At 42.5% G+C, this 144,179-nt stretch overlaps 3 protein-coding genes and 2 long non-coding RNA genes across 6 annotated transcripts; 3 read left to right on the top strand and 2 right to left on the bottom strand.

Moving 5' to 3' along the window:
* Nucleotides 1-26,320: 26,320 nt before the first annotated feature.
* On the bottom strand, nt 26,321-46,520 carry nle1 (notchless homolog 1 (Drosophila)). Of its 2 annotated transcripts, none has more exons than XM_029755806.1 (13): nt 46,440-46,520; nt 43,647-43,814; nt 43,235-43,455; nt 43,027-43,106; nt 38,365-38,441; nt 35,805-35,902; nt 35,525-35,717; nt 35,269-35,404; nt 34,929-34,975; nt 34,626-34,828; nt 33,189-33,348; nt 27,762-27,832; nt 26,321-27,678 (listed from the first exon to the last, which is right to left on the bottom strand). In XM_029755806.1, the coding sequence occupies exons 2-13, from the start codon at nt 43,779-43,781 to the stop codon at nt 27,666-27,668; spliced, it is 1,434 nt and encodes a 477-aa protein (XP_029611666.1). In that variant the 5' UTR covers nt 43,782-43,814; nt 46,440-46,520; the 3' UTR covers nt 26,321-27,665. The 2 variants fall into 2 exon arrangements, with proteins under 2 accessions (XP_029611666.1, XP_029611667.1); XM_029755807.1 differs by having other exon boundaries at nt 43,647-43,820; nt 46,440-46,519.
* Nucleotides 46,521-46,585: 65 nt separating this feature from the next.
* LOC115195686 (uncharacterized) lies at nt 46,586-51,667 on the top strand. Its single transcript, XR_003878733.1, has 3 exons — nt 46,586-47,036; nt 48,181-48,253; nt 51,627-51,667. It is a non-coding gene; the product is annotated as an uncharacterized LOC115195686 (long non-coding RNA).
* Nucleotides 51,668-59,027: 7,360 nt separating this feature from the next.
* On the top strand, nt 59,028-59,422 carry LOC115195684 (uncharacterized). The gene is made up of 2 exons (XR_003878732.1): nt 59,028-59,101; nt 59,146-59,422. It is a non-coding gene; the product is annotated as an uncharacterized LOC115195684 (long non-coding RNA).
* A 10,215-nt stretch (nt 59,423-69,637) lies between these two features.
* On the bottom strand, nt 69,638-76,053 carry nell3 (NELL (neural EGFL like) family member 3). The gene is made up of 4 exons (XM_029755805.1): nt 75,942-76,053; nt 75,032-75,711; nt 72,508-73,143; nt 69,638-72,344 (listed from the first exon to the last, which is right to left on the bottom strand). Exons 1-4 carry the CDS (start codon nt 76,016-76,018, stop codon nt 70,807-70,809), a joined length of 2,931 nt encoding a protein of 976 aa, XP_029611665.1. The 5' UTR covers nt 76,019-76,053; the 3' UTR covers nt 69,638-70,806.
* Nucleotides 76,054-93,684: 17,631 nt separating this feature from the next.
* apbb1ip (amyloid beta (A4) precursor protein-binding, family B, member 1 interacting protein) lies at nt 93,685-122,775 on the top strand. The gene is made up of 13 exons (XM_029755804.1): nt 93,685-93,860; nt 102,093-102,152; nt 103,249-103,336; nt 103,789-104,087; nt 105,224-105,301; nt 108,119-108,278; nt 116,614-116,735; nt 117,545-117,619; nt 117,750-117,893; nt 118,491-118,601; nt 120,955-121,053; nt 121,175-121,298; nt 121,489-122,775. The coding sequence occupies exons 2-13, from the start codon at nt 102,093-102,095 to the stop codon at nt 122,193-122,195; spliced, it is 2,067 nt and encodes a 688-aa protein (XP_029611664.1). The 5' UTR covers nt 93,685-93,860; the 3' UTR covers nt 122,196-122,775.
* Nucleotides 122,776-144,179: the final 21,404 nt, after the last annotated feature.

Genomic DNA, 144,179 nt, shown 5'->3' with positions numbered 1-144,179 from the left:
ATCCTTTGGTAGTGGTGTCATTTCCACCACTGAGGGCAAATTCAAGTTTTGTCAAGAGAATGTTAACTTATTGTGACACTGAAGCACATGGCTGCAGCAGACAGTTGTTCCAGAAGTGATGTACAGAAGTTGAAGAAAAATCTAGGTAAATATTGCTTGTGTAGAGAATATTTTTTTATTGTCAGTCATTACCAAACAAGCTATAAATTCTTTAATTTGTGGTAGAAATTAGATCTTTAAAAATATATTTTATGTACAGAGGCTTGTGAAAGTATTCACCCCCCTTGGCATTTTTCCTATTTTGTTGCCTTACACCCTGGAATTAAAATGGATTTTTTGGGGGGTTTAAATCAATTGATTTACAATACACGCCTAACACTTTGGAGATGCAAAATATTTTTTGTTGTGAAACAAACAAGAAATAAGATGAAAAAAACTGAAAACTTGAGCGTGCATAACTATTCACCCAATTCTGACCAGTTTCCCAGTCCCTGACGATGAAAAACATCTCCACAGCATGGTGCTGCCACCACCATGCTTCACTGTGGGGATGGTATTCTCGGAGTGATGAGAGGTGTTGGGTTTGTGCCAGACATACCATTTTCCTTGATGGCCAAAAAGCTAATTTTTAGTCTCATCTGACCAGAGTACCTTCTTCCATATGTTTGGGGAGTCTCCCACATGCCTTTTGGCGAACACCAAAAGCTTTTTTTTCTTTAAGCAATGGCTTTTTTCTGGCCACTCTTCCATAAAGCCCAGCTCTGTGGAGTGTATGGCTTAAAGTGGTCCTATGGACAGATACTCCAATCTCCGCTGTGGAGCTTTGCAGCTCCTTCAGGGTTATCTTTGGTCTCTTTGTTGCCTCTCTGATTAATGCCCTCCTTGCCTGGTCCGTGAGTTTTGGTGAGTGGCCCTCTCTTGGCAGGTTTGTTGTGGTGTCATATTCTTTCCAATTTTTAATAATGGATTTAATGGTGCTCCGTGGGATGTTCAAAGTTTCAGATATTTTTTTATAACCCAACCCTGATCTGTACTTCTCCAAAACGTTGTGCCTGACCTGTTTGGAGAGCTCCTTGGTCTTCATGGTGCCGCTTGATTGGTGGTGCCCCTTGCTTAGTGGTGTTGCAGACTCTGGGGCCTTTCAGAAAAAGGTGTATACTGAGATCATGTGACACTTAAATAAAGTCCACCTGTGTGCAATCTAACTAATTGTGTGACTTCTGAAGGTAATTGGTTGCACCAGATCTTATTTAGGGGCTTCATAGCAAAGGGGGTGAATACATATGCACTCACAACCTTTACGTTTTTCTTTTTTTTAGAATTTTTGAAACAAGTCATTTTTTAAATTTCACTTAACCAATTTGGACTATTTTGTGTATGTCCATTACATGTCATCCAAATAAAAATCAATTTAAATTACAGGTTGTAATGCAACAAAATAGGAAAAACTCCAAGGGGGACGAATACTTTTGCAAGGCACTGTATTTAGTGTAAACTATATGCTAGCTGTAATACTATCCAAAGCATGCTAAGCAGTCTGTAATTTTTCTCCAAAAACAGTAGCAGCGTCATTTCCATCCCAAACTTAACTGTGATGGAAATAACAGAACGTGGTGGAAATAACAAAAATCCATTGTTATTACTTTTTACCTTTTTTAACTTTAGACTTATTTAATCATGTTTTAAATTCCTTTAATCTAGAAAATACTCCAAGATGTGCACAATTGGAAAACTTAAGTAGTATTTTCTTTGTTTTTAGAAGATGCCACATAAAACAGCACAGAGGTCACAGACATAGAAACAAAATAAAAAATGATCCTACACGATACAAAGAACATCTGCAAAAAGACAGAGAGAGATACTGGAAGAAAAAAGAGAAGGGAGAAGTGAAATCTATCTCCGAGCTTACAAAGCGAGAACAAAGAAGCAAGAGAAGGCAATGGAAATGCAACCAACGGAATAGAAGACAGACTTTAAAGAGAACAGTTGCAATGGAGACCTATCTATCAGGCAACACAACACCTCAGTCACCAGTTGACTTGCAGCCAGAACATGAGGCCATCATACCTGCCCCTGATGCACGCCCTGATACCGCTTCCACATCATCTGCAACAGGAATGAGAAGTCAAATACTTGCTGGAAGGAAAAAGGTTGGAAGAGGTCGTTCAAAAACATAGAGGTCTTTGCATGACAAATGTCAAACTTGATAAAGCTTAACGGAAAACTGAGGAATACAAAAAAGGTATGATCAACTGATGAAGAAAATGGAGAGACAAGATTCCCCAAAGACAAAGCAGAAAATGAAGGGAACTCCGAAGAATTTGAGAAGGATTTTATTATTTCAAAATGCCATCATTGCAGAGTTAAAGCAAAAGTATCAAGAAATGTGCAGTGCCTAGGACAAACAAGTGGCTTCAAAAATGCTCGGAGGCAACATCCTGAGAAAGTATGGCCTGGTCAAAGCTGCAAACGGATTTTCAGCAAAAGCAATGAGGGCGAATGAAAACAGGTCAACAAGTCTTCAGTACTCCAGGAAAAAGCAGTGTAACATTATTAACACAGCCACAGAAGAGAAAATCACTAGATTATATGAACGTGATGTCAACAGTAGAGCAACAACGGGGAAAAAGGACACACAAGGAAAAAAAGCAGAAGCGCTTCTTCAGTGGCACAATTCAGAACCTTTATCAGAATTTTAAGAGGGAATACTCAGAGATTAAGATATCCTACTATGAATTCTACAAAATACGTCCTTTTGGGGTTGTCAAGACAACAGTCCAGGATAGGGACACATGACTCTGCAAAACCCACGCCAACCTCCAGTTCATGGTGGACAAACTACAGCATCAAAGTGATCAGCTGCAGCAACAATGAGAACCTTATTGAGTCTTTGTGCTGTGAGAACCTGAAGAAAGAGTGCATGTACATAGAGTGCTTCCTTTTACAAGCAAAAGAGCTTAAAACATCTGACTTTGATGCTGGTGAGCAGACATGGTGGTTTGAGTGGAAAAGCAAAACTGAAGAGAAAGAAAAGGAAAAACAAAGAGGGAAACATGGAGAAGTTCACTATACATTTGACAGTTAAAGAAAAAGGTTTGTGGCACACCGCAGATTCTACTGGAGAACTTCTCCAAAGGATTGAAAGAGAAGTTGGGGAAACACGTGTACAACATTCGACAACAATACTCCAAACTGAGAGAATTAAAAGAGAATCTGCGGAAAGAGGAGATCATCGTGTATATTGACTTTGCAGAGAACTCAGGGGTGCAACTTTCACTGGGGACATGTCCCCCCCACATTCTGAAATTGCATTTTTGTCCCCCCCCCCAGTTTTATCATTGGAATGTGATACAAAATTAGGCAATGGTGTCTGCATGGCTTTAGGACCATGCAGACGCCTCCAAGCGGGTAGGCTGTTGGGAGTGTTTATCTGACTAGATAAAAACAAATTATAATAATTATTTCCTCCCCACTTCTAAAACCAAAGTTGCGCCCCTGAGAGAACTACCTGTGTAAATATAAATACACCAGTGAAATCCAAGCAGTTAACTTTGGTGATTCTCACAAGCAGGTGACCCTCCACACCTGTGTTGGGTATACCACAAATGATACCGTTTCACTTCACTCACTGAGGTCTTCTATGTGGCACGACTCTGCTATCTGGGCCCATCTCTCAAACACTGGCCTACTTCCTTGAGCTCTGCCCATCGTCTACTTTTGGAATTTTATTTTGTCTTAAATAAATGAAATGTTTAACAATGGTTGTTGTTGAACATTTTTGCAATACAATATTGTTTTCATACGTTTTTTCCCCATAGATGTCATTTCCACCACACCCATATTTCTTAGGTAAATTAGTATATTATGTATAATTTATATTTATTTATCCGTTTTAGATAGGGAAATCATATGGTTGTTATCATAATCTCACAAAAAGGTTGGGTGGAAATATCTTGTTTTTTTATAATAAATAAATGTTTTCAGCTGTCACAAAGGCAAGTTTATACATTCAGGCGTTGTTTATTATTACTTTTAGGAAAACCATTGAGCACAATCATATTCAGTGCAAGTTCATGTACAAATGTATAAGAAATGTGTTAAATTAAATGTATGAGATTTCATTTCCAACATAAATTGATCTTTAATGACGTGATGTAAATTACATTTGTCTATGGCTGTCAGAAAAATGACAAATATATAAATTCCTGAATAGTACAATTGCAGCCATTATCAGATATTATTTCTAGACAAATCAAAGACAATTATAATCCTGGTAAAATGGTTTTCAATACATTTTCATTTCTGAAAGCTTGCAGGGCCAAAGTGCCCAAAGTTGCAGAATCACCCAGTTACATTTGAGCCATTGGGTGGGTCAAACAGAGCACTATTCCAGAAGCCTTTAGGATTGGTATAAGCGGCACTCACAAGGCTTCCTGACACAGTGCTTCCAATCACAGCAATAATGGGATATGACTCCTGCTTCTCTCTCATACTGAAATATGGTTTAAGGCACGTGTCAAACTCATTCCATGGAGGGCTGAGTGTGGGTTTTCGCTCTTACCTTGTACTTGATTGATTAATTAATTAATTAATTAATTAATTAATTAAAGGTCACTAATTAGTAAATTACTCCCCTCACCTGGTTGTCTAGGTCAGTGTTTCCCAACCCTGGTCATCCAGTACCTTCAACAGCCCAACCCTGGTCCTCCAGAACCCCCTACAGGCCAACCCTGGTCATCCAGTACCTTCAACAGCCCAACCCTGGTCCTCCAGAACCCCCAACAGCCCAACCCTGGTCCTCCAGAACCCCCAACAGCCCAACCCTGGTCCTCCAGAACCCCCTACAGGCCAACCCTGGTCATCCAGTACCTTCAACAGCCCAACCCTGGTCCTCCAGAACCCCCAACAGCCCAACCCTGGTCCTCCAGAACCCCCAACAGCCCAACCCTGGTCCTCCAGAACCCCCAACAGGCCAACCCTGGTCCTCCAGAACCCCCAACAGGCCAACCCTGGTCCTCCAGAACCCCCAACAGCCCAACCCTGGTCCTCCAGTACCCCCAACAGCCCAACCCTGGTCCTCCAGAACCCCCAACAGCCCAACCCTGGTCCTCCAGTACCCCCAACAGCCCAACCCTGGTCCTCCAGTACCCCCAACAGCCCAACCCTGGTCCTTCAGTACCCCCTACAGGCCAACCCTGGTCATCCAGTACCTTCAACAGACCAACCCTGGTCCTCCAGAAACCCCAACAGCCCAACCCTGGTCCTCCAGAACCTCCAACAGCCCAACCCTGGTCCTCCAGTACCCCCAACAGACCAACCCTGGTCCTCCAGAACCCCCTACAGGCCAACCCTGGTCATCCAGTACCTTCAACAGCCCAACCCTGGTCCTCCAGAACCCCCAACAGCCCAACCCTGGTCCTCCAGAACCCCCAACAGCCCAACCCTGGTCCTCCAGAACCCCCAACAGGCCAACCCTGGTCCTCCAGAACCCCCAACAGGCCAACCCTGGTCCTCCAGAACCCCCAACAGCCCAACCCTGGTCCTCCAGTTCCCCCAACAGCCCAACCCTGGTCCTCCAGAACACCCAACAGCCCAACCCTGGTCCTCCAGTACCCCCAACAGCCCAACCCTGGTCCTCCAGAACACCCAACAGCCCAACCCTGGTCCTCCAGAACCCCCAACAGCCCAACCCTGGTCCTCCAGAACCCCCAACAGCCCAACCCTGGTCCTCCAGAACACCCAACAGCCCAACCCTGGTCCTCCAGTACCCCCAACAGCCCAACCCTGGTCCTCCAGAACACCCAACAGCCCAACCCTGGTCCTCCAGTACCCCCAACAGCCCAACCCTGGTCCTCCAGTACCCCCTACAGGCCAACCCTGGTTATCCAGTACCTTCCAACAGACCAACCCTGGTCCTCCAGAACCCCCAACAGCCCAACCCTGGTCCTCCAGAACCTCCAACAGCCCAACCCTGGTCCTCCAGTACCCCCAACAGCCCAACCCTGGTCCTCCAGTACCCCCAACAGCCCAACCCTGGTCCTCCAGAACACCCAACAGCCCAACCCTGGTCCTCCAGAACCCCCAACAGCCCAACCCTGGTCCTCCAGAACACCCAACAGCCCAACCCTGGTCCTCCAGTACCCCCAACAGCCCAACCCTGGTCCTCCAGAACACCCAACAGCCCAACCCTGGTCCTCCAGTACCCCCAACAGCCCAACCCTGGTCCTCCAGTACCCCCTACAGGCCAACCCTAGTCATCCAGTACCTTCCAACAGACCAACCCTGGTCCTCCAGAACCCCCAACAGCCCAACCCTGGTCCTCCAGAACACCCAACAGCCCAACCCTGGTCCTCCAGTACCCCCAACAGCCCAACCCTGGTCCTCCAGAACACCCAACAGCCCAACCCTGGTCCTCCAGTACCCCCAACAGCCCAACCCTGGTCCTCCAGTACCCCCTACAGGCCAACCCTGGTCATCTAGTACCTTCCAACAGACCAACCCTGGTCCTCCAGAACCCCCAACAGCCCAACCCTGGTCCTCCAGAACCTCCAACAGCCCAACCCTGGTCCTCCAGTACCCCCAACAGCCCAACCCTGGTCCTCCAGAACCCCCAACAGCCCAACCCTGGTCCTCCAGAACACCCAACAGCCCAACCCTGGTCCTCCAGTACCCCCAACAGCCCAACCCTGGTCCTCCAGAACCCCCAACAGTACACATTTCCGTTGTAGTCCTGGACAAACACACCTGATTCAATTCATTGAGGGCTTGATGATTAGTTGAATCAGGTGTGACTATCTAGGGCTACAATGAAAAGGTGTACTGTTGAGGGCACTATAGGACCAGGGTTGGAAAGCACTGGTCTAGGTCTTAATTGAAAGGAAAAACCAAAAGCCCACAGACACTAGGCCCTCCATGGAATGAGTTTGACACCCCTGGTTTAAGGGATAAAGAGACGCATAACCTGCAGGGGACAGGGGGGTCATGGCCCCCACCCCAATGTTAGAGACAGGCCAATTTGACCCCCTCAATAATATAGCCAACCATGATGAATTTGATGGATTGGAAATTATTTTCCTACCATAGTTACTGGCTTTCTGTGGCTTTCCACTACACAGTATTACTCAATTCCTCATTTTAAGATTGCATTCCTCCGCAAAGAATTATGCTTTTGGTTTGGCCTGGTCGGTTTGTGAAGGGAAAAAAGTTGCGCAAGACTTGTAAGGAGAATGGAGCAATAGCTCCTGTCTTTCTCTCCTCTCCTTGACAAACCCTTCATTCTGTGAGCTAACTTGTAACAAATAAAGAAGTACTGTTGTATTTAACGTGGTAAATTCATAACAAATAAGAATTATATAGAAAAGGATATATTTCAAATGGTTAAAGTTTCTATTGCAAAGTGATGAGATGAACATCTAGCATGTGAGCAGTATTTCTCAAAATCCGTGATCATTTTTAACGGTTATATTGGGCTCAATTTTGTGAGTTCAAACTACTTTGGTAGTATTATTAACTTTGAAACAACTGGTTTCTAGTAGGCTACAGAATTAGAACCCGTCTCTCAGACTCTGACCAGCAGCAGCAACCTACCGCCTTATTTCTGTTTAGAAGGCAAATTTGAAGGCCAACATTGTGGGGGGAAAGCACTCATCTTTATGCAACCTAATAATCACCCTAAGAATACTTCTAGAACCACCTTTATATTTTATCTTAATTGAGAACATCTCCAAAACAAATTGGCCCACCCTACTCTTCAGTAACCACGTTTCCATCAACAGTTTTTATGTGGGTAAAGTCATACCATATCAAATTACGCTATGATGGAAACAGGAAGTTTCTGTACAATTTTATGAAAGCCAACAGATCATTTGTTCGCTGGACAGGCTGGGATATTTTTGTGTCAGAAAATTAATTGGAAATGCCTTTACGGACAAATATTGACATAATAACCATCATATCGAAGTAAACTTGGGAAGTCACGCGATGATATGGTGTGTGGTCCTCCCACTATGACTAGACTACGACTCGGGGAACCATTTGATGTAAGGGGCACTGCATCTCAGTGCTGGAGGGACCACTACAGACACCCTGGTTCGAATTCAGGCTGTATAACAACCGGCTGTGATTGGGAGTCCCATAGGGCGGTGGTTTGGCCGGTGTAGGCCGTCATTCTAAATAAGAATTTGTTCTTAACTGACTTGCCTAGTTAAATAAAGGTTACATTTAAACATAAGAATAGAAGGGGGACATGAAAGGGGGCCATAACAGAAAAAGTTTAGAAAGCACATATCTAGCTAATGATTAGCACAAATACAGATCGGCAACCCCATGCTTCAGCCTATTTATTTATAGCCACTATGCTGCATCAGTTGGGCAACATATGATAATGCTTATTGCTAAATAACACACCAGCATGATAATATGGACCAATATGTTTTTAGGCAAATTTTTGGAGGGGAAAATTATATTTTAATGGTGTCACCATCATTTTATTTTCATTCATTTTGGTCTAGAAAAGTCACCAGGGCTGCGTTCAGTACAAATAAACATGATGCAATGTTCAATTAAACAGAAACAGTGCTGTTCTGAATGACCAGTTGAAAAACGGGGAGGCGTTGGGTTATGGGCTCAAAATGCATCACTGCCCTTCAAACATGTCACTCTTTGCTTCAAGCCACACCCCCCTCCATCACCGAATGGAGCAAACGTAGGTTACCTCAAAGTTCGTTGAAGAACATTTTGGGGAAACGTGTCGTTTCATTACAACCCCTTATGCAACGTAGCAAACGTTCAATCGAACTGAACGCACCCCACACCTCAGAACTAACTTTCTCATAGCGTGGTTCCTTTTCTTTAACTGATAGTTAAACCAACTGTTTAAAGTAATATTTCATTTGGGCCCCCTAGAAGGGTGTTGACCCTGGAACCCACTGACCCGGACCCCCACCCCCCCAATATGCAATACAAAGTTACGCCCTTGGGATGAACTATGCAATTCATTCATTTCATAGGGCCATTAGTGACTGAATTGGAAGTTGTGTAATATTCAGTTTATGCTGAATTTTCTTTAAATATGCATTATTGTTGAATTAGATGTTAGTGTATGGGGTTCTACAGAGCAAAAATACAACAGTGACTGAATCCTGCTGTAACCCAAGACACTGTGAATGCAGTCTCTGCCAACGCAGGAACATTACCTTTACATTTCAACCCCGCTATAAAGCGGGACTTCCACGATAAAGATTGAATCAAGTCCTAAAGCTACATTCCCTAGGATGCGAACAACATCACTAGCATATCAGGGAGGACACTGTCCTCAGAAGCACGACGTCTGTGGTTCCATCTAATCTCTAGGTGGCACTGCTTCCTCACAAGTTTCACAAACCTGGAGGGAGCGTTATATCAATTCCATTTCCACTCTTAACATGAAAAATACAGTCTGAAAGCCCTGTGTCACACATGGTTTATTTCTTTGGTACCATGCATTCTTTTCATCTTTCGGGTCATTTTGGTGTGATGTATGCTTACTGTTATTTAGCTGAGGATTTTTCTTACGAAAGCCTCCTTTAAAGTTGGTTGAACATCAGATGAAAGTGAAATTGACTGTAAGCAGATCCTCACTTCCAAAACTCTGTAAAAGGTTTCCAGATGGGGGCTCCCGAGTGGCTCAGCGGTCTAAGGCACTGCATCTCAGTGCTATCACTATAGACCCTGGCTCGATTCCAGGCCGTATGACAACCGGATGTGATTGGGAGTCCCATAGGGCGGCGCACATTTGGCTCAGCGTCGTCCTGGTTAGGGTTTGGCCGGGGTAGGCCGTCATTGTAAATAAGAATTTGTTCTTAACTGACTTTCCTAGTTAAATAAAGGTTAAATAAAAATGGTTTACCTCCACTATCCTCTCCTTTTCAGGACGAGAGTTGCTCGCGGAGATAGACGGAACACTGATGCAAGGGAACTGGCGCCATTTGTGTCTCTGACAGACTTCTGGCCCACATTAAGATAGGGTCTTACCATATTTGTTTACTTAATGACAAAAGTCCTGATCTGTTATTTATCATGTATGCTAAACATTGAGACCACATTATTAGCTGGCTCAGGCCTGGGGTTCTCTCCAATGAGATGGGTGACATCATGAATGTGACATGGTGGTAGTAGCCCACTTATTTAACTCGTTCCACACTGCAGCAAGTCTTATCAGTTGCCGAAGTCTGTTCCGGTGATGTCTGGCTACCCTTCTAGTTTCCACACAGACCAGGGCATTGTTTTCCAGTGGCCTTGATTGCAGAAATTAGGTCAGGAGTTGATTGAATACCATTCTAGAGCTTCAAAGCCAGTTTCCTGCTCTACATTTACGGTAACATCTCTAAGCCCTGGTCTGACAGTTGTTATGACATGGTTGCCCTGTCCCAATACAATAAGTCACATTCAACTTCCTCCTCCACATAAAGATTCCTCTCGCCAAAGCACATGTCCTCTCATGTTGTAGATCTCCTTGGCTGGGCCATTTATCAACAGTGTTGTAGATCTCCTTGGCTGGGCCATTTATCAACAGTGTTGTAGATCCCCTTGGCTGGGCCATTTATCAACAGTGTTGTAGATCTCCTTGGCTGGGCCATTTATCAACAGTGTTGTAGATCCCCTTGGCTGTGCCATTTATCAACAGTGTTGTAGATCCCCTTGGCTGGGCCATTTATCAACAGTGTTGTAGATCCCCTTGGCTGGGCCGTTTATCAACAGTGTATCGGTTTAGTGTCAGCCATGACCCTCCACATGTGGCCCACATCTCAGGGCCTATAAAGCACTAACACTGTAATCCTCAATGTGATTATACAAAGAAGAGGAAAGCCCTCCAGTCCAAACACTGGTTCTGCATTAACCATATATATAGCGTAAATGGCCGGTTACAGTTTATCAATTTGGTGCCATTTTCGCCAAAGCAATAAAAGCGGTGAATTTTCTAAACTCTTCGTACAAAAACTGCAAACTGGTACCACGTGTAACGCAGCAAGTCTTATATTTAAAACCTTTTATTGGGCATTCATTTTATTTGGAGACATCTTTCACCACACATTGATCCAAAATATAAGATCACTGTGAAATAGCATGAGAACATTGATTCAATCACCAAAACACAACATCTTCAATTTAGTTGTTTTAACAACCAGTTAATCCAATAGCAAAAAAAAAATGCAAGATACATTTTTCAAAATTGCCCTTTGAATTTAATATGTGTCAGTACTGTAAATTACAGTACATTACACTATTCACACACTTGGCAATACACTTGTACTACTCACCAAAATTAGCCCATGTGTGATCAAAGGTTATCAACATCGCAGTAAATGTCCTCATTGTTCATGCACCTGGGGAAAAACCTTTTGGCATGGCGAATCCAAGCCTGACATAGGTCTGGATTGATGTCATTGCATGCCTCATCCATGGCCTGGAGGGGGGCACGCCAATGGGGATGGCAATCATACACCTTCCCCCTGCAATCATATTTTACACACACACGCACTTATATGATGATGTCGAGGTGAGGATGTACTCTGTGCAGGAGGAGACTGAGGAGGAATGTGAGCAGCTGAAGGAGATTTCACACGACAGACTAAGGACATACATCTCTGCTTTCATGATCCCCAACATCTAACTAAACACACAGATGGTGGGGTGGAGATATTATTCACCTGAGCAGGTATGGATCAGATTTAGATCATCAACATATTTCCAGAGATTGTAATCGTCTCTGGCAGCACTATCAATAACAGCAAGGAAGATCAGTGGACCAGTGTTCCCTGGGCCACGCCCCTCTGAGTTCTTTCCAGTCAGAGTGGCAGTCCTAGTAGTGCACCCTTTGCTTTCGGCCAGCCAGAAAACTACAGACCCATGGTAGCAGTGCTGGTCTCACGCCCAGTTCGATCAGACGCTTTATTACTGTGGTGTGGTCAAAAGGCTTTGGAAAAGTCTGGTGATTAAGCGGGTATTGTAGATGGAGTGTCAGCCTCTTTGTATAGGCAATCAAGCATACGGACCAGGGCATGGGTGGCTGATCTGTTCGGCCTGCTCCCAAATTGTCTAGGCTCTACATTTGGGGACATGTCCTCTAATCCAGGCTGCGCCAAAATTCTCCACTACTTTAGAGAGCTGAGGAGTTAATGCCTATCCAAAGTCTTCGAAAGCCAAGTTAATAAACAGATCACTGACCATTTCGAATCCCACCGTACCTTCTCCGCTGTGCAATCCGGTTTCCGAGCCGGTCACGGGTGCACCTCAGCCACGCTCAAGGTACTAAATGATATCATAACCGCCATCGATAAAAGACAGTACTGTGTAGCCGTCTTCATCGACCTGGCCAAGGCTTTCGACTCTGTCAATCACCGTATTCTTAAATCGGCAGACTCAATAGCCTTGGTTTTTCTAACGACTGCCTCGCCTGGTTCACCAACTACTTTGCAGACAGAGTTCAGTGTGTCAAATCGGAGGGCATGTTGTCCGGACCTCTGGCAGTCTCTATGGGGGTACCACAGGGTTCAATTCTCGGGCCAACTCTTTTCTCTGTATATATCAATGATGTCGCTCTTGCTGCGGGCGATTCCCTGATCCACCTCTACGCAGACGACACCATTCTGTATACTTACATTTACATTTACATTTAAGTCATTTAGCAGACGCTCTTATCCAGAGCGACTTACAAATTGGTGCATTCACCTATAATATCCAGTAGAACAAACACTTTACAATAGTGCATCTAAATCCTTTAAAGGGGGGGGGGGGGTTAGAAGGATTACTTTATCCTATCCCAGGTATTCCTTAAAGAGGTGGGGTTTCAGGTGTCTCCGGAAGGTGGTGATTGACTCCGCTGTCCTGGCATCGTGAGGGAGATTGTTCCACCATTGGGGTGCCAGAGCGGCAAACAGTTTTGACTGGGCTGAGCGGGAACTGTGCTTCCTCAGAGGTAGGGAGGCGAGCAGGCCAGAGGTGGATGAACGCAGTGCCCTTGTTTGGGTGTAGGGCCTGATCAGAGCCTGAAGGTACGGAGGTGCCGTTCCCCTCACAGCTCCGTAGGCAAGCACCATGGTCTTGTAGCGGATGCGAGCTTCAACTGGAAGCCAGTGGAGAGAGCGGAGGAGTGGGGTGACGTGAGAGAACTTGGGAAGGTTGAACACCAGACGGGCTGCGGCGTTCTGGATGAGTTGTAGGGGTTTGATGGCACAGGCAGGGAGCCCAGCCAACAGCGAGTTGCAGTAATCCAGACGGGAGATGACAAGTGCCTGGATTAGGACCTGCGCCGCTTCCTGTGTGAGGCAGGGTCGTACTCTGCGAATGTTGTAGAGCATGAACCTACAGGATCGGGTCACCGCCTTGATGTTAGTGGAGAACGACAGGGTGTTGTCCAGGATCACGCCAAGGTTCTTAGCACTCTGGGAAGAGGACACAAGGGAGTTGTCAACCGTGATGGCGAGATCATGGAACGGGCAGTCCTTCCCCGGGAGGAAGAGCAGCTCCGTCTTGCCGAGGTTCAGCTTGAGGTGGTGATCCGTCATCCACACTGATATGTCTGCCAGACATGCAGAGATGCGATTCGCCACCTGGTTGTCAGAAGGGGGAAAGGAGAAGATTAATTGTGTGTCGTCTGCATAGCAATGATAGGAGAGACCGTGTGAGGATATGACAGAGCCAAGTGACTTGGTGTATAGCGAGAATAGGAGAGGGCCTAGAACAGAGCCCTGGGGGACACCAGTGGTGAGAGCACGTGGTGCGGAGACAGCTTCTCGCCACGCCACCTGGTAGGAGCGACCTGTCAGGTAGGACGCAATCCAAGCGTGGGCCGCGCCGGAGATGCCCAGCTCGGAGAGGGTGGAGAGGAGGATCTGATGGTTCACAGTATCAAAGGCAGCAGATAGGTCTAGAAGGATGAGAGCAGAGGAGAGAGAGTTAGCTTTAGCAGTGCGGAGAGCCTCCGTGACACAGAGAAGAGCAGTCTCAGTTGAATGCCCAGTCTTGAAACCTGACTGATTAGGATCAAGAAGGTCGTTCTGAGAGAGATAGCAGGAGAGCTGGCCAAGGACGGCACGTTCAAGAGTTTTGGAGAGAAAAGAAAGAAGGGATACTGGTCTGTAGTTGTTGACATCGGAGGGATCGAGTGTAGGTTTTTTCAGAAGGGGTGCAACTCTCGCTCTCTTGAAGACGGAAGGGACGTAGCCAGCGGTCAAGGATGAGTTGATGAGCGAGGTGAGGTAGGGGAGAAGGTCTCCGGAAATGGTCTGGAGAAGAGAGGAGGGGATAGGGTCAAGTGGGCAGGTTGTTGGGCGGCCGGCCGTCACAAGACGCGAGATTTCATCTGGAGAGAGAGGGGAGAAAGAGGTCAAAGCACAGGGTAGGGCAGTGTGAGCAGGACCAGCGGTGTCGCTTGACTTAGCAAACGAGGATCGGATGTCGTCAACCTTCTTTTCAAAATGGTTGACGAAGTCATCCGCAGTGAGGGAGGAGGGGGGGGGGGGGGGGGAGGGGGAGGAGGATTGAGGAGGGAGGAGAAGGTAGCAAAAAGCTTCCTAGGGTTAGAGGCAGATGCTTGGAATTTAGAGTGGTAGAAAGTGGCTTTAGCAGCAGAGACAGAAGAGGAAAATGTAGAGAGGAGGGAGTGAAAGGATGCGAGGTCCGCAGGGAGGCGAGTTTTCCTCCATTTCCGCTCGGCTGCCCGGAGCCCTTCCTTGGACACTGTGCTAACTAACCTCCAAACGAGCTTCAATGCCATACAACATTCCTTCCGTGGTCTCCAACTGCTCTTAAACACTAGTAAAACCAAATGCATGCTTTTCAACCGTTCGCTGCCCGCACCCGCCCGCCCGACTAGCATCACCACCCTGGACGGCTCCAACCTAGAACATGTGGACCACTACAAATACCTAGGTGTCTGGTTAGACTGTAAACTCTCCTTCCAGACTCATATCAAACATCTCCAATCCAAAATCAAATCTAGAATCGGCTTTCTATTTCGCAACAAAGCCTCCTTCACTCACGCCGCCAAACTTACCCTAGTAAAACTGACTATCCTACCGATCCTCGACTTCGGCGATGTCATCTACAAAATAGCTTCCAATACTCTACTCAGCAAACTGGATGCAGTCTATCACAGTGCCATCCGTTTTGTTACCAAATCACCTTATACCACCCACCACTGCAACCTGTATGCTCTAGTTGACTGGCCCTCGCTACATATTCGTCGCCAGACCCACTGGCTCCAGGTCATCTATAAGTCTATGCTTGGTAAAGCTCCACCTTATCTCAGTTCACTGGTCACGATAACAACACTCACCCGTAGCACACGTTCCAGCAGGTATATCTCACTGACCATCCCCAAAGCCAACACCTCATTTGGCCGCCTTGCATTCCAGTTCTCTGCTGCCAGTGACTGGAACGAATTGCAAAAAAAATCGCTGAAGTTGGAGACTTTTATTTCCCTCACCAACTTTAAACATCAGCCATCTGAGCAGCTAACCGATCGCTGCAGCTGTACATAGTCCATCTGTACATTGCCCACCCTATCTACCTACCTCATCCCCATACTGTTTTTATTTTATTTACCTTTCTGCTCTTTTGCACACCTGTATCTCTACATGCACATCATCATATGCTCATTCATCACTCCAGTGTTAATCTGCTAAATTGTAATTATTTGCTGCTATGGCCTATTTATTGCCTACCTCCTCATGCACACACTGTATATAGACTTTCTTTTTTTCCTACTGTATCATTGACTTGTTTGTGTTATTGGCTTGTTTATTGTTTACTCCATGTGTAACTCTGTGTTGTTGTCTGTGTCACACTGCTTTGCTTTATCTTGGCCAGGTCGCAGTTGTAAATGAGAACTTGTTCTCAACTTGCCTACCTGGTTAACTTCTTACATCTACACGTTCCGCTAGCGGAACGTCTGCTCCAATATCCAATGATGGGCGGGGCGCGAAATTCAAACTCCTCTAAATCCGAAAACTTACACTTTTCAAACATATGACTATGTTACAGCTATTTAAAGACAAGACTCTCCTTTATCTAACCAAACTGTCCGATTTCAAAAAGGCTTTACAGCGAAAGCAAAACATTAGATTATGTCAGCAGAGTACCCAGCCAGGAATAATCACACAGCCATTTTTCAAGCTAGCATATCATGTCACATAAACCCAAACCATATCTAAATGCAGCACTAACCTTTGATGATCTTCATCAGATGACACACCTAGGACATTGTGTTATACAATACATGCATGTCTGTTCAATCAAGTTCATATTTATATCAAAAACCAGCTTTTTACATTAGCATGTGACGTTCAGAACTAGCATTCCCACCGAACACTTCCGGTGATTTTACTAAATTACTCACGATAAACGTTCACAAAAAGCATAACAATTATTTTAAGAATTATAGATACAGAACTCCTCTATGCACTCGATATGTCCGATTTTAAAATAGCTTTTCGGATGAAGCACATTTTGCAATAATGTAAGTACATAGCCCGGCGTTACAGGGCTAGCTATTTAGACACCCTGCAAGTTTAGCCTTCACCAAAATCACATTTCCTATAAGAAAAATGTTCTTACCTTGCTTGTTCTTCATCAGAATACACTGCCAGGACTTCTACTTCAATAACAAATGTAGGTTTGGTCCCAAATAATCCATCGTTATATCCAAACAGCGACGTTTTGTTCGTGCGTTCTAGACACTATCCCAACGCTAAATCTCGGCCACGAGCATGACGCAAAATATGACAAAAAATTTCGAAATATTCCATTACCGTACTTCGAAGCATGTCAACCGCTGTTTAAAACCAATATTTATGCAATTTATCTCGTAGAGAAGCGATAATATTCCGACCGGGAATCTGCCTGTCTGTAAACTGAGGAAAAAACCGAAAGCCGGGGGCGGGGCGTGTCACGCGCCTAAGGCTTAGTCCATTGACTGACCACTCAGCTTTTGCTCTCGTGTGCTTCAGCCAGGGCTTTGAATGACATCATTCCTGTTTTTCCCGGGCTGTGAGACTCCATTGTTGACGTGAGAAGTGTCACGTAAGAGCAGAGATCCTTTGTAAACGATAGAGAGAATCAAGAAGGGCAAGAAATGTTCAGACAGGGTACTTCCTGAACAGAAGCATCTCAGGTTTTTGCCTGCCATAGGAGTTCTGTTATACTCACAGACACCATTCAAACAGTTTCAGAAACTTTGGAGTGTTTTCTCTCCAAAGCTAATAATTATATGCATATTCCAGTTTCTGGGCAGGACTAATAATCAGATTAAATCGGGTACGTTTTTTATCCAGCCGTGAAAATACTGCCCCCTAGATGTAACAGGTTAAATAAAGGTGAAATACATTTAAAAAAAAAATGATAGTCGTTTTTCTGTGTCTGATGGGCCGTGTGAGAGTAGAGGTTTCAAGCTAGGAGAATGCTCCTCCCAGACATGTCAAATCCCATGGTAAGGGGGCTGGGAACACCGGGGGACCAATGCAACCAAGCCGGGCTGCTCCCCGGAGATTTACCACACCTACTCGGCTATAATGATGCTGGTGGCCACGGTGGTCAGAGGAAGGAAAGTCACCCACCTGTGGAAGGCCATTCTAGCAGGTGAATACAGCAGCTAGCTACTGTTATAGAAATATGATGGAACACTGTAGCTCTAGCAGAGACGAATTCATTGCACAGCAGTTACTGTAGCTAACGTTAGCGGAAAGCTGTAATGCTAGACAGACAGCTCACCCCATGGAACCGCATTATCGCAATCTCATCTCACAGTGAGCTAGCTAGTGGAACTAGGTTTAATGACTGGGTGACAGTCATTAATTCTTTGACAAGACAAGCTGGCGTTGCTATGGCTAATGCCTAGCTAAATACACAACATTGTGGAACAATGATCATGTCTATCTAGCTAGCTATTTTGACAAGTGAAGTTAGCTATCCTAGATACCTACAACATAGGATTTGAGTAGCTATAGCCTGTCTATCTCCTTCTCCCTCTATCACTCCCTCTCTGTTCAGGTTTGGGACGTTCTAGGTGCGTGATACAACCATCGCCTAGATAACACACGCAGCCCATGCTGTGGCCTGGTGGCAGGCAAAGCGGAGGACATCATCGTCGTCTGTCCAATGGAAACGCTTAAGGTGGGCGAAGCTCCAAGTTAGATATAGAACATGACACATTGTAACAACTGGCAAAGAGAAAATGTTAATGTTCTATGTATATTATCACAGCCAAATCACTATTCTGAACATCCCCCCCATCTCTCTCCTCTCCAGCTTTCACCTCTCATCCTTCTCGCTCTCGTCACTCCTCCTGCATCTCTCTCGCCAGGTGAAGCTTATTCATGACCAGTGTTCTCTGAACCCTCGCTACAAAGGATTCTTTCATGGAATCCGAGAGATCATCAAAGACTAAGGTGAGACTGACGGACGGACAGACAGACAGACCTGTGATCATCACTCATGGACTGTACATCTAGTCATTTAGCAGACACTTCCATTTGTTCCAGGGGTGTATTCACCAAGAATCAAAACGGAACCAAACAGCAGCAAACCGAATGAAACGGGAGGGACTTACCTTTGCAATAATTCTGTTCATTGACTATAGCGCAGCATTCAACACCATAGTACCCTCCAAGCTCATCATTAAGCTTGAGGCCCTGGGTCTGAACCCCACCCTGTGAAATTAAGTCCTGGACTTCCTGACGGACCGCCTCCAGGTGGTGAAGGTAGAGAACAACACCTCCACTTCGCTGATCCTCAACACTGGGGCCCCTCAATGGTGTGTGCTCAGCCCCCTCCCGTACTCCCTGTTCACCCATGACTCAATCATCAAGTTTGCAGACCACACAACAGTAGTAGGCTTGATTACCAACAACGACAAGACAGCCTACAGGGAGGTGGTGAAGGCTCGGAGTGTGGTGCCAGGAAAATAACCTGTCACTCAATGTCAACAAAACAAAAGGAGATGATCGTGGACTTCAGGAAACAGCAGAGTGCACCCCCCTATCTACAACGACGGGACCGCAGTGGAGAAGGTGGAAAACTTCAAGTTCCTTGGCGTACACATCAAGGACAAACTAAAATGGTACACCCACACAGACAATGTGGTGAAGAAGGCCTAAAACCCTGACAAACTTTTACAGATGCACAATTGAGAGCATCCTGTCGGGCTGTATCACCACCTGGTACGGCTACTGCACCGCCCGCAACCGCAGGGCTCTCCAGAGGGTGCTGTGGTCTGCCCAATGCATCACTGGGGGCAAACTACCTGCCTTCCAGGACAACTACAGCAACCCGATGTCACAGGAAGGCCAAAAAGATCATCAAGGACAACAACCACCCGAGCCACTGCCTGTTCACCCCGCTATCCTTCAGAAGGCGAGGTAAGTACAGGTGCATCAAAGCTGGGACCAAGAGACTGAAAAACAGCTTCTATCTCAAGGCCATCAGACTGTTAAATAGCCATCACTAGCCCAGAGAGGCTTCTGCCTATATACACACAGACTTGAAATCACTGGCCACTTGAATAATGTTTACATATCTTGCATTACTCATCTCATATGTATATACTGTATCTTAGTCTATGCCGCTCTGACATTGCTCGTCCATATATATATATATATATATATATATATACACATTCTTAATTCCATTCCTTTACTTAGATTTGTGTGTATATGTTGTGAAATTGTTAGATATTACTGCACTGTCAGCGCTAGAAACACAAGCATTTCGCTACACCCGCAATAACATCTGCTAAACACGTGTATGTGACCAATAAAATTTGACACACACAGGGACAGAGTGAAGCACTGTGTGTGTTTAGGAATTTGTAGGATTTACCGGTGTGTGTGTGTGATACAGAAGAAGCTTGATAATACAAGCTAGACACCTAACGTTAGCAAACCTAATGCATAGCTGGAGCCCTGAGCTGGAGAACATTTATTTGGATAGTAACTAATAGTTACGCAATATTTATCAGGCAAACAGTAGTTGTGAATTTCAAGTGTAACTTGATCACCTCTAGTGCTGCTCAACAGTGGATCGTCACGTTTGTTCCGTGTGCTTTTTGTAAAACAATTATACCATGTGACTGGCTCAATTGAATTTATGAATAAAAAAATAAAAAATAGTTAAAAATACCCTGGTATACCACCGAAGCCTAACGTAGGGGTTGGAGGCCCACCGGTAAAGCAGCACGATGGACTGTGCCTTCCAGATCCTCAAGAACTAAGGACCACAGTCGTGAGTAACACTCTCTTGCTCTTCCTCCACTCGGTCGCTTGGATGTGGCCATTGTCTAACCCAATCACCCTTTGTGCGTGGCTAGGTTCTATAAGGGTACGGTGCCGAGGCTGGGCAGAATGTGTCTATCGTGTTTGTCATCTATGAAGAGATGGTCCAACTACTCAACAATGTCTGGAAGTCTGACAACTAAAATCAGGGTGCAGGTGGAGCACAGAAGAGAGTGGGAGTATGGAGAATGACTAGATTGCTGATGTGTTTGATAGGGATCACTCGAGTGGCACCTTTTTCAGGGAAAATGAGAATTGAGATGATCAGAGTGCACTTGTATCCCAACTACAGCTTGTAAATATTACAAAACCAATTTGTGCGCATCTTGTCTGCCGAGACCTGTTTTGTAACATCATTCACTTTGAAATACAGCCAGATTGTCGCTTGTGTTATATTTATGATAGTTTGACAGCTTGCAGATGAAGTTAGACATGTTTTTGTCTCAGAAATCAGTCCTGAGCACGCAGCCAGACTTATCTCGAGACTGTATGCAGTGCACTGACTAGTTTTTCCCTGCACCTTTTTTGCTTAAATAAAAACAGCACCAAACACCTTAGCTAGATGTAAAATTGAGTGACTAAGATCTCTTCGTCTACAAAAAAATCGAAATTAGATATTTATTGAATTATCTTAGATTAGTTCGTATTATTTTGAGGAAGTGGCTACTGTTACTCAGGACAACAGTACCTGCCATGGTACGATATGCGAACATAACACACCCACATCAGACCACACCCACATCAGACCACACCCACATCAGACCACACCCACATCAGACCACACCCACATCAGACCACACCCCCAAGGCAACTCTCGTTTGGCATCGGTAATGGCTGCTAGCATTTCTTAATGAGACATTTTCCAAACGAGGCCAAATCAGGAAGTGCAATTATCCTTTAAGTAACCATACCAAGCATAAAACATTCTAATTTGAGTGTCACAGATATACATTTATGTTACGTCTACGGAGGTCAGGCTGTGCATTTAGATTGTTTATACAACATAGTGACCCGGCAGTCTTGGTAATGGCTTTTGAAGAGTATGACTGAGCTACTGTATCTACTCCAAGTCTGTAGAAGTCAGCTTGTATCCATGATACTGAGTATTACCATAGACCAACACACGATGCTGTATTCCACACTAGCTAGCTGGGTCTATCGATTTATGGATGTCTGCCTTCTATGGGACATCCCATAGACAATTTTCCTGCAATTCTACACTGTTTAACAGGGGGAATCTATATTTATGAACAGAACCATTTCTTAGATTTTGCCACAATAAATTATATTGAAAAAGTGTTAATGACTAGATCACCAATCTACTCCCTTCCCTGAAAATCCCACCCCCCAATAATTAAGACCGGTATGAAACCCTGAGTTGCGCAGCGGTCTAAGGCACTGCATTTCAGTGCTAGAGGTGTCACTACAGACCCTGGTTCGATTCCAGGCTGTATCACAACCGGCCGTGATTGAGAGTCCCATAGGGCGGCGCACAATTGGCCCAGCGTCATCCGGGTTTGACCGTCCTTGTAAATAAGAATTTGTTCTTGCCTAGTTAAAAAAAAATACCAACCCTGTGACTCAAACATCCCACCCATTTCCCTGATAATCCCACCCAGTGATCAATTGACAGGCAAAACTATTAATGTGGCCAGGATAAAGCATGACAATGAGGTAATAAAATAAAACATTTGGAGGAACAATATTGTTTTACCCAATAAAAATTATATTGTAGTTGGTAGGTTAAGAAAAAGTTTGTCACAAATAATGCAATCACAATAATGTGGTACAATTTGATTGTTAAGAGATTGTTCTTTCTCATTATGGCTGTGTTATCAGGTAGGGCACTGAACAAGAACTGCCAACTTGAAAATGCAAATTGGAGTATTTATTTATAATAGAGGTCGACCGATTAATTGGAATGGCCGATTAATTAGGGGCGATTTCAAGTTTTCATAACAATTGGTAATCTGTATTTTTTTTTTTATACACCTTTATTTAAACTAGGCAAGTCAGTTAAGAACACACTCTTATTTTCAATGACGGCCTAGGAACGGTGGGTTAACTGCCTTGTTCAGGGGCAGAACGACAGATTTTTATCTTATCAGCTCGGGGATTCGTTTTTGCAACCTTCCGGTTACTAGTCCAACGCTCTAACCACCTGCCTTACATTGCACTCCACGAGGAGCCTGCGTGGCAGGCTGACTACCTGTTACGTGAGGGCAGCAAGAAGCCAAGGTAAGTTGCTAGCTAGCATTAAATTTATCTTATAAAAAACTATCAATCTTAACATAATCACTAGTTAACTACACATGGACACATACTAGTTTATCTAGCGTGTCCTGCTTTGCATATAATCGATGCGGTGCCTATTAATTTCTTATTGAATCACAGCCTACTTCGACAAACGCATTTGCGAAAAAAAGCACTGTCATTACACCAATGTACCTAACCATAAACATCAATGCCTTTCTTTAAAAATCAATACACAAGTATATCTTTTTAAACCTGCATATTTAGTTAATATTGCCGGCTAACATGAATTTCTTATAACTAGGGAAATTGTGTCACTTCTCTTGCGTTCCGTGCAAGCAGTCAGGGTATATGCAGCAGTTTGGGCCGCCTGGCTCATTGCGAACTGTGTGAAGTCAATTAATTACGGCCTTTGTTAGGAATAAATGATGACATAACATTGAGGGTTGTAAAATGTAACAGCAATATTTAGACTTAGGGATGCCATCCGTTAGATAAAATAGAGAACGGTTCCGTATTTCACTGAAAGAATAAACGTTTTGTTTTCGAAATGATAGTTTCCGGATTCAACCATTTTAATGACCAAAGGCTCGTATTTCTGTGTTTTATTATGTTATAATTAAGTCTGATTTTATAGAGCAGTCTGACTGAGCGATGGTAGGCACCAGCAGGGTCGTAAGCATTCATTCAAACAGCACTTTCATGCGTTTGCCAGCAGCTATTCGCAATGCTTCAAGCATTGTGCTGTTTATGACTTCAAGCCTATCAACTCCCGAGATTAGGCTGGTGTAACCGATGTGAAATGGCTAGCTAGTTAATGGGGTGCGCGCTAATAGCGTTTCAAACGTCACTCGCTCTGAGACTTGGAGTAGTTGTTCCCCTTGCTCTACATGGGTAACGCTGCTTCGAGGGTGGCTGTTGTCGATGTGTTCCTGGTTCGAGCGAGGAGAGGGACGGAAGCTATACTGTTACACTGGCAATACTAAAGTGCCTATAAGAACACCCAATAGTCAAAAGGTATATGAAATACAAATCGTATAGAGAGAGAAATAGTCCTATAATTCCTATAATAACTACAACCTAAAACTTCTTACCTGGGAATATTGAAGACTCATGTTAAAAGGAACCACCAGCTTTCATTTGTTCTCATGTTCTGAGCAAGGAACTTAAATGTTCACTTTTTTACATGGCACATATTGCACTTTTACTTTCTTCTCCAACACTTTGTTTTTGCATTATTTAAACCAAATTGAACATGTTTCATTATTTATTTGAGGCTAAATTGATTTTATTGATGTATTATATTAAGTTAAAATAAGTGTTCATTCAGTATTGTTGTAATTGTCATTATTACAAATAAATAAAATATATTTTTTTAAATGGCCGATTAATCGGTATCGGCTTTTTTTGGTCCTCCAATAATCAGTATCGGCGTTGAAAAATAATAAATCGGTCGACCTCTAATTTATAATGATCAAATTTGATTTTTTGTGAGGGCAGCTTTATATATATATATATATATATATATATATATATATATATATATATATATATATATACATATACACACACACACACACACACACACACACACACATATACACACATACACTTTTAAATTGCTGCCAAAATCTGCAATAAAAAATGTGAAATATAGCTCTGGTAATATGGGTCATATTTGAAAGGTTTGGGCTAGAGCAGGGGTCTCCAACCCTTCCTTTCATAAGAGCTACTTCATACAATAACTTTTTGTGAGCTACACATTTAGGCTACTGCTTGCATATTTTGTTATTGTGTAGGCCTAGTTTGATTAATAGAAACAAAAGAACAGCAGTCTGCATACATAACGTGATTGTGTTTTGGTTCTTAAAAATCACACATTTTGAACAAAAATCATTCTGTAGCCTACCTTGAGAATCATGCCTTTTAAGATGAGAGAAAATGAAAGGGGGTGCTGAGGAGTATTTTTCTCGGCTCATACTGGAGTAATAAAAGCCTAGTGCACTAATTTGGTGAGAGATATATAGTGCCTTCGGAAAGTATTCAGACCACTCAACTTTTTCCACATTTTATGTTACAGCCTTATTCTAAAATCGATTAAATTGTTTCCCCCCCTCAATCTACACACAATACCACATAATGACAAAATGAAAAGGTTTTTAGAAATGTTTGCAATTTTTATTTTATTTTTATAAATTGAAATCACATTTACATAAGTATTCAGACCTTTTACTCAGTACTTTGTTGAAGCACCTTTGGCAGCGATTACAGCATCAAGTCTTCTTAGATATGACGCTACAAGCTTGGCACACCTGTATTTGGAGAGTTTCTCCCATTCTTCTCTGCAGATCCTCTCAAGCTCTGTTAGGTTGGATGGGGAATATTGCTGCACAGCTATTTTCAGGTCTCTCCAGGGATGTTCGATCTGGTTCAAGTCCAGGCTCGGGCAGGGCCACTCAAGGACATTCAGACCTGTCCCGAAGCCACTCCCGCGTTGTCTTGGCTGTGTGCTTAGGGTCGTTGTCCTGTTGGAAGGTGAACTTTTACCCTAGTCTGAGGTCCAGAGCAGGTTTTCACCAAGGATCTCTGTTCTTTGCTCTGTTCATCTTTCCTTCGATCCTGACTAGTCTCCCAGTCCCTGCCGCTGGAAAACATTCCCACAGCATGATGCTGCCACGACCATGCCTGATTGGTGGAGTGCTGCAGAGATGCTTGTCCTTCTGGAAGGTTCCCCCATCTCCACAGAGGAACTTTAGAGGTCTGTCAGAGTGACCATCAGGTTCTTTGTCACCTCCCTTTTGGTGGTTCCAAACATCTTCCATTTAAGAATGGAGGTCAATATGTTCTTGGGGACCTTCAATGCTGCAGAATTTTTTTGGTAGCCTTCCTTCCCCAGATCTGTGCCTGGACACAATCATGTCTCGGAGCTCTACGGACAATTCCTTCGACCTCATGGCTTGGTTTTTTCTCGGACCTGCACTGTCAACTGTGGGACCTTACAGACAGGTGTGTGCCTTTATAAATCATGTCCAATCAATTTAATTTACCACAGATGGATTCCAAGTTGTAGAAAGATCAAGGATGATCTGACTGGTTTTCTGATCCATGCCCCTACTTTTTTTTAAAGGCATCTGTGGCCAACAGATGCATATCTGTACTCCCAGTCATGTGTAATCCATAGACTAGGGCCCAATTTATTTATTTTAATTGACTTATTTCCATATATGAACTGTAACTCTGTAAAATCTTAGAAATTGTTGCTTTTATATTTGGTTCAGTTTATTTTAATACAGACTAACTCAAAACAATCATTGAAAATGACAAATTCCCTCAGGGATCAAATAAAAGTGGGGGTGCAAAAACATGTGCAGCTGCTCCGTTTGCTCCGGCACCTATGACTAATGTCGACAATGCACCTTTTAAAAAGGCAATGTTTCTGACGTTTGAAGAGATCACATTTACGGTAAATGCTGCAGATGTCGTCTCAAGGGTAAATTACCAAGAGCAATGTGCTTCTCTACAAGGTGCCTTGGAATGAATCCCTACTTTAGTCCAAAACTGGTAAGAGATTTAACACTGCATCAAAATAAGCATGTGGTCACCCAATTAGCATCTGTTCTTGAAGTCGGGTCAACCAATCAGAGACTTTTCTATCTCCAGAAGACAGTTCTGTGAAAGAGTACATTATATTTCTCTCTGGTTATATAAACTAAGGCACAAACACAAACTGACTTCCACAAAATGACAGAGTACTCAGAACCTTCGATATCTACTGTGTTTAATAAGGAAACACTATGATCTTGGTTTACATAGTAGAATACAGAGGGAGAGGTCCTTCAGACACTGACTAGATCAGACACAGCAGATAACTTAAAAATAGAGCCATCAGGCTAGGTATAGAGGACCAGTCAGTCAAAGAACAGAGCAGCTAATGATCCTGTCACTAACTGTCCTGTCACTAATGTAGAGGGAAGCAGCAGGGCAGGACTTCGCCCTTCAGCCTTGCAGTTGACTGACCACAGAGGATTAGAGCAGAGACACAGCAGGTGTCAGGAAATAATCAAGAGAGAACCAGCGGGTCAGAAGCAGCCAAGACGAGGGAGGTTATTATAGTTTGAGTTGTATAGAAAAATTGCTATTTCGTTTATATTATTTAGTTTCAGTTTTAGCTTTAGTGTTAGGGATAGAAAGCATGCGTGGGTGGCTAGGAGAAGGGGGGGTTAACCTATTGCCACTAGGGGGCAGTAATACAAAAGGCGATGGTCATAGGTTATGTTTAAATTATAAATGTGACTGGTGCCAAAAATATAGTAGAAGGAAACCCTGTTGCACATGTTTGCACTAATGCAATACCTTTCAGCTTTAGTGGTACATTTAGATGTACTGCCTAGCAATTTCTTCCTGTTATCTAGTGATAACTAGTGATACACAAGCTAGGCCTATTTGAAATATCGCCATCTTCTGGCAGCATTTACCCTCCAGATTCAGTAGCATGAACCCCCCCAAAACATTAAAAACCCAAATACATTTATGCAGAACATTAGGAAAAAAACTAAAACTGATCATTCATGGCTTTTATTTTTAGGTAGTTTTGGAGTCAAATATAGTTTTCATTTTTCAAAACAGGTTTGTTATATTTATTTCAATTTACTAAATACTTTTTTCCTGATTAGTTTTACTTTACTATATTAACCTTGAGAGAGAGGATGCATTAATAGAAGACACCAGGTGTTCCAATGACCTGTTAAGACTCCTTTATTCCTACAGTCCCCTTGCTGTGTACCTGCCAGCTAGGGCTCAGGTATAGACATCAACACACACCTATTAGATATCGTACCTTACTAGCCTCAGGCTCCCTCCACTACTCACACCTCTACTTCCATGCCTCTGGTTATATCCTCCTCTCCATTTCTCATCACTTTCCCCCTCCTACATCACTTTGATCGGCAGTCCTCAGTAAGTGTGGTTGTTGTTGGCAGGTAAAGCAGGGCATTATGTTCCAATGTAGGACCAGGAAGTCTCAGACCACTGGCCCTGCCTTCTGTCCATCATCCTGGCTTCCTGATTGGTGGAGACAGGGGCTAGTAAGGCACGTGATTGGTGTGGCTACCTCCTCCATCTGTTAAGATACAGGAAATAGAGCGGTTACTCTACTGACCACAAGAGATCGTGTGAGGTAGTGACTGTGTGAGAGGGACTTACATTCTGAGACACTTGTCTTTTCCTCCACTGACTACTCTCTGCCCATCCGGACTCCAGTCCACTGCAAACACCTGTGAGTGAGAGAGTGACAAACATGTGCATCTTCAATATGTACCCATTGTTTCTCTTTAGTTCATTTAACTATATGTCACAAGTAAAAGCCTTGGAATTGTATCAACTTGCTACCCAAGTCTGGAAGGTTAAAACCACCCTCAGAATTAGGAAGTGTAACATTTTAAAAAATTCCCTTTTTATTCTACACATTTTATTTGCCCTAATAAAGTCTTATGACCAAGAATACTTTTTTAAAGGATCTACTCGGTGGGGTAAATGTTATTACCAAAAATAGAGATAGTTATTTTTCTTACTGACATTATTTCATACATTTTATATCCTTAGATTTTAGAGTATTCTGATTTTTTTTTTTAGCCAAGGGGGCATTGTGTTTTCAATATTGGTCAGGTATAACAGGAAACCTGCAAAATGTGTTTATATTCATGTTTACCAATACCTGTTACCTTTGGGTCCTGTCTAATTCTTTCTGCAAGTGGTTCATTTGCCAGTGCAAACAGGAGGGGGGAGAGGGTACATCCCTGTCATGTGCCGTTTAAAAAGGCAATTTATAGGTTTTTAAAACAATAACACTTAACAGAATTCCCAGTCAAATCCTATTGGATGGTATGACGACTAGGGAGCAATGAAGTTCTAACGCAGTCACACAATAGGTTGAATTTTGTCCCGAAGATGACAATCACGTCGACTGTTGTTCCTTTAATTTGTTATGTGCATACGCGACTCAACAAAAAAAATAACCTAGCAAGTGATCCCAGCTCTTTCCCTCACTTATTGGTTTCACTCAATTTCAATCCGACCACTCCCCCCTGCACCCAAGATCCCATTAGGCTTACAGAAATGATTGCCTATAAAAACATATCTAACTGATGGGATACACAAACAAAACAGTAACAAAGCTACATTCCTTGCCAAATCACTTTGCCAAATCACAAAACACTTTAATCACAAATACAAAATGGACTGGTTGATTAAAGTAGTGTTCCAACCATGAGCTGCAGCTTTGGAATAAATTAGTCTCGTCTATTTTGTGTTTTTTTGCGAACTGCTATAGTGTGCCATTTAGAATAGGTTCCAACCCCCCACCCCCTAAACAGGTTCTAGAGTGAAATATGAAACCAAAAACATTTGATGAAGGAAAATTGCGTATATTTATTAGTGTAGGTGTCTACTTTGTTTCATGTTTAACAAAAGCCTGCCCAACAAGTATATTTGTTGAATTTTTCCCCTTCCTGATGATTACATTTACATTTTAGTCATTTAGCAGACGCTCTTATCCAGAGCGACTTACAGTAGTGAATGCATACATTTCATACATTTTTTTTTCTTCCCCCGTACTGGTCCCCCGTGGTAATCGAACCCACAACCCTGGCGTTGCAAACACCATGCTCTACCAACTGAGCCACACGGGATGATGATTGGGATCTGTTAATGGTAGTTTGTGATAAATGCACTGTGATAAAATATTTTAAATACTAAAAATCGGTTAGTTTTTTCCCCTTTTAACGTTAAGGATTCAAATTTAAACCTTCACACAACACCCTCTCACAAAGCAACTGTCTTGATTATGCAAAAGTTATTGATTCTGCTCTTCAAAAGTCCTCACTCTTAAGGGCTAGGCGATATTACTAACACCATTTTTTTTTATGCATTTATTTATTACTTGTAGGCGATTCATACAGAAAAGCTGTCATCATGGCAAAGGATGGCTACTTTGAAGAATCTCAAATACACAATATATTCTGATTTGTAAAAAAAAAAAAAAAAAAAAAAAAAAAGGGTTACTACATGATTCCATATGTTATTTCATAGTTTATGCCTTCACTATTATTCTACAATGTAGAAAACTGTAAAAATAAAGAAAAAACCTTAAGTGTGGACAACGACACCTGACTGATACTGTATATATCCACTTTTAAAAAGTTCCCTAAATAAGCTTAGTTGTACAATTAAAAGCTAAAATACACTGCATTTCAAACAGTCAGCAATAATCTAATGAATCCAGGGCTTGTGAAATTGCACCTAGGCTAAAAATAAGCCTTCCACAACCACAAGACCTACTAATAATTTAATTATTATATCAAAATAGTTTATCCTACTTTTTTTAGAATAATCCCTGATCTGGGTTACAAAGTGTGTCAATGAAAATACCCTTTGTGACAAATTTAACCAGAACCATGCATAATGCACATTCACTAATGACTACCTTCATGTAGCAGGCGTAGAAAAGTAGGTCTCATTAACCTGTCTGGGCTAGGGGGCAGTATTTTCACAGCCGGATGAAAAACGTACCCAATTTAAAACAGGTTACTACTCTGGCTCAGAAACTAGAATATGCATATTATTAGTAGATTTGGATAGAAAACACTGACGTTTCTAAAACTGTTTGAATGGTGTCTGTGAGTATAACAGAACTCATATGGCAGGCAAAAACCTGAGAAAAAAATCCAACTAGGAAGTGGATTGTAGTTTTTCAAGACTGGGCCTATTCAGTATACAGTGACTTAGGGTTCAATTTGCACTTCCTAAGGCTTCCACTAGATGTCAAGTCTTTAGAACGTGTTTCAGGCTTTTGCAGTCAACAGAGAGCGAACAAGACCTCCTGGAGTCTGATGACCGAGAGAATGACAGGCCACAATTACGTGCGTTCACGTGAGGAGGTAGCTGTGTTCCATAACGTTTTTCAAGACATTGGAATCGTCCGGTCGGAATATTACTGAAGTTTTATGTTAAAAAGGCCCTAAAGTTGGATGTTTTACAACGTTTGACATGTTTCAACGAACGTAAATATAACTTTGTCGTGACATTTTTGGCGCGCTTCCTACATTTGGAGTAGCTTACTGAACGCGCAAACAACAAGGAGTTATTTGTACATAAATGGACTTTATCGAACAAAACAACATTTATTGTGGACCTGGGATTCCTAGAAGTGCCTTCTGATGAAGATCATCAAAGGTAAGTGAATATTTGTAATGCTATTTATGATTTTAGATGACTCAAAATGGCGGGTATCTGTATTGCCTGGTGTATTTTTCTGAGATCAGTACTCAGATTATTGCAAAGAGTGCTTTCCTCGTGAAGCTTTTTTGAAATCTGTCACTGCATAAAGGAGATGTTCATCTATAATTCTTTGAATAACAGTTTAATATTTTATCAACGTTTATGATGAGTATTTTTGTAAATTGTTGTGCTGATTCACAGGCAGTATTGGAGGCAAAATATTTTCTGAACATCACGCGCCAATATAAAATGCTGTTTCTGGATACAAATATGAACTTTATCGAACAAAACATACATGTATTGTGTAACATAATGTCCTAGGAGTGTCATCTGATGAAGATCGTCAAAGGTTAGTGCTTCATTTCACTCTTTTGGGTTTTATTGACACATGTCCTTGCTTGGAAAATGGCTGTGATTATTTTTGTCCATGTACTCTCCTAACATAATCTAATGTTTTGCTTTCGCTGTAAAGCCTTTTTGAAATCGGACAATGTGGTTACATCAAGGAGACGTGTATCTTTAAAATGGTGTAAAATAGTCGTATGTTTGAGAAAGTTGAATTATGACATTGTTGTTTTTGAATTTGCCGCCCTGATATTTCACTGGCGTCCCACCTAGCCCATAGAAGTTAACAATCTCTCATGCACAAGACCACGTGCTAGTGAGCCGCCAGCTCATCTTTATATTTCAAGTTTAGCCAACTTGGATCTATTTGCAAGCTAACAATTGACAGTCGAATTGTTATGAAAAAACCCTTCTGTTCTTCTCCAACTGTTTGAACAGCATGCTAGCCTGTCCACTTTGTTGTCCTCCACGATGAAAATCGGGGAGGGGACTGTGGATTGGTCTCCATCCGTAAGTACGTTAGTGTGTGACTCTCTCAGACACCACTGGCCCGTTTGTGACAAAACTTGGGTGAACGATGCGTCTTGCCATAGAGATCTGGCATTTACACAATTACACTGATTGGCCCAGGTGGGGCTCTGCATCATTCGTGGGGGACGACAGTTTACTGTTGCCTTGCTCAGATGTTAAATCAAGTGACCTACCTTATTTCTCAGAATGAGAACGAGTTGCCAATTCCTTATATAATTGTGTTTTATGCTTATTGTACATTCATAAAAATAGACTAGATAGCTAGTATAAGTCTTTGGTACGTGGTACTGTAATGCATTTTCCAGAATCACTGTTCATTGATACTCCCGTTTTAGTAGTGTCTGCTCTGTGCACAATTTCAGGAGTTGAGACATAAAAAGGGTATTGTTAGAAAAGGTTAAGGTCTCCCCTATTACAGTAAAATAATGTTTTTATGTGTTTCGGTGAACATATGACCGATTGTTGGAACAAACCTCAAATGCAAATAGCGAGTTCAAACCGCTTGTCAGAGAGGAAGAAGTGATCACTCATCTTGTTGTTGTGACCACTTCCGGAGGACGTCCTCCAACCAATCAAAGCTTTTGCAGTATGAACTGACATGTTGTCCATCCAATTGTAGAATTAGGACCAGAGAATTAACCTATTGAGTTGTATTGGGATTGTGCCACAGAGCATTATGGGGTTTCTATGCATTGAAAAGTTGGTGACATTGTTGGATAGAGACATACGCAATCACATTATTACACAATGATTTTACTCCTTGCTTGGACTAACTCATTCTTAGCTCTTTTGTCTAACTGTGTATGTAGTGTTATTGTTGGTCTTCCCAGTCAAATCCCGTCCTGCACTGGTCAAGCCTCTGAACACCTCAACTCATGCCTCATACAATCACTGCTGTGATCCCTTTCCAACACTGTAAGTAGCCGTCTCATTCTCATTCCCATAATATGGTACTATAAATGTCTTTATTAAACGCTTTAGGTTAAAAGAATTAGTCTGACGATTTTTGAAACGCACTTTGACGTCTCCGTGCGTTACGCGCCTATTCCGTGGGTCTCCCATCCTCCCCAATTTTTCAAGTTACCAGCCTCCACTGGTCTATGGATTTAATCAAAGTGTTGACAATGGAGTAGTTGACAGCTCCTTTCTGTGTAGCAAAGACCATGATTAACACCTGCTTAATTCTTCAATCATGTCTGTATTGCAGATAACTAAGAAAATGCCTCTTAAAGGGAAGCTTGAAGCCTGTGGAAGTCAACAAACTCTTACAAGATTCTTTAAGAAGAAAGCTGACGGCCAGTTGTTAAACAAGTCGTTTTTAAAAATAAATAACATACTGCAATTCACAAAGAGTTGCAAACACTAGTTTAAATTCTTTCACTCACTTCTCTTAACACATGTGGACCCAGAACTTAATTGAGCATCTCTTCTGTTTATTTTAGAGCCCCATTTGTGGAAAACACTATCCCTCCCTCTCACCTCATCTGCGTGTCCAGGTAGATCAGTGTGTAGTTTGCCAGTCTTGATGTCCCAGACCTTCAGAGTGGAGTCACTGGACCCACTGACCATCAGTCTACTGTCTGCTGACCACGCCACCTGGTACACTGCTGCTACATGACCACGCAGGGACTGTAGGTACCTACACACACACACACACACACACACACACACACACGGTTAGAGTCCCACCCGGTGGAGAGCAGAACTACTACATACAGAGACAGTGTTTATGTCAGTTTATGTATTGTATCAATGTCTTTATTCTCTGTAAACAGAACTGGTGCTTAGTGAATCAAATGTTCAATGTGAATCAGAATGGAACAGAGATCTGAACTCTGTCATTATGCAAGCACAGTCGATAGAACATGGTGCTTGTTGGCTCAATTCCCGCTGGGGCCATCCGTATGTCAAAAAAATGTATGCACGCATGTCCAAGCGTCTGCTAAATGGCATGCATTATGGATTAGAATTCTGCCACTCTTTATGACATACTTCCTAGCGCAGTTCCACCACTACTCTACATACTTCCTAGCGCAGTTCCACCACTACTCTACATACTTCCTAGCGCAGTTCCACCACTACTCTACATACTTCCTAGCGCAGTTCCACCACTACTCTACATACTTCCTAGCACAGTTCCACCACTACTCTACTACATACTTCCTAGCGCAGTTCCACCACTACTCTACATACTTCCTAGCGCAGTTCCACCACTACTCTACATACTTCCTAGCGCAGTTCCACCACTACTCTACATACTTCCTAGCGCAGTTCCACCACTACTCTACATACTTCCTAGCGCAGTTCCACCACTACTCTACTACATACTTCCTAGCGCAGTTCCACCACTACTCTACTACATACTTCCTAGCGCAGTTCCACCACTACTCTACTACATACTTCCTAGCGCAGTTCCACCACTACTCTACTACATACTTCCTAGCGCAGTTCCACCACTACTCTACTACATACTTCCTAGCGCAGTTCCACCACTACTCTACTACATACTTCCTAGCGCAGTTCCACCACTACTCTACTACATACTTCCTAGCGCAGTTCCACCACTACTCTACATACTTCCTAGCGCAGTTCCACCACTACTCTACATACTTCCTAGCGCAGTTCCACCACTACTCTACTACATACTTCCTAGCGCAGTTCCACCACTACTCTACTACATACTTCCTAGCGCAGTTCCACCACTACTCTACTACATACTTCCTAGCGCAGTTCCACCACTACTATACATACTTCCTAGCGCAGTTCCACCACTACTCTACATACTTCCTAGCGCAGTTCCACCACTACTCTACATACTTCCTAGCGCAGTTCCACCACTACTCTACATACTTCCTAGCGCAGTTCCACCACTACTCTACATACTTCCTAGCGCAGTTCCACCACTACTATACATACTTTCCGGTGCGTCCGTCCCAGATCTTGATGGACTTGTCGAAGGAAGCAGAGGCAAGAAGGCGTGTGTCGGGGGAGAACAGAACCTCGTTGACCAGAGCGCTGTGACCCGTCAGCCTCGCCAGTGGCTTCTTATCCTCTGCTGGGTTCCAGAGGAACAAGGTGAAGTCATCAGAGCCTGACACAAGACGCTCCGGGGCCTCACCCTACACAAAGGATCAGAGGTTCAGTGGACCCCAGGACCCCCTTGGCAGCAGCTAATGGGGATCCTAATAAATACACAACAGAGAGACAGGAGACACTCACCCTGACTTTGTTGTATCTCTGCAAGGCTTTCTCTTTGAGCTCCTCAACTGTGGAGAGAACAGAGGTGTCAAAACTATGTTCAATATCACTACTCAGAGTTAGGAAGAGACAGAGGTATGTATGTAGAGTCAGAAAGAGCAAAGAAAGAGGCACAGGGGAAGGAGCGAGAGGCACAGGGGAAGGAGCGAGAGGCACAGGGGAAGGAGCGAGAGGCACAGAGGAAGGAGCGAGAGGCACAGAGGAAGGAGCGAGAGGCACAGAGGAAGGAGCGAGAGGCACAGAGGAAGGAGCGAGAGGCACAGAGGAAGGAGCGAGAGGCACAGAGGACAGGTGTACTTACATGTGCCAGTCTGGTCCTGGGGGTTGATGGTAGCGTCGGCGGGTTCGAAGGCGCCGGTCCGTAGCACATAGTCAGTACTGAGAGCCAGGGTGTTGACCCAGTGAGCATGGCCTTGAAGAGTCCTGCACTGGACCCCCTGAGGAGGAGGGGGAAGAGGAGAGGGGTCAGATGAAGTAGAATGTCTGCCTCCCAAATGGTACCTTATTCCCTATATAGTGCACTACTTTTGACCAGGGTCTCTCACACACACACTTACGTCTTTAGCCCTCCAGACTTTAACGGTCCTGTCCTGTGATGATGTGTATAGCAGTCCGTCTCCTCCCCACTTCACACAGGTAACAGACTGGGTGTGCCCCGTCAGGATCCTCTCACAGCGACCCAACACAACGTCCCAAACCCTCACTGCTCCGTCCTTACTGCTGCTAGCCAGGTAACGGCACTCTGGGTTACTGAGAAGAGAGCGCGCAAGATAGTTATATTAGAGAGAAAGGAGAAACGAGAGAGATGAAAAGATAAACAGAAGAGTATAATCTTACAGGTGTAGAGGTTCCCAGGAGATCCATGTGATCCACTTGGTGTGTCCTGTCAGGGTCTTCCCCATCTGCTGTCCTGTCACTGGGTCCCATATACAGATCTACACAGATAGAGACACTGGTTAACACACACACACACACACACACACACACACACCTGAGACTGGGTCCCAGATACAGATCTGAGGAGAAACAGTGAGTGTGTGTGTGTGTCAATTCCAATGTCATTTCAAATTCAATTCTGGGGTTGAAGCAAGAAGTGGAGAAATTACTTAGAATTTAATTGGAATTGCAGCCATCTTAAATACTATTTGGGGAATTGAATTATAGTTTAGACTGTCTCAATTGGAATTGAAAAAGAAAACCATCCTTGGAATGGAATTAGAATTTTAAAACTTGAATTGTATTATGATTGTGCAAATTCCAAATGAATGTATTTAGTGCATTTAGCATTGACATGGAATGTAAACTTTGTTTTAAATCAAATAATTATATACATGAATGTGTATACATTATTTTTTATGTTTTCTGGGAATTGACATGCAATATATTTCCAGTTGGATTATTTTTGTCCAATTAAAGTGATAGTTCAACCAAATTACACATTGGTTTCCTTACCCTTAAGCAGTCTGAACTATGGCATTGTCATTTTGTAATTTGGGTGAACTATCCCTTAAAGGGTAGGAAGCACGAGTTTTTACTCACCAAAGTAACAGTGTGGTCAAAGACAGTTGTAGTCACAATCTGGTTACATATAACTACAAACAGTTACGTTCTGGGTTTTTTACATATTTATTAACTTATCTGAGAACATCTTCTAAAGTACCCACAATGCACCATTCTTCAACGTCATATGGAACCCAATATACTGCCGTTACAAGAGCCATGCTCTACTAACTGAGCTACAGAGGGCTACAACATGTTGCATTGCTTACCTTTAACCTCAAACAATTCTGGTGTCAGGGGGCTGATTAACATGTTTCCCTGCATGCCGTTTGACTGGTCAATTTTTTTTACAATTCTTTGTGTTGGTGTACATTGAACGCTCTTTATTTTATGCTGCACAAAGAAATATATATTTTTTTATCTACTCCAATCCGTCAGTGGTTGGATTTACTGCACCCGTTGTTGAGACGGTGGAGCCAGTTCATATGGTTTAGGTTGTCTGGTCAACTGTATGCACCTTAACTTGCAATCAGTCAATGCAAAAAGGTGGGTGATGAACTATCCTAAATACTGCAAATCCGCCGATTGGTTGGATTTCAAAGGGAAATAAACGCCACCCTGAAGGTTATCATGCATCTTCTGGTATTTGAATAAACTTAGAAATGCATATTAATTTATGCAGCCCTTGATAAGAGGCTGGACATGCAAGTGAATGCAATGACACTTCACATTCAAAAACAGTCATGAGTGGTAATTCCAGGGTTCACTCTAAAGGCACACATATATATGCAAATATCTGCATATATCCCAGAGTGCCTGTTAGTGAACATTGGAATTACCACTCATGACTGTTTGCTAGTGATGGTTGTTGCGTTCAATTCTTATCAACCATGTAGCCTTCACCAAGTGAGTGCCTAAGTGAATATACTATCCTTAAAAATGCAATCCTTTATGAAAATACATTACATATCACAAGGCTATACCGCAACAGTCTAGTTTTACCCTAACACAGATACTGAAACAAAAAATTACTTAAAAAAAAAAAAAATATATATATATATATATATATAAAACCTGCAATAAAGTATGCTGGGAAATATGATAATGATGGGTGTGGTTTTGAATGCATGAGTGTTTACTTTACACAGTAAAGTAAAAAGACAAATCACACTCAACTCTGGTTATTAACACCTAGGGGTTATTTTACAACACTGAATGTTAATTTAACTCCTGAACGAATAAATCTCTCATCCATTTTTATTGAGAGTGGAACTCCACTCTACCTTCAGTATTTCTGCTTTCATGAAAGGACTTGAACCCTAGTCTCCGGTGGGGAAGCACACATTTGCTTGTTGCTGGGAGTGTTGCCCACATGACCACGGCTGGCTGCTGTGAACAAGCCTCTTATTTCTATCATGAATCTGATTGTGAACTATGCATTTAAGAAATTAACATGTTTAAATGTTACATAATGGGTATATTACATAAATGGTTGTTTGAATAAAATAAAGTGTAGAAAATGTGTTTTAGGCGTTGCCCAATCTCAAAAAAAGGTTTAGCGATTGTAATAATTTTTAAAGCATGGAGCTTTGTTCCCACACTGTGCCAAACAAATTGGGGAAAAACCTGTCTAACGAATACAGTAGCCATTACCGAGTGGAAGAGAGTATTTTGGGCATTATTTCATACTGTTCATATTAAACAGCTTTCATTTATCTAGAATAATGAATTAGGAATTGTATTTTTGAATAATTACATTTCGAGATTAGTTGAATTGACTCAATTTAAGAACTGCTTTAGAACTACTCAATTTAAGAATTTTGAATTGATGGATTTTCTAGGGAGAGGGAACTTAATTTGTGGAATTGACCCCAACCCTGGTGTAAGTGTGTCTCACCTGGCTGTTCTTGCAGCCAGAGGCCAGCTTCCTTCCGTCAGGTGACCAGGAAATAGTCAGCACCCAGTGGGAGTGGCCTAAAGGAGGGGAGGAGACAGAGTGTTCACAAGGGTCAGGTCGATCAATTCCACACATTGCTCTGTGTGTGATGGCCCGGTTATTTGAATATTCGAACGGACGTTAGTATTCGATTACCTGACAAGAGTATTCATTTAAAAATAAATTATATACTGTACAATATTCACGACCCTGAGTCAGTACTTTGTAGAAGCAGCTTTCGCAGAAATTACAGATGCAAGTCTTTCTAGGTAAGTCTAAGAGCTTTCCCCACCTGGATTGTGCAACATATGCCCATTATTCTCTTCAAAATTCTAGACAACCATTTTCAGGTCTAGCCATAGATTTTCGTGCAGATTTAAGACAAAACTTTAACTCTGCAATGCAGGAACATTCACTGTCTTCTTGGTTAGCAACTCCAGTGTAGATTTGGCTTTGTGTTGTAGGTTACTCTCCTGTTGAAAGGTGAATTCATCTCCCAGTGGTCTGGTGGAAAGCAGACTGAAACAGGTTTTCCTCTAGGATTTTGCCTGTGCTTAGCTCCATTCCATTTCTTTTTATCCTGAAAACTCCGGTCCTTAACGATAACAAGCATACCGATAACATGACGCAGCCACCACTATGCTTGAAAATATGGAGAGTGGTACTCAGTAAGGTGTTGCGTTGGATTTGCCCCAAACATAACACTTTGTATTCAGGATAAAAAGTGAGATGCTATGCCACATTACACTAGTGCCTTGTTGCAAACAGGATGCATGTTTTGGAATTTTTTTTATTCTGTACTTCTTTCCACTCTCAATTAGTTTAGTATTGTGGAGTAACTATAATGTTGTTGATCCATCCTTAGCTCTCTTCTCCCATCACAACCATTAAACTGTCACTGTTTTAAAGTCCCCACTTGTCTCATGGTGAAATCCCTGAGCCGTTTCCTTCCTCGCCGGCAACGGAGTTAGGAAGGACGCCTACATCTTTGTAGTGATTGGGTGTATTGACACACTATGCAAAGTGTAATTAATAACTTCACCATGCTCAACGGGATATTCAATTATTCTTTTTTTTTAACCCATCTACCAATAGGTAGGTGCCCTTTTTTGCGAGGCATTGGAAAACCTCCCTGGTCTTTGTGGTTGAATCTGTTTGAAATTCACTGCACGACTGATAGATAATTGCATGAGCAGGGTTAAAAAAACAACAACATGTTAACCACTATTACTGCACAAAGAGTGAGTCCATACAACTTGTGTGACTTGCTAAGCACATTTCTACTCCTGAACTTTAGGCTTGCCATTACAAAAGGGGTTGAATACTTATTGACTCAAGACATTTCGGTTTTTCATTTTTAAATTACATTTGTAAGCATTTCATAAAACGTAATTCCACTGACATTACGGAGTATTGTGTTTAGGCCAGTGACCCAAAAAAAATCTGAATCGAATCCATTTTAAATTCAGGCTGTAACAACAAAACGTGGAAAAAGTCAAGGGGAGTGAATACCTTCTGAAGGCACTGTACAAGGATGAACCATGACAGTCAACATTTTTATAAAACAGTTTTATGAGTGTGCCCAGTTATGCCATTCTAGGCAAGATCAACACATGCCACCCGTGTCATGTATAGTATGGCAGATAAAGATTTCAAATGGGTGAATAGACTAGAATAAGGATGTGTATCATGCGCAGCTGGTGCATTTTAGCTGAACTTGCTAATTCAGTAAGACCTGGAAACGAAACATCATTGGCAACTATTCACATCGGCGAGTTTAATGTTGCAATCACTAGGCAGCCAACTGCCTATAGTAAGAAACAGATTTATAACTTATAAGTCACGTATCTAACACGTCACGACACCACACTTTCTTAAAATGTGATTTTAAACCTAACCGCACTGCTAAATTTATGCCTCAACTTAAATTAAGACCAAAAGCACATTTGTTTAACATAATTTTTAAGACAGACAATTTGGATTGTGGCTGTGCCATCTAGTGGAAACCTATGAGTATTCAACGAACGCCTACCTGGGTTTTCTTTTTTTTTTTTTTATTCAAAGTGCCCATTATTACAATCTAACTAGGCAACATAATTAGAATAATCGTTCTATTTCCATGATTCCAAAAGATCATCAAAGTGTTTATTTAAATCGCAAGTCAAATTCTAATAGCAATATTTGGTTAAAAGGCATTGTAGCACCTATTTCTCAATGCAAGAAACACATACAATAGTAACTTCGAGCACCCCAAGGAAACATTCCCAAAAGACAAACTCATAAATCAAATTGTTCTAATACTGTAATGTTGTTCTATAACTTAAGTTTGAGGTGTTCTCCAAATCAGCTTTACTTAGGGAAACCATCCCACAACGCCCTGCGGTCAGCATCACACGATGAATGAATAACTTTTTTTAAAAAGAAGAAAAAAAAAGTGGGATATATTTTTGTAAGTGAGGCGGGTGAAATTGGGTGTCTACCCGTCAATCTGTGTGGCACATTTAATCCCTGAGAACTTCCATGGGTATCAACAATGGAAGGAGGGCTTCTGAAAAAATTTGCTTCACAAAGTAGATGCCAGCAGCACCAGCAGAGGCCGCGAGCATCATCACTGGCATGGAAGTGAACCGGGTAAGTGAAAGAGCTAGCTAGCTTCCTACCTCTATGCTAATGTTAGCCATCTATAGAGCTACCACATTCAGCTCACATCTTCCATATATAGAACACTGATGAAGCTAACCAAATGTAAACATGTCTACCAGCTGGTGGTAGCCAACTGCTGATGCGGTCATAGACGGTACAAGCCTTCACTTCCTACATTTCCTAAATGAATGTGGCTCCTTCTCTAGCTGGCAAAATACGTGAGCTAGATCTTGTTTGTGTACTGCCATAACATAGCTATGTTTTCACTGGTATGGGATAGTAAATATCCTACACCTAGCCCTTGACTCATCCCACATTTTGTTAAACATTTTCCTTATCAATCTACACACAATACCCCATAACGACGAGGCAAAAAGAGGTTTAGAAATGTTTGCTAATGTATTAAAAATTTAAAACAGAAATACCTTTACTTATATAAGTATTCAGACCATTTGCTTTAGACCCATGTGCATCCTGATTCCATTGATCATGAAATGTTTCTACAACTTGGAGTCCACCTGTGGTAAATTCAATTGATTGAACATGATTTGGAAAGGCACACACCTGCAAAAACCAAGCCATGAGGTCGAAGGAATTGTCCGTAGATCTCCGAGACAGGATTGTTTTGAGGCACAGATCTAAGGGTACCAAAAAATAGTTGCAGCATTGAAGGTCCCCAAGAACAAATGCCTCCATTCTTAAATGGAAGATGTTTGGAACCACCAAGACTCTTCCTAGAGCTGGCCGGCCCAGGCAAACTGAGCAATCGGGGGAGAAGGGCCTTGGTCAGGGAGGTGACCAAGAACTCGATGGTCACTGACAGAGCTCCAGAGTTCCTCTGTGGAGATGGGAGAACCTTCCATAAGGACAACCATCTCTGCAGCACTCCACCAGGCCTTTATGGTAGTGTCCAGACCGAAGCCACTCCTCAGTAAAATGCACATGACATCCCGCTTGGAGTTTGCCAAACGGCACCTAAAGGACTCTGACCATGGGAAACAAGATTCTCTGGTCTGATGAAACCAAGATTGAACTCTTTGGCCTGAATGCCAGATGTCACGTCTGGAGGAACCCTGGCACCATCCCTACAGTAAAGCCTGGTGGTGGCAGCATCATGCTCAGGGGATGTTTTTCAGCAGCAGGGACTGCGAGACTAGTCAGGATCGAGGGAAAGATGAACAGAGTAAAGTACAGAGAGATCCTTGATAAAAACCTGCTCCAGAGCACTCAGGAGATTAAACTGGGGCGAAGGTTCACCTTCCAACAGGACAACAACCCTAAGCGCACAGCCAAGAAACACAGGAGTAGTTTTGGGACAAGTATTGAGTGGCCCCGCCAGAGCCCTGGCTTGAACCCGATCGAACATCTCTGGAGAGACCTGAAAAAAGCTGTGCAGCGATGCTCCCCCATCCAACCTGACAAAGTTTTAGAGGATCTGCAGAGAAGTACGGGAGAAACTCCCCAAATACAGGTGTGCCAAGCTTGTAACATCATACCCAAGAAGACTCGAGGCTGTAATTGCTAACAAACGTGCTTCAACAAAGTACTGAGTCAAGGATCTGAGTACTTATGTAAATGTCATATTTCAGTTTATTTTTTATACATTAGTAAACATTTCTAAAAGCCTTTTTTTGCTTTTTCATTATGGGGTATTGTGTGTAGAATTTTAGAATAAGGCTGTAGTGTAACAAAACGTGGAAAAAGTCAAGGGGGTCTGAATACTTTCTGAAAGCACTGTATTGATTAAATAAGATTTTTATTCTATAAAGACTAATTGTGTCACTATGTTGTGAATATTGTCTTACTCTTCACAGCAGTTTTCTTTACTAAAATGTGAAGTGCCACTGGGTGAGCACCTCCTGGTTAGTCTGGCTAAAACACTTCGTTTTTTTTTGGTTGTGGTATCGTTTTCGGTATCGTCATACTAAACCTGGTATCGAAGTCAAAATTCTGGTATCGTAACAACACTAGTGTGTGTACCTCTGGAGGTATGTTGTGGTGTCTCGGTGGTCAGGTCCCAGAACCTCACTGTAGTGTCTCCAGAACCACTGGCCAGGTACCTGAGGAACACACACATTATAGCTAGCCCAGCGTGTGTGTATATCTCTGTCGGTATGTGTATATCTTCGTCTTTGTGTGTGTGTGTGTGTGTGTGTGTGTGTGTGTGTGTGTGTGTGTATATACTTACTTCCCAGTAGGGCTGAATGCGGCAGAGATGACAGCCTCTGTGTGTCCCTGTAGTGAGGAGGTACAGCGAGCAACAGCCCTGACCCTGAACACCGCCTGGGGTTGGTACACTACGGGTAGAACCGTCTCAGTCTCCGCCCCCAGCGCCTTCACACACACCCTCAGGCTCTCTACCACCTCCGCCTCGCCACGCACAAAAAACGCCAACGGTACCGGCTCCTCCTGGAGCGATATGGAGAAGAGGTATTAGTCAAATCTAACGGTGATCCAAATAAACTATCACAACAGCCCAGGACAGAGTCGAGGGAGGGGAGTAAGAGGCAGGGTTAGAGAGATGGAAGTTAAGTGTGGATCATGGGGCTGTCCGTGGGGATTTAAGGCAATACGTTGCGGTGTGTGAGCATTGTGTGTACCTTCTGTAGCAGTGCATTGCAGACCAGCTGTAGTTTGTCAGGTGTTATGTCCAGCGGGACATCAAAGGGAGAACCCAGCGGCTCCCCCGCTTCATCCTGAAACTGGATCAACAGCCGTTCCACGTCACCGGCCATCCTTTCTGCTCAGGGATGGATTAGGGGTCGGAGCTAGGGCTGGGACGATACAAGTAGAACCATTTTTTACAAAGGCAAAAATAAAAAACATACGAAACAGACCAAACTCATTGGTCTTTAAAAAAAATGATGCATGTCAAATAGCTTGTAGCGTTGCATAGTATACCAAAACTTCTGTACTTTTCCCCCCTACTAGACCATGAAAAACAGTCCAGTACTAGAATTTGTTACTTCTGTCAAATGTGTCTCATGGATCAACTTGCATACTCATGTCTATCAGCGCAGCCGAGGTCCGTCCCCCTTATAGAGTGAGACGGACACTGTGCCCTGCTCCAGTTACTCATTGCTAGCCTGCCCTGCACTGGGAGTCTGGGCTGCATCATAGCTCCCCACTCATGCTGCACAGAAGTTAACACACTAATCATGTCTACACGGCATATAGAAAATGTTGAAACTCAATAACTAGGGATGTGACAAAATGGACAGTTCAGGTTCATGTGTCTGCGTTTAAAAAGCTGTAGTGTAGTCTACCCTGACAGACAAACACGCCATAACCGAGGCGATTTTAAGGGGCCACATAACATTATATCTGAAAAGGGTAATTGATACAGGCTATACAGGTAGCCTACTGTAATTTCATGAGACAAAAACACCCCCACCCACTCAGCAACAAAGACTGGCCCGAAGATACTGTATCCCTGCGACATCGGTCCCATAAACGGCCTAAACTAGGATATTCTACACACAACAGACCGAAGACTGAACACATCCAGTCATTAGAAAACAGCAGGCAGGGTAGCGCAAGGGAGAGAGGAAGGGCAGGCAGAACTGTGCGCATACACTACCGGTCAAAGGTTTTAGAACACCTAGTCATTCAAGGGTTTCTCTTTATTTTTACTATTTTCTACACTGCAGAATAATAGTGAAGACATCAAAACTATGAAATAGCACATATGGAATCATGTAGTAAGCAAAAAAGTGTTAAGTCAAAATATATTTTACATTTAAGATTCTTCAAATAGCCATCCTTGGCCCTGAGAGCATTGCACACTCTTGGCATTCACTCAACCAGATTCATGAGGTAGTCACCTGAAATGCATTTCAATTGACAGGTGTGCCTTGTTAAAATAATTAATTTCCTTCTTAATGCGTTTGAGCCAATCAGTTGTGTTGTGACAAGGTAGAGATGGTATACAGAAGATAGCCCTATTTGGTAAAAGACCAAGTCCATATTCTGGCAAGAACAGCTCAAATTAGCAAAGAGAAACGACAGTCCATCATTACTTTAAGACATGAAGGTCAGTCAATACGGAAAATTTCAAGAACTTAGAACGTTTCCTGTGCAGTCGCAAAAAAACATCAAGCGCTATGATGAAACTGGCTCATGAGGACCGCCACAGGAATGGAGGAGCAGAGTTACCTCTGCTGCAGAGGATACGTTATTAGAGTTACCAGCCTCAAATTGCAGCCCAAATAAACACTTCACAGATTTCAAGACATCTCAACAGCAAATGTTCAGAGGAGACTGCGTTTATCAGGCCTTCATGGTCGAATTGCTACAAAGAAACCATTACTAAAGGACACCAATAAGAAGAGTCTTGCTTGGGCCAAGAAACACGAGCAATGGACATTAGACCGGTAGAAATTTGTCCTTTGGTCTGGAGTCCAAATTTGCGATTTTTGGTTTCAACCGCCATGTCTTTGAGAGCCGGCTGGTGACAAGGTTTGTGATTCATTTAGAATTCAAGGCACACAGCGATACACCATCCCATCTGGTTTGGGTTTAGTGGGACTATCATTTACCTGTCACCTGCAAAACAATTTAAATACCTGCCGACTTCAGTTAGTATGTATGCAACATGTGCACACATTTGCTCATGACCGAAGACACGAGCACATGCACACTAAGTGAAGTCAGCAGGCTTTTACACATGTGTAACCGGTGTGAAATGGATAGCTAGTTAGCGGGGTGCGCGCTAATAGCGTTTCAATCGGTGATGTCACTCGCTCTGAGACCTTGAAGTTGTTGTTTCCCATACTCTGCAAGGACCGAGGCTTTTGTGGAGCGATAAGTAACGATGCTTCGAGGGAGTCAGTTGTGTGCTAAGCGTCCCTGGTTAAGGGCGAGGAGAGGGACGAAAGCAATAATGTCACATGCGTCAGGTAATATACATGTCTTCTTCAGCACCGCACTCTAGAAAGTGGGTTTAACGTTAAGTTTTCTGTGGATATATTGTCTCAAATTGCCTACATGTGAAGATCAGACAACCGGTAGAGTAAGTGTAAATGTAAACAGTATTCTGGCTTGTAAAGAACGTTTACACGATTTTGCAGAGTAGCTATCCCAAATAATGATGTATTAGAAACTGATTAATCAGACTAGGTGCTCGTAATTCACTAAAGTATGTGAAGCAACAGGGAGAGATGGCTTCCCATCTAACGTTATGCCTACAAACTAACGTTAATAATTGGAGAAGTCAAATTATCATATTTGGTTCAAACAGTAGCCGGGCTAACATGCTAGCTTGTTTCCCAGACATGTTATTGTGGCTAACTATGCCGGTTCTGATCATTTGTTTCAGATCCTCCTAACAGCAGCCGACACCTCGACCTTAAAACCAAACGATTTTACAACGTTAAACACAGATAAAGAAATACCTTTTCAGTGTTCCAACAACTTCTGAATTGCAACACGTGTGTAGGAAGTGCACGCAGCAGACCTAGCAACGGAAGTTTCTTTAACGTCACTAAAATGCGACTGACTTGGTTAGAAGTGAAAGGGAGGGGCTCCCGCTGGATAATACAAGTCTGTGGCTTTATCGTACAAATTCATGAACAAATATTAGCTTTAGGGTCTTAATTGAATTTTCAGGTATTAAGCTTAGTGTGGTTGAGGATAAGGTTAGGTTTCAAAAGATTTTAAGAAGATACACTGTAGAAAAGGGCGGGGTTTATGACTTTGTGGCTGTGTTAACTAGTGACGACCGAAATGGAGAGGCTATACCAAAGAGTATCTATTATATTTGACAAGATAGAGCTGTCAGTCGACTAATTGTCCGCAAAAGGCAGGTGGGAGGAGGCGAGATCAGGTGGGAACATTCTAGCCAATGAGTGGCTAGATTTGCGCGTGAACAGACAATTCCGATATGAAACAGTTTTTGTCAAAGTCGCCAGAATGCCACGTGCGTCCATTTATAGCAGTACATTTGTAGCCAGTAGATGTGCGTGGATACAATCACTGAGGAAGCCAAGCAAGTAAGAAGTCGGATTACGTTGTTTACTTATAAACAATTCATTCATACACCACCATGATATACAATAAGGCAGTGACAACGAAAAGACAAGTCAGATAGTGGCAGAATAAATTCAACTACACATACTTTTGTCAGGTGAAGTCCACAGACAACAGGAGCACTATTCCAGCACCATATCAACAAGGCTATATGCTTAGTTTAATACACTGAAAACAAATTTAAAGATTGATTGAACATAATTATTTTTATAATGTTGCTCAATATTATGTGGCTGACCAGTATTTCTGTGTTTGTTTAAAACAAAAAATGTTGACTCACCCAACTTGTAGACTTGTTGAACGCCAATGCCATCCTCCTTGTTGGCAAAACGTTCTGACTATGGCTCGGTCATACAGTACACTTTTTATTTCTGTTGTCAAAGGCTACCGAGCTAAAATGCTAGCCTAACTTCCTCGCATGGGCAACAATGAACCACAGAACCAGCAAAGTTTTCTAGCTAACAAGTTAACACGAGCCTACTAGGCGACATATTGAACAGTGATCTCATGCCAGTGGCACAACATATTCATTTATGGTTCGATCATAATCATTGGCCTGTACAGAGAAAGTGAAAACCACAAATCCCCATCCATGGCTTAGGAAAGGGACAATTTAGCAAGCTAGCTAGTGCAGAACATCAACACAAGCAGACCAGAAACAGACACGTTTTTCCTGAAAATGAGTTTTTGCTTAGGATGTGATTTGATTGGTCTGAAGCCAAATCCAAACTGGCCTCCCTTCAGCTGAGTTTTGCTGCACCAGGACAACACACAGGGTGGCAGGTAGCCTAGTGGTTAGAGTGTTGGACTAGTAACCGAAAGGTTTGCAAATCCTTGAGCTGACAAGGTAAAAATCTGTCATTCTGCTCCTGAACAAGGCAGTTAACCCATTTTTCCTAGGCTGTCATTGAACATAAGAATTTGTTCTTAACTGACTTGCCTAGTTAAATAAAGGTAAAATAAAAAAGTTGAGTTGAGTTGAGCTCAGCTCAATGCTTATTGGCCAATTATTTTATTTTAAAAAATTGTATCAAGGGATGCCAAATTCTTGCTGGCATTAGTCAATTAAATGCTACATTGGCAACATGTTATACTCTTTTGCTCCAGACAGCATCAGATACAATGGCTACACATACTGAGACAGAGGGGCGCAATTTCCCTCCTTCGGATGATTTCTCCAGTGAGTATTGTTTACCCAACCTTTTAGAGAGCAGGTAGGTATATTGTTCAGTTCAGCACCGAGGTAAAATTAGTTTTATACTGATGTTCGGTTTTCTCTCATCAATAGCCATGAAAATTGTATATTCTGAATCGGGGGAGGATGGAGAACAATCAACAAATTTTTTTATTTAGGTTTTAATCTTCCAAAAAAATCTAAAAGAAAGTGTGTATTGTTCTCCATCCTTCCCTGATTCAAAATATACAAATTTTCTTGTCATGGCATGCTTGAAGAGGAAGCCGCCCTGCTGGGAGCCTGAATCTCTCTCAATACCTAGGTTTCCAACCAATTGTCAACAGATTTAATACAAATATAAAAAAATCAGCATAAAAACATTATGCACATTTTCCCACCAGAGATGTGTTTAGATCAAATTGACTTTTTGAGGATAAAAGGATGTGCATGATGACGTAGAGCACATAAAAATACCTTTTGCGGTTAAATTCCCATGTACCGAATAAAAACTACAAGTTAAATGGGTTTCCATCGCATTTTCAACTCTACTGATGGTTTTCCCACAAAAAAATTGCGTTATGTAGCTCGTGAACCCACTTTGGTATTGGCACGTGCTCTCTAGCCCGCTAAAAAATAGAGTTGCACACTTTATATATACAATGCATGCGGAAAATATTCAGACCCCTTGACTTTTTCCACATTTTGTTACGTTACAGCCTTATTCTAAGTTTTTTTTAAATAGTTTCCCCCCCTCAATCTACAAACAATACCCCATAATGACAAAGCATAGTATGGATATAGTTAGTATGCCAAAAGTTCCCGGATGTCGTACTAAATTCGCCAAAATACGAAGTATACATTCAATGGATACTATTTCCATACTTTTATGGCCCATAATGCAATTCTTCTGAAAATAGGCGTGGCTTCAATGTTTTCAGATTTGAAGAAAAGGGCGGAAAATATGCAGCCGATATCCGACGAGAGCAGATTCAAATTCAATGCTTCAACTAATTATGACAAATGTTGAGCAATGTAATAAAGTAATGATATTTCAAACAAGTTACACTACACGTTATGTTGGCTGACAGCTACGCTATCCTTACGAACCGCATATCATTACAGCAGTATGTACCGGTATGTTAGATAGTTAGCTAACGTTAGTTGGCTACTCGAACTTGCCAGGCAGTATATTAACTATCTGCTATCCAACTAACTACTCAATGTTTATTGACTTGATTATTCACATCATTCTTAGCTAAGTGGTGTAGTCGTTGTGCGTTTCAATGGACATTGTTAATTCTGTCTATCTGCTCCGATTTCAGAGCACTCTCGCGCAGAACAACTGATGAATTTACAAACGCTCAACACCCATTGAATATGGCCGGTGTCAGTAAACGTGCAAAAAAAAGTGTAATTAAATTGTTGTCAGCAGCACAGTTACAGTCACCAACGCTCTGGATAACATGAAAACAGCCTAACCAGCTCTGCTAGGGCGTGTAAAATGGTCAGAGTGAGGTGTTCTCTCATTTGTGTCTGGAAGTAGCTAGCCAACGTTAGCCAGTTAGCTTGTGTGCTTGACTGCCGTTGAACGCTTGGATCAACCCTACTCCTCGGCCAAAGAGTCTGAACGCTCCGAGAACGAAACACTCTGAATTAACGAACGATGATCCACCAGAGCGCACTCTGGCACTCCAGAATGAATTTATGAACACACCCGAAACCATAAAATGTTTAGCTAGGCATTTGTTATGCTAACAAGCTAGCAAGAGGTTGCATAGCAACAGCATCAACTTTCGGTAGACAGGCAAAGCTCTAGTACGCTCAACTGAAACAATACCGTTAATTTACAGTATACTAAAATGAACTAATAGTATGTAGTAAATACTCATTAAGTATGTAGTATACAGTATGTTAGTATGGGTGTTCGAACACAGTTAAGAGAAGCATTGAACTACAGAAATTCAGCCATGGCAATATATTCATTTTGACAATAGATATTCTGCCGGTTAAAGCAACTGGGGCATTAGTCCATATACTGAGGTCGGATTGAATTGATTTGTGTTTTCTGTTATAGTTTCTGGCAATGGTTTTATCTAAGGAAGGAAATAATCTATTCCCAAATATTTAAAATGGGAAACGATTGGGATTCCATAAGTAGAGATGGAGTCCTCCGTCAGGGTCTTGAGGCAGAAGGGCTGATTTAGTTAGATTTATTTTATAACTTGGAGCTGAATTTGTCTTTGCTCTTCAAAGCCTTTGGGTGGGATTGAGATGCATTGTTTCGATAATGTAACATATCGTCAGTGTATAATGAGATGACGTGATCCGTAGAATTTAGAGATATTGGTGTCATTTCTTTCGATTGTCGAATTGCCTGGGCCAGGGGTTCCATAGATAGTAAAATCTAGATATAGAACTGCCCAAGGAGCTTTAGTTTCTGATTAAGTATGTACGATATGTAATAGACGGAGGTTATCTGAGGATAATAGTTTAACAAACCGCTTTGATCCAGATGTATCAATTTTGGCAAGTAAGTTTTGAGACAGGACAACAAAATTTGAGAAAATAGTTTATCTGTGATTATTAAATATAGGGGGTGATAATGAGAGCACTGGTTGGCATCCTTATCTTTTTTTAATAAAAGCTAAATTAGTGCTGTATTTTTTTATTTAACCTTTATTTAAATAGCCAAGTCAGTTAAGAACAAATTCTTATTTACAATAACGGCCTACCGGGAACAGTGGGTTAACTGCCTTGTTCAGGGGCAGAACAACAGATTTTTATCTTGTCAGCTTGGGGATTCGATCCTGCAAACCTTTCGGTTACTGGCCCAACACTCTAACCACTAGGATACCTGCCGTATTTACAGCCCTTTCAAATGAACCTTTGTGAACAGCTGTGTTAATAATTTCAAGTAATAATGGACCTAATTGGTTCCAACATTTTAAATAGACCTCAGGAGGAATACCGTCACAACCAGGTGATTTGCCTTTATTCATGTTATCCAATGCCCTTGAGTTCATGGAGAGAGATTTGGCCTCCCAGCAAGCCGGCTTCCTCACTTGAGAGAAACCAAGTTAATTATCTTTTAAAAAGGATCTGGCTTGGTGTGGATTTACTATCAGACGTGTACAATTCTTTATAGAAACGAAAGAATCTTTGGTTGATTCATTTAGGTTCTGATAGTCTTCCCACGTATTCTCGCATACCCCTAGAGCATCGAGCCAGCGGGGTGGTGGCACTGGAATCCTCATCTCTCCCAAGTGGACATTCTCTCTTTCTCCCCTGACCCATCTGTCTATCTCCTCATTTGAATTCCATGCTGTCACAGTTACCAGCCCTTTCAAGCTTAACATCCTTATCATTTATCGCCCTCCAGGTTCCCTTGGAGAGTTCATCAATGAGCTTGACGCCTTGATAAGTTCCTTTCCTGAGGATGGCTCACCTCTCACAGTTCTGGGTGACTTTAACCTCCCCACGTCTACCTTTGACTCATTCCTCTCTGCCTCCTTCTTTCCACTCCTCTCCTCTTTTGACCTCACCCTCTCACCTTCCCCCCCTACTCACAAGGCAGGCATTACGCTTGACCTCATCTTTACTAGATGCTGTTCTTCCACTAATCTCATTGCAACTCCCCTCCAAATCTCCGACCACTACCTTGTATCCTTTTCCCTCTCGCTCTCATCCAACACTTCTCACTCTGCCCCTACTCGGATGGTATTGCGCCGTCCCAACCTTCGCTCTCTCTCTCCCGCTACTCTCTCCTCTTCCATCCTATCATCTCTTCCCTCTGCTCAAACCTTCTCCAACCTATCTCCTGATTCTGCCTCCTCAACCCTCCTCTCCTCCCTTTCTGCATCCTTTGATTTTCTCTGTCCCCTATCCTCCAGGCCGGCTCGGTCCTCCCCTCCTGCGCCGTGGCTCGACGACTCACTGCGAGCTCACAGAACAGGGCTCCGGGCAGCCGAGCGGAAATGGAGGAAAACTCGCCTCCCTGCGGACCTGGCATCCTTTCACTCCCTCCTCTCTACATTCTCCTCTTCTGTCTCTGCTGCTAAAGCCACTTTCTACCACTCTAAATTCCAAGCATCTGCCTCTAACCCTAGAAAGCTCTTTCCTACCTTCTCCCTCCTGAATCCTCCTCCCCCTCCCCCCCTCCTCCCTCTCTGCGGATGACTTCGTCAACCATTTTGAAAAGAAGGTTGACGATATCCGATCCTCGTTTGCTAAGTCAAACGACACCGCTGGTCCTGCTCACACTGCCCTACCCTGTGCTTTGACCTCTTTCTCCCCTCTCTCTCCAGATGAAATCTCGCGTCTTGTGACGGCCGGCCGCCCAACAACCTGCCCACTTGACCCTATCCCCTCCTCTCTTCTCCAGACCATTTCCGGAGACCTTCTCACCTCGCTCATCAACTCATCCTTGACAGCTGGCTACGTCCCTTCCGTCTTCAAGAGAGCGAGAGTTGCACCCCTTCTGAAAAAACCTACACTTGATCCCTCCCATGTCAACAACTACAGACCAGTATCCCTTCTTTCTTTTCTCTCAAACTCTTGAACGTGCCGTCCTTGGCCAGCTCTCCTGCTATCTCTCTCAGAATGACCTTCTTGATCCTAATCAGTCAGGTTTCAAGACTGGGCATTCAACTGAGACTGCTCTTCTCTGTGTCACGGAGGCTCTCCGCACTGCTAAAGCTAACTCTCTCTCCTCTGCTCTCATCCTTCTAGACCTATCTGCTGCCTTTGATACTGTGAACCATCAGATCCTCCTCTCCACCCTCTCCGAGTTGGGCATCTCCGGCGCGGCCCACGCTTGGATTGCGTCCTACCTGACAGGTCGCTCCTACCAGGTGGCGTGGCGAGAATCTGTCTCCGCACCACGCGCTCTCACCACTGATGTCCCCCAGGGCTCTGTTCTAGGCCCTCTCCTATTCTTGCTATACACCAAGTCACTTGGCTCTGTCATATCCTCACATGGTCTCTCCTATCATTGCTATGCAGACGACACACAATTAATCTTCTCCTTTCCCCCTTCTGATAACCAGGCGGCGAATCGCATCTCTGCATGTCTGGCAGACATATCAGTGTGGATGACGGATCACCACCTCAAGCTGAACCTCGGCAAGACGGAGCTGCTCTTCCTCCCGGGGAAGGACTGCCCGTTCCATGATCTCGCCATCACGGTTGACAACTCCCTTGTGTCCTCCCAGAGTGCTAAGAACCTTGGCGTGATCCTGGACAACACCCTGTCGTTCTCCACTAACATCAAGGCGGTGACCCGATCCTGTAGGTTCATGCTCTACAACATTCGCAGAGTAAGACCCTGCCTCACACAGGAAGCGACGCAGGTCCTAATCCAGGCACTTGTCATCTCCCGTCTGGATTACTGCAACTCGCTGTTGGCTGGGCTCCCTGCCTGTGCCATTAAACCCCTACAACTCATCCAGAACGCCGCAGCCCATCTGGTGTTCAACCTTCCCAAGTTCTCTCACGTCACCCCGCTCCTCCGCTCTCTCCACTGGCTTCCAGTTGAAGCTCGCATCCGCTACGAGACCATGGTGCTTGCCTACGGAGCTGTGAGGGGAACGGCACCTCCATACCGTCAGGCTCTGATCAGGCCCTACACCCAAACAACGGCACTGCGTTCATCCACCTCTGGCTTGCTAGCCCCCCTACCTCTGAGGAAGCACGGTTCCCGCTCAGCCCAGTCCAAACTGTTCGCTGCTCTGGCACCCCAATGGTGGAACAAGCTCCCTCACGACGCCAGGACAGCGGAGTCAATCACCACCTTCCGGAGACACCTGAAACCCCACCTCTTTAAGGAATACCTGGGATAGGATAAAGTAATCCTTCTAACCCCCCCCCCCCCCCCTAAAAGATTTAGATGCACTATTGTAAAGTGGTTGTTCCACTGGATATAATAAGGTGACTGCACCAATTTGTAAGTCGCTCTGGATAAGAGCGTCTGCTAAATGACTTAAATGTAAAAATGTAAATGATAGTAATTCACCTGATTCAGATTCAATAGCTGCAATATCTGCTAATTGATCATGCAAAGCATGTTAGCCAGTAGTCGACTGGGTGGATTACCATGGAAGTAATGGTTGGGTCTAATTCGATGGATGGCAAGTTCTGCTCTCAGTCTTATCAATAGATTTAGTTCTGTCTTGACTACGTGGTCTCAAAAAGTGTTTATTGAGAACGCTCTAACATCGTTAATACCTTTTCCCATTCTGATATCTAATTGTGATTTATTCAGCCCAGATGCAAATGCAGTTGCATCGTTTTTAACAAAACATTTAATGGCGTCCCATGAAATCTGAGGATCATTGAGTTTTTGCTAATAATTATCAATTAATTCAATTCAGTTTCAAATTGTTCACATAAAGTGAAAGGATTTTGTAGTGAGGAAATATGAAAGCACCATCTTGTGGCTCTTTTTTAGGGGATTCTGAAATGTGTATTATGCATGATCGGCTCATTTCTATTTTCTTGATTAAAGAAAATAGAGTAGATAATAGTACGAAATCGATTCGGGAGAACGTTTATTTTGCCTGTTTGACTAGAAAGTGTAGTCTTTTGCTTCAGGGTTATGAGCTCGCCAGGCATCGATGAGGTTGTAATCAGAGAGTATATGTTCGAGAGCCTTGGTTGCCTGTGGATTGTTGGTCTTATTGGATTTGTCCCGCATGTCCAGAATGACATTCATATCTGTCTCAATAACCAGTTGGAATTCAGTTAATTCTAACTGCTGTTCAAGGAAACGTAGGGTCATATATATTTGGAGCATACACATTAACAAAGGCATCTGCCTTCTTGGTCTTCGCCTTTACCAAGGATGGTGATTTTGAGTTTCTTATGTATCATTATGATTACACCCTTAGATTTGTTTGGGGCTCATGAAAAAGTAGCCAGTTTGTACAAATGGTTCTCTCTTTTGTGTGTCCTTTTTGGAGCAGGTGTGTTTTTTGGAGCATTGCTATATCGATATGGTTTCTTGCTAGAATACTAAGACAGTTGGTACGCTTGATAGCAATATTAAGGGCTGTCAAATTCCACGAGTATAGCTAGTGTTGCCATTGTTTTTTTTGTGTAATTGTTATCTTTAGTGTTGATCAGGTGAATCAGGTGAATTACTTTAGTGCCCATAGATATTAAATAAAATGCAGGACCCACAGGGAAACCCACCCATTGGTCACTCCCCACACAGAAAGCCCACCAGAAATCCTTCCTCCTTCCTTGCTAGCATAACAGCGAGTGGCAGCCTTATGTGAGAGCTCTTAACCAGCATATTTTGGGTCTTTAGGTATAATAACAATAATAATAACAATTAAGTTAGCCAACTTGACGAGTAAGAGTGGGTAATGAATAAAAAAATTGAGAATGAAAATCAAAAGATACAACAGATATGCAAGCCTTAATACCTAAACAGTCAAAAATAGGATAGCTGTAGGATCCATATACAGTGCATTCGAAAAGTATTCAGACCCCTTGCCTTTTTCCACATTTTATTACATTACAGCCTTAACCTAAAATTGATTAAATAAAAAGTCTGCAATCTACACTCAATATCCTATAATGACAAAGTGAAAAAAAAGGGTTTTCGAAATGTTTGCAAATGTATTAAAAATAAAAAAAACAGAAATACCTTATTTACATAAGTATTCAGCTCAGGTGCATCCTGTTTCCATTGATCATCCTTGAGCTGTTTCTACAACTTGATTAGGGTCCACCTGTGGAAAATTAAATTGATTGGACATGATTTGGAAAAGGCACACACCTGTCTATATAAGGTCCCACAGTTGACAATGCATGTCAGAGCAAAAACCAAGCCATGTGGTTGAAGGAATTGTCCGTAGAGCGTTGAGACAGGATTGTGTCGAGGCACAGATCGGGAGAAGGGTACCAAAACATTTCTGCAGCATTTAAGGTCTGCAAGAACACAGTGGCCTCCATCATTCTTAAATTGATGAAGTTTGGAACCATCAAGACTCTTCCTGGAGCTGGCTAAGCGGCCAAACTGAGAAATTGGGGGAGAAGGGAACTGGTCAGGGAGGTGACCAACATCCTTGTATACCATGGTTTATATTTGTACCTATGTTAGCAAATGTTGTAAACGAAAATACAGTTTAAAAGTCACATGATATATATGTATAAACCATGGCAAAGGTTTATACAAAGAGAAAAAATGTAAATTTTATAACAAATTTCATTAAATTCTACTCATTTTGCCATGGGGAACGGAGAACGTTTTGCTGTTTTAAGGCAAGTTTTCTGCAGTTCTACACACTTTGCCATGGGGTGGACAGAAATTATTACAGTTGTAAAGGGCAATTCTGCCACTTTTCAACCTCATAGTCATAATCTCTGCTGCAACACCCCCTGAATAATCAGAATAAAATATTTGTAAAAAAAATCTACGCAGCACCACCACCCCCAAACTACTTCCTGTGGCTATGGCTGACATGGCTAATTGGGTGACTGTCAGTGACTGACAAAACAAGAGAAAAACTGTTGATGCACAACCACATTTTCAAACACCTTGTGTATTCTGCTATTCTGGGTCCCGCTTATGCCTGGAGCCGGACCTGGACAATGTAAATGAGGCTAACCATTATACCAGATTTTGTACATTCCTTGTGCTGACATGGAATTGTTTAGTGCAAATCCATCTGGAAGCAGGACATGATGAGATCCTTAGCATACACACAACTACTACTACAAAGTTCAATGCCAGATACTTTTCTCCCAGAAGGCCTGAGTGGCATTGTGCCACTGTAATAAATGAACATGGTTTGCATAAGACTACTACAACAATTTCAAATGTGTTTAAATTGTAAAATTAAATACAAATAATTGGGCTATAAGACATACATTTTATTTAATAGGTTAAGGCAAAGCAGAGATAACACACAATACTTTTCATTTCACACATACAACAATATAGCCTATTGTTTAAGTACAGAATGTTTACAATATCATAAACAATAGTCTTTTGCATGTTGTTCCAAATGACATTTCGTATATTAATGTGTACATAACCACATTACTGTGAAAATGTTTCTGTTTGATCAGCAGTTATTGATACACCATTCGGTTTAATGGGACACTTTTGTCATGAAGACAAAGTGAAAGGTGCTCTCTACTCAAATGGCACAACATCATCATTCAGATTCACAGCATATGACAACCATTTTGTCTACCTGAGGGATGTCTTTTCATATCTGGAAAAGGTAGAAACTGATTCTGCTGAGAATCCAGTCAACATGGGTGTCCTGATAGAGGTCAGCTAGTGAACCTACAGTACATAAACAAATGAAAAGCACACCTGATATTAGAATATCACTTCTTCAGGTCACCTGTACCATCAAGGCTCTTGATTGTTTGCTTGTGTTTAATTCATTCAGGTGTTTTAGTGGCGTATAAAGATTGAATCTATTGTTGGGCTGGAACATCCAATAGACAACGCATCCGATTGTCCTATTCCATTGAGGCCTTTGCCCTATGCTGTAATATCCATACATTTTCCCTCCACTTATGAAACCAGTTTTTATTTTTGTATTTGTTTTTACAATGTCCTCCAGGCTAGATGGATGTCATTTATTGTACAATGTGTGTCTCCCCTTTTCAAAGGCATCGCCTGCATTCAAGACAAGGTTGTTTTTATTGATCTGTTTGTCAGTGTCAGCAGAATAGGCTACCCTGTGTGTTGTCATATTAAAAAAGATTCTGCTAACGTCTCCAGCCATATAACGTGGAATAGAATTGCATGAAATGTGTTTTTCAAAGGCCACATTTTGTTCTGTGCAAATGAAAGAGAAGAAATGTCTCTGATATAGCCTCTAGGCCTATGCCACTATGAGCTCAGCCATGCACAGTGATTAGATTGAGCTTTAATAGCCTGGATTATGACTATCCAATCCACCCATCACGTTAGGTTTAACAGGCTTACGTTAGTCTGCAAATGCGATGATGGACGCATGCAATGCTTTATTTATAAAGATGCATTTTTATGGTGAAAAAAATAGCCTCCCCAAAACTTAACCCACGCACCACCTATGAGAGAGAGACGCATGGTAATAGCTAGACTACAAGCATCTAGCTAGCTAATGTTAACTAATTTAGTCTTGTTAACACCTTGTTAGTATAACCGCTAACATCTAAACTTGAAATTGATCTGATTTACCAGTGATGAAATGATCGGAGCTGACTCTGTACTGACGGCTGTCTGGGTTCAGGTCTTGAAGGAGCACACCCTGTACTGACAGCTGTCTGGGTTCAGGTGTTGACGGAGCAGACCCTGTACTGACAGCTGTCTGGGTTCAGGTGTTGACGGAGCAGACCCTGTACTGACAGCTGTCTGGGTTCAGGTGTTGACGGAGCAGACCCTGTACTGACAGCTGTCTGGGTTCAGGTGTTGACGGAGCAGACCCTGTACTGACAGCTGTCTGGGTTCAGGTGTTGACGGAGCAGACCCTGTACTGACAGCTGTCTGGGTTCAGGTGTTGACGGAGCAGACCCTGTACTGACAGCTGTCTGGGTTCAGGTGTTGACGGAGCAGACCCTGTACTGACAGCTGTCTGGGTTCAGGTGTTGACGGAACAGACCCTGTACTGACAGCTGTCTGGGTTCAGGTGTTGACGGAGCAGACCTTGTACTGACAGCTGTCTGGGTTCAGGTCTTGAAGATGCAGACCCTGTACTGACAGCTGTCTGGGTTCAGGTGTTGACGGAGCAGACCCTGTACTGACAGCTGTCTGGGTTCAGGTGTTGACGGAGCAGACCCTGTACTGACAGCTGTCTGGGTTCAGGTGTTGACGGAGCAGACCCTGTACTGACAGCTGTCTGGGTTCAGGTCTCGAAGGTGCAGACCCTGTACTGACACCTGTCTGGGTTCAGGTGTTGACGGAGCAGACCCTGTACTGACAGCTGTCTGGGTTCAGGTGTTGACGGAGCAGACCCTGTACTGATGGCTGTCTGGGTTCAGGTGTTGACGGAGCAGACCCTGTACTGACAGCTGTCTGGGTTCAGTTCTTGACGGGCAAAAAGGTTATTTTGCTTTTCTGACAGTTCGTGCATCTTATTTCCTTGGTGTTTCATGATTTCACCATCTGGAAAGGCTGCTGGATGTTATAGGCACGATGTGTCAATAATAAAGGGGGCTCTTGGTTTTTTACTGACTGGTTCTCATCTATGTCTTTCTCACTCAAACACCCACATGGACTGTCACACACAACCTCTGAGTGCCACCCCCTTCCAATACAATGGTTGGATTTTCAAATCCAAACAATGTGAGGTCTTCCCCCCCCCCCCAGGAAAGAATCAATCAAAGCTCAGTCCATTTCTGCGCGAATGTTGCAGTAACAATGGACTCCTGTTCAGACTAGTGTGTTACAGCTCTCCCTTGCTGTGTACCACGTCACGTAACCCAGGCTATAAAAGTAGTGCCATATTTGGAAAAGGGTGTGATATGAGATTTATATTATGTTGTTTTGATCAGGATGATGGATGTGGGAGGTCAAAGAGGAGGAAGTGGATCCACCATTTTGAGAGTTTCGTAAACATCATCTTCCTGGTGGCTCTCAGTGATTTATGACCAGGTTCTCGATGAGTGCGCCAACATGGTGAGCTCTTTCTCCCCGGTCACATAAAATTACAGAATGATTTTGGGTACTGTAAAAACCCACTACTGGTACACAATTGTAGGCCTATGTTTACAATGAAACATTTGTACGTATACTGTAAATATAGTTGTTACATTAGCTTCATAATTAAGAAAATACAGACATTGTTTCTCTTTATGGAGTAATAGAAGGCGGTTTAATCCCAAATCAACATTGTAAAGGCATATTTCATGACTACACAGAGACACATCTTAAAGCGATCCATTACATACATATATTTAGACATATAGTCGGTATAGATACATAGATACTCATAAATGATTTAAGGGCATTTGAAGGAATTGTTTGAGGACAGTTATAACATAAAGAAAGATGATTGGTCCAGCCGGTATGTTGATGTAAATACACAGTGAACATAAACCAATGATATCACTGCCCAGGGAAGAGTGGTCAACACATCATTAATATACTATACTCTTTATAGTAATAATATATATACTAGATACAGTAGTCCATAGCGACAGTCCTTTATGTCGGCTAGTGCTATCAGTCATACATACATACATACATACACATGGTCATGCAAACACACACACACACACATAAAGAAACAAATTATACAATGTCATTTTGAACATCCATTTGAACATAAGTTCTGCAATTTTTGTTTCATTCTTTAGACACACAAAGAAACAGCATCCTGGAGTCATCCCGAAAGAGAGAGCAATGTTACAGACTGATAGGATAAAACGCAGCATATTTCAAGGAAACTATTCATTTATAAGTTCTAAAAAATAATTATGTTCTGTAGTGTAGCTCTTTGCATTAATCCATTGTGCACTTTGTATGATACGAGTACAACTTTTGATTAAGATGATGATTGTTTTGACACTGATACCACTGAAATGTCTATGGGGACGGCACTTGGTACTATCCCTGATTTGGAACCCCAATAACACGCACCCACCGTAACCAATCTCACACACACACACACCATATTGTATTGTACTTTTACAGGGCCTTCAGAAAGTATACACACCCCCTTGACTTGTGTTACAGCCTGAGTTTAAATTGATTAAATTGAGATTTGTTGTCACTGGCCTACACACAATACCTCATAATGTCAAAGTGGAATGATGTATTTTCTAAAGTTTTACAAATGAATTAAAAATGAATAGCTGAAATGTCTTGACTCAATAACCCCTTTCAAGCCTAAAATAATTTTGAGAGTAAAAATGTGCCTAACAAGTCACATATTAAGTTGCTTGGACTCACTCTGTGTGCAATAATAGTGTTTAACATGATTTTTGAATGACTACCTCATCTCTGTACCCCATACATATTATCTAAGTCCATCAGTCGAGCAGTGAATTACAAACACAGATTCAACCACAAAGACCAGGGAGGTTTTCCAATGCCTCACAAAGAAGGGCACCTATTGGTAGATGGGTAGAAAAAAAGAAAAGAAAAGAAGACAATGAATATCCCTTTGAGCATGGTGAAGTTATTAATTACATTTTGGATGGTGAATCAGTCACTATAACGATACAGGCATCCTTCTTAACTCAGTTGCCTGAGATGAAGGAAACCCCTCAGGGATTTCACCATGAGGCCAATGGTGACTTTAAAATAGTTACAGAATTTAAAACTTCTTAGGGCTAGGTGTCCCATCAGCGGGACACCTGTCGACAACTTCCAGTGAAATTGGAGGGCGCGCAATTCAAATTAACAAGAATAATTTTTATGATTATTTATCTAACTGCATTGTCCGATTTACAATAGGCTTTACAGCGAAAGCATGCCATGCGATTGTTTGAGGACAGCGCCCCACATCAAAATATTTTTCAACCAGCACAGGCTTCGTAAAATCACAAATAGCAATTAAATATTCACTTACTTTTTGAAAATCTTCCTCTGATTTGCAATCCCAAGGGTCCCAGCTACAACATGCATGGTCGTTTTGTTAGATAAAATCCTTCTTTATATCCCAAAAAGTCTGTTTAGTTGGCACCACCGATTTGAGTAATCCACTCGTTCAACATGCAGAGAAAGGAATCCAAAAAGCTACCGCTAAACTTTGTTAAAACAAGTCAAAATACGTTTCTATGTAATCCTCAGGTACCCTAAAATGTAATTAAACTATAATATTTCATACGGAAAGAAGTATGTTCAATAGAAAGCTAAATTAGCAAGTGCGTGTCCTCTTTGTCGCGCGCGCACAGACTGATTTCCAACTCTTACTCCCTGTACCAAAACTTAAAATTCTTCCACGTTTGGGAAGAAACAAGCCTGGGACCTTGAACAAAGACTGTTGACATCTAGTAGAAGCCATAGGAATTGCAATCTGGGAGCTGGAATTGCGTAGGACCCATAGCTTTCCATTGAAAATTATTTTCTGGTTGGTTTTTCTTTGGATTTCCTCCTACCATATCAATTGTGTTATAGTCTCATACATCATTTTAAGATTTCTACAAACTGCAAGGTGTTTTCTATCTAATGGTACCAATTATATGCGTATCCTGGCTTCTGGGCCTGAGTTACAGACAGTTTACTTTGGGCACGTCATTCAGACAGGAAGTGGAGAAAAATAGACCCTAGCCTGCGATATAGGCATCCTTCTTAACTCAGTTGCCGGAGATGAAGGAAACCGCTCAGGGATTTCACCATGAGGCGAATGATGACTGAAATAGTTACAGAATTTAATGGCTGTGATAGGAGAAAACTGAGGATGGATCAACAACATTATAGTAACTCTACAATACTAACCTAATTGACAGAGTCAAAAGAAATAAGCCTGTACAGAATAAAAAATATTCCAAAACATGCATCCTGTTGCAACAAGACACTAAAGTAATACTGCAAAGAATGTGCCAAAGCAATTTAACTTTTTGTCCTGAATACAAAGTGTTATGTTTGGTGCAAATACAGCATATTACTGAGTACCACTCTCCATATTTTCAAGCATAGTGGTGACTGCATCATGTTATGGGTATGCTTCTAATCATTAAGGACTGGGGAGCTAGGCACAGGCAAAATCCTAGAGGAAAACCTGGTTCATTCGGCTTTCCACCAGACACTGGGAGATGAATTCACCTTTCAGCAGGACAATAACCTAAAACACAAAGCCAAATCTACACTGGAGTTGCTAACCAAGAAGATAATGGTTGTGTAGCAATGATCAACAACCAATTTGACAGAGCTTGAAGAATTTTTGAAGGATTAATGGGCAATCCAGGTGTGCAAAGCTCTTAGAGACTTACCCAGAATGACTTACAGCTGTAATCGCTGCCAAAGGTGATTGTAACATATATTGACTTGTGTGTGTGAATAGTTATGTAAATGAGATATTTCTGTATTTCATATTCAATAAATTTGCAAACATTTCTAAGAACATATTTTTACTTTGTCATTATTGGGTATTGTGTGTAGATAGGTGAGGAAAAGCATCAATTTAATCAATTTTGAATTCAGGCTGTAGCACAACAAAATGTGGAATAAGTCAAGGGGTATGAACACTTTCTGAAGGCACTGTATGTATTGTAGTGGTGTAATGTGTACGCTGGGAGTCGGGAAGCAAGTTCAGGGAGTGTATTTAAAAAATAATTTAACATAGACCAAAACAAGAGACACGGGTAGCCTACAGCCATGAACACTGGAACAGAAACAATATCACCTAGGGAAAGAACCAAAGGGAATGACATACATATAGGGAAGGTAATCAGGCAGATGATGGAGTTCAGGTGAGTCTGATGAGGCGCTGGTGCGCTTAACGATGGTGACAGGTGTGCGTAATAATGAGCAGCCTGGTGACCTCGAGCGCCGGAGAGGGAGTATACGTGACAAGTGGTTTTGTGTGGCTTAGTTAGTAAGCGCATGTCACTAGCAACACCAGAGGGGTGGGTTCGATTCCCACTGGGTTCATGACTCACTGTCGTCACTTTGGATAAAACACCTGCTACGTAAGTGGTATTTATTACAGCATTGGCCAACGCAATTTCAGTAAAGCAGTGTGAAACGCCCCCATCAACGACCCCAGCAACTTTATTTAGGATGCATGTTTACTGCATAGGACATGCATTACATGCACGTACATCTCTGATCTTGTCAATATCAGATTTTGTTTCAACTTGCTGTGAAGTAAAATCACAATAGTTGTAATAGTACATTACAGTAAATCATACTTTTATATATTTATGCAAACATCGATATTCATTAAATAGTTCAAAATCTGGTGTAGACAAACCAGTTTAAAATGTATAGGTTTACCAAAGGTTAAGTGATTATTTATTAAGAGTGTTCGGATTAAGTAATAGTAAAATGTATTTTAACAAATGAGAAGACAATCATATCAAAAAGGATGTGAGCATTACGAAAAGCAATTACTTTATATTAACGTGTATTGCAATGTGAAACGTGTTCCTAGATAAAACACTAATTAAGTTTGGTTAAAGTGACTATGATTTTGTGTGTTGTACTTAGTCAATTGAAAACGTGTTTAGAGTTTTGAAACAACTGCCTTTTTGATGATCTGTTTTGAGTTTTGTTCTAAGCGTTGTGAAAATGTACCACATACTTGTGAAAACGGTAGCAAAGCGGTTGAAAAAAAAACCGATGTCAAAGTTTAACGGGACAAATTCGCTGCCACACTAGATTTACTGGTGAGAGCGACAGAATGTAACGCATGAATAGTTGTCTTTCGAGAGGGATTCATTCCCTGACTAACCCAAAAAGATTATCATGGACCCATGAACCATTAGCATCTCTGCTATGTTATTCCTATTTTAAGTCATGCGTGTGATTATATTACCTTCCTGCAGTAGGGTAGCTAAACCAAACCAGATGTTTGTGTGTTTTGGGGTGGGTGTTTTTCATCTCACACTGTCTTCTAATGCTATGATGTTGAGGCAATACATCTGCCCTGATGTCAGCCGAGAAGAAAATAGGGTCATCTTCTCCCCTTCCTTTCTCCCCATGACTCTGTTCACCGGATCCTTGACGGGATGGCAAGATGTTATAGGGATCACACGAAGAGTGTCAACATCTTTGACGCCTTATTTCAACTGGGCAGCTTTATTGCCTTTCCCATTCTTTGTCTTGTGTTTTGTGTTTCTAACGGGCTCTTCTTCTTCGGTAAATGTAATGAGCTTCCACTTGGGAAGTATCTGTAAAATAATGGAGCTTGACTGTTACAGGCGGGGAAAGGGAAATGTCTGCACAGGTTCCATTGTCCTGTTTTAAGCAGTTATAGGCAAAAGTAATTTGCGAACATCTGTAACAGTGCCAATGCTCTTGTAGCATAAACAGCTTTGTGGTCGAATGCACAATGCATTCACAGACCTCAACCGGCTGCAATCAGTCATTTGTGTGGATGTATTCAGAGATAGATAATCTCTAAGCGCCTGCTGGAGAAGGCAATTAACTGTAGAGTCCACCAGGGAGTTGATGTGAAATGGGGAGCATCCATCCACTGTTTAAAGAGAAATACACCAGGGGGACATGCTTGCTCATATCCAGCCAAGAAGTTAGCTATTTATCGTCAGCGTTCTAATTGGTTATTCACGAAGATGGCCGCAAATCCCTCTCTGACATGTTTTTATAGAGACACACAGCTTTTTCCCTTTCCTCACTGAGATTCCGCATGACTCGATCATTCGGATTGCTTTTGACACCAACATGATTAAGGTTGTAAAAAGAGTATGCAAATTAAATGGTACGATCTTGGTAATCCAGAGAATTGGCCAGAAATTGGCAGAGCTGTGGCCAAAGCTGAGAATCGTAGATATTGTGAATTGAAAGTAATAGTTTTTTTTTAGCTGCCCTAACATGTTTAGCTTCCCCAATAACTGCCCCAAACCTTTACTGATAAGATCATAAACTTGGCACAAAATGTGTCTAGAAAAGGCATATTTCACAGTTCTAGTAAAGGGTATTCTTTCCCTGCAGCAAATACTCCTCTATCAGCATGCTGTGAGCCAATGGGAGTAGAAGAGAGGGGGCAGGCAGGCAGACAGAATTTTGCAGCCTTCTGAACTGAAAGGCTTTTGCTTGGACCCGTTAACAGTAAGTTTCAGCCTGTGTTTGTGGCTAGTGACCTGCTACTTCATTCCAGCATGCATCACTAACCCCTCTGAGGGATAAAGAGAGTGAAAGACTTGCACAGATGGAGAGAAGAGGAATGAAAGAGAGGAAGAGATTATCCATAGCCCAGTTTATACCTGCCGCTAACATGCGTCCTGATATTGTCCCGATCTTGTTCTTATCTAGTCTGTTAACAAAATAAGATCTGACCTGTCTAAAATTGTGGGCACAGTCAGAATGTGGACAAGATAAGGACAAAGGACACACAAGGTTTAAATGGGGCTTTAGAGAAGGAGAGAGAAACATAATATGGTTATAATACTGTAGAGGATGGTAAGGAGAGTGAGAAGTAATCAGTGACCAAGAACGTTCCACTGAAACCTCTCATCAACTGGTCATGACCCTGCAACCAGTGATCAGAGGAGTTCACGCGCACGCATGCACACGCACGCACACATATACACAGCCATACAAACACACACCCACTCCCTCCCTGTTCTATTCCAGTGCTGTTAGCTATAATTGGTGAACCATTAGTTACTTATTAGCAGAGAGAGTGGGCGGTGTAATTATTAAAGTAGCCAGGCATGGAATGTGGTCTGTAGCAACCAACTGAGATAGTGTCGCAAAGTGCCTCTGTCTTTTAAGAAGAGCATTAGCACAGTGGAAAATGACTATTTTCATTCTACTACTCCAACAAGAAATGTCAAAGCTGTTAGATGAGATACAAGCAGCAGCGGAGTTTTAGAGCCTCACAAAAAGCTAAATACACACTATGAACATGGCAACAGTACATAACACTCATCCAATCCAAACAGACACTTTCAACTTGTTCTTCTAATGGATTATGCTCATCCAGTACAGTATGTCTGCTGGTTTTGAATAAATGATTATGGATACACTCTATTTACAGAAAAACACAAATGTGTTTTTCCCCCTTTACCCTCTTTTCAAAGTGATGCTATGTAATGATGTTGTGTGTGACATCACATCCTCTCAAAATAATTTTTTGGTTAGACATCAACATTGGGCCTAAATGCTTTTTTAATAAAGAAGAAACGGCCACATTTAACAGTATACAACACGAAGATACAGACAGCCAATCCGTGTCAGGCTAACCTCCTGTAGCTATTGCATTTATTTGGTGGCTTGTGGCCTCAGAGGAAAACAGCCCACATGGCTTACACTGACTGCAGACAAGAGGAATGACTTGCTTTCACATCCGCTTTTGATAAGACTCCTTTGGGTTTGTCCTTTTTAAGTCAACAATAGAGTAAAGGGGCCAGGTTTGGGTTAGGAGAGGGTTCAGCGAGGACTACAAATCACTGCAACTGATGTTGCTATTATAAATAGGCCATGGGGAGCCATGGGTCTAGCTAGGGCTTCCAAGAATCCAACCAGGATTCCTGGAAAACCAGGGAACATATTGAACGTTCCTGGAATATTTCAATCCTTGGTCTAGCTATCATACTGTACATCCCAGTGTTGCAGTTGAGGATACTGAATGAAGTTCATAGTATTTACCTAATTCCATGAAGTTACTCTAGCCTATTTCATTGTGGTAATAAGAATGTAATTACTCAATATTATTTCTAGACACTTAATGTTATGGCAGTTAAATAGCACTCAACACCTCCCACAAGTGAATGCATTGCAATCAAATAGCATCCAGTTTAGTACTCATTCAGAAGATAGGACTGGTGTGGTAAGAAGATGAGGAGGGAGCTGGTTGTTTGTCAGTGCGACCTCAAGTCTTAATGACCCAATGCAGTCAAAAATGTGATTTTCCTGTGTTATATATATATATTCACACTATGAGGTTGGAAAAATACTCTGAAATTCAGAACATTTTGTAAATGACCTTTTAGTGTAAGATCTGTTTGAAAAGACAGCCTGAAATGTCAGCCTGTTTTGGTCTGCCTGGTGACATCATTAATAGTCCAATAAGAAAGAGAGTTCCAAACCTCTCTGCCAATAACAGCTAGTTTTCAGTTTTCCCCTTCAGTCCAAGCTAAATTCTTCTTTGAGAAATTAATCTTTGCTAAGAAGCTATTTTTGTTTCTTTTTGACCATTTTAATTAAAAACAATCATAGTAAGGTACTTCATTGTTACCCAGAAATGATTTGATATTAAGATAAAAATGGCTACATTGGACCTTTTTAAAGGTTTAAAACATGCAAGCAAAGGAAAGGACTTAAGCCCAATTATTTATATATATATACAAGATGACAGAAAGGGGGAGATGCTTTGAAGCCACCGGGCCTCCATCTTGACACTCCCCCACCTTCGTAAAAAATATTTTATAAGCTATAGAAATGCAATTATAAATATCTACATTCGTTTTTGCCACATTTATTATATTACAGACACCTACCTTCATACATACTTTTAAATTGTATTATGTGAGGTAAAAAATATATAAAACATTTCCTTAAAGTATAATTTTGTGAAAGTACTAATGTTACTGTCCCCACTGGAAAAAAAAAAAAAGGCCTTCAAAGCCTCTCATTGGCAAATTCATAGCATCAGAAATCCAGGGTTTATATACATCAGTGGTTAAGCCATAAGAGGGTAAATAAACTAACTGCATATATATGCTTTGTGGTGGTGAATGATGTCTCTTTTGTAGGCCTGAAACCTCTCCAAACACCACTGGATAGGTTTACAGTGATTCAGGTTTCATGGCACCTTAATGGTCCATCTTTTAAATGATACTGGACTGTCTTTTTATGAATTAACACTGACTGTCACACACACATGATTTGTGTCAAACATCTGAGTGTTAAGTATGAGAAATGTAGAAGAAACACATGGTTCACCTTAAAAAGGGAAAATTCAGTTTTACTACTTCTGTGTTAACGGTCCATAGTTTATAATGCACACTATTGTTTTACTCTAGAAACATGCACGACGTGCGTACGCGTACACATAAACACCCACATACACCCTCTTTCTTCTCGTCTTCCCTCTCTCTCCCTCTCTCTCACACACACACATACAGCTCTGTCTCTCTGCTGCCTTTGATATTTCCCCTCGTGCACTGTGGGTCCCATTTGATCTACAACATGAGGAATCTGAAACGGCGCTCCATCTCAAACACCTGTTTTCAATTCAGACTGCAGACAGAAACATTTTATTATTTCTCACAATCAGTTTTCGTTCTGATTCAGCCACTATTAGTCATGTTTGGAGAGGGATAGTTTACCTGCGAGTTAAATATGATAGATTGATTCTAAAATGATTCAAGACGAATAATTAGTACAATATGATTTTTTTCTGCAATTTGGACACCTACCTTGCTCAAAAAGTTGATTTCAAATAGGTTCAATATGTTTGGGACTCCATGACATGAGTAATGTCTTTCTGTTAAGTTTTCTATTTAAACTGTGGAAAATACTGGGTATTTCATGTGTGATGGTTGTCAGGATGGTGGAGTCCGTTTTAAAGCTGTCATGGTTGAAAAGACTGAAGAATTAGGCTCATATCATGTGATGCAGTCACATGGTGGAGGTGAGACTGTGTGCCGTCATTCAAATTTTTACCAAAGCCTCTATATCAGGACATACATTTTCTACATGAATGACATCTCAATCAATCTCATTTCATCCCAGAAATTACACCTAGATGCTGACCTCTCCATCACTTTTTGGTACATATTTTTTTTAAAGCAAGAGGGACAATCAACATCTTACAAAATATTTGTGAATTTTATTTGGCTTTGAAAAGAATAATACACTCATTGTTGTTCTACAATACATGTGGAGTAAAACAAATCACCAAGCATTGCATAGCGTAGTGAAAATAAACCATAAGTATTTCAAAGACCGACCGCTTTGCTGCCAAATCGCTGAAACACTTCATTGTGTCTAATTGTTTGGGGGACAGAACATGCACAAAGGCAATTAAGAATGCTATGCATAGGCAGCACTTCCACAGGGCCAAGAGTATTGAGGCTAAAGCATAACATACATTATGCAGTTTACGATTAACATATTGTTGCTATATAAAACCTGATGTGTGAATTATCAAATGTAAAAATTATAATAATCTGAGGATAAACTTTCCCTACACCATTTATGTAAGTAAATGTAAACTACACTTATACTGTAGTTCCATGGTCACATAAATATTTGTAACATAGTTGTATTGTTTGACATACATGTATCCTAGAAGTACAGTATTGACAACTGTTTGTTTGTTTTATCAAAAGAGATTGAAGTACAATTCTGGTTATGAAGTAAGGTATTGTTTCCAATAGTATGTCGATACAAATTTTTTCCAATTTTACACTACTATTATTTTAAGTGACATAACATTCAGAATAAGTTATCATTGAAAATATGAAATAAAAATAACCGCTTGGTGAAAGTTAAATATAATACATTTTAAAATATTTAAATGCTCTTATCAAAATACTCTGTAATACACACGCATAGAAAGGCAACATTTCATATTCATGTTCAGGAAATTGATGGAATAAGATATAGCATAATAAAAAGTATAACAAACATTATAAACACACACACACACACACACACACACATCATTCAGCTTACTCCATACAAAATAATTGGTCTCTGCTCAACCAGCCGAAGCACTTCGAGCAAAATCAGTACTTGTCATCCAAAAATAATCAATGAATCAACAAAGTATCAGACAACATTAACATGACAAAAATGTTAGACAAAACACAACCTTCCATTTCAAAAAAGTTCCTCTACCTTGGAAGCACCTGTGAAGTTAAGTGAGGTTCCAAATTTGCACTGTAATTTGAAATTGTGCGAAACCATGTTTGTTTCTAAAACGTGTTGACAAAATGTGACAGAGTCAACAACAAAAAAAGGTCCTCTTTTTGGATCACAACGCCACCCAGAGGATGGATATGTTAGTGCCTCCCTTGTGGGTGATCTGGTTAACACGACCACGTACGCAGTCCAGTGTCACATAGATGGCTGTACCGTTCTGGACCTGGAAGGAGGCCCTCAGGCCCACGTTGGCCCACTCGCTGCCCTCGGGCATGTGCCCAGACATCTGCTGGGCCACGGGTATAGCCTGTCCACCCTCCCCGCTGCCCCCGTGCCGGTGCAGAGTGAGCTTCACCACGTTACACGAATGGATCAGCTTCAGGTTGAGGGCCACGTTAGCGGTCCCATCCCCCCGGAAGACAAAGTTCTTTTGGGCGTTGGGTTCCCCAGAACGGGCCAGGCGCACTTGGTCTGATTCTGGGCTGACCTGCTGGAAGAGGAGGGCTTTGTTGCGGACGACTCCAGAGGGAAGGTCTGTCCTGGACACTGTGGCAGTCAGGGCAGAGGAGACAGCTGAGGGGATCCAGATAAGGCTCAGTATACTGATCCCAGTACTGTCTCCAAAGTAGCGGATATTACACTGGGATGGGGATAGGATCTCGAAACTAAGCGAGTGCCCACTATCCACCCTGACAGCCCCAGAAAGGGTGATGGATGTGTCCCTGTAGTTGACGCCCGACTTGAATGCCTGCATCAATTCCTGGTTGGTCCCGTTGCGGTTGGCATAGGCCACCAGAGAGAAGCCCTCTCGGATGCAGGTGTGGCCCATGGAGTACAGCGCTTGCTGTAGGACAAATTTCACCACGCCACTCTCTGTGAAGCGCACCCCGCGGCTGTCGTGGGTCAACCCCACCATGTAAGGGTCAGAGACGGAGGTGATGCGGAAGGTTGGACGGTAGTTGGTCTGGTAGTGGGCCGACATTGACATCTGTGCTGTCATGGCCACGGCTCCAGTATCGTGGGACAGCCAGAGCAGGCTGAAGGAAGGCCCGTTGAGTTCGTAGACATGCAGATCCTTACTCTGGTTGCAATGCTGGTTGGGACTCTTCAGGAACAGTGTCAGCATGTAGTTGGGCTCGACCTCTGCGCTGCCACTAACGCTAACGCCCTGGAAGTACTTCCCATCTGGCTGCTCAATGCGGACCCCACTGAGGTCGTGGCCTTCCTCCTCTTGACTGCTGTTGAGCCGCATGCCCACCTGGAGGAAGTTCCTGCAATTGTGCTTTAGGGCAAAGTTATGGTCCAGCCACATCAAGCCGTGTTGCTGGAAGGTTAGCCGGCCGTCGTGGTTGGACAGCAAGTCGCTGGCTTCTTTGATCTGGACATTGAGCTGGAGGCCAGGGAAGATGTGGCTGCCAGGGGCCCTGGCTGGGGGCAAGGTCACGGTGGCGCCCCAGGACTGGGACATCAGTTTGTCTGTGAAGGGTCCACAGACAGAATCACTGGTGGCTGTACAGGGGATGGCAATGGGGTCTCCATTGCAGTCAGAACAAGCCTGGCACTCCGGAAGCTCCTGGTTGTAGAAGTAGTCATGGCCACATACTCCAGCAGCAGCCTCCCTTTCCGACATGCCCAGGCACCTGAACCCTCCTGCTCAGCATCAAACAATGACAAAGAGATCGGAGAAGGAGATCAGAAATATGAGCATATGCCAAATTGCTTGATACTCTTAGTTGGCTATTCAGTAAAAGGACTTCTGGAACCAGGATGGATATCATGTCTAATTACAAATTAGAAATGTTGTAAGCCTTACCTGGAGTGTTGAGGCACTTCACTCCCTGTCCACATAGGTTTGGTAATTCAAGGCATTCGTCTCTGTCCTGGCATATTCTGTCTGCATTGGGAGAGCACTGGGAGACCAGGAAGAAACCAGGTGGGCACATGGTACACTTCTCACACTGCGGCGGCTCCCTCTGGAAATCACAGTAATCCTCCGGTCCACACGGGGCGCCACACCCCAGCAGGGGGTGCGGAAGGTGGGCTTCCCTGACCACATCCATCAACTTAGCATCTACATCCATGTGCATGTCCTTGCGAATGGCATAGGACTTCTGCAGGTGGCTCCGAGCCTGGCTCTGGAGGCCTGCCAGGTGGCTCTCGAAGTAGCTCTGGAGCTCCCCTTGGAGGCCTTGGAAGGACACCTGTTTGACAGTGTCAGAGAGCAGGCCATACTGTGCCTTGACCACGTCCATCTGCTCGTACATGCGCCGCTGCTGCTCCAGGATCTCCCGCTGCTGGGCCAACAGCGCCCCCTGCTGTTCAGCTAGCTTTTGCTGCAGGTCGCGGATGATCGTCTGCTGAGCCTGAAGGGCCTCTACCAGCTTCTCCTGCCCCTTAGCCAGTTGGAGGTGTAAGATGAGGGCATCCTCTGAAGGCACCTCGTTCTCCCCTGTGAGATGGAATAGGGCAGGGTTTAAAGTATGGAGTAGTCAGAGATAGTTCCACATCCTATGTATAGCTAGCTATTAAACTGGAATCAAGTACTAATAAATGTGCTCCTCTACTCTAAGAAGATTAGACTTCAAAACAGTTCAGCAAATCATTACTGAAATTGTGGTTAATGCTAAATTAAATATACTGTGAAATTATGATAATACAGTACATCACTTTTGGAGATGAAATACTTTTTTTTATTTTTGTTAAACTATTTTGGCACAAAATCTAAAAGTCCAACATCAAGTAATGGAAGTTTCCTATGCAGGCTTTTTATAGACATCAAAGCATTCTAAGTTTTCTTGACTGTCAGACATTTTTCTAGTTCAACTGGCCTGCAGTCAATGCATGCATCATCTTGTGTCTCAAACACACGAAGATGGTAGCAATGATGCCTAATGTTGCATGTTTAAATGAATCCCAAATGAATTAAAAGTAATAAACGGGATATTATGTGATTTCCATTTCACCATGTCATTTCTAAACAAAAATCTACGTAGCCTACCAGACAATAAATCGCTATCAAAACCGCTTGTTTTGGAATAAGACTACTTTGGTTATTTTGCAAACGCATTGTGTAAAGGGGTTCTAAATTATGCACACATCCTCGGAGTTCAATCTGGCACTCGTTGGAACCCCTTTACGTACTATGTATCTTCCCTCATCTGTCAATTACGTTTTTCTTAATAGATAGCCTACACTGTAAAGGTGTTACTGTGGATTTGACAGTAGATTACAGGCAGCTCGTGGCAAGTAAAATTCTGTATTTCCTATTACAGTACACCTAATGTAACATAAATACGGCATCAAAGCAAGTACTGTGTAATTACACAAAGTACAATACTGTAAAATGTACTGTATTATACTGTAAAAAAAGTAAATGAATGGAATAATGAAATTCATTGAGGGGGGGGTTAAGGGATTGGTGTAAGCATGTTGGCTGCTAGGTAAAGTGTTTACACATTACAGTATATTCATTAATATTTGGGTATTTATATCACTTGCACTTCTAGAGGTCTTACCAAAAGCTTCCAAACTGGCATCGACTACAGGGCAAAACAGCAGTGATGTTACATTTAATGCTGGAGCTCCGAGGCATGCATTGAAATCACAAAGCAGTGTGCAGATGACTGTATCACTTTATCAGAAGCATGTGATCAATGATGTCTGAAGTTTTGCTGAACAACCACCTGATTGGTTTGGTATTTATTTGGTAGAAGACAAAGGCTACGCTACACTCACGCTATGGGACATCATCTATAATAATTTGGCAGCTCTAAATTATTTTGACCAGCAGGTGCCAGTAGTGTATACTGTGTTGATCAAAGCCTTGAATAATGAACCTATTTTCAACACAATTGGATGGAAAATCTCAATGCTTCAAGAAGCTTTGTACTCCCATCACTACAAAACAGACCAAAAGGACATGGTAAAGTTTTAATACTTGCTGCCCATCCAAACTGATGCTCGCGGGTGCAACAAATATAGCCTATTACAAGCCCAACCCTCAAAATATGTTAATGAACCAGAAACAATATCATGCACCCACTAGTGGTCAAACGATTTTTAGCGCACCGAAGATATGGTATGGTACTGTATTCTGTGGGGTGGAATAACAGTACCATACGAAATACAGCAATGTTTTGTCATGCACACAATATTTTCCCACAATGCACCATAATTTACAGTATGGTGCAGTAAAATGTTTCAGCGTATTTGACTGTTTATAATACCCCAAATGACCATATAATTTACAGTTTTCCGTTACTGTGTAGTATTTGAATGCATTAAAGCACTAATAATAATATATTTCATATACAATTGATGTGTGGGTATATACTAACCTGGTTTAATGTCACATGTGAGCTGCACTCCCAAAGGCGCACTGCCAAGTTCAGATGCAGGATATCCAAACTCTGGAAATTCTCCCAGAAACTGAGCAGCTCTGTCCGGCATATGGACAGGGGAAGGCTGGCTGGAAGCTGCGGCGTCATCAGCCTGACAGCCCTCTCCCACACAATATTTTGGACGGGGCTTTGGCCGTATCCTTAGTGGCAATTTACATTCGATCCCTTTACAGTCTCTGGTGTCGTTAAAAGCGTGGAGCTGTTTCTGAGGAGTAACGCAATCCGCTCCAGTACATCCTGAACCGAAAACTTCAGAAGTTTGCATCCTTGCGCTTTCCCTTGCGCTGTCACTGTGCCTACCGCGCTGTGGTTGAACAACATACGTGTCTGTGGTGTCTCCTCTTGACTGAGAGCTGTGGTACACATGGTGCTGGCTGGGGACTGTCTGTCCCGATCTGCCATGTGTTGTTGGATTATATTGCCGCGGTGGTCTGGATGATCTACCCCCCAGGCAGTGGGCTCCGACGCAGGGTCTGGGATCCCCAGTCTCGCCACCGTGGCAGTGCGTCCCCCGGCATATCTCTGCGACACCTCTTACTGTGTCATGCAATGATAACGAGTACACCAATAACAACAGCACTGTTCTGGACAATGCCATTTTGCATTTGCTTATCTCCCTGGAGAAAATGAAAACGATTTAAACTTCAGCATCTTTTCGCTCTTATGACACCAGTGCGCAAAAAATGTCACATTTTGGATAGATATGCTTATTCGATTAAATTAGATTTGGTTTAGGCTGGTTTCCCCGTATGTATTTTCTTGTTTAACTATTACAGTTAAAGTAGGCTACCTGAAATCCAGATATGACAAAGTAAACTCCAACAGACAAAACAATAGGAAACATTACCTGTGGCTTTGGTATTTGGTGTGGATGCCCTTTTTGAACGTCGTCAATAAGAAGAGAAAACAATTTGAAACGTGCATCGCTCCCCTCACTCCATGTCTGACCCACTCTGAAGGCTTCTGGAATAGAATGCTAGTATGTGACATTCCAACGACTTAATTAGCATCAGGTTTCCCCAGCCGCAAATTAACCCTTCCCCTTCCTATTCTTCCTTCCTATCGGAACACACTAAAAACAAATGGTTCTATACAGTACCAAATACGGGTTATTGGGCTTGTAAGCATAGAGGAATCCTTTCTGGTACTTTACACTCTTCAAATCAAATCCAGCGTCATTATATAGCACATTTCAGACATGGAATGCAACGCAATGTGCTTTACAGAAAGAAAAACAACAACAAAAAACATTGACAATAAAAACTGAAATATTTACTACACAACAAACATAAGAGGATTTTAAAAAAGGAATAGTAACAACTAAATGAAGGAAAAACAAAGCTAAAAAGGTGTGTTTCAAGATCTCTTTGAAATATGTCCACAGTTTCTGCCCCCCTCAGGTTCTCTAGAAGGCTATTCCAGGGCATAATAACTAAAGGCTGTCTCTCCATGCCTCTTGGTCCTAGGCTTTGGGATAGTTAAAAGTCCAGTGCCAGAGGGACCTACTGGGTACATAACTTAAAAGCATTTCTGACCTGTATTGGGGTGCACAATCGTGGATTTATTTAAAAACCAATAGAAGCATCTTTAAATTAATTCTGAAACTCAGGCAGCCAGTGCAGAGACATTAAAACCGGTGTAATATGTGCTCTCCTTCTGGTCTTGGTCAGACTAATGGCTTTCTTGGGTAGACCAGACAGGAGAGCATTACAGTAGTCAAGCCTGCTTGTAATAAAAGCATGGATGAGTCTCTCTGTATCAGCCTAAGAGAGAATTAGTGGTGACTCGAGGAAACCTGGAGATCCTCAAGGAACCAATGGAGGTCCTCAAGAAACCATTGCTAGTCAATGATTCATATTTGCACCTTCGGTTAGTTGAGGGGTTTTTGAGGAACCTTTTAATGGTTCAATGTAGCAATGGGTACCTGAAGGAACCCTGGAGTGGAGGCGTGGCTTAGTAGGGGCGTGGCTTTAAGATATATATATTTTGGGGCAACATGTTAGAGTAAAAATCATTGCTGTTCATCTGTTCAGTTGTATTGCTTACTAATGAGAAGTAGTTCTCTTTTAATGGACTTGGATTTTTTTGTCTTGTTCAGTTAAAAGAATGAATCTTATGACTCATTTTGTTAATTTGAGTCAGTAATCCTAAGAACACACAGGATCCCCTATTGGCCAACGTTGGACTGAAATCTCGAAAGAGTCATGATTCTACGAGCTTCTCGTTCACATGTTGTTCACCATAGGGGGCTTTTTGGAGCTGTCATTGGTGACTGGGGCTTGTAAACGTGTGCTTTAGACAACGTACTTTTGTTGATTGCTAGGCATATAAATATGATTATTTCTTGATACATTTGAAACAAATCAAATGGTAATATGTCAAATGCGCTGAATGCAACAGGTGTGGACCTTACAGCGAAATGCTTACTTACAAGCCCTTAAGAAAAACATGTTATGTAAAAAAATAGAAAATAAAAGTAACAAATAATTTAACAGCAGCAGTAAAATAACAATTGCGAGGCTATATACCAGGGGTACCGGTACAGAGTCAATGTGCGGGGGCACCGGTTCGTCAAGGTAGTTCAGGTAATATGTACAGTTGAAGTCGGAAGGTTACATATACCTTAGCCAAATACATTTAAACTCAGTTATTTCACAATTCCTGACATTTAATCCTAGTAAAAAATCCGTCTTAGGTCAGTTAGGATCACCACTTTATTTTAAGAATGTGAAATTTCAGAATAATAGTAGAGAGAAAATAGTAGAGAGAATTATTTATTTCAGCTTTTTTTTCTTCATCACATTCCCAGTGGGTCATTAGTATTTGGTAGCATTGCCTTTAAATTGTTTAACTTGGGTCAAACGTTTCGGGTAGCCTTCCACAAGCTTTCCACAATAAGTTGGGTGAATTTTGGCTCATTACTCCTAACAGAGCTGGTGTAACTGAGTCAAGTTTGTAGGCCTCCTTGCTCGCACACGCTTTTCAGTTCTACCCACAAATTTTCAATAGGATTGAGGTCAGGGCTTTGTAATGGCCACTCCAATACCTTGACTTTGTTGTCCTTAAGCCATTTTGCCACAACTTTGGAAGTATGCTTAGGGTCATTGTCCATTTGGAAGACCCATTTGCGACCAAGTTTTAACCTCCTGACTGATGTCTAGAGATGTTGCTTCAATATATCCACATAATTTTCCTACCTCATGATGCCATCTATTTTGTGAAGTGCACCAGTCCCTCCTGCAGCAAAGCACCCCATAACATGATGCTGCCACCCCCATGCTTCACGGTTGGGATGGTGTTCTTCGGCTTGCAAGCCTCCCCCTTTTTCCTCCAAACATAACGATGGTCATTATGGCCAAACAGTTCTATTTTTGTATCATCAGACCGGAGGACATTTCTCCAAAAAGTACGATCTTTGTCCCCATGTGCAGTTGCAAACCATTGTCTGGCTTTTTAATGGTGGTCTTGGAGCAGTGGCTTCTTCCTTGCTGAGCGGCCTTTCAGGTTATGTCAATATAGGACTCGTTTTACTGGGGATATAGATACTTTTGTACCTGTTTCTTCCAGCATCTTCACAAGGTCCTTTGCTGTTGTTCTGGGATTGATTTGCACTTTTTGTCCCAAAGTACGTTCCTCTCTAGGAGACAGAACGCATCTCCTTCCTGAGTGGTATGATGGCTGCGTGGTCCCATGGTGTTTATACTTGCATAGTATTGTTTGTACAGATGAACGTGGTACCTTCAGGTGTTTGGAAATTGCTCCCAAGAATGAACCAGACTTGTGGAGGCCTACAATTTTTTTTCTGAGGTCTTGGCTCATTTCATTTCATTTCATTTTGAAGGTAGGCCTTGAAATACATCCACAGGTACACCTCTAATTGACTCAAATCATATCAATTAGCCTATCAGAAGCTTCTAAAGCCATGACATCATTTTCTGAAATTTTCCAAGCTGTTGAAAGGCACAGTCAACTTGGTGTATGTAAACTTCTGACCTACTGGAATTGTGATACAGTGAGTTGTAAGTGCAATAATCTGTCTGTAAACAATTGTTGGAAAAATTACTTGTGTCATTCACAAAGTAGATGTCCAAACCGACTTGCCAAAACTATAGTTTGTTCACAAGAAATTTGTGGAGTGGTTGAAAAACGAGTTTTAATGACTCCAACCTAAGTGTATGTAAACTTCCGACTTCAACTGTATGTATTGTTTTTTCTCACAAAGTAGTGCAGATATTTTGTCTGCATTAGTTCTTCCTTCATTTGTTGATGAGTATTTTGACAGTTTGTGAAAACTGTTAATATTAAACTTCTGATTTCAACTGTACACGTAGGTAGAGTTAGTGACCATGCATTGATAATAAACAGAGAGTATATAATAAACAGAGAGTAGCAGCAGTGTAAAAGAGGGGTCTGGGTAGCCCTTTGAATGGCTTGGGCGTAGAAGCTGTTAAGCCTTTTGGATCTAGACTTGGCGCTCCGGTACCGCTTGCCGTGCAGTAGCAGAGAGAACAGTCTATGACTGGGGTGGCTGGCGTCTTTGACAATTTTTATGACACAGCCTGGTTTAGAGGTCTTGGATGGCGGGAAGCTTGGCCCTAGTGATGTACTGGGCCGTATGCACTACCCAAGCAGTTGCCATGCCAGGCAGTAATGCAACCAGTCAGGATGCTGTCAATGGTGCAGCTGTAGAACCGTTTGAGGATCTGAGGACCCATGTCAAATCTTTTCAGTTTCCTGAGGGGGAATAGGCTTTGTCGTGCCCTCTTCACAACGTTCTTAATGTGTTTGGACCACGATAGTTTGTTGGTTATGTGGACACCAAGGGACTTGAAGTTCTCAATCTGCTCCACTGCAGCCCCATCGATGAGAATGGGGGCGTGCTCGGTCCTCTTTTTTCTGTATTCCTCAATCTTCTCCTTTGTCTTGATCACGTTGAGGGAGAGGTTGTTGTCCTGCTACCACACGGCCAGGTCTCTGACCTCTTCCCTATAGGCTGTCTCATTGTTGTTGGTGATCAGGCCTACCACTGTTGTGTCATCTGCAAACATAATGATGGTGTTGTAGTCGTGCCTGCCATGCAGTCATGGGTAAAAAGGGACTACAGGAGGGGACAGAGCACGCACCCTTGAGGGACCCCCGTGCCGAGGAGCAGTGTGGCAGATGTGTTGCTACCTACCCTTACCACCTGGGGGTGGCCTGTCAGGAAGTCCAGGATCCAGTTGCAGAGGGAGGTGTTTAGTCCCAGGGTCCTTAACTTAGTGATGAGCTTTGATCGGCTATGAAAAGCCAACTGACATTTACTCCTGAGGTGCTGACTTGTTGCACCCTCGACAACTACTGTGATTATTATTTGACCATGCTGGTCATTTATGAACATTTGAACATTTTGGCCATGTTCTGTTATAATCTCCACCCGGCACTGCCAGAAGAAGACTGGCCACCCCTCATAACCTGATTCCTCTCTAGGTTTCTTCCTATGTTTTGGCCTTTCCTGGGAATTTTTCCTAGTCACTGTGCTTCTACACCTGCATTGCCTGCTGTTTGGGGTTTTAGACTGGGTTTCTGTACAGCACTTTGATATATCAGCTGATGTAAGAAGGGCTATATAAATACATTGGATTTGATTTGATTTGAGGGCACTATGGTGTTGAACAACTGAGATCTAGTCAATGAATAGCATTCTCTCATAGGTGTTTCTTTTGTCCAGGTGGGAGAGGGCAGTGTTGAGTGCAATAGAAATTGCATCATCTGTGGATCTGTTGGGGCGGTATGCAAATTGGAGTGGGTCTAGGGTTTCTGGGATAATGTTGTTGATGTGAGCCATGACCAGCCTTTCAAAGCTCTTCATGGCTACGGATGTGAGTGCTACGGGTTGGCAGTCATTTAGGCAGGTTATCTTAGTGTTCTTGGGCACAGGAACTATGGTGGTCTGTTTGAAACGTGTTGGTATTACAGACTCAGTCAGGGACAGGTTGAAAATGTCAGTGAAAACACTTGCCAGTTGGTCAGCGCATGCTCGGAGTACACGTCCTGGAAATCCGTCTGGCCCTGTGGCCTTGTGAATGTTGACCTGTTTAAAGGTCTTACTCACATTGGCGACAGAGAGCGTGATCATTCAATTGTCCGGAACAGCTAATGCTCTCATGCATGCTTCAGTGTTACCTGCCTCGAAAGCGAGCACAGAAGTAATTTAGCTTGGCTGGTAGGCTCGTGTCACTGGGCAGATCATGGCTGTGCTTCCCTTTGTAGTCTGTAATAGTTTGCAAGCCCTGCCACATCCAACGAGCGTCGGAGCCGGTTATGTATGATTCAATCTTAGTCCTGTATTGATGCTTTGCCTGTTTGCTGGTTCGTCGGAGGGCTTAGCGGGATTTCTTATAAGCTTCCGGGTTAGAGTCCTGCTCCTAGAAAGTGGCAGCTCTGCCCTTTAGCTCATTGCGGATGTTGCCTGTAATCCATGGCTTCTGGTTGGGGAATGTACGTACAGTCACTGAGGGGATGACGTCATCAATGCACTTATTGATGAAGCCAGTGACTAATGTGGTATATATTCCAGTCTGTGCTAGGAAAACAGTCCTGTAGCTTAGCATCTGCTTCATCTAACCACTTTCTTATTGACCGAGTCACTGGTGCTTCCTGCTTTAGTTTTTGTTTGTAAGCATGAATCAGGAGCATAGAATTATGGTCAGATTTGCCAAATGGAGGGCAAGGGAGAGCTTTGTACGCATCTCTGTGTGTGTCTAGAGTTTTTTCCCTCTGGTTGCACATTTTTAACATGCATTAAAGTCCCTGGCCACTAGGATCGCCTTCTCTGGATGAACGTTTTCCTGTTTGCTTATTGGCCGTATACAGCTCATTGAGTGCGGTCTTAGTGTCAGTATCGGTTTGTGGTGGTATGTAGACAGCTACAAAAAATACAGATGAAAACTCTCTTGGTAAATAGTGTGGTCTGCAGCTTATCATGAAATACTCTACCTCAGGTGAGCAAAACCTCGAGACGTCCTTCGATTTTGTGTACCAGCTGTTGTTTACAAATATACAGACTGCCAACCCTTGTCTTACCAGAGTCTGCTGTTCTATCCTGCCAAAAAAGCTTAAAACCACCAACTGTGTGTTATTCATGTCGTCATTCAGCCACGACTTGGTGAAACATAAGATTACAGTTTTTAATGTCCCGTTAGTAGGATATACGTAGTTCATCTATTTCATTATTGATTGTACGTTGGCTAATAGGACTGATGGTAAAGGTAGATTACCCACTTGTGACGGATCCTTACAAGGCATCCGGATCTTCATCCACGATACCTCTGTCTCTTTCTCCTGCGAATGACGGGGATGAGGGCGTCTGAAGTAAATCCTTCCCGTCCAACTCGCTGAAGAAAAGGTATTCCTCCAGTATTGGGCGAGTGATCGCTGTCCTGATATCTAGAAGCTCTTTTCAGTCATAAGACATGGTGGCAGAAATATTATGTACAAAATAACTTACAAATAACGTGAAAAAACATACACAATAGCACAATTGGTTACAGGATCGTAAAACGGCAGCCATCTCTTTTTGCGCCATTTCCATCACAAGGTCTAGTTGTGGCTGCAACCGGACTAGATTGTGAATGACTCTTGGTGGAATACATTGCTTCACTGCCGTGAAGGTGATAAGTAGCCTGACGACTCACACTAAATTGTTCACCTGCTCTATCGTTTGCTACATACTTCTCATTGCGGAGAAGAAACTAACATCCGTGGGCGTGGCATAGCGTTTGGCTGGAGCAGGGAGTCTGGGTAGCTGGGAAAGGTGATAAGCACAGTCGTTCGTGAACTGCAGCCCCCTAAATGATTCGTTCTCAAGTTTGAGTTTGTTGAGCAGAAGCTGTGTATGTCTTGGTTCTACAAAGCTGTGTCCATCATAACATTCAATAATTAATTAATTGCAGTCATTCTTGCAACATGCGTTTTTTCCCTATGCTCATGATCTATTTTCCTGCGTACATATGACAGACAGTTGGTGGAGATAAACAAAGTGAACGAGCCATTCAGAAAAACAAATTATGACTCTCGAGTCAGTAAAAAGAGTCATTCCAAAATAACGAATTGTTCATGAACTGCGACTCACTAGTGTTGTTATCATACGCTAAGATTGAACACAAAGGCTCTTGAGGAACTCATACGCCTATGTAAATCCCAAAGTCAGAATAGTTACTACTTTATTACTGTATGCAATCAGCAATATTAGTACTATATTAGACTATGTGACATGCATAAATATTGAAGGAACTTTTTAATTTGCAGTATACAAACTTAAGATGGTGAACAGGAATGACATTTACGCTAACGGCTGACCAGAAATAACCATCTGAAAGCCACGCCTCCAATCTGATAGGCTGCCACCTCTACAATATATTATTTAAAAGTTTCACAATTGAACCCCTCCCATCACAAAAAGGTTCTGGTTTTAACCTTTACACAGGGGTTCTTCGAAGATCCTGTCCAGAAGGGTTCCTCAAGGAACCTTTTCAACTGGAAAGGTTCCGCCGGTGTGGCCGAACCATTTCATGTTCTTAGAAGTAGAGGTTCTAAATGGAACTTGTAAGGTTTTATAAAGAACCATTAAAAAATATTTTATATAGCACCAAAAAAAAAGGGTTCCGCTATGGTTACATCCATTTTTGGGGCTATATAGAACCCTTTTGTATGGTTCTTGATAGAACCTTTGAGAATGGTTCTTTAAAGAACCTTTCTCAATCTCAAAGGTTCTTTGTAGAACCATACAGGGTGTTTTTTCTGGTTTAATAGTCATATTATATTGTTCAAATTTCATTGATTTTATTATTGTGTTTATTAAAGTTGAATCATCTGTGCTAGCTTTGGAACGACTGGGTGATCCATGAGGAAAGACTAGAGAACTACTGACTTAATTAATCATCCTCAAGAGAGTAGATAAAATGGAATGACACTCTCACTCACAGTTGCACAAAAAAAGCTGTGAAAAAAACACGCCCCAAAATATTCGATTGAGCCTCCGCCCCTACATTTAAATGATCACTAAAAGAGGAAAGAACTCATTTTTTAACTGCAAAGAACCATTGAAGGGCTCAAAGAGTTTTTTGGGTCAGTATGGTTCCACATTGAACCATCACCTTTCCCAAAGAACCTTTGAGGAACCATCATTTTTGAGTGTGAATAGCATCTTTTGATGTCACTTTTTATGGCGTGTCCTTTGTGGTGTAACGTATATTTCCAATGCCAACTTGCCAATAAAATATTATTGTCAACATTGATTTTGTTAAAAATAATGTACTAGCTATTATGCAAATACATAACGAGGAGGAAATGAAATGTCTGGGCCTTTTACCAACATCAATTTATAGCCAAGGCTACTAAATCTTATTTCACAGTTCCATAAAAGCTGAAAGTATTTATAGAACAGCTTACCCTTTATTGACTGGCATGTCTCATTTGTCCTGAATTGACTCTCGGATGACCTTGTCGTCAACAGTGTTGTCCGAGGTGTCAGTAGGTTTTTGCTCTGGACATCTTTATTGTTGAGACAGCTGTTGTCCTTCCAATGTCTGTCACGTCAAACTCACCATGTCTAGGGTGGTGACTAGGGTAGTCAGGAAATGTCTATCTTTTGTTGAGGAGACCTTTGGTGAAAGTCAGGAATGTGAAACGATAATATTGGACTTTCTCCCAATCTTGTTAGTTAATTAGACTAGACTACAACTCTTGGGACTGGCTTGCATATCATGTAGTCATTAATATCTGATTTGAGTGAATATTTGAGACATTTTGTAGTACTGCCTATCAATTTTTTTTATACATAACCTTTATTTAACTAGGCAAGTCAGTTAAGAACAACGCTGGGCCAATTGTGCGCCGCCCTATGGGACTCCGAATCACGTCTGGGTGTGATACAGCCTGGATTTGAACCAGGGACTGTAGTGATGCCTCTTGCACTGAGATGCAGTGCCTTAGACCACTGCGCCACTCGGGAGCACCAAAATAAAGACATACAGTACACACAGCTGTAAATGTCTATTATTTGAGTGTTGTTTGCTCTTTTGATTGCTAGTGACACAGAAGCAGTCAAGCTCAGTGAGCCATTAAAATCTTGCTAGCATTGCTATTTTCCACAAACTCAGCAAAAAAAGAAACGTCCCTTTTTCAGGACCCTGTCTTTCAAAAGATAATTAGTAAAAATCCAAATAACTTCACAGATCTTCATTGCAAAGGGTTTAAACACTGTTTCCCATGCTTGTTCAATAAAACATAAACAATTAATGAACATGCACCTGTGGAACGGTCGACACTAACAGCTTACAGACGGTAGGCAATTAAGGTCACAGTTATGAAAACTTAGGACTCTAAAGAGGCCTTTCTACTGACTCTGAAAAACACCAAAAGAAAGATGCCCAGGGTCCCTGCTCATCTGTGTGAACATGCCTTAGGCATGCTGCAAGGAGGCATGAGGACTGTAGATGTGGCCAGGGCAATAAATTGCAATGTCCGTACTGTGAGACGCCTAAGACAGCGCTACAGGGAGACAGGACGGACAGTTGATCGTCCTCGCAGTGGCAGACCACGTGTAACAACACCTGCACAGGATCTTTACATCCGAACATCACACCTGTGGGACAGGTACACGCTGGCAACAACTGCCCGAGTAACACCGGAAACACACAATCCCTCCATCAGTGCTCAGACTGTCCGCAATAGGCTGAGAGAGGCTGGACTGAGGGCTTGTAGGCCTGTTGTAAGGCAGGTCCTCACCAGACATCACCAGCAACAACGTTGCCTATGGGCACAAACCCACCGTCGCTGGACCAGACAGGACTGGCATAATGTGCTCTTCACTGACGAGTTGCGGTTATGTCTCACCAGGGGTGATGGTTGGATTTGCGTTTATCGTCGAAGGAATGAGCGTTACACCGAGGCCTGTACTCTGGAGCGGGATCAATTTGGAGGTGGAGGGTCCGTCACGGTCTGGGGCGGTGTGTCACAGCATCATCGGACTGAGCTTGTTGTCATTGCAGGCAATCTCAATGCTGTGCGTTACAGGGAAGACATCCTCCTCCCTTCTTGCAGGCTCATCCTGACATGACCCTCCAGCATGACAATGCCACCAGCCATACTGCTTGTCCTGTGCGTGGTTTCCAGAAAGACAGGAATGTCAGTGTTCTGCCATGACCAGCGAAGAGCCCGGATCTCAATCCAGTTGAGCACGTCTGGGACCTGTTGGATCGGGTGTGAGGGCTAGGGCCATTCCCCCCAGAAATGTCCGGGAACTTGCAGGTGCCTTGGTGGAAGAGTGGGGTAACACCTCACAGCAAGAACTGGCAAATCTGGTGCAGTCCATGAGGAGGAGATGCACTGCAGTACTTAATGCAGCTGGTGGCCACACCAGATACTGACTGTTACTTTTGATTTTGACCCCCCCTTTATTCAGGGACACATTATTCCGTTTCTGTTAGTCACATGTCTGTGGAACTTGTTCAGTTTATGTCTCAGTTGTTGAATCTTGTTATGGTCATACAAATATTTACACATGTTAAGTTTGCTGAAAATAAATGCAGTTGACAGTGAGAGGACGTTTCTTTTCTTTCTGAGTTGAGTTATTTTGCCACAGCACGATGAAAGGATTAAATAGTCAGTCAATAGAGCAAGGTGATCAAAACCCTTTAACTCAACGTTTCTGCCCTGACACTTTTAAACTTCTCTTCCTTCTGCTCCCCAATAAATGTACTCCTGTAAACATTTTAAGTGTTCAGACTTATCAGTTTTAAGAAAGGTTCAAGGTTGGTGGCATTGCTTACCCTCACACCACCCACCACGTTCAGTAGCAATTAATATGAGACCGAAGGAAAGCTAATGTTACCTCGCACTAGAGGGCGCTACTGCACACCTGGAAAATATATTTGTGTATGCATAACTTGATAAAACATAGACCTGGGTCTTTGTGTTGAATTACATTTTTACAGACACTTTATTGTATTTCAATGAACGTTTTAGGGTTTTCAAACTGCTTTTACGATTATCACACAGCACTTAGGTTTGGAAGGGCATTACTTGGAAAGCCAATGTGAGGTGTGGACTAGCACATAGCTTAAGAGAAATAACACGTTGGAGATATAATAATAATGGTTTTAATGTATGCCCTCTTACCTTACCTTTCATGTACGCCACAACCCTCACACCTTACCATCTGGCCTTTTGCAGTTATTTGAAACCTGGTAGGGACTTTCACAACCGCTTTCCTGTACTGAAGGCAAGACTGCTCTTTGTCAAAGAGGGCTTTGTCAAAGTCCATTTTTGTATTCAAACTGCCTTTTCACTGTATCAAATGCTGCCTCCATTAAATGTGTGTTTAAGTTTGCTGTTGAAGCTGCACAGACAATGGTCCGAAGTTAAGTTGTTGTTTCATGTTCCTATATCTCAGAAGCATTATCTCAAACTTCTTCCTATTAGTCAGCTATAGATTAACAGAGTGAATGGTGCGGAAAGCCTGCTATCGTCAAGTGCTTTTAAATAAATCCAATGAGCCTTAAAGCAATAGGTGAAACAACAACGGCCGCCCCAGGGGCATTTATTCTTGTTTTTGTTTCAAGGAAATGAGCATTCAACATTATGTAAAAAACATATATACCTAAGAGGCATGCTTAGATATACAGAAAAACATACATATTTTTTTTTTACATGAAATTAAGAATAATGATTATGGCTGTAGATTGCAGGAAATATCAGTTTCAGGTGTTTGAAAAATTCTACATTCTCCAACTTCTGGACCACCCCCCAGCCATCCTCACATACTTTGTGCCCCCTCAGATTTCTGGGGTGCATGACACCCCTGTGTGCAATGAAGAAAAAAATGGGGTTATAAAGTATTTTTGTTGTTGTGATATTGTAAATGGAAGTGGCAGTTTCACAGCTATGGATTCCAGCTTTAAAACACATGGTATGGGGATGCTATAGCAGGAACATAGCTCCCTCATCATAGGGTTTATAGATAGAGCTGAAATCTGATGGATAGCTGACATAAACCATATACCGGCGAGGGTGACAACACAATTTATATTTACCCTCTCCGCTGACCACCTCCATCCAGTCAATGAAAGGTGAACGGACAGGAAAGGAAAGGGACAATAAACATAGCTACTTAACTCAACAATGGTGATCTTTCATTCAGTGAATTTATTTGGATAGGGCTCAGGAATAAGTAACAGAAGAGGTCGATTAGGGCCCCAGGCCGCGAGGGGGGACCCGACCACCAAAAAAAAAAAATCTTTCTTTAGGAACTTTAGTCAATTTACTGAAAGTCGGTAGTGTGGCTGTGCATCAGCAATTTTTCTGTTGTTATATCAGTCACACTGTCAATCAATTAGCCATGTCAGCAAAATGGGTAGAATTGCAGGAAATCTTGCTTTGGGCCCCCAAAAGACTAGAGCTGGCCCTGATAGAGCTCTCTAAAATATGACTGTGTTAGCCTTTACGCGATCATATAGAGTTAATAGGGGCAGCAAAGGAAGCCTATGGCTACCATCTGTTTTTTCAACCCCTGGGATAGGAAATAAGAGTGGGTGGAGCACATGCTTTCCTCAAGTGTTTATTTAATACATCACATCTGATGAAAGGCTCTAGACTCATTCAGAGCTATTTTGTTTCCCCCCATGGAGTTCAACCACACAACATGTTGACAGCCTCTCGCCACAGAGAGAGAGGGTGGTCTGTGTTTCCCTTTGGAACCAAAGGCAGGCCCCCAAGAGAAAATAGGTTCAAACATTACAGCTCCAGTGCTAATAATGGCTGAATAATGGACAGAAAATATGGGAAGCTTGCTGCTATTTATCCACTTTTAGTGAAGTTCTTTCCACTGTTGGTTGCCAAGGTGGGGATGGGGGTCAGTTCCCTTTTAGTTAGGCTCATTAAGGGAAATAACCTAAATCCAGTTCACGTTGAAAATGGACTAAGATTCCCTATGAGGTTTTTCATCATTTTATAGCATTTTAATGCGACTGGCCAGAAATAATCCTAATCATCTTGGTTTTAACGACAGTTACTGTCACGTTCGTCGTAAAGATGGGACCAAGGCGCAGCTGGAATGTGTGAACTCATCTTCTTTTATTGAAGGAACGTGAACACAAAACAAAATAACAAACAATGACGAAGACAGTCCTGTCAGGCTAAACGCTAAACATGGAACAACTACCCACAAAAACCCATGAAAAAACACCGCTATAAATAGGACTTTCAATTAGAGGCAACGAGGAACAGCTGCCTACAATTGAAGGTCAACCCAATAAACTAAGCATAGAAATAGACTAACATAGAACATACCCCCCAAAAAAACGAAACACATAAAACAAACACCCCCTGCCACGTCCTGACCAAACTACAATAACAAATAACCTCTTTACTGGTCAGGACGTAACAGTACCCCCCCCCCCCCAAAGGTGCAGACCCCGGATGCACCTAAAACAAAAAACACAAAAATAAACCCCAAAACAAAAATAATCCCAAACTATAGAAAGGGAAGGGAGGGTGGCCACCGTCACCGACGGTTCTTGTGCTACACCCCCCTCCCCAATCCTCCTACTATGGAGGTGGCTCAGGCTCTGGCCTTAGTCCCCAAGCTAAACTGTCCACCCCCGCTGAAGGCTCAGGGCTGATGTGCGTCGCTGGAGACCTCGGGCTGATGCGCGTCGCTGGAGACCTCGGGCTGATGCGCGTCGCTGGAGACCTCGGGCTGATGCGCGTCGCTGGGGAGCTCCGGACTGGAGGGCGACTCTGGGAGCTCCGGACTGGAGGGCGACTCTGGGAGCTCCGGACTGGAGGGCGACTCTGGGAGCTCCGGACTGGAGGGCGACTCTGGGAACTCCGGACTGGAGGGCGACTCTGGGAGCTCCGGACTAGAGGGCGACTCTGGCTGCGCCTTGTTCCGGACTGGAGGGCGACTCTGGCTGCGCCTTGTTCCGGACTGGAGGGCGACTCTGTCTCTGCAGGCTCCGGACTGTGGGCCGTCTCTGGCGGTTCCGGACTGTGGGCCGTCTCTGGCGGTTCCGGACTGTGGACCGTCTTTGCAGGCTCCGGACTGTAGGACGTCGCCGGAAGCAATGGGCGGGGAACTGTCGCCGGAAGCTCTCGACGGGGAACTGTCGCCGGAAGCTCTCGACGGGGAACTGTCGCCGGAAGCTCTAGACGGGGAACTGTCGCCGGAAGCTCTAGACGGGGAACTGTCGCCGGAAGCTCTAGACGGGGAACTGTCGCCGGAAGCTCTGGACTGGACAGGCGCACTACAGGCCTAGTGCGTGGGGCTGGCTTAGGAGGCGCCAGACTGGTAACACGCACCTCAAGGCCAGTGCGAGGAGCAGGAGCACGACGAACTAGACTGGGCTGACGCACTGGAGGCCTAGTTCGTGGGGATGGTACTGGAGGTACCAGCCTGGAGACACGCACCTCAAGGCTAGTGCGAGGAGCAGGAACAGGCCGTACTGGACTGGCCTGACGCACTGGAGGCCTGGTGCGTGGTGCTGGCTTTGGAGGTGCCAGACTAGAGACACACACCTCAGAGCTAGTGCGAAGAGCAGGAACTGGATACACCGGGCCATGAACAAGCACTGGAGATCTGGAGCGCACAGCCTGCACAACCCGTCCTGGCTGGGTGGTAACAGTAGCCCTGCACGGGCGGAGTGCTGGCACAGGGCGAACTGGGCTGTGCAGAGGCCTGATGGCTGCCGTGCGTAGAGCAGGCATAGGGTAGCCTGGGCCTAGGAGACGTACTGGTGGCCAGATGTACTGCGCAGGCATACTCCTACCTGGCTGGATGCCCACTCTAGCACGGCACTTGCGAGGGGCTGGAATCGCTCGCACCGGACTGTGCGTGCGCATGGGCGAGATCGTGCACACTTCCGCATAGACTGGCGCTCTTCTGATCCGCTGCTCCCCATAATAAGCACAGGGAGTTGACTTAGGGCTCACCCTTGGCCCAGACAAACTACCCGTGTGCCCCCCCCAAAAAAATTATTGGGGGTGCCTCTCGTGCTTACGTCGTTGGGCACGCTCTTCATACTGTCGCCGTTCCTCCCTCGCTGTCTCCACCTGTTTCCATGGCAGGGTCTTGTCCCCTGCCATTACCTCCTCCCATGTCCATGATGTCCTCCACTCCCTTCTTTCCCTGGCCCAGGATCCTTGCTCCTCCTGGGCCTGCTGCTTGGTCCGTTGGTGGTGGGTAGTTCTGTCACATTCGTCGTAAAGATGGGACCAAGGCGCAGCGGGAATGTGTGAACTCATCTTCTTTTACTGAAGGACCGTGAACACAAAACAAAATAACAAACAATGACGACGCAGACAGTCCTGTCAGGCTAAACCCTAAACATGGAACAACTACCCACAAAAACCCATGAAAAACACCCCTATAAATAGGACCTTCAATTAGAGGTAACGAGGAACAGCTGCCTCCAATTGAAGGTCAACCCAATAAACTAAGCATAGAAATAGAATAACTAGACACAGACATAGAAATAGACTAACATAGAACATACCCCCCAAAAAATTAAACACATAAAACAAACACCCTCTGCCACGTCCTGACCAAACTACAATAACAAATAACCTCTTTACTGGTCAGGACGTGACAGTTACTCAAAGGAAGTCTTGCTCTTTTATGATAACTGGTTGTATAATATCGGGCACATAAGTCATGATGAGTCAAGATTTTATTTTGTAACTAATGTGTTCTGTCTTCTTGGCCAGGCTGATTTGACAAAGATTTTTCGAATCTTAAGATAACCTTGATCAATTATATATTTGGATAAATATAAATGTCTGTGTGTCTGCTTTACTAGATAAGACTTTACCCAGCACAAATCTGAACTCACACCACAATACACTGTATATATATACACCAATATTCAAACAGCTTTAGAAAACAAAATAGTTATTGGTATATTAGTATGTTTAGTCATCTTTCAGAGTTATGAGTTGTGCTCCCTTTCAGTAACATCTTTTTCTTTCGCATTTTTATTTTTATTAACATTTTCAGAATAAACCTGTCCAATGACAATCTCACTTTTAAAAGTGAATAGTCTGTTAACTCGTGGCCAAATAATGTTGACTCATCTTATCCTTGTATTTGTGGCTAAAGCATCAATTGGATAAAAACAAAACACTTTAAAAAACTCGAACTAATATCTCAAACGGTTTTGGGATCGGTGTCCCTTCCATGGGACGGTTGAGCTAACGTAGACTAATGCGATTAGCATGAGGTTGTAAGTAACAAGAAACTTTCCCAGGACATAGACCTACCTGAAATTGTCAAAAGTTTAAATTCTTGTTAATCTAACTGAACTGCCCAATTTACAGTAGCTATTACAGTGAAAGAATACCATGCTATTGTTTTAGGAGAGTGCACAATTTTGAACATGAAAAGTTTTTTATAAACAAATTAGGCACATTTGGGCAGTCTTGATACAAAATTTTGAACAGAAATACAATGGTTTATTGGATCAATCTAAAACTTTGCACCTACACTGCTGCCATCTAGTGGCCAAAATCTAAATTGCACCTGGGCTGGAATCATACATTATGGCCTTTCTCTTGCATTTCAAAGATGATGGTACAAAAAAATATAAAAGAACAGTTGTTTTTTTCTTTGTGTTATCTTTTACCAGATCTATTGTGTTTTATTCTCTTACATTCCTTTCACATTTCCACAAACTTCAAAGTCTTTTCTTTCAAATGGTACCTCAAATATGCATATCCTTCCTTCTGGGCCTGAGCTACAGGCAGTTAGATTTGGGTATGTCATTTTTGGCAAATTTAAAAAAAAAAAGGGACAGATCCTTAAGAGGTTTAAAAAATGCTTGCTATTTCCTCATAGAGAACAATGTCATCCTGCCTCATTGGCTAAACTGGCTAATCAGCGGTCTACTCGCATTAATATTTTTTGGGGTATGCCCACACCATTGCGACAAAGAAAATCTGCTTTTTCAGCATATTTAAATACGATTTTTGTGGAAGGTAAATATTTTACTCATATTGTAATTAATTATAGGTCATATTTAAAAGAAATCTGGAAGCACTGGACAGTTACTTTAAATGTTTTCTACATCATTTGGCTCCGTTGGCACCATGTAATATAGAATTCTGGTCAAATTGAGCCAAAGGCAACTCCCCATTATAAACCCTAAGGTTGACGTGTCATAGCATACACCCACTCATCTGTTAATCACTTTCAAAGGATACATTTTTTTCTGAACCTAAACACCTCAACAATCGCTGCAATGCTTCTACCTTCTCTCTTTCTATTTCCCTCTCCAGACACTCCTTTCCCAGTATCAACATTAATGAACCCCAAGTTTCTCATTGACACGCGTTGTTTTCAAATTTAGATCTGCACTACACGAAAAATAAAAGAGACTATTCACTAACTTTTAATGCTAAATCACGCCTATCAGTAATGTACATACTAACCATTACTTTACAGTTAAGCAAGTGGATATGTGAACTTTGGCACTGCCCAGAACTCAGTGTTGTAAAAGTGTTCAGCTCTGCTCTGGATGGAATGCACTGACAGGTCTAGACCTGAACTTCCGCATAGACCAGGAAACTCAAGTAACAGTTGTTGAGTCAGATACAGTCCAACTGCACACACCCAACCCTTCATGAGTTGTGGTGTTTGTTCAGTGTTATTAGAGAGAAAACTAGACATAATTGGCGTCCAATAACCTGTTATTATTCTATCGATACGTGAAAAAGGATTACACAGGTATCAAAGGTGAGTTCCATTTCTGTTATTGTTGGGATCCACTTGATCCACTGAAGAAACTATATAACTAACCATTGTCTTCCAATGCTGCTTGCGTACACAGTAAGTACTGAAAGAGTACCTCTACTAACAATAGGATCATCTCCTCATTTGTCAATGTCAATCATGTTCGTTATTTTCTCTACATCAGGCTTAAGCAAATAATTTTTCTGTCTTTATCTAAATGTCAGATACCATCAATGTGAAAATAATGTACTTTCCATAGACATGTCAGATTATGTACACGAGTATGTCTGTGTTGTCAAGTTTTCCTGAGTGATACATAGTATTAATATCAGATTAAAAGAGGTCAGAATTGCAGTGATTGGCCAGTTTATTAGGTACACCCACCTAATATTGGGTCAGACCCCCCTTTTCCTACAGAACAGCCTGAATTCTTCGAGGCATGGATTCTACAAGGTGTGGCGTTCAAACGTTGCTCAATTTGTATCAAGGGACCTAACGTGTGCCAGGAAAACATTCCCCACACCATTACACCGTTTCCACGGTAGAGTGTGGTTAGAGTGTCTGCTCTGAGATTGGAAGGATGGGAGTTCAATCTCCAGCCGAGTCATACCAGAGTCATAAAATGGGACCTGATGCATCTCTGCATGGCACTCAGCATTAAGGAGAGAGATTGGGGTTAAGGCCCTGCGATAGACTAGCGTCTTGTCCAGGGGGTGTACTGCCTCATGCTACAGAAACAGGAGATCTGCTCCTACGAGCCATTCTGGCTCGTGCCAGTTCTTGTGTGTTTTATCTTTCCAACTAGGGTTGACTATTAACTAAATATAGGCTGATGAATGACTCAGGAGCCAGGCTAGAAGGACTTGGTTAGCCTCTAATTCCACCAGGAAGGCCAGTATAGTAGTTATTTCTCCCTATTGGTGTTCAGAAAGTTGGCCCCTGGCAGCTGAAATTCCTGCTGAGATGACAACCAATGATTGCAGACACTATTACAGAGAGAGAAGTAAAATCACTTGTGAAATATCTCTCCCAATACTTTCCAATGAGAAAGGGAAGGAGTGACCAGGGGGAAAACCAATTTCAGAAGGTCAGGCGTATTTGAACTTTCATGTGCATGCTGAAGGAAGTAGGCAGAATTTTTCTTGACTGAATGTTGGAAGACTGACATAGATTGCATTTCTCTCAAATTTAAATCAGTCTGGTCTGTTTGACATCTTGAGTTATTTTCATGCAAGTAACTGTCATATTATTACACTATTTTGAAGTGCCAGTTTTTCAAGATGGAATATGTGGGTCCATATTTTAGTCGTCTACATAGTCTTTACAATGTAGATATCAGGGTTGGGGTCAATTCCATATTAATTTCAAATTCCAAATTTCATTCTGGAATTCAAGCAGGAGGTGGAGAATTGGAGAGTTGAATTGGAATTGCAGCGATCTTCAAAAAACAGAATTAGAATTGAATAGGAATTGTAAAAGAAAATTATCCCTGAAATGGAGTTGGATTTGAATTGGAATGTAGACTGTCTGAAATGGAATTGATCATGAACCACCTTTGGAATTGAATTGGAATTTAGACAGTCTGAATATTAATTGAATTGGAATTGAAGAAGAAATCCATCCTTGGAATTTAATTGGAATTTAATTGGAATTTAGACCGTCTGTGTTAGAATTGAATTTGAATTAGAAAAGAAAAACATCCTTGGAATGGAATTCCATCCTTGAATTGTATTATAATTGTGCAAATTCCAGTTACTGAGTTAATGCATTTCGAATTGAAATTTAATGCAAACTTAGTTTTAAATTAAATAATTATAATTATATACATTACTTTGTATGCAGCATTTTTTGTATGTTGTCTAATGAGAAGTTGACATGCAATATATTTCCATTTAGGTTATTTTGTTCCAATTAAAGTGATAGTTCACCAAAATTACCTTACCCTTAAAGCTGCAATATGTAACTTTTTGGTAGACCTGACCAAATTCACATGGAAATGTGTGTTATGGATCTGTCATTATCATTGAAAGCAAGTCTAAGAAACGGTAGATATGTTCTATGTGGGGGCCTCCCGAGTGGCGCAGTGGTCTAAGGCATCGCAGTGCTAGCTGTGCCACTAGAGATTCTGGGTTTGAGCCCAGGCTCTGTCACAGCTGGCCGTGACTGGACAGACCCATGTGGTGGCACACAATTGGTTCAGCATAGTCTGGGTTAGGGGAGTGTTTGGCCGGCAGGGATGTCCTTCTCCCATCGCGCATTAGTGACTCCTCCTGTGGTGGGCTGGGCGCAGCGCATGCTGACATGGTCGCTAGGTGTATGGTGTTTCCTCCGACACATTGATGCGGCTGGCTTCCAGGTTAAGTGGGCATTGTGTCAAGAAGCAGTGCAGCTTGGTTGGGTTGTGTGTCAGAGGACCCATGCCTCTCCCAAGTCTGTATGGGAGTTGCAATGATGAGACAAGACTGTAACTACCAATTGGATACCATGAAATTGGGGTAAAATAAAGATATGTTCTATGTGTGCTATTTCTATGCTTCACGTTCTTAAGTTTCCTTTTTGCGTCTTTCACTTTCAGTTTTTTTACACCAGCTTCAAACAACTGAAAATACAATATTTTTGGTTATGGAAAATATATTTAACAACGGTTTAGATTGTACAATGATTCTCTACACTATACTTGCTTGTTTTGTCACATAAACTGAAATTAGGCAAACTATTAGAATTTTTGCAACCAGGAATTGGCAGAGCGATTTCTGCATAGGGCATCTTTAAGAAGTCTATGAACTATGACATTGTCATTTTGTAATTTGGGTGAACTATCCCTAACTACTATAATAATATGACAGTTACTTGCATGAAAACAGCTCAAGATGTCAAACAGACCAGACTGATTTAAATTTGAGAGAAATGCAATCTATGTCAAAGTCTTCCAACATTCAGTCAAGAAAAATTCTGCCTACTTCCTTCAGCATACACATGAAAGTTCAAATACGCCTGACCTTCTGAAATTGGTTTTCCCCCTGGTCACTCCTTCCCTTTCTCATTGGAAAGTATTGGGAGAGATATTTCACAAGTGATTTTACTTCTCTGTCTGTAATAGTGTCTGCAATCATTGGTTGTCATCTGCTGGACAGCCATTTTCAGATCTTGCCATAGATTTTCAAGCCGATTTAAGTCAAACTGTAACTAGGCCACCCAGGAACATTCAATGTCATCTTGGTAAGCAACTCCAGTGTATATTTTACCTTGTGTTTTAGATTATTGTCCTGCTGGAAGGTGCATTTGTCTCCCATGTCTGTTCAGAAAGCAGACTGAACTGGGTTTTCCTCTAGGATTTTGCTTTGGCTTCGATCTGTTCCGTTTCTTTTATCCCCAAAAAACCCTAGAACTTTTCGATGATAAGCATACCCAGAACATGATGCAGCTTGAAAATATGAAGAGTAGTGCTCAATGATGTGTTGGATTCGCCACAAACATAACACTTTCTATTCAGGACATAAAGGTAATTTCTTTGCCTATTTTGTTGTTGCTTATTGCAAACAGGATTTTTTATTTATTTAACTAGATGTGAAATTCATCATAATGCTGGTCACCTCAATTCCAAACACGAATCACTTCTATTCCCACTGCAGACCTTCTGTATATTTGGCCTAAAACACAAGATGTTTCTTACCTTACTTTTTTTTGATGATTGCTGAACAGAAGAAGTAAACTGACAGAGATGTCCTGCCTATAGGCACAGGGGCACATGCCCCCTCAGATTTGTCCTGTTTAATAAAATACAGTATTACAGTTTATCTGTAATACTACTAACCACCTAGCAATTATATGGAGTTGGCTTTTGCTAGCCCAGATTGGTTCTGAATCTCCCAACCTTTAGAAAAGCAAGCAATAATGAAATGTACTAAATAGGACACATTCCTTTCAATATTTTACCTAGATTGTATCAGAGATGCAGAGAAGCATATTTTGTTTCTTTAAAAAAATATCCACTAGTCAAGAGGATACAGACAGCTGAAGAGACATGCTTAGATATGCATAAAGAAGGACATCTTTTTTTCTTTTTTTTTTTTACATAGAATTGCAGGAAAAAGCTGTTTCAAGTGTTTGAAAAATGCAAAATTCTCCAACTTCCGGACTGTCAAACCACCCCCAGCCATCTTCACGTACTTTGGGCACCCTCAGATTTATGAGATGGATGACACCCCTGAGAACGCATGTACTCTTCATCTGAGTCAACAAACCTCCATGTTGATAAAATCACACAACATTTCTAGAAAAATGGCTTCCTCATACATACAGTTTCAATTGCAGCTCAGTTCAAGTTGATGCGATGGTTGAAAGTCCTAATAGTTTGGTATTTACACAAACTGTCATTGTAACAAATGCTGTGTCTGTCTTGCATAACATTTCATGTAGTAGGATGATGGTTGTTAACTGACAACTAAGATAGATGTTAGTGGTTTTGCTGACATCACTTTGCAGCTTACAACTCAACTGTTTGTTTTTAACCATTTTTTGTTTGTTTACATCCTGTGTTCAAGCCCATGTCTTGATATGGGTGGAGGTCAATAGCAAAATGAAGCTATGAGGTTTGACACGCATCTTCTGGGCTTCTATGTAGAGGGGTGAGGTCACAGATTATCTTGTTAGCAATAGGTTATTGCACCAATCAGATAATAGAGCATTGAACATAAACTAGGTCAGTGCTTCCAACTGCTTTCTGTTGAAAATCTTCTACCATGTTTGCTCAGGGTGGAACATTACCACTAACCAGAGCCGACGGATTGAGTATTGTACCTGACTTCTCTCAATCTGTCCTCTCTGGCTAGGTGGAATTTGTATTTATGAAGGAGCCCCATTAGATCTTCCTGGGCCTGAAACAAAATAATATATAAGATATGATATGCCGTAAAGATAGTTGTAGGTGTTAGGTCACGTTTCACCCATTCTCTAGCTACTGACACTGGCCTCTCATTCAAGCTAATGGTGTTAGCTACCACTATGATTTAGAGGGGTTGGGTTAAATGCAGAAGACATTTCAGTTGAATGCATTCAGTTGTGCAACTGACTAGGTATCCCTTTTCCCTTTCCCTGTTCTGACCATTTGCTGCAATGTCAACCTCTTAGTGATTTTGTCAGTCACTTCATAGAGAATTGAAATTTAATGCAAACTTAGTTTTAAATTAAATAATTATAATTATATACATTACTTTGTATGCAGCATTTTTTGTATGTTGTCTAATGAGAAGTTGACATGCAATATATTTCCATTTAGGTTATTTTGTTCCAATTAAAGTGATAGTTCACCAAAATTACCTTACCCTTAAAGCTGCAATGTTGAGATTTGGCACTGTGCATTTTAGTTTCCTCTTCAAAATGATGCTTTTAAACACAGCTGGCTGGATCTAAATTACCGATACACTAATCCTTTCCTCCTGTGAAGTCCAAGAACAAATGGCAACTGACATCAACTACACAATGTGTTTGTATGTTTTGTAGATTGCTGACATTTCCAGAAATCACCAAGAGATGGCTATTGTATGATATTCTGAGGTTGTCATAACACAAAGCAAAACAGAAACCCAATGCAGAGTGGAAAACAACTACAGAGCATACTGGGGGAAACCTAGTAAGAAAGGATGCTCTGTCTAATTTTCTCCTTGTTTCATCTGCTCTCTTAAACAGTTGTAACCACACAAACCTCTGCTACTGGGCTGCAACCTGGTCTCAGAGCATTTCGTATTATTCTGTACGTAAATCCGAGGGACTCCATTTAGTAACACATAATACGGTTTGTAATTCGTAATATATGTATGGTATGTAATAATTAGTGGATGTCCATCACCCATTTCCTATGATAAATGACAAACCGTATTATGTGTTACGAATGTCAAAATATACAATATGTTACGATTTTGCAAAAAGTACTATATGTTACGAATTTGCAAAATGTATGATATGTTATGAGTTCTAGCTAAGTGGCTAATGTTAGCTAGTTGGCTAACATTAGCTAGGCTAGGGGTTAGGAGTTAGGGTTAAGTTGAGGAGTTGGGTTAAAGGGTTAAGGTTAGGGGAAGGGAATCGCTAAAAGTGTTAAGGTTAGGTGAAGGGTTAGCTAAAAAAGTTAAGGTTAGGGATAGGGGAAGTGTTAGCCAACATCAATCTTACGTAACCATACCAAACGTAACATGTCATACTAATTTCAGTGTCCCGGATTTATGTTTACTATATTACGTCTATGAGACTAGGCTGGCTACATCTGAGGGGCAGAAGGAACTTTGTTTACATTTGGCTGTATTGTCGTGAGTTTAATACTGAATATAGGATTTTCAACTGTTCGCCCATAACCAGATTTTGAGTGAAATAAGAGTAATGTGTTCTGAGTGTTAAACTGAAAAGATATGATTATGTTAACCTCATGGGTTATTTAGCGAGGACCAAATACATCAGGCGTATAAAGTTGCAGCGCTTGCAAAAGACATTGCATGTTACCATCTCCTGCAACCTTCACAAATACTTTCAACATCACGAGAAGCAAGAGGAAGTTGCCCTGTAACCACTTCCCTCTGTTTTGGGACACACCGGACATTCTAGCAAGGGTGGGGGAGCAACACACATACCCACACACAGGTGTTATCTGTACAAACAAGTGCTCAATCTGTTATGGGTTAAAATAGTTTTAGAGAAACTTGATATCACTAATGTTACTATATATAATGATGTCTGCATGAAGCAGTGAATCACATTTTTCCTTGAAGTTAACGTTCGTCGAATGCCCGTCTGGTTGGTCGTAGATTATATCTTGACAAAACATTTTATTCTCAATGGTTCGTTTTGATATGAATTCTGCATTTGACATGAATTGTATGTGAATTACGCATGTGTATATTTAATTACATATACTATACAACTCACCAATCCTACATAACTCCTAAATTAGCCATATTCTACAATAGAAAAAACACGATTTGTGTTTTGACTGCACAGTCCGGCACACCGTAACGTTTGTTCTACTACAGATAATGGGGCTTACCATATTGTGTGTGAAAAAGAGACAGCATAATGTACGTCGTGACTACGGTAGCTCTCGATATGGCTCCCAATCTATTTTTTACTTTGACTTAAGTAAATAAAGTTGATGGAGGTGGCCCCATGATAAATTAAGCCTACACACTCATGCCGACGATAGTAGCATGGGAGACATAGTATGACAACTGAGGATCTGATCATGTCTGTTAAAAGTGGGTCTGGATTTTCCTTCTTGATGAGTAATTTGATGAGCAACTAATTCAAAGTGATGGTATCGTGATTGAGTAATAATGTGTGGTATAACTTGCTCGCTCAACCTTTACCCTCGGTTAATTTAATGATTTACCTGGCATACCAAAATTATACTATTTCAGCTTAATTTACCATATCATCCACATTATTTTCCTGAGTTTGAGAACTAAAAGGTGGTCTTGAATGTAATCAAGGCAATGACAAATTATGAGGTCATTTAAAAAGTATCAAAGGGGAAAATATCACTGTCTGCATTTCAAATGCATAAAAGCAACGGCCCTAATCTAAGATATCAACGTACTGTACATACTCTATCAGTGATATACAGTAGGTGTAGCATTTCTGAGCAAGGGGAAGGTCTGTTTGAACGTTTGTTTTTTTGTTTGGCCTAACCAGGAAGTGAATTCCAGTATCTGATTGATTGACTTTCTATAAATTCCACATGATTGGATTATCAACCAAACAACGTAAGAAACAAGTAATGAATAATCTTTCATAATTTGTTGTACTCATGCAGTTCCCCAAAAAGGAGTTTTGAAAGGCACTGCATGTCTTGACAAGGAATGAATGCCTGGAGTTATACATACCATGCTTTACTTCCTGGAGTCTATGTTGGGGAGGTTGAGCAAGAATGTTTGGCTCTTGGCTACATATTACAAATGAAAACATTCTATAGTGCATTGATCTCCTACAGTTGGCGGTTCAACACAGAAATGGAGAAATGCAATGTGTGTGTGTTGAAGTTAGTGTGCACTTTTTCAAAGGTGACACAGTATGTTTGCGCATGACAATCTTAAATGTAATCTCAAACTCATTCTTAACATTCTCCGGTTGGAGATAGCTTTCTTGTACTGAGATGTAATGTATCAGTCTCAATCTACGACTTTACCTATTACCAATGTTACGGGTTCTAGGTCTTTCCTTGCTCATCCCCTGACTTGTCTTCAACAGATGGACGACATAGACGCTATGTTCAGTGACTTGTTGGGGGAGATGGATCTCCTCACCCAGGTGAGTTCAGTCCACACACAACAGCAATGCCTTGGGCGTTTGTAACTCACCCTTTGTAAACACTGTATTAACAACCTCCACGAATAAGCCTTTATAAATACTTACAAATGTTTATACATTCTTAGAAATGTTAGAAATGCCTGTGAATTGTAAAGTTTGTCATGCTGCATGTTTAAACATCTTTACAACGGATGCCGGCAGTCACACAGGATGGGTATGTCCAGATAAAATCCCCAACAACTGTTGATAAAAGGACCTCACACCATCTAATATACCGTACACAATAAATGTCCTTAAGTTTCAAACGGACAGTAGTCATGACTGTTATGCTTGCACCTCACCAGGGAAATAGCATTCGTCTCTATTTCTTCAAGGTGATCCCCCAAACGCCAGCTGTTGCTGACTATTATGCAAACCCGCAAGAAAAACATGTATACATTATTCACACACACAGATCTACAGTACAATATGGTCAGTATTATGGACCCCATCTCCCTGTATGATGCATATGTTACTCCTCATTCCGTTGAAAAGTTGCTAGTAACACAATAACAATGATATTCTATGGGCAACACGGTAGGGATGTTTCGGATTGTTCCCCGTCTATTTGGACCGAAACCACCGGTAAATAAAGCACTGCTTATGAGAAACATGACAGTAACACTAAAACATGCGATCGATCAACAAGACACTTCAGACTGCCAAGCACCCGCGAAAGAGCGAGAGAACCACAGGTTTTTTTTAACAACCACACTCTCCTTTAAGAAAGGGGGTACAATGTTAAACTCATAAGGAGGGTAGACATTCGCATAACTGTTTGAAGACACGTATGATCACGTGATACTTTTCCACTCACTTTGTGTTTTCTATTAAAACTCCATGTTGCCTGAGATACCTAATATTGAATATCATTTCTCATTTGATTTCATGAATTTGACATTAGTCCTTCAACTGTTTTCTATGCAAGACTCAGCATACTTTATTTGATTTCCTGGAACTCCACAATGGATTTAAAAATCCAGATGGCTACATGGGGACTGGAGTTGTTGTCTTTGGTTTATTGTTAAACTCCTTTGTTCTTTGTTTTTCCCTGCAGAGTCTTGGGGTTGAAACGCTGCCCCCAGAGTCACCTTCTAGCTCAAGCAAAGAAATGAACTTCTCCATGGGCTTCGCTGATATGAACGGTAAATCATAAGCCTAATTATGGCCCTACCTAACACTGCCAGTGTTAAAAATATAGTGTTAAAATGTCTCAGATATCAGTTTAAAAATCCCAGAGGCCAACGTCGGACTTTTCTAACTTTAGTACAGTATGACGCCTATTATTTCTGGGGGAAGAAATGACATCAATTACCTAGAAAATTACCAGAAATTAAGATTGAACCAATGACGCAGAGAGGTAGAAAAAGAGTTACTAATCATACCTTTGGAATATGTCTGGCTACTGTTCAGGCTCTAATTTCAGACAGAGATTAAGATCCAGCCTACACACCAATTATAGCTGTAGGCCTCCGGCTTTCGCTCAGTGCAAAACAAGCAGTATTTGTCTGGAGCTCGTGTCATAGCAAGGTCAAAATGTCCATTGTTATTATACTGTAGCTTGAGCTTCATTTTCTTTTTCCTCTTTTCTACACAGTCGAATCCCTGAATGAATTGGAGGAAAATGACTTGGACGCACTAATGGCTGATTTGATGGCCGACCTCAATGATACAGAGGAGAAGCTGGCGGCGGAGCTAGGAGGGCAGAAAGAGGCTAAAGCGCCGCACCCAGACCTCCCTCCCGCTCCGCATGGGCTCAGCTTCTCGCCAGTCCCCTCACTCTCCACCCCCACCTCAACTGAGAGGGGCCCCAACACCTTTAGCGCCCCACTAGCTGACTCCCCCACACCCATTCTCTCGCCACCTACGCTTCCACAGCATGCTACGCCCTCCATGGTGAGTCAGCTAAGGTTTGACACCTAGGCCAGCACTAAAGGCCTTTAGCTGAGCACAGAGGAAGTAAAGCTACGCTCTACCATGGTTTTAAAGCCTGTCAGCCACATCTCATCCTGACAGAGACAACACAGACTCATTTGATTATATCCACATTTGTTTTTTCACTTCACTGTAGCAGACACTCTTTTCTAGTGCGACTACAACAAAGGAATTGGAAATTGGAATTTAGATCAACACAAACTCATTGTTTACATTAGGTGCTTGAAACAGATACTTGCAAGATGGAGGGCCTGTATAATGAAGCTATCCATGTACTAGATGTCAGGGAAGGGATGGTATTGTATTTACCACCTTCTCACAGTGAAGTCATAGTGAGATTGTTTCCTGGCCCAGGCCACTGGGGCATCTATTACAATACCTCAGAGGGGAAAGCAGGGATTCTGTCTGGAATGGACCAAACACACACATGAATGGAGAGGAAAGAGTAACAGGATCGATAGAGGGGTTAGTGTGAGAGAGTTTATTCATTTAACAGTCCTTCTGACCGCATCCGATGGAGATGAAAAACACCAGGTATCCATCCCAGTCACACATAACAGTACCCATAATAGTGTCCATCATCACTCAGCTCCTGCTTTGCTATTGGTCCATTCAGAGGCATATACTGTATGGAGATGTATGTATCCAGTATATGGCTCTGGGTCCATCATTATCTGACCTCATTCAATAGCCATCAAGCATCATCCGTTTTTCATAACCTATGTTACGTAACATATGACTAATGTACATTATATACAGTAGCAAGGATTTGTTGTGTGTTATAAACTGGTTGGTTCGAGCCCTGAATGCTGATTGGCTGACAGCCGTGGTATGTCAGACCGTATACCACGGGTATGACAAAACACTTATTTTTACTACTCTAATTGCATTGGTAACCAGTTTATAATAGCAATAAGACACCTCGGGGGTTTGTGATGAAAGGCCAATATACCACTCCGTAATGCGTTGTGCCTAAGAACAGCCCTAGTCCTGGTATATTAGTCATATATCACGCTCCCTCGGGCCTTATTGCTTAATTATAAACCTACTGTGCTCTATGTCACTTAATTAAAAACCAATCATTGATTTTCCTTCAGGAAGAAATAGAGGCACAAATGAAAGCAGACAAAATCAAACTGGCATTGGAGAAGCTGAAAGAGGCCAAAGTCAAAAAGGTAAGTAGCAAGACAGAGGATGGAACACTATACAAAATCCAATACATTGTCCCCCAACCAAAAGAGGCATTTCGGGGAGAAGGAAAGAAAACCTTGAACAGCAGTCAAGCTGAATGATCATTCTCTTTTCTGTTTCCATTCATCCTGATAATTGATGTCTGCCTTACATAGGACAAAATGGTTTCCTTCTCGGTGTGATTTGTGGACACTTCCACATCTTCAAAGCAGCCGTCTGCTAAATCACTGACACATGTGGCCTTTCAGGCACTACTGCTAGCAAGAGAGAACATAGCTTGGTTTGTGAAATCTACGATTTTACTCAGATTCACCGCAATAATGCTTTTGAAAATAAACCATCATTAACATTATATAATAGATGTAATGAGCTGTCATAACAGTATCATAACATGACATTGGAACACGTCAAACACTGTCCCTCAGTAGCGGATTGGCAGCTTTTCAGTCAATTGCAAAATAGATGCACTTCTTCAATTAAGAAAGATGAAATCAAGCTACACTAAGGTCTATCTTAGACTGCTGGTGATCTCTCTTCATTTTGGAAAACAGTTCAACTGCTCTAGTTTACTCAATGAAAGATCTGTCAACTTCTAGTCAATCTTTGTTTTCATTTCAACAACTAGATGCCTTGCTTGATACTTTTTTAAATTCAAATGCACTGGGGCTGATCTGCTTGATCCTTTCTTGTTGCAGCTTTATGTTCCCCTGATTGCGGAATCATTGACTCATACTTTTAACCTGACGATTATCTCGGGTGCTAACTCCAGGGTTTGGAAGGTTGCCCATGTGCTTCCTCTCCACAAAGCTGGTGACCCCTCCGACCTAAATAATTATTGCTGGGCATCTGGACTGACGAAATGGCATATATAAGTTAGTTAAGAAGCTGAGAATAAAAATTAGCTTTGCATTTAGAAATAGGTCATGCCTCTCACTAAATAACAGAAAGCAGATCATTCAGTCAACATTCCTGCCGGTCCCAGACTATGACGACACCATCTATATATGAATGCAGCTACCAATACACTGAAAACATTGGATGTATGTAGTTTATCACAGCGCATTGCACTTTATTACGGGCAATAGGTTCAATGCACATCACTGCGTTCTGTATCAGAAAGTAGGTTGGCCCTATTTGAAGTCTCGTAGATTGATGCATTTCTCTCTTTTTGTTTATAAAGCTATTTTACAAAAACTTCCACTTTAGACATACGCATTACCATACCGGTCTCAGGGATGGCTACTCTGGAAATTCCTTCGGTGTCTACAGAGTTAGGTAAATCAGCTTACTTGTGGAATAATCTCCAAAACGTTCGAAAATTGGATGAACTGGTGCATCTCGGGCATTTCAGACAGCTGATTGAGGACCTTTTAAATGAAGAACGTGTTTTGTTTTCCATACTGTGTTTTGCATCTCTGTTTTGTTTTCATATTGTATTGATGTGTATATGCTTGTAATTACAGGGCTCATCTGTAAAAGAGACCTTGGTCTCAGCATGACTCCCTGTCAAAATAAAGGTTAAATGGATTCATTTTTTTATGCCTGAAGCAGTGTGTAAGGTAACTCGATTAGGTAACATTGCAGTCATGTAGCCCTATGTCATGTAGCCCTATGTCATGTAGCCCTATGTCATGTAGCCCTATGTCATGTAGCCCTATGTGCCTAATGGTAATATAAAATGACACTAATGAATGTTCAGGAAACAGACTTTCTGCCTTCTCTGTCCGGTTTCATAGAAACACCTGTCCTGAGCAGAAAGACGTTTCATTTCTCAGTGGTCTGCGGTGTTATTCTCTGTGGTCAAACGCCAATGAGGCCTTTTTCTTTATGTGTTCTCAAGGTTAAATCGAAGGTTCCAGAATGAGCACATTTCCTTTGTGAATCCACTCGTTTGAAGACACCTAGTTCTAGAAGTGATCCATTACACACGCTACTTAACCATATGGTGCACATCCATCCATTATTCTTCTTAGGAAATGGGGAAAAAACCTGATCTAAAACGACAAATCCTCTCCGACGCTATCGTCTTTGAAAGACACATTTTTATGACACAACTTGGCTGACCTCTGGATGGTCTGCGAAGCTTCTCTGCTTCCTAAGTCGGGATCTGTTGCCAGACAACAGGAAGTTCAAGGCCACATGATCCAGGAAGTGTGAGCTTAATTCCAGTCTATTTTGGGCTTTATTTATGGGGCGATAGCAAGACCACAACCGCCGTAGCTCCATAGAGGCTAATGATCATTCAATGCTCCCCTATGACTGCTCAGCTAGCGCCAATGCTAGCGGTAGCGGCTAGCTCTTTGAGGACTGTTATACAACGGTCAGCTGGAATCAAGGCATCTGTATTATTCCCCCCACACCTGTACTGTTTTCTCATCAGCATCATACTGGAAACACACTCTGGGCTATAAAGCTGTCATATACATTAAAGCCTCTGAAATGACACATGGAATGAGTTCTGCATAAGCGTTCATGAAAGAATTATAAAGCTATATGGAGAGGAATATGAAGCTATCAACTGTTTTATCCATACATTATCCATGTACTCTACAGCTTTATCATGCAAGTGAGAAGTCATTTGTTGTGAGCTGTCATGAGTAGGATACACCAGGTGTCGTGAGTCATGATCATAAAAAGCTCACAACTCGTTCTGTAACACATAAATAAAACATGAAACGGCAACCTGGACCGTGTCCTACTGTCATTACACGTATTACTAGGATTTAGTACACAATACATACTTTCCAATGCCGCCAATATTTAAATGTTCATCTCTGTAAATGTCTCTTATCTCTATGCAGCTGGTGGTGAAAGTGGTGATGCATGATGGTAGCTCCAAGACACTGATGGTGGATGAGAGACAGACAGTGAGGGATGTTTTGGACAACCTGTTTGAGAAGACCCACTGTGACTGCAACGTGGACTGGAGTCTGTCAGAGACCAACCCCGAGCTGCAGCTTGGTGAGCCTGATCCTCTCGCCAAACACACACAGACCCACGCATGCACGCACACACAATATATACTGTTTTGTGGTTTCAATGCACTCACTCTATACCACACATACAGAGGGTGATATACCAGGTGGGATTTTATTCAGGTCCAGATGATGGACTGTGTTTTTATTGGCACGATGACAGCCTTGCTGTGGTGAGCACACAATGAGGCGTTGATGTAACGCGCACACACACACACACACACACACACACACACACACACACACACACACACACACACACCAGGCAGGTGGGTTTCATTTCCTGCATTGGACACGGTCGGTCATCCTCCCTGTTATGCGGAAATATAGTTCTCATGACCTCAATCCTCCATCTCTCTACCTCAGCTACTGTTGGGCTTTATAGGCAACATGTTCGTTCAGTCAGCTCATTACCATGTCTTTGGTTTGCTCTGGAGAAGCCCTACTTTTGGGAAAAACATGCAAATCATGATTTACCTGATCTAATACATTTCTGATCATCTGTAATCCTTTCTGGTCTCCTATAACACTAAGCTCATTTCTCTAATTACAGTCAGTTTATGGAGAGTCAAGACAAACCTTCAAACCATTGCCTATATTCTGTAACGGCGGAGCACAACTTGACTTCATGATAATCTTTGAATTCCTGTTAGTGCAATTTGAATACAGTGGTGCATTTGCATGTATTGTAAACCCAAATGGAGATGAGTGGAAAAAGGAACTGACCCTTGGTCAACACGTGGTTTATTTTTTGGCATGAGGTCTATTTGAAGACCAATGTTGGCCACCTCACCCGCATGACATTTTGGACTGCCACATGTTAGCCCTTAAGACTATATTCCATGACAGGGTGTTTCTCTGTTACTCTTGAACAAACCAGAAGTACTGCTGATATGACTGTATGCTCAATGCTCCACTCCTGTCTGTGACACAGATACGCGTCACTCGCAACAAAACTTATTTTTGTTTGAAGGCATACAGTACGTCTGCTTCTATAAAACCTCAAAACATATCTGATCGATTGGAAATGAAATAGATTTTGATCTGCGTCCTAAAACGTCCTTGTGAATGTAATGTTTTACTGTACATGTTACATGGTGCAAATGTTCTGGAAAATTGTCAAATGTACACTAATAACTTACCTTTGTTGGCATTGTAAAGTTAAAGCTGAAGTCTACCCCCTTAAAGTGCCATTTACTTAATCTGATAGCTGATGTTCTGAAAGAGCTGCAAAATCTGGACGCCTACAAATCAACAGGGCTAGACAATCTGGACCCTCTCTTCCTACAATTATCTGCCGAAATTGTTGCAACCCCTATTACAAGCTTGTTCAACCTCTCTTTCGTATCGTCTGAGATCCCCAAAGATTGGAAAGCTGCCGTGGTCATCCCCCTCTTCAAAGGGGGAGACACTCTAGACCCAAACTGCTACAGACCTATATCTATCCTACCCTGCCTTTCTAAGGTCTTCGAAAGCCAAGTTAACAAACAGATCACCGACCATTTCGAATCTCACCGTACCTTCTCCGCTATGCAATCTGGTTTCTGCGCTGGTCATGGGTGCACCTCAGCCACGCTCAAGGTCCTAAACGATATCATAACCGCCATCGATAAGAGACAATACTGTGCAGCTGTATTCATCAACCTGGCCAAGGCTTTCGTGTAACGCGTGTCGTGTGTGGAGGACCAAGAAGCAACAGGGAAGTGTATACTCATCTTTTTTTTAAATATAAGAAGGAGAAACAAAATAAACACATATACAATTAACTGAAACGACACTAACAGTTCAGTCACGTGACAAGCACAAAACAGAATACAACTACCCACAATCCACAATACAAACACACCCCTAATTATAGGACCTTCAATCAGAGGCAACGATAGACAGCTGCCTCCAACTGAAGGCCCCAACACCAATTAACTAAACATAGAAATACAAATGACTAGACAGAACATAGAAATAAACTAACATAGAACAATAACCAAAGCCCTGGACTAATGAATCAAATACCCCTCTCTACATGGACACATACACACAACCACCATGAACCACATAAAACAAATACCCCCTGCCACGTCCTGACCAAACTAAACACTAACAAATAACACCTTTACAGGTCATAACGTGTCATTTCGACTCTGTCAATCACCACATTCTTATCGGCAGACTCAACATCCTTGGTTTCTCAAATGACTGCCTCGCCTGGTTCACCAACTACTTCTCTGACAGAGTTCAGTGTATCAAATTGGAGGGCCTGTTGTTCAGACCTCTGGCAGTCTCTATGGGGGTGCCACAGGGTTCAAGCCTCGGGCCGACTCTTTTCTCTGTATACATCAATGATGTCGCTCTTGCTGCTGGTGATTCTCTGATCCACCTCTACGCAGACAACACCATTCTGTATACTTCTGGCCCTTCTTTGGACACTATGTTAACTAACCTCCAGACGAGCTTCAATGCCATACAACTGGCCTCCAACTGCTCTTAAATGGAAGCAAAACTAAATGCATGCTCTTCAACCGATCGCTGCCCACACCTACCCACCCGTCCAGCATCACTACTCTGGATGGTTCTGACTTAGAATATGTGGACAATTACAAATACCTAGGTGTCTGGTTAGACTGTAAACTCTCCTTCCAGTCTCACGTTAAGCGTCTCCAATCCAAAATTAAATCTAGAATTGGCTTCCTATTTTGCAACAAATCTTCCTTCACTCATGCTGCCAAACATACCCTAGTAAAACTGACTATCCTACCGATCCTTGACTTCGGCGATGTCATTTACAAAATAGCCTCCAACACTCTACTCAGCAAAATGGATGTAGTCTATCACAGTGCCATCTGTTTTGTCACCAAAGCCCCATACACTACCCACCACTGCGACCTGTATGCTCTCATTGGCTGGCCCTTGCTTCATATCCGTCGCCAAACCCACTGGCTCCAGGTCATCTAAAAATTGATTGCTAGGTAATGCCCCACCTTATCTCTGCTCACTGGTCACCATAGCAGCACCCACCCGCAGCACGCGCTCCAGCAGGTATAGTTCACTGGACACCCCCAAAGCCAATTCCTCCTTCGGCAGCCTTTCCTTCCAGTTCTCTGCTGCCAATGATTGGAACGAACTGCAAAAATCACTGAAGCTGGAGACTCATAACTCCCTCACTAGTTTTAAGCACCAGCTGTCAGAGCAGCTCACAGATCACTGCACCTGTACATAGCCCATCTGTAAATAGCCCATCTAACTACCTCATCACCATATTGTTATTTATTTTATTTATTTTGCTCCTTTGCACCCCAGTATCTCTACTTGCACACTCATATTCTGCACATCTATCACCCCAGTGTTTAATTTGCCGTACTGTAATAATTGTGCCACTATGGCCTATTTAATGCCTCACCCCCCTTATCCTACCTCATTTGCACACACTGTATATAGACTTTCTCTATTGTATTATTGACTGTATGTTTGTTTATTCCATGTGTAACTCTGTGTTGTTGTTTGTGTTGCACTGCTTTGCTTTATCTTGGCCAGGTCGCAGTTGTAAATGAGAACTTGTTCTCAACTAGCCTACCTGGTTAAATAAAGGGGAAATAAAAATAAATAATACTATTTTCATTTCCGTGAGACATCCATGTGTTCACCATACACAGCATCCTGCACTGCAACATACCATGCAGATACAGTAATGTAGTTCAATGGGATATTAACTCGTAACCATTCCCTATGGGACACTTTTAGGAGCAAAGTCTCACGCCCTCACCAGCCATTTAATGGCAGTAATAGGCCTGGCCACAGACTACAGCCCCAGAAGCTATTGGCTAACGCTTAAAGCCTGTCTCTGTTTTAATTAGTACTAGTAGCCTGTCATTGAGAAACATGGTGAAACTACAGTTGAAACGCCCAGACATGATGATGAAACACCAGAGTGTGGGTGGGCAATGTGGTGGGAAGAAGCAGAACGTTCTCTTAATAGTTCTCTTAATGTGTTGTAATGCCACTTTAAATCTGTAAGCAAATGAGTGACTTGTCTTTTATTGGGTCCATTTTAAGCGCAATACCATTCTGCGTAGAACTGTAAATGGAGAATTGTATGTTAGTGAAATCTACTTCAAACCATGTGTGTCCATGTGCCGAATACATTGGTCTCGTAAACTATATTTGGTGATATGCTAGAATTGTTTCGAAAAATAACAGTACCTTACAAAACAAAATGAATGTATGCAGTGAAGAGTGTACATTTTCGTAGCTGTGTTTGACATTTTATCAGGGTTAGGGTCACCATTATATTCTACAGCATATTGTTCTGTGAAAAAAAGGTGTTGCAATAATGATATAATATTGATCATACTATCAATAATCTCATTCAACATAAGTACATGTAAAAAGGATTACATGTTGGTAGGCCAAAGGCTTTTTATTTATTTTTATTTCACCTTTATTTAACCAGGTAGGCTAGTTGAGAACAAATTCTCATTTGCAACTGCGACCTGGCTAAGATAAAGTATAGCAATTCGACACATACAACAAAACAGAGTTACACATGGAATAAACAAAACATAGTCAATAATATAGTAGAACAAAAGAAAACAAAAGTCTATATACAGAGAGTGCAAATGAGGTAAGATAAGGGAGTTAAGGCAATAAATAGGCCATGGTGGCGAAGTAATTACAATATAGCAATTAAACACTGGAATGGTAGATGTGCAGAAGATTAATGTGCAAGTAGGGATACTGGGGTGCAAAGGAGCAAGATAAATAAATAAATACAGTATGGGGATGAGGTAGGTAGATAGATGGGCTGTTTACAGATGGGCTATGTACAGGTGCAGTGATCTGTGAGCTGCTCTGACAGCTGGTGCTTAAAGCTAGTGAGGGATATATGAGTCTCCAGCTTCAGAGATTTTTGCAGTTCGTTCCAGTCATTGGCAGCAGAGAACTGGAAGGAAAGATGACCAAAGGAGGAATTGGCTTTGGGGGTGACCAGCGAGATATCGATGGTGGTTATGATGTCGTTTAGGACCTTGAGCGTGGCTGAGGTGCACCCATGACCAGCTCGGAAACCAGATTGCATAGCAGAGAAGGAACGGTGGGATTCGAAATGGTCGGTAATCTGTTTGTTAAGTTGGCTTTCGAAGACCTTAGAAAGACAGGGTAGGATCGATATAGGTCTGTAGCAGTTTGGGTCTAGAGTGTCACCCCCTTTGAAGAGGGGCATGACCGCGGCAGCTTTCCAATCTTTGGGAATCTCAGACGATACGAAAGAGAGGTTGAACAGGCTAGAAATAGGGGTTGCAACAATTTTGGCAGATAATTGTAGGAAGAGAGGGTCCAGATTGTCTAGCCCGGCTGATTTGTAGGGGTCCAGAATTTGCAGCTCTTTCAGAACATCAGGTATCTGGATTTGGGTGAAGGAGAAATGGTGGGGGCTTTGGCGGTTTGCTGTGGAGGGTGCCGGGCAGTTGACCGGGGTAGGGGTAGCCAGGTGGAAAGCACGGCCAGCCGTAGAGAAATGCTTATTGAAATTTTCAATTATAGTGGATTAATCAGTGGTAACAGTGTTTCCCAGCCTCAGAGCAGTGGACAGCTGGGAGGAGGTGCTCTTATTCTCCATGGACTTTACAGTGTCCCAGAACTTTTTTGAGTTAGTACTACAGGATGCAAATTTCTGTTTGAAAACGCTAGCCTTAGCTTTCCTAACTGCCTGTGTATATTTGTTCCTAACTTCCCTGAAAAGTTGCATATCACGGGTGCTATTCGATGCTAATGCAGAACGCCACAGAATGTTTTTGTGCTGGTCAAGGGCAGACAGGTCTGGAGTAAACCAAGAACTATATCTATTCCTATTTCTACATTTTTTGAGCAGGGCATGCTTATTTAAGATGGTGAGGAAGGCACTTTTAAAGAATAGCCAGGCATCATCTACTGACAGGATGAGGTCAATGTCATTCCAGGATACCCCGGCCAGGTCGATTAGAAAGGCCTGCTCGCAGAAGTGTTTTAGGGAGCATTTGACAGTGATGAGGGGTGGTCGTTTGGTCGCAGACCCATTACGGATGCAGGCAATGAGGCAGTGATCGCTGAGACCTTGATTGAAAACAGCAGAGGTGTATTTGGAGGGCGAGTTAGTTAGGATGACATCTATGAGGGTGCCCGTGTTTATGGATTTGGGGTTGTACCTAGTAGGTTCATTGATAATTTGTGTGAGATTGAGGGCATCAAGCTTAGATTGTAGGATGGCCGGGGTGTTAAGCATGTCCCAGTTTAGGTCACCTAGTAGCACGAGCTCAGTAGATAGATGGGGGGCAATCAATTCACATATGGTATCGAGGGCACAGCTGGGGGCAGAGGGAGGTCTATAGCAAGCGGCAACAGTGAGAGACTTGTTTCTGGAAAGGTTAATTTTTAGAAGTAGAAGCTCGAATTGTTTGGGTACAGACTTGGATAGTAATACAGAACTCTGCAGGCTATCTTTACAGTAGATTGCAACACCGCCCCCTTTGGCAGTTCTATCTTTGCGGAAAATGTTATAGTTAGCAATGGAGATTTCAGGGTTTTTGGTGGTTTTCCTAAGCCAGGATTCAGACACGGCTAAGACATCCAGGTTGGCAGAGTGGGCTAAAGCATTGAGTAAAACAAACTTAGGGAGTAGGCTTCTAATGTTAACATGCATGAAACCAAGGCTTTTACGGTTACAGAAGTCAACAAATGAGAGCACCTGGGGAGTGGGAGTGGAGCTAGGCACTGCAGGACCTGGATTAACCTCTACATCACCAGAGGAACAGAGGAGAAGTAGGATAAGGGTATGGCTAAAGGCTATATGAACTGGCCATCTAACACGTTCGGAACAGAGAGTAAAAGGAGCAGGATTTCTGGGCACGATAGCATAGATTCAAGGCATAGTGTACAGACAAAGGTAACGTAGGATGTGAGTACATTGGAGGTAAACCTAGGCATTGAGTAATGATGAGAGAGATATAGTCTCTAGAGACGTTTAAACCAGGTGATGTCATCGCATATGTAGGAGGTGGAACAACATGTTTGCTTAAGGCATATTGAGCAGAGCTAGAGGCTCTACAGTGAAATAAGACAGTAATCACTAACCAGGACAGTAATGGACGAGGTATATTGATATTAGAGAGAGGCATGCGTAGCCAAGTGAACATATGGGTCCAGTGAGTGGTTGGGCTGACTGGGGACACGGCGATTCAGACAGTTAGCAGGCCATTGCTAACAAGCTAACAGTTAAGTAGGCCGGGGCTAAACAAACTAGAAGTTAGCAGACCGGGGCTGGCAAGCTAGCAGTTAGCAGACCGGGTTACCAAGCAATCAGTTAGCAGACCGGGGCTAGTAGTTAGCAGACTGGGGCAGGCAAGCTAGCAGTTAGCAGACCGGGGCAAGCAAGCTAGCAGTTAGCCTTTGGGGGACGTCGCGATCGGGGTAAGTCTGTTTTTGCCTCTTCGTGCGGTGGCGTCGATACGATGGTGGTAGACCAGTCGTGGAATTAGTAGGGTTCCAAGTAGCTCTATGTAGCTAGCAGGTCGCGTTAGCAGAATGGGCCTTCAGCAGACATCGCGCCTGAGGGGCCTGTTGGAATCCTCAGGCAGATTATGTCAGTATTCCAGTCGTAGAGGATCGGCGGGGTTCCGTGCCCCGTACCGGCAATAGAAGGGGTCCGGATATTGTAGCCCAGGAGTGGGCTTCGGTGGTAGCACAGGAGCCCTAGCCGGGCTAGCTTCAGGCTAATTGGTGCTTGCTCCGGGATGGAAACGCTAGCCAGGAGTAGTCACCCGGGATTGCGGTTAGCTAGTTGCGAAGATCCAGATGAAAATGTTCAGAGTTTGCGGTGGGAATCCGGGGATATGGAGAAAAAATATATATGTTCTGGGTTGAGTCACGTTGTTTAAACTGGAGAGAGCTTTCCGAGCTAAAGGTTAGCTGATGACCGCTAGCAATGGTTTGCTGACTGATAGCTGGTAGCTGGTAGGTAGTTAGTTGGCTAGCTTCAGTTGAGGGATTCCAGATCCGAAGTAAATAGAAATAATTTAGAAAAAACCCCAGATCCACGCCACATTGGGCGAGGCGGGTTGCAGGAGAGTATTTTGAAGTTGAGGTTTAGGAAAATAGTTAAAAATAGTAAAAAGATATATACAAGGGACACGACAGGACAAAGATGTCTGACTGCTACGCCATCTTGGTGAAGGCTCCATCTTATCATTATTTGACTGACCCCTGATAGATTATTTTCCAAGGACTAACATAATAGCCACTTAGAATAGATGAATAACAGATTATTGTGTGAGCTCTGTGTTCCTTTGTATTGATAGAAAGGGGTTTTGAAGATCACGAAAACCTAGTAGACCCACTGTCTGCATGGACAAGGGACAGTGAAAACAAAGTTATCTTCCAAGAGAGACCAGACAAATATGAAGTCTTCAAAAACCCTCAGGTGAGTTTTTCACATTGCTTTTTCAAACTGCAATGACTTTCTAAGTGTATCATTTGTGCTGAGTAAACATAGAACAAATACACATCCTGCATAGCTATCATTAGAAATGCCTGTTCCATAAGAAGAATTGAAAAAGATTTTGCCGACTGCCCTGATTTCAAATAAAGTGAGGTGGTCTGGTCATGATATCCTGACAGCTCAATACTCAGCAGACCATTTTTCTTTGCCTCTCTGTTTTTGCAAATCAATCTCTCCATTTTTTCAACTCTGGTTACTTTCAAATGTTTGCTCAATCATGAGATATCCTTTCAAAACAGACAGACCCCTTTATGTCATCTTCATATTAATGCATCAAACAAAATGTCCGCCAGTGAAAGACATGGCAATTTAATAATGTTGAAACAATGTTTATTGTTCCAACAGAGCCCTTTTGTAATGTACTAATGCGTTTTGGCTGTTGGCAGCGAGAGGCTGTCGTATCATATGCAGGCCTGAAGTGTATGGAAAAATGTGTGAGGGATTGTCTCATTTCTAAAATACTACATTGTGTATTCTTACAATTATTAAGTGCTTTCCTTTTTCCGTGGAAACATGATTACCGTGTAAATCCGTGTGAATATAAGAAAATATAATTTGACTTAAATCCCTCTTGAATAGCATGGCTACTATTCCAATCCAAACTCTTCACATCAGTTAAGATAAAGGTTGAAGTACCATGCGGGATTTTTTGTTGTTGTAAAATGTACATGACCCTAAAGTTTTGACTTATTTTAACAGGCATGGTAACGCTAATATTTTTCTCACGATAGAACTTTTATCTGTGGAAGAAGGACAAGAAAACTATCAAAGACATGAAAGACAGAGACAAGGAGTTACTCGTGGAGGTAAATAACACAAACACCACCACGTAGACTAGACCATTGAAAAGAAGTGAGACTTCATGTTGAGTGACAGTTTCCAATGATGTGACCTTTCTGTGACTTCTTGCTCCCTTCCTGCCTCCTCCCCACGCAGGAGAACTTCTGTGGGACCTCCATTATCGTGCCTGACTTAGAGGGGGTGCTCTATCTCAGGGAGGACGGCAAGAAGTCGTGGAAACAGCGCCTCTTCCTGCTGCGGGCCTCTGGAATTTATTATGTACCCAAAGGGAAGAGCAAGGTCAGCAGATCAAAGTTCAGAGGTCAAAGGGACATCTTGGGCTACAACCCAGATAAAGAAAACACATCCACTGGCTATATGGCCCAGTCTGTCTCAGTTCAGTGTGAACAGAACACTGTACACTCCCAGCTAACCCAACATACACACACAGTTGCTATGTGATCAAAAGTAACTCTTTTCCCCGCAAAAAAAAAGGTAAGATAAAAAAGAAGTCTGAAAATCTCAATGTCAACTGAGACCTTAATGAAATGGCTGGGAGGTTCTTTACTCTTGGACTACAAAGTTATAGTGCTAAAATACTTTTTGCCATATCAACCCCTTATTCCCTTCAAGCCACTCTAAAAATACAACTGGAGTATTTTCACCTCACTGGCTACCTATATTAACTTACATCTTTCATCTTGTGGCAACAGTTATTCATACACACGCCATTCATACATTACCTCCTTAAATGTTACTCAACTGTAAGGCTACAGTGGCTACTGGCTCTTGTTGCAAGGCATTGATTAAGTGATCACATTATTTGAAGTTGGGCTTTAGCATTCGAACACAATACTGTCATTCAAGATTCAAATTTGACTACCTTTTTCTCCACAGACATCTCGTGACCTGGTGTGTTTCGTCCAGTTCGACAATGTAAATGTGTACTATGGCAAAGAGTTCAAAAACAAATACAAGTCCCCAACAGATTTCTGTTTCGTTCTGAAGGTGAGTGAACAGTTGATAGCACTTTTTTGGAAGGACGACCCCATTTTAGTCTCACAGCTTAAAAGTCACAGTTAGTACAAGGTAGATAAAGAGAGAAACTACATGAGTGCTTCTCTTCCCCAATATTATCTTCAATTGCTACGTAAATTTTTTGACTTTTAAATAAATTCTATATACCCATTGATTCTTGATCGATGCCTCATTAGCTTCGTTCAACTGTCGTACCCCATCAGAACCCAAAATATAACCTTCTTTTACTCCTTCGTTTGTAAATATTGTAATTCTAAACAAACACTGTATAGTCTCAAAACATGGTTAAGACTATAATTTTGGTATCAATGGTCAGTCCTTGCATCCATAGCTCTGTCTATGAATTTGAGAGTGGTTACATTTTCTCCAGCCCCATCCCACAGCTTTACACTATTAACAGTAGCTTGGTGTCCTCTTTGTTATTGTTTGAACTGCAGATTGCTCCTTTAAACCGAGCTTAACTCTTCCACTATGAGCTACTGTAATAGTCTAAATATTGAATAGCTTTATTTGGAAAGGTATCTCATATGCTGCAAGTGTAAGTACTATGCACGAACATATTAAATAAGCATACAGTGAGGGTTTTGTTTATTATAATTGTAAATAACTCGGGTATATTTTTATGTCACTCTACAGACTGGTACTGTGGTCAACCCGACAGCTGCCTCGCTGGAATTGAGAACTTCAATATATAGTAACAGTTCATTACTTTCAGGAAGTGAAAAGTCCCCCCTTTTTATAGGCCATTTAATTCACAAGTGAGTTAGATAAAATGAATGGCATGAGGAACACTGTAAACGTCGCCAAAAATGGTTATTTGGTCTGTAGCACGTTAGTCATAGTAGAGTATTTGTCTTGGAAGCGATATATTGGGCTCTCTTCAGTTGGCTCGGTTTCACATTGTATCTTTCAATAAGATCCGCACTTCTTCTCAGAACAAGAGTTCCTCACTGATTTGAAAAAACGAGAATTGGATGGGTTGGTGGTTATAGTCTTTTAAGGATCTGAAACTGTTCTTTCTTTTCTTCCCTCCTCTTGGAAACACTTGAATCAGCAACAACCATTATTCTCTAGGTCTGGGAGGTGTTGGGAATCAAAGCCAAAGAGCTTAGAGAGGCAAGGAGACCGAATTACATTTCACTGAGAGATATCCCCCCCAAGGCCAGAGGGTTGAAGAAGTGAGGCAGAAGGAAGATGATCTCAGTCAATGCAGCAGACAGGTTGGAACCCTGGGCAGGTTTAGCAAAGGTCTCTAATGTCTAGCTCTGCATTGGGTCATCAATGCTCATACTGCATCGCTGAAGGAGTGAAACGGAGCCAGGCATTTAGACTCAGATGTTACAGAGAGCAATAGTAATGGCATCTTTTTGTAGGCATTAGTGGAGACCAACTCCACCATGGCTCGTTGGCAAAAGCTTATGGGGAAATGAATGCGGTTTTTGTAGAGTTTTTCGATAAAAGCCGAAAATAAGGTCTGTGGTAAACACAGGAACCAAATGTAGAACATGCTAACTCATTTTCGTTTTTTGGGACTACAAGCTGGACAGTTCTATTATCTTACTATAGTGTGACACAACCAATGTTAACTGGGTTCAACACTCCAAAGTTTCAATCACAGTATATTACCCACACAGTAGTGGTTACATCTGTCCAGTGGTGAGCTTAACAACACTGAGAGACCAAAACAAAGACCAAAACAAAATGCACTGGCACACAATTTTAAACAAACTGTGACCCCTAGTGGCACTACCAGACACATTCTGCTTCATAGTGGAAAACACTTAATCATACCAATCAGTGTGTGGTAACGGCCCTACAGTGGTAACGGCCCTACATTTTCTCTCAGATAGACAATGATCTCATACAAACTGCTGTGTTTGAACAACGGCCAGGGGAGAAAGCATGACTCGGTTCCCTCCTTTACCACCCTCTGTGATGGATGCAGTGCCATAACTCTATCAGCCGGGTGGACATCTCAGTGTTGGACGTCTCCCATGTTATCTGGGAGGCACATGAGTGCTGACTGTCTGATTTTCACCAGCTTTTCAGTAACACATTCAATATGGAGGAGTTCCCTTTCTTAAATCTCACAGCTGTCATCAGTCTGTAACCCTTAATTCTGCTAACGTGAATATCTGATATTTTTATGCAATCTACATTAGAGGACTTTAGAGATCATATGGCTGGAATCACCCCCCCCCCCCCAAAAAAAAAACAACAACATTGGAAGCTCATACAACCCTCATTGGAGGTGACGCAATCGTTTTGTCTCACTGATTCGCTACCCTAAAGATGTGTCCTTTCTCTCCATCCCTAACTTCAGCACCCCCAGATCCAGAAAGAGTCTCAGTATATTAAGTATCTGTGCTGTGACGACGCCTGGACCATGAATCTCTGGGTGACGGGGATACGCATCGCAAAGGTGAACGCAGACAGCTCAACAGCCTGTATATCTAAGGCACAAACATAAACGGTGACGTGTTAGGCAGAGAGGGTTCGGTGGTCTTGCGTGTATTGTAACGGTTGGTGTTTGTCCCTCTCAGTATGGGAAGTCTCTGTACGAAAACTACAAAACTTCGATGAAGAAGGCTGCAGTCACCGCCGCATGGACCAACCGCGCCGCCGCTACTACGTCCATTCCGTCAACACCTTCCCCTACCACGAATGGTTAGTAAACACCCTTTCTGCTGGTAGAAATGAGCTGTGAGCAAAAAGATTATCAATGGATAGATCATCGTTGTTTTACTATACTGGGTGTACAAAGTCACCCTTCAAATCAAATTTGAATTCATGACTGTATTGATATGATGAAAGATCTTATTTATTGCTTGTCTGTTTCTCTCTGCTCTTCTCCCAGCCAAAGCCTCTGGTCAGGCCAATGGACATGCTCCCCAGCCCCCTGCAGAACCTGTGGCCAAGGTTGGCAATACACTGCCTCCACCACCACCCCTGTTACCTACACAGATCCTACCCCCGCCACCCCCTGACCCAGTGCTGCCCCCACCACCACCGCCCCTGGCTACCAAGAGAGGCCCACCAGCAACCTCTGTCCCACGACAACTGCCCAGCCTGCCCACCCTGCCCACCAGCTTCCCCCCATCACCGGCATCCATGGCCAACCTCCCTCCACCACCTCCATCTCTCTCCCAGGACGACAGCTCTGAGTCACCTCCAGACTTCCTCCCTCCCCCACCTCCAACTCTTGGATTCGGTCCAGGTGCCGGCTCGTTACCCCCTCCACCTCCAGTCAGCTTCCTACCACCACCACCACCGGACCCAGGTTTTCCCCTACCACCTCCACCACCTGATCCTGCCTTCTGCCCTGTGACCAACAGGGGTTCCGTACCAGTACCTCCACCTCGCCAGTCCTATATAGGGGCTGGAGCACCCCCGCCTCCACCTCCGCCCCCACCTGCCTCGGCAGGGTTACAATTGACCCCGTCGGTGAGGAGAACAGGCCCCCCTCCACCCAAGAGGACTACACCACCGCTAGCAGCGCCCGGGGGCGGGGACTTCATGTCAGAACTAGCCAAGGCTATGGCTAAGAAACGTGGCAATCAGTAAGCAGGGGATTGGTGCACACACTTAACCCTTACATTCAGGAAAATCAACCACCGGTGACAGTAGTTGATACAGACTTTTAAAGCAAAGAGTATTACAGATCTGATTTAAGAACAGCAACTACTTTATGTTTACTGAACTGTAAGTGATACATTAGTTGGGAAGTTATTTGTTTGTGAATCGGAGAGGCTTTTACATCAAAGAGATTTATTAGACTACTGTGTAAAGTGGGGTCACTTGCAAGAAAAATATTCATGTTAATCACCAACTGAGAGGCAGAAGGAGGCTCAATGTTAGAGAAGCCGGCCAGTAAGTGTTTTGCCGGTTCAAATCCGTTGGCCGACAAGGAAAATCTGGCGGGAGTCGGCAACCAGTTGGAGTTGATCTTGACAAATGTTGTTGCAGTTGATCCAATGACTTTATGTACTGTACATACTGTAACTAGTTCTGCATTTCGGTGGAGGGTAATGTTTAAATAATGTATAAATACACATTTATCATCAAGATCATTTTACTCCGATGAACAGACGGGTTTCCAATCTTCTCTTGTCTGAATAAATATATTATACAGTACAGCAAATTAATATTCTGTCCTCATTTCTTGAAACCTAACATCCGTACAGATTGTGTGGGTAACAAAACCTACTCTAAGAGACTTTCTTTGAACGATTGGAGGGAATGATAAACTTTGTCTCCTTTAAAAAGGAGAGGGCACCGTCTGCCATTAGCTGGATGTATGTGACATATGTAACATGCAGCCTCAACCTCTGGGTTGCAATTCACATGTCATAATGAACCAGTGATAAGACCCCCTTATGCATAATCCCCAACCAATACTCCACACTGTATAGTTGAGATTCCAGGCAACATTTAAGGGAGATAATGTTCTCTAGGCTAGAGAGTATTACTGTTCTTGTGTTTCAATGTCTGTTGGAGACGAGAGAGACCCGATGGCGTTTTGTTTTCTAAAGCATGAAAGGATAAATTAGCTCCTTGCACGTTTCTGTATTCAAAAGGACATTTCATTTAATTCATTACACATTTATTACGACACCACACATTTATTACGACATCACAGTGTTTCCAAAACAGCTTCTGATAGTTCCCTTTCCTTTCTCATCTTGAATTACATGAGGTCAGCAAACAGGGTTACGTTCATGGTCATCCGACAGTTGCGTGAACATGTATACGTGCAAGTACTGAACTAAGTGTATAATTGCAGATTAATTCCACCATGATGGCTATGTAGAGGTGAACTGCAGTCAAAAGATGCTGAGCAATGTTGAAACTGGTGTTGAAGAGATTTGTGATCCTGAATACACCCAAAATATTATGTTATGATGAGTCCTGTCATATTGAGGCAGAGGCATCACTCAGGAGAAACAGCTGACCTTTAACCCCTGGGCCCATCATTGGGGTTGTGCTGCATACCCCGCCTCGGGAGAATGGACAACAGGAAAAGGAGGACCGAGCACGCCCCATTCTCATCGATGAGGCTGTAATGGAGCTGGTTGAGACCTTCAAGTTCCTTGGTGTCCACATCAACAACAAACTATCATGGCCCAAACACCAAGACAGTCGTGAAGAGGGCACGACAAAGCCTATTCCCCCTCAGGAGACTGAAAAGATTTGGATGGGTCCTCAGATCCTCAAAAAGTTCTACATCTACACCAACAAGAGCATCCTGACCGGTTGCATCACTGCCTGGCATGGCAACTGCTCGGCCTCCGACTGCAAGGCACTACAGAGGGTAGTGCGTACAGCCCAGTACATCACTTGCCATCCAGGACCTCTATACCAGGCGGTGTCAGAGGAAAGCCCTAAGAATTGTCAAAGACTCCAGTCACCCTAGTCATTGAATGTTCTCTCTGCTACCGCATGGCAAGCGGTACCGGAGCGCCAAGTCTAGGTCCAAAAGGCATCTAAATATCTTCTACCCCCAAGCCATAATACTCCTGAATAGCTAATCAAATGGCTACCCAGACTATTTGCATTGTCACCCCCCCACCCCCTCTTTTACGCTGCTGCTACTCTCTGTTTATTATCTATGCATAGTCACTTAAACTGTACCTACATGTACATATTACCTCAATTACCTCGACTAACCTTTGCCCCCACACATTGACTCATCGTTCCGGTACCCCCCCGTATATAGCCTCGTTACTGTTATTTTACTGCTGCTCTTTAATTATTATTATTTAAAAAAAATTACTTATCTATTTTTTACTGAACACTTATTTTTCTTAAAATTGCGTTGTTGATTAAGGGCTTGGAAGTAAGCATTTCCCTGTAAAGTCTACACCTGTTGTATTCGGCGCGTGTGACAAATACAATTTGATTTGATTCAGAAGACTGGAGCTTGATATCAGATCAATCTGATGATTGCTTAATATTCATCCTGAGTTGATTTATCTTCAACAAAATCATCTCGCTGCCTAAGGCATTAAAAACAATCAAAGAATCAATCATCTAACACCATATGGGAATGAATCTGTGAGATGTAATAATGTAATGTTAGCTAGATAACGTGTGCATGAAAATGGGATACAGTGTGCAGTTGGAGTCACCAAAATACAGCATTGACTAACTATAATCCGAAACCCAACCAAAACAAACTACAATTTTTTTACATTTTATTTCACCTTTATTTAACCAGGTAGGCCAGTTGAGAACAAGTTCTCATTTACAACTGCGACCTGGCCGAGATAAAGCAAAGCAGTGCGACACAGACAACAACACAGAGTTACACGTGGAATAAACAAACGTACAGTCAATAACACAATAGAAAAGTATATATACAGTGTGTACAAATGAGGTAAGATTGGGGACATAAGGCAATACATAGGCCGTAGTGGCGAAGTAATTCAAATGTAGCAATTAAACACTGGAGTGATATTGCTGTAACGTGTTACTCGTCATGCATGTCTGCTTTCCCACGCCAGCCTCCACCTGTTATGGCTCTGCTTTTGTTTCAGACAGGGGGATTTGTACAGCGTACCTTTCTCACTGCCTGCAATTATTATTATCTTAACATGATGCATCTCTGGCAGTGAGCTACCCCGAAGAAGCAGAGCTCGGCGTCAGGACTAATGTATTGCTGTACTGTAATCTTTTTCGAATAAATTCTTAAACGAATATGTGGCGTTTCCTGTCTGAACTATAGTTTCTAGGATGCATTGGATTATTTTATCATATTCTCCTGTTGTTCCCCAGAAGAGCATGGGAAAAGATGTTTGTTTGGCGGCTTGTCAGCATGTGCCCATGCAGTACAACTTTCCGTACAGTAACTGAGTGTGCGTTGGGGTGAAGGAAAGAGATATCCTCCAGCTGACAGTTTGCAATTAGCACAACCTCCTTCTCTCAGTCTACCTACTTTCTCTCTCTCCCCCCTCTCTCTCTCTCTTTCTCTCTCTCCCTCTCTTCTCCACTAAGTGGACACGCTTATCCCCTTGCAGCGTTTATTTGCCTTTTGAAGGTGTTGGTCCCAAAAGTAGGAGAAATGTAGGACACATTTAGCTGCTGTATCGCCAGGAGGAGTGAGGGGGGGAAAAAGGTGAGATTCTGCAACACACACACATACAAAAACTCTTTCCTTTATCTTACCTTACCATCTGCTGCTGACGTACTCAAACACAGTCTACTCAACCAATGCACGAAAACAAATTCTCATATATACTGAAACAGAGTCTATATTTTACTGTCAGTATTTGCTTGGCAGAGGTTTTCATTGTATCCAATGAAACAGATTGACTTTGAAACTGTGTTGTACGGCATCTCTATTCTCTTTCCTGTATCTTACATTACCGTCTTCAGTTGACACTCAAACACAGTCTACTAAAGTCTCAGTTGGTTACACTCCTACTCAAACAGGCCACTCAAAGCAGTCTGCAATTACTCAATTGGAGTCACAGAAGTTTTATCATCTACATTCCACACATATAAACCACATGACATAATGACAATAATACCTTAGGCATGTCCTAATAGCCCTACTAGAATTGCAACTGAAAACACAACCTCTCTTAAATAAGTGACTGTGTGGGGTCTTGGCTTGGGTCCATCCTCTGGGTAAGAAAAAGAACTGCACACAAACACAAGCCTCATCCTCAGGTAGACTACTTTTTGCCTACCTGGCCTGTACTAATCAATGGGTTACAGTGCCATGTACTGACTTGTATTCAAGAGAAGTGCAACTTAAAACTATTAGATGTGCCTTTTAGTTCATACCACTAGGGGGTGGTATCCTCCTTAATACTGAAAACCACCACATTCATCAATTTAAGCAAACCATAAGGAGGGTGAATTTTACCCCTAGAGTGAATCTCAATTGTATTTCTTTGATTCCTCACGTCCTATCTCCTCCCCTCCTTCTCAACCATATTGGAGGAGAAGGTCCAAAGTCCCTACCCTCTGACCTTCCAATACGTTTTGAGAAGAAGGCGAAAAGAGAGGATGAAAGAAATCGAGGAAGGATGAATTGAGAGAGAGCCAAGGAGTTGGGTGAACATGCCCCTAGATCAGTTTGGTATTTTCTCCCCTCATTGTTTAGGTAAAGATTTGGGGAGGCTAAACTGATCCTAGATCAGTGACTGTGGGTAGCAGAGACACCTTCATGTTCTCTCATTAGCACATCATAATATAGTGTGCATTCCAAATAGCACCCTATTCTCTATGAATTCAGTACTTTGACCAGGGCCCATAAGGTGCCATTTGGTGCCGCATTATAGATTATGTAGATGATATACATTTTTGGTGAATCAGCAGGACTAGACCACAGGAGGTTGGTCGCACCTTAATTGGGGAGGACGGGCTAGTGGTAATGGCTGGAGCGGAATCTGTGGAATGGTATCAAATACATCAAACACGTGATTTGATGCCATTCCATTTGCGCCGTTCCAGTGATTATTGTGAGCCATTCTCCCGTCGGCAGCCTCCACTGGACTGGACAGAATCTGTGGGGAATGTTGTTTAATCAATAACATCACAGTTAGTCTGTCTGCATATCTAATCAATAAGTAATACAACTGCAACTGTTCTTGTTTCATATCAGTGTTTGGTTTGGTTTCTGACCATATTTGTGTTGAAAACCCTGCGGGTGTACGTATATGACATGTCGGTATAAGTGTGTTTGTGTATGTGTGTGTGTTTGTTTGCGTGTGTGCGTGCCTGCGTGTGTGTGTGTGTGTGTGTGTGTGTGTGTGTGTGTGTGTGTGTGTGTGTGTGTGTGTGTGTGTGTGTGTGTGTGTGTGTGTGTGTGTGCATGTGTTTGTGAAGGTCAGCCACAACTTTAGTTTCTGCTGGCATGGGACAGCTGCTATACAGAGTGCTAAACCAATGGCAACGCCAGAGATCACAAAGATGCCAAATTCCTGGGCTGTGATTGGCAATGTCTAGTGATTATAACCAAAGCCCCTGGTGGCCATCTTTAGGGGCCAGCAGAGCCCTGTTAACACTAAGAGTAGAGGAGTCAGGCCAAGACCCCAAACTGATGCTTATTTAAGGGAGGTTGGATGTGTGTCCCAAATGGCACCCTATTTTCTTTATAGTGCACTACCTTTAAACCAGAGCCCTATGGAAATAGTGTCCCATTTGGGACGAAGAATGTGTTTTTAGATGCCTTGCTAGGACATACAGTACCAGTCAAAAGTTTGGACACACCTACTCATTCAAGGGTTTTTCTTTATTTTTTACTATTTTCTACATTGTAGAATAATAGTGAGCACATTTAAACTATGAAATAACACATATATAATCATATAGTAACCAAAAAAGTGTTAAACAAATCAAAATATAATTTACATTTGCGATTTTTTAATGTAGCCACCCTTTGCCTTGATGACAGCTTTGCACGCTCTTGGCATTCTCTCAACCAGCTTCACGAGGAATGCTTTTCCAACAGTCTTGAAGGACTTCCCACATATGCGGAGCACTGGTTGGCTGCTTTTGCTTCACTCTGCGGTCCAACTCATCCCAAACCATCTCAATTGGGTTGAGGTTGGGTGATTGTGGAGGCCAGGTCATCTGATGCAGCACTCCATCACCCTCCACGGTCAAATAGCCCTTACACAGCCTGGGGGTGTGTTTTGGGTCATTGTCCTGCTGAAAAAAAAGGATAGTCCCACTAAGTGCAAACCAGATGGTATGGCGTATCGCTGCAGAATGCTGTGGTAGCCATGCTGGTTAAGTGTGCCTTGAATTCTAAATAAATCACAGAAGGTGTCATCAACAAAGCACCCCCACACCATAACATCTCCTTCTCTATGCTTTACGGTGGAAAATACACATGCGGAGATCATCTGTTCACCCACACTGCGTCTCACAAAGACACGGCGGTTGGAACCAAAAATCTTAAATTTGGACAGAACAAAGGACAGATTTCCACCAGTCTAATGTCCATTGCTTGTGTTTCTTGGCCCAAACACATCTCTTCTTCTTATTGGTTTCCTTTAGTAGTGGTTTCTTTGCAGCAATTCGACAATGAAGGCCTGATTCCCGCAGTCTCCTCTGAACAGCTGATGTTGAGATGTGTCTGTTACTTGAACTCTGTGAAGCATTTATTTGGGCTGCAATCTGAGGTGCAGTTAACTCTAATGAACGTGTCCTCTGCACAGAGGTAACTCTGGGTCTTCCTTTCCTGAGGCGGTCTTCATGATAGCGCTTGATGGTTTTTGCAACTGCACTTGAAGAAACTTTCAAAGTTCATGAAATGTTCTGCATTGACTGACATTCATGTCTTAAAGTAATGATGGATTGTCATTTCTCTTTGCTTATTTGAGCTGTTCTTGCCATAATATGGACTTGGTCTTTTACCAAATAGGGCTATCTTCTGTATATCACTCCTACCTTGTCACAACACAACTGATTGGCTCAAATGCATTAAGAAGGAAAGAAATTCCACAAATTAGCTTTTAACAAGGCACAACTGTTAATTGAAATGCATTCCAGGTGACTACCTCATGAAGCTGGTTGAGAGGATGCCAAGAGTGTGCAAAGCTGTCATCAAAGCAAAGGGTGGCTACTTTGAAGAATCTCAAATATAAAATATATTTTGATTTGTTTAACACTTGTTTGGTTACTACATGATTCTATATGTGTTATTTCATAGTTTTGATGTCTTCACTATTATTCTACAATGTAGAAAATAGGAAAAAATAATACAAATAGGAAAAACCCTTGAATGAGTAGGTGTGCCCAAACTTTTGACTGGTATTGTACCTAAGCTATCATTATTATTGTCATTATGTGATAAATATGTGTGGAATGTAGAATATAAAACCACTTGTTTCAGTAATACAGAGAGGTTGGAATAGTCTGTTTAAACTGAGCTATCCAACGGGGAACAGAATAGAGACTTAATGCCCATCTAGCAGGACAACAATTTCTCATTAGTAGTTTTATATACTGCCAATAGATTTTAAGTGATGCTGTTTTATTGGATACAAAAAACTCTACAAAGCAAATAATAACAATCAAGACAAACATATAGACAATTATAGTAGAGTTAAAAAGGGGGATAATGTCTTCGGAAGTCTTTAAACAAACATTTTTGGATGAAAACATTTTTTATGCCAATGCCCTCATTGGCTTTCATGCGTTTGAAACGAGGGCTTGTCCGAGGCTGGTCAGACTATATGCTATGCAATTGATGTTGTCCTGCATCATATTTCCAGGTACTGTCTCCTAATCGTTTGAATTGGCTTGACGATTACATAATCAAATCTCTGAAAACGCAGTAATTTAAGATATATATACAGTTACGTATATTCGTGCTTGTGGATGAATTTACTTCTATCAGATTCTTTTTATTACATTTTTGCCTATTGAAGACCATTCAAAACGTCTGTAAAAGTAAAAAGAACTACAAGACTACTTCCTGGGAAATTCTGCATCACTTTCATCGCATATAGCGATGACAGTTGCTATCCAACGTAGCGCTGCGATAAATTGCCCCAAATTCTGGGCCGTGGTTTAGCGAAGGGTCAATTGAAGATGGCTCATGCTACATAGGTCCATACCGGAAGCAGTTTGACGAAAATCACAGAAATTGGGAACGGGCCAATCTTTCCCCATTGAAAGCAGTTCAAAGAAGCCTGAATTCAAGCAATAAAGACACAGAAATTAAACATTTTGTTTTCATTATAACCGGATTATAGCTCCCGTCCAAATGTCGTGAATGATATATATTAATGTCACAGTCACCAGTCAACTCCCTTTGATCTGTGTTTATTGTTGTGAATTGTTAGATATTACTGCACTGCTGTAGCTAGGAACACCACTAGTATTTACAAGAGAGATTATTTTTAATTCCTCTTTATTAACACAGAAATCATAATAAATCGTTTTATTTTTTGTGTGTAGCTAGTTGCTTGACATTTTTTACTGCTTGGGGTCAAAATTGTCCCCTGTCAGTGCTCTTAAAGGGTCATGAACAGTCCAAATAATGTTTTTTATGAAATTGGATGATATTTATCAAAGTATGATGACCAAAGTATGAAAAATGACTGTTGCTTCTACATTGATAAAGTTTGATCATAAAGTTACTGGTCTCCTCCCCCACATTCCTGGGTCGCTCCTCTTTTCAGTTCGCTGCAGCTAGCGACTGGAACGAGCTGCAAAAAACACTGAAACTGGACCGTTTTATCTCCATCTCTTCATTCAAAGACTCACGTGATGTATTGTTGTGTCTATCTTCTTGGCCTTTGTGCTGTTGTCTGTGCCCAATAATGTTTGTACCATGTTTTGTGCTGCTACCATGTCGTGCAGCTGCCATGTTGTGTTGCTACCATGTTGTTGTCATGTTGTGTTGCTACCATGCTGAGTTGTCACGTGTTGCTGCCATGCTATGTTGTCTTAGGTCTCTCTTTATATAGTGTTGTGGTGTCTCTCTTGTTGTGATGTATGTTTTGTCCTATATTTTTATTTTATTTTAAAAGGAGGCCTTTTTACCTTTTGGTAGGCCGTCATTGTAAATAAGAATTTGTTCTTAATTGACATGCCTAGTTAAATAAAGGTTAACAAAAAATGTTAATAAAAATATCAAACACTTGGATTCCTTATTAAGGGGATAGGGGGACATCACCCTACCTCTCATTTTAATACACCAATGGTAACATGATATTCTCTTAACTAATTTAAATAAGTACCGCCTTGCAACCAGAAGGCGTGTTTACAGAGAGGTGTGATTTCTATAGCTAGATAGCTACTCTACTGGTAGCAAAATTTGACTGTAGGGTGTCAGCAAATATAATTAAAAGTTTACCCTATTCATCTAGGGCAAAGATACTTATATATACTGCTCAAAAAAATAAAGGGAACACTTAAACAACACATCCTAGATCTGAATGAAATAAATAATCTTATTAAATACTTTTTTCTTTACATAGTTGAATGTGCTGACAAGAAAATCACACAAAAATAATCAATGGAAATCCAATTTATCAACCCATGGAGGTCTGGATTTGGAGTCACACTCAAAATTAAAGTGGAAAACCACACTACAGGCTGATCCAACTTTGATGAAATGTCCTTAAAACAAGTCAGAATGAGGCTCAGTAGTGTGTGTGGCCTCCACGTGCCTGTATGACCTCCCTACAACGCCTGGGCATGCTCCTGGACAGTCTGTGGTGCAACGTGGCGTTGGTGGATGGAGCGAGACATGATGTCCCAGATGTGCTCAATTGGATTCAGGTCTGGGGAACGGGCGGGCCAGTCCATAGCATCAATGCCTTCCTCTTGCAGGAACTGCTGACACACTCCAGCCACATGAGGTCTAGCATTGCCTTGCATTAGTAGGAACCCAGGGCCAACTGCACCAGCATATGGTCTCACAAGGGGTCTGAGGATCTCATCTCGGTACCTAATGGCAGTCAGGCTACCTCTGGCGAGCACATGGAGGGCTGTGCGGCCCCCCAAAGAAATGCCACACCATGACTGACCCACCGCCAAACCGGTCATGCTGGAGGATGTTGCAGGCAGCAGAACGTTCTCCACGGCGTCTCCAGACTCTGTCACGTCTGTCACGTGCTCAGTGTCAACCTGCTTTCATCTGTGAAGAGCACAGGGCGCCAGTGGCGAATTTGCCAATCTTGGTGTTCTCTGGCAAAAGCCAAACTTCCTGCACGGTGTTGGGCTGTAAGCACAACCCCCACCTGTGGACGTCGGGCCCTCATACCACCCTCATGGAGTCTGTTTCTGACCGTTTGAGCAGACACATGCACATTTGTGGCCTGTTGGAGGTCATTTTGCAGGGCTCTGGCAGTGCTTCTCCTGCTCCTCCTTGCACAAAGGTGGAGGTAGCGGTCCTGCTGCTGGGTTGTTGCCCTCCTACGGCCTCCTCCACGTCTCCTGATGTACTGTCCTGTCTCCTGGTAGCGCCTCCATGCTCTGGACACTACGCTGACAGACACAGCAAACCTTCTTGCCACAGCTCGCATTGATGTGCCATCCTGGATGAGCTGCACTACCTGAGCCACTTGTGTGGGTTGTAGACTCCGTCTCATGCTACCACTAGAGTGAAAGCACCTCCAGCATTCAAAAATGACCAAAACATCAGCCAGGAAGCATAGGAACTGAGAAGTGGTCTGTGGTCCCCACCTGCAGAACCACTCCCTTATTGGGGGTGTCTTGCTAATTGCCTATAATTTCCACCTGTTGTCTATTCCATTTGCACAACAGCATGTGAAATTTATTGTCAATCAGTGTTGCTTCCTAAGTGGACAGTTTGATTTCACAGAAGTGTGATTGACTTGGAGTTACATTGTGTTGTTTAAGTGTTCCCTTTATTTTTTTGAGCAGTGTATTTCCCCTTACATCTGTGTCTGGTGTTAGCTAGTTACTGGCAAGCTAGGTCTTCAGCCAGCATGGAACAAAAGGGGGTAAGGGTCATTTAAAACTCTGACGCAGTTATCAAGTCAACAAATCCGTCAGTGCTGCGGTGACCCACATCACAACAGATATGCCAAATGGGAGATGTATACATATTTAAAAAGAAATTGATGCAATTTCAATGTTTAAGTTGCTTTGGGTATGACCAAATTCGCTTGAGATGATTTTACTGCAACACTGCTTACTGCATCCAAGTTTCCTGACAGGCATTCCAAAGAGCTGTCAGTCAAGGCAAGCTCATGAATATAAGCTCCCCGCCCACTCAGCCTGTCTTTTCAAACTTCCTGGTAGTTAGCCATGAAAGAAAATGTACTTCTTCTAAAATGTTGAGCATTTCTTTCTAAAACAAATATCAAGGGTGATATTTTAGTCACTCAAAAGGATATTTTGCATGGGAATAAGAATGACTGTTAAGAATGACCTTTAAGAGAATTAAAGGGATTTAACAAGGCGACCATGGGCTAATTTGAATGGCCGCCAACGGCAGATTAGGATTTTTACATCTGTACCCCAGTGCGACCCACGACCACAGTGAAATGTCACCATGAGGGAGTACAAGTTCTTCCATAGATTCTTCCTCAAACGTTTCCGTAGACGTTTGTAATTCATTGAGTTTCCATGCAATGCTTTTCTCAATGCCTTCCCAGTTAATAAAACCTAACATGCTGTTGGGATCTTTATAGTCATTGTATTGGTATTCTGACCCTGGGTGCATATAAGATACACTTCTCATCTTACTCACTTCTGTCTTCGGGTCGTCCTGTGCCTCTCACAGGTTTGAATGTGTTTCTTTCGTCTGTAGTCTTTTGTGCTTTGGTATTCTCCTTTCTGCTCTTCTCCAGTTTCAACTGGTCCGCCATGTTCCTAGTCAGGCACAGTAGCCAGTCTGTTGATCTGGAAGTTTCTGTCTTTGACCGGAGCTCTACACTTAGGGAAGTGTTAGAGGAGTCCAGCGTCCGGGGTTCTCTTAAAGGCATCTCTTGCAGAAGATGTGCTGGCAGCTGAGAGACACAGGCACAGTATAGAGCTCAGTACAGATGGGGCAGAAGGTGGTCTGACAGGGCAAAGGAAGATGTAGCCATACTGAGTATGTCGTGTTCCCTGTTCACAGAAAGAGCGTGAGAGAGAGAGAAAGAAAGAGAAAGAAGTGTGTGTTTGTCACATCCTGACCAGTAAAAGGGGTTATTTGTTATTGTAGTTTGGTCAGGGCATGGCAGGGGGGTGTTTGTTTTGTGTGTTTCGGGGGTTTTGATGTATGTTCTATATTTTCTATTCATGTTTCTTCTAGGTTTCTCTTTCTATGTTGTGTTTTCTCAATGACCTCCAATTAGAGGCAGCTGGTGGTTGTCGTGTCTAATTGGAGGCCATATTTAGTGTGTTCGTTTTCACTTGTGTTTGTGGGTGGTTGTTTCCGGTTTAGTCTGTGCACCTTACTGGACTGTTATCGTCGTTATTTTGTTTAAGTGTGTTTACCTTCAATAAATACGAAGATGAGCAATATACCCGCTTCATATTGGTCCGATGATTTCTCCTCTTCAGACGACGAAGATTATGACAGTGTTTTAAATACAATGTCAACTTAATGTGAGTTAATTCATTTACCGGATGGTGTGGCAGGAAGGACATTTTGCTGCCAAACAAGAGGTTGGGAGTTCAAATCCTAGGAAGGCCTGAGTCCCAAATGTGCTCACAGCAGAGAATGGCTTTTAATTGTGAAGTATTTTTTCATGTTTAATTATCATCAGAAAGATTCTATTCCTGGCATCCCGGCTTCCTTTAAGTTACTGTAAAATGTAGTGATTGGGAAACTAAGCTCCTTACGCATTGATGCTTTCCAGCCAGTTGTGTAGAAAATAGGTTCATTACTCAAGGCTTTGATCAACACAGTGTATACTAGTAGCACCTGCTGTTTAAATTAATTTAGAGCAGACAAATTAATATAGATGACTGTCCCACACACTTTAGGCTTGCACAGAGTAGCCTTTTTATCTTCTACCGAAACCCATACCATACCAATCCGGTGGTTAAGTCCCAAATGGCACCCTATTCCCTATATAGTGCACTACTTATGACCAGGGCACATAGGGTGCACTATATAGCGGATAGGGTGCAATTTGGGATGCAGACCTAGATACACATACAACCCTTAAAGACCTCCTTAGAGGAAAGCATGAGTTACATTCTCTAAAGGTTAATATATTCATGAAGCTACAGACCAGTTTGCATAGGTTTCTGTGGAATTGACTGAGTCTAAACGTCATGCAATGATAGAGAGAGAAACAAGCCTGTTATTGAAACAGAACAGCAAAAACAAGCAGAGAATGTTCCATGTCATTGAGTAAAAAAATATGTGAGAGGCAAAACAAGCATGTGTGGTTTGAATTCATTAGCTAATCAGCTAATGGCTGTCTCTTGAACTCTCTTCAGTCCTTTGTATTGTAGGTTTATTATGGTATCATTCTGTTCTTAACAGACCGACCTGGAGCTCTATTTTAACAAACCTAACGCAATGGTAAATCCAAGCGCAGGCGGTAACGCTATAGGTACAGGGTCTATCAGACTTTTTTTTCACTATCACAATTATCTGCGCATTTGCTGGTGTTGGTGCGAAAGGGCTGGGTTTTGATGAATAAACACGTCACTGGCCAATCAGAACATGCTACATTGCGAAATATGTGATTGCTTCAAGTTGTGTATGTATGGTCTTTTATGTATTGCTTTGGAATCAACTCCAATTCCAATGTTAGTCCGTTATAGTTAGTTAAATGGCACACAGAAACGAAATAACAAAATCTAGACTTAACTTTGCTAAATATGTTAGCTTGAACCCATTTGCAGTCTACATTGTTCTAAGTAATTGCATGACTTCAATAGCATTCACACTGATATAGGGGTTAGGCCTACTGTAAATTGCGTTATGGCTGAGCATGGACATGCCACAAACATAGTCAATAAGCAAGATTAAATTAATTATTGATAAGGCCTGAAAATTGAACGAATAATTTGAATCAAATTCTAAACAAAACAACTTGTTTTAATTGGATTTGTCACACTTACAGGCACGGTAATTTCTCCCAAGGGGGCATATAATATTAAAACATGGTATACCATGGAGGGTTTTACGCACATCCAAATTTTTCACAGTAGCTGGACAAATATCCAATAAAAATAGAAAGGGAGAAGTTCCACTCACCGTTATACTGCTGCCAAATAGGCCTATGTTTTATGAACATAATCAGAACCATTTTACAGATCAGATCACATTCACACATCTCCAGAAGTTCCATTGTAAGCGAGCCATGGACGTTGTTGCCATAAACCCGCAAGAAAAATAATTCTAATAAGTTTGGTTGCAATAAAATTGAATGTATGTCACGTCCTGACCAGCAGAGGGCGTATTGCTTAGTCTAGGTCAGGATGTGGCAGGTGGTTTGTGCTTGTTTAATGTTGGTGATTGGGACTTCCAATTGAAGGCAGGTGTGTATAGTTGCCTTTGATTGGAAGTCCTATATAGGTGTGTGTGTTTGTCCTTGGGGTTGTGGGGAATTGTTTTTGCACTTGCTTTGTGAGCCTGCAAAACTGTTTGCCGTCGTGAGTACTGTTTTTGGTTTTCCGGTGGATACTTTACTTGTTTTGTTAATTAAAAGAATGAGTGTCCACACTTCCGCTGCGCCTTGGTCCTTCTCTCTCCTGTATGACATTTTCAACGACGAGTACGACTTATTTTGTGACAATGTAAAACAAGTCATTTCTAGAGGTTACAGATAACGTCTAAATACGAGGTTCTCTGGTATTCACCGAGGTACTCATCTCTCGTTTCATGATGGGCATGGACACGTAGCCTAAATTATGGAGGGGGTTTTACGCACGTCCAAAACGGGACCTGCATGGCTACAATAATGTGGGCTTGCCTACTGTCCAATGCATAGATACAAAAGTAAAGTCAGCTAACTGTTTAACTCCTCTCAAACTTTATATTTTAATAAAGCTTTATTAATTAAGATTCATTTCTAAACGGTCTCAGGAGCCAAACCCTTTAATGACAGTTTTGACAACTTGTCAACGATTGCATTAGGCAGACAAAAAAAGGCTTCATTGAGAGGAGGGGAGACTATGCTTGGTTTTTAAAGTTCATTGTAGAGTTACCACCCATTACTGTATTTGTTAGTGACAGAGATCTTGTATTCATCCATTTTCAAACCTGTGGCCTTGACCAAGTGAGATTCTAAGTGAACATGTTATCATTAAACAAAATCGCTAAGCAGTGTACTTTGAAGCACTGTGCCGATGCCTGTATCACTTTATCAGAAACACTTGATCAATGACGTCTGAAGCTTCGTTTCGTCGAACAACCACCTGATTATTTTGGTATTGGTTTGGTAGAAGACAAAAAGGCTATGCTGTGCATACGCTATGGAGTGTGGGACGTCATCTATAATAATTTAGCTGCCCTAAATTCTTTTGACCAGCAGGTGCCACTAGTGTACACTGTATTGATCAAAGCTTTGAGGTATGCACCTATTTTTGACACAATTGGCTGGAAACTTCAATGCCTCAGGAAACTTTGTTTCCCCATCACCAGTTTTACCCTAATACCATGTCCTGAAATACATGGTTTACAGGCCACATCAGGCATACAAATTACATTATGCTGGTTTGCAACGTGATGTGTAACTCCTATTGGATTCCAGCCAGAGTGGGGATATCCAACATTCTGAATTTTTATTCACCCGCAACCTGCATTCAAAATGACTGCCAAGTTGGGAAGACAAAGATAGGAGACTACCTAAACCATCCAAACTGGAACAAACATTTCAGTAATGGGTTCAATAAGTCCAAGTAACTGATTGGATTATTTTTTATCTATTATTCACCTTGTAATAAAGCCCAAGTCACTAAGGCCTTACAGTAATCTAGATCATATCTGTCTGAACGGAAGCGTTTTGACGTCATCAATGGATTGGGACATCCAGAGTGTATAAGCCCAGAGTCCGTAACAGTGGGTGAACTGCTGGCCTGTGTGTGTGGGATTGATAAAACCAATGAGGAGAGGACAGAGCCCTCTGTTAGGTTGGCAATACTGTACATTAACAGTAAATTATAATACATTCTCCTACTGTCACGCCCTGACCTTAGAGAGACGTTTTATTTCCTCTATTTTGGTTAGGTCAGGGTGTGATGTGGGGTGGGCATTCTATGTTGTGTATTTCTGTGTTTTGGCCGAGTATGGTTCCTAATCAGAGGCAGCTGTCTATCGTTGTCTCTGATTGGGAATCATACTTAGGCAGCCTTTTCCCCACCTGTGTTTGTGGGTAATTATCATTTCTTTTGTGTGCATCACAGTGGCGTCACATTAATTTCTGTTTATTGTTTTGTTCAGTTTTACTTCAGTAAAGGATGTGGAATTACTGGCACACTGCGCCTTGGTTGATTTACGACAGGGAGTTTGAGGACAGTGAACGAGACACCTACACAAAGATACGTTTTCATTTAAGTTCCACTTTATTGTCAAATGCCTGTGATTGCCACTCGATTTGTCAAATTTGGCATTTGATTTCAGGACTAATAACACTTTGTGCATCTTGCTTTTAGCTGAATTACTCAAAGTTATTGTATTGGATAAGAGAACCATCTTTAAGTCATGAGATTTTTATTGAGGTCTTTAAAAAAGCATAACTTTGCCTCCTCTACTATTAGTGTGAACAGGGCTCTGTTGGCCCCTAAAGATGGCCGCCAGGGGCTTTGGTTGCAATCACTAGATGTTGCCAATCACAGCCCAGGAACTTGAAATCTTTGTGATCTCTGACGATGCCATTGGTTAAGCACTCTGTGTAGCAGCTGTCCCTTGCCAGCAGAGACTAAAGCTATGGCTGACCTTCACACAAGCACGCAAATACACACACACACATACACACTAAATACTTCCTTTAATAGCAACCTTAGTATTTCCCTAAAACAACCTTACTTACATTTCCTAGTTCCCTCCTCTCTATCCCTGTTTATAAAGCCTTGAGGCTTCATCTCCTCTGCTCCCTCGCTGTCAGTGTGTATTGATTAGCAGGCTGTGGGCTGAGACAGAGATAGAAGACCATTGTTCAGTGAAAAAAGAGTCTTGTCCCAAATGGCACCACATTCCCCAATGTTACTGTATATAGGTTGCCATTTGGGATGCTGCCATGGGCGTTCCATGATGGTGTGTGTCTGTGTTTTCCACGGAGGAGGCCTGCCTGTCTGTCGATGGGCGATGATGGTCCTTATTGATCCTCTTATTGAGTTTTGGGAGTCAATCAGTGTTCAGGAAGGCCGCCTGAATGGGTCCTAGGATGTGTCCCAAATGGCACCCTATTCCCTATATAGTACACTCCTTTTCACCAGAGCTTTATGGTCAAAAGTAGTGCACTATATAGGGAATATGGTGCCATTTTGGGTGCAGTTCTATTGAGGAGCTAGTCTAGTGTGTGTCAGGTTTCACTATACTGCAGATTGAAATAGGGAATATAGAGAGAATCTCATGCAGAATAGAGTGACAAGGCCTCTCCAATTTTATGTCTGCCAATTTATGTTCTGCATCCCAAATGGTTCCCTATTCCCTACATTATGCACTACCTTTGAGAAAGTCGAAGACATTTATCCTAGCCTGGTAATGCAGACTGACCGCTGCACTCACGTTTTGTTTCATTTGAAGTGAAACAGAATGTGAGCTATCAAGACCAAGCTGATTCCACCAGGCTACATTTCTGCTGGATAGACTAGAGGACCATCTCTTTCTGCAATGTTGTCATTAATTGCTTTGCCTTGTGTGTAACAATTTGCAGTGTCTAATTTCAGATAGCATCCATCCATCCCCCAACCGGCTAGACTGGTTAATCATTAGCCAACTGGGAGGGAGGGGCCACAGGAAGGAGGAGAGGAGGGAGGAGGATGAAGGAGAGGAGGAGGAGGGAGAAGAAAGGAGAAGAGGATGGCTATGCAGGTTAACCATTAGCCAACCATGACTGGGAGCGAGGGACCACAGGAAGGAGGGAGGAGAGGGAAGAAAGGGAAAGGAAAGAGGAGGAAACATCACCTACACCACGTTGTCCTAGGAAATAAATTACTAAAGTCATCTATCCCTCCGATACAACCATGACTGGCAAATATTTTTCTTTGTCTCTGTCTGTAGCATAGCACATGTGGTCAGCGAGATTCACTGTAGTAGCATAATATATAGCCTTATATACAGGCTAGCATACGAATGTATTAATATAGACGTATGTATTAGTTTCTAATTTAAACATATCTCTTTCTTCACGGTTTCCTCCTTGCACAATTCACTAAACTCTACTGGCATCTCCTCTGGCCTCTCTCCCTTCCTTACTCTCTATTCCCTCCGCACTATGTTTCCTCCTGTCTCTCTTTCCTCCTCTCTCTCTATTCCTCTTACAGCTCTTGATTGAGTAGCCTAGAACAATCAGAGTCCAAGGAATAGCAATAGTTTGGTCACTAATGTTCAAAATTTTTAAAATCTAATATAAGCCTGTTTGTGGAGAGAAGTAAGCTACCTTGCACTGCAACCTGGACTCAGGGGTAGAAGTAACATAGCAAATGTAAATCCTCCTCTCCTGTGGATGTCCATCATCCATTTCGTATGATATGTTAAGAATTGCAATTCGTACAATATGCAATATTTACGATATGTTATGAATTCCAATTTGTTGTGGCTAACATTACCTAGATGGCTAGGTGGCTAACATTTGCTAGCCTAGGGATTAGGGTTAGGGGTTAAGGTTAGGGTTAAGGTTAGGAGTTAAGGTTAAGGTTAGGAGTTAGGGGTTAAGGTTAAGGGAAAGGTAAGCTAACATGCTAAGTAGCTGCAAAGTAGCTAAAAAGTAGTAGTAAGTAGTTGCAAACTTCCTAATTAGCTAAAATGCTAAAGATGTCCGTGATGTGATTCGAACACGCAACCTTCAGGTTAATAGATGTTCATGCCACAGGGGCACGTGCCCCTTCCGATTTCTCCTGTTAAAAAAATTATAACAATTGTTGTTGTTGTTTCTCTGTAATACTACTAGCCACCTAGCAATTTTATGAAGTAGGCTTTAGCTAGCCCAGATAGATTCCCAATCGTCCAACCTCATAACTAGCTACCAAGAAGCCATTTCAGGCTATCAATTTTATGGCGTGTACTGGAGGCGAAGTCAGGTGCAGGAGAGCAGATTATAGTTAACAGGCGCACATTTATTCTCCGTTCCAAAATGAGAGCACTACAATTATCAAACACGCTCAAAACACAGAACATAAGTAAAAGTAAAGCGCATAAATCAAACACCACATAACATGAAACAATTACACACAAAACATGATGGGAACCAGAGGGTTAAATACAAGTAGCTTCATTGGGGAAATGAAAACCAGGTGTGTATGGAACAAAACAAGACAAATGGACATATGAAAAATGGAGCGGCGATGGCTAGAAAGCCGGTGACGTCGATCGCCGAACACCGCCCGAACAAGGAGGGGGGCCGACTTTGGTGGAAGTCGTGACCATCAATCAAGTTAGAGTAGCTAGCTTGTCTAACTACAGGTAACTGGCAAAATAAAGGAAACAAATAGGGAGTTGGGCCACCACAAGCCAGAACAGCTTCAATGCACCTTGGCATAGATTCTACAAGTGTCTGGAACTCTATTGGAGGGATGCGATACAATTCTTCCACAATTCTTCCAATTCTTCTTCTTCTTTTTGTTGATGGTGGTGGAAAACATTTTGTTTGGCGACGCTCCAGATTCTCCCATAAGTCTTCAATTTGGTTGAGGTCTGGTGACTGCTACCGCCATGGCATATGGCTTACACTGTCACGTCCTGACCAGTAAAGAGGTTGTTTTGTTATTATAGTATGGTCAGGGCGTGGCAGGGGGGCATTTGTTTTGTTGTTTTTTTCCTTCTAAATAAAATGAAGATGAGCACCTTAACCGCTGCATATTGGTCCAATAATTTCTCCTCCTCAGACAACAAACTTTATGACAGAACTACCCACCAACCAGGGACTAAGCAGCGGAAGAGGGAGCAGCGAGAGAGGTATCTGGAGTCGTGGACATGGGAGGAAATACTAGATGGGAAAGGACCCTGGAGGCAGGCTGGGGAGTACCAGAAACCGAAGGTGGAACTGGAGGCAGCAAAGGCGGAGCGGCGCCATTACGAGGCGTTATACGCACCGATTGGCAAGTGCGAGAGGCAGCCCCCCAAAACATTTTTGGGGGGGCACACGGGGAGTGTGGCTAAGTCAGGGGCGGGAAGCAACTTCTCGTGCTTATTATGGGGAGCGACGGATCAAGAAAGCACCGAGCTATGAGGAAATGCGCACCGTATTGCCCAGACGCATTCAAAGCCGGTGCGATCGGTGAAAGCTCCTCAGCGTTGCCAGGCTAGGTTGAGCACTCAGCCAGGAAGGGTTGTGCAGGCCGTACGCTCCAGACCTCCAGTGCGTCTCCAGGACCCAGTGTACCCTGTTCCTGCTTCCCGCACTAGCCCTGAGGTGCGTGTTACTAGGCTGGCGCCTCCAAAACCAGCCCCACGCATCAGGCCTCTAGTGCGCCTGCCCAGTCCAGTACATCCTGTTCCTGCTCCTCGCACTAGCCCTGAGGTGCATGTCACTAGTCTGGCGCCCCCAAAGCCAGCCCCACGCATCAGGCCTCTAGTGCGCCTGCCCAGTCCAGTACGTCCTGTTCCTGTTCTTGCACTAGCCCTGAGGTGCGTGTTACTAGGCTGGCGCCTCCAAAGCCAGCCCCACGCATCAGGCCTTCAGTGCGCAGTCCCCATCCAGAGCTTCCGGCGACAGTGCCCCGTCCAGAACTTCCGGCGACAGTTCCCCGTCCAGTGCTTCCGGCGACGTCCTACAGTCCGGAGCCTGCAGAGACAGCCCACAGTCCGGAGCCTGCAGAGACGGCCCACAGTCCGGAGCCTGCAGAGACGGCCCACAGTCCGGAGCTGCCAGAGACGGCCCACAGTCCGGAGCTGCCAGAGTCGCCCTCCAGTCCGGAGCTGCCAGAGTCGCCCTGCGATCCAGAGCCTACAGAGTTGCCCTGCGATCCAGAGCCTACAGAGTCGCCCTTCGATCCAGAGCCTACAGCAGTGGTATGCAACCCAGAGTCTTCTGCGGGGGTGGGCAGGTTAGATTGGGGACTAAGCCCGGAGCCAGACCCACCTCCGTAGGGGGGAGTATTGGGAAGGGGGGGTGTAGCACAAGAACCGTTGGTGGCGGTGGCCACCCTCCCTTCCTTCCCTTTATGTATGGGTTTATTTTTGTGGGTTGTTGTTTTTGAGGCGCATTCGGGGTCTGCACCTTTGGGGGGGGGGGGTACTGTCACGTCCTGACCAGTAAAGAGGTTATTTTGTTATTATAGTATGGTCAGGGCGTGGCAGGGGGGCGTTTGTTTTGTTGTTTTTTTCCTTCTAAATAAAAAGAAGATGAGCACCTTAACCGCTGCATATTGGTCCGATGATTTCTCCTCCTCAGACGACGAACTTTATGACATACACCATTGTCATGCTTATCAAACCATTCAGTGACCACTCGTGCCCTGTGGACGAGGGCATTGTCATAAATGTTTTTTTATTTAATCAGGTAGGCTAGATGAGAACAAGTTCTCATTTACAACTGCATCCTGGCCAAGATTAAGCAAAGCAATGCAACACAAACAACAACACAGAGTTACACATGGAATAAACAAACATACAGTCAATAACACAATACAAAAAAAGTCTATAAACAGTGTGTGCAAATGAGGTAGGATAAGGGGGGTGAGGCATTAAATAGGCCATAGTGGCACAATTATTACAGTATGGCAAATTAAACACTGGGGTGATAGATGTGCAGAATATGAGTGTGCAAGTAGAGATACTGGGGTGCAAAGGAGCAAAATAAATAAAATAAATAACAGCATGGGGACGAGTTAGTTGGATGGGCTATTTACAGATGGGCTATGTACAGGTGCAGTGATCTGTGAGCTGCTCTGACAGCTGATGCTTAAAGTTAGTGAGGGAGTTATGAGACTCCAGCTTCAGTGATTTTTGTAATTCGTTCCAGTCATTGGCAGTAGAAAACTGGAAGGAAAGGCGGCCAAATG

Source organism: Salmo trutta, chromosome 6, assembly GCF_901001165.1.
Source record: "Salmo trutta chromosome 6, fSalTru1.1, whole genome shotgun sequence".
In the NCBI taxonomy this organism is placed as follows: Eukaryota; Metazoa; Chordata; class Actinopteri; order Salmoniformes; family Salmonidae; genus Salmo; species Salmo trutta.
This window is presented reverse-complemented; position numbering and strand designations above follow the sequence as displayed.

Bases quoted from the DNA above. Each gene is read 5' to 3' on its own strand.
- nle1 (XM_029755806.1), bottom strand. From the start codon at position 43,781: ATGGCCGGTGACGTGGAACGGCTGTTGATCCAGTTTCAGGATGAAGCG. The intron at 33,349-34,625 runs GTATGTATAGTA...GTGTGTGTGTAG, and splicing joins TGGGACGGACGCACCGGAAA to GTACCTACAGTCCCTGCGTG. The intron at 27,833-33,188 runs GTGAGAGGGAGG...TCTCACTCACAG, and splicing joins TACCTGGACACGCAGATGAG to GTGTTTGCAGTGGACTGGAG.
- nell3 (XM_029755805.1), bottom strand. From the start codon at position 76,018: ATGCACGTTTCAAATTGTTTTCTCTTCTTATTGACGACGTTCAAAAAG. The intron at 75,712-75,941 runs GTAATGTTTCCT...CATTTTCTCCAG, and splicing joins ACCAAATACCAAAGCCACAG to GGAGATAAGCAAATGCAAAA. The intron at 72,345-72,507 runs GTAAGGCTTACA...GATGCTGAGCAG, and splicing joins GAAGTGCCTCAACACTCCAG to GAGGGTTCAGGTGCCTGGGC.
- apbb1ip (XM_029755804.1), top strand. From the start codon at position 102,093: ATGGACGACATAGACGCTATGTTCAGTGACTTGTTGGGGGAGATGGAT. The intron at 103,337-103,788 runs GTAAATCATAAG...TTTTCTACACAG, and splicing joins GGGCTTCGCTGATATGAACG to TCGAATCCCTGAATGAATTG. The intron at 118,602-120,954 runs GTGAGTGAACAG...CCCTAACTTCAG, and splicing joins ATTTCTGTTTCGTTCTGAAG to CACCCCCAGATCCAGAAAGA.